Source organism: Orcinus orca, chromosome 17 (genome assembly GCF_937001465.1).
Source record: "Orcinus orca chromosome 17, mOrcOrc1.1, whole genome shotgun sequence".
NCBI lineage: Eukaryota > Metazoa > Chordata > Mammalia > Artiodactyla > Delphinidae > Orcinus > Orcinus orca.
The window spans coordinates 75693631-75837809 of record NC_064575.1 but is presented as its reverse complement, the minus strand read 5'-3'; the positions used below and the strand labels follow the sequence as shown (position 1 = coordinate 75837809).

Below are 144179 nucleotides of genomic sequence, written 5' to 3'. Positions count from 1 at the left end.
AAGTGACCTACTGTGTAGCACAGGGAACTCTACTCAATATTCTGTGATTATTTATATGAGAAAAGAATCTAAAAAAGAATGAATATATGTATATGTATAACTGAATCACTATGATGTACACCTGAAACTAACACAACATTGTAAATCAACTATACTCCAATTTAAAAAAGTAAAATTAAACTTAAGGAAAAGAAATTTGACCTGCTTTATGGTTATATACTTTTGAATATATTTCTTGCGTCTCTAGGAAGACTCAACTTCCTGGTAGGTCAGGCCTGACCAAGACCTTCCATAAGTACCAGCGTGGCTGACTTGGTTTGTCCCAACTGCACTTTGTTTTATCAGGTGGCTTCCACAGTCAGACTATTTGAGTTCAAGATCCCAACTCAACTACTTGCAGCTGAAATTAGACAAGTAATTTAATTTATAGAGGTGACCTCTATAGAAAAAAGAATGTTCTTCCTAAAATTAACCTTGTCTCTCCCCTTCAGATGTCCTCAAGAGTTTCCCACTGTTTTAGGGGATGGGAGAATAAAAAATCTTAACTTGACACAATCTAGGCCTTCCTGGCCCCTCTAGCCTGATTTCTGCTTTGCTCTGTTCTCCTGCCCAACAAGCCACCTCTCGGTATCTTAAATACTCCTTTGCATATACATGTCACCTCTATGCAGAATGCTCCTTTTCCTTCCTTCTTTCCTTATTAACTCCAATTCATTTTCAGATATTAGGATTAGAGTTCTCCTAGGAAGCTTTCCTGGTACCCCTCAGTTTAGACTATGCTTTTATATGTTTTCTTTTGCTTTTACTTTCAATGTCTGTTGTATCACTGAAAAACATAATAGACATTATACTATACTTCTGTTGCACAAGAAGTCGTCAAGGGAAAATGTGGCTTCTGATGTATCATTAACATAATTTTCCCCAAGAATAGGACAAAATTTAAAGATAAAAAGTCAATGAGAAAAAAAGTCAATGAGTTAGCGTGGATTTTCCTTTTAAATATCATCTCTTTACATTTCCTGATTTATCAAAGGAAAAAAGGTCTAGAGAAACTACCTGAAGACCTGATTGTAAAGTCTAGTACTTTTTCACTCTTTTGGTTGTCTGAAGTATTTACAGTCTATATGAGTCATTTGGCATTGGTAAATTGGTCAGGTATTTTTTCCCGTATATATTCCTTTTTTTTTTTTTTTGCGGTACGCGGGCCTCTCACTGTTGCAGCCTCTCCCGTTGCGGAGTACTGGCTCCAGACGCCCAGGCTCAGTGAGCATGGCTCACGGGCCCAGCCACTCTGCGGCATGTGGGATCCTCCTGGACTGGGGCACGAACCCGTGTCCCCTACATCGGCAGGCGGACTCCCAACTACTGCGCCACCAGGGAAGCCCTATATTTCTTTTTTTGACAACTTTACTGAGATGTAATTTACATACTATAAGATTCACTCATTTAAAGTGTACAATTTAATGGTTTTTAGCATATTTACGAGTTGTGTAACCATCACCATAATCTAATATGTAATGTTTTCACCACTCCAAAAAGAATCCTTGTGGGCTATATATTTTTTAAGTATATTTTCTTGCATAATCATGTATGTTTCTTACAGAGCACTGATCTCATTTGTAAATACTTATTTATTAATGTTATTGTTCAGTTAGCATCTGTACATTAGAGCATAAGCAGCAGAACAGAGATTGTTTCTGGGTCAGCTTTGTGTCACTAACACCTAGCAGAGTATTTAGCACATAGTAGAAATTTGATAACAAATTTCAAAAAACTAGATTCATGAACTTCAGCATTATCATCTGTAAGGAGGGATTAAAGAAAAGCATATCGTGCAAGGAGGCTTTGAGGATAAAATAATATAATGCATGTGAGAGCCCCTAGTAAACTGAAATTTCATGTAAATCTTAGCTGTTACTTAGTATCTATTTTGAATTCAGAGAAAAATCTAGGTTAAAGATACATAGATTTGGGAGCGTGAAGGAAAGCAATAAGATGTTACCTGATCTCTCTTCCTTTTCCCAAGAATAGAGGATAATTACATTTACTAGAAATCTTTTTGGTCCTGTGACTACTTCCGGCCAAAGGGATATGACAGAAGTAATAGGCACAGCTTCCAAACCTAGTTCTTAAAATGTTCTCAAGGTATTCAACTCATGCATTCTTCCTGTCCACATGGCAAAAGCCAAAGGACCCAGAGGTGGCAGTCACATGGAAGAATCTTGGATCCTTCTCTTTGAGGAAAAGCTAGGAAAGCCATCCAATCTGTAATAAGCCCTGGCATGAGCAAGAATTCAACGCTTTTGTGAGCAAAATCACTGAGATTTCAGGATCGTTCGTTATGTGACTTCATACAGAACTCAGTAGTTTCAAGCAGGGTGCTGCCTCAATAAAAAGTTGAAAAATAATTGGCATTGGTTAAGCACTAAGACATGGGCATCAAGGAAGCTAACACAGAAGGCTGGAGGAATAGCACTCCAGATTATGCAGTTGCAAAGAATTTGGTTTAATTCTTGCCTGTAGTTATTTGAGGGACAGATCATATGCCTAGTCAACCAGCAGCTCTAAGAGAGAAGCTTGGAAAGCGGAACATTAGTAGTGTATATGGGCTACCTTCGGCTGCCTTTGGCAAGATAGTACAAGCTAGGAGCTCAGAGGAGAATTAAATACTTTGCAGGCAGAAATGAGAGAGAATAGAGAAAGTCCAGACACTTGAAGTCTTTTCAGAGTTGAAAAATTTACAGATTCTAGATGCCCAAAAATTAATATAGGAAATTTTTAAATGCTTTGAAATGCAAAGTCTCAGAAAAACTCTTCAGTGGGATGAAATGACTCGGGGCAATGATCAATCCTGATTCAATCAACCCAATTCAAACCTGATAGTTTTAAGTTACCTCTTAAGAGAAAGAAGTGAGAAGGTTAAAAAACAAAGCAGTAAAACAGACCTGAGAACTATGTCTAGGAAAAGATTTAGGTTGTAGTTACAGGACATGGAAATGACTGGGAAGCATAGAAATTAGAAGCTATGAAACTGTTGAAAGAATCGTGTTGCCAAAGAAATCACAAACTCATTCAAAAAGTCTTCTGACTTTAAGACTTGAAGCAACCTTTGGGACCCTAACCAGTCACAGGCAGGAGACAAGTCTCAAAGCCCCTAGGAATGGTCTGTTCTCCAACACCCACTTCAGAGGTCCCCGGAGAGACTGCTGCACAAACATCCAACGTAATACCTCCAAGGGTGAAGCCACAAACAATGGACTACAAAGGACAAAGGAGTTCCTTCACCAAAGAGTAAAATCAGAGCCTAAAATGGAACTTTCTTCACCTACGTAGGCTAAGAAGGCTTCACAATATCTGTCCTGAAAATCTCCCATAATCTATAATGTTGGAAGTGAAGGAGCCTCACGTTGGTGCAGCCACATGATAGAAGGAGCTTGAATCCCTAAATTACTCTTTTGACGAGAGGAACCCAGCCCACACTGGATTGTGATGTGGTGAAGAAATAAACTTCTGTTGTGTTAAATCGCTGAGGTTGGGGATTGTGTGTTAGCTGTAAGTAGGAATAATTAACCTGAGTTATGCAGGAAACATGGCTTTATATGTGATCCTGAAGTTAGGAGAGTGATAAGAAGACCCAGAAGAGACACACAAAACAGACATTTTTCCATTTCAGTGGAAGTATTCAGTAGAAAATGAGGAAGGCAATATAGCATCTGAAAATGATTCTTGTATATAAGTGTGTGTTAAGGTAAGAAACATGAGTTTTAGCATCTTCATAGGCATTAAATGCCAGGATAAGAGTTCAGGTTTTTAACCTATAAGTCACTTTCCCAAACAGGATTTCTTGGACGACCAGTGAAACATAGTTCCATGTGAATGCAGCTGAGTGTAGGCTTCTCAGGGTCTTTAATACACTAATGTACGTCATTAACCCCCAGCCCATCACCAACACCCAACTACCCGCCACTACCCTACACCCTCACAGGCTTCTAGGTTCACAGAAAGTCGTATAAGGCTTTTTTTTTTTTTTTTTTTTTTGCGGTACGCGGGCCTCTCACTGCTGTGGCCTCTCCCGTTGCGGAGCACAGGCTCCGGACGCGTAGGCCCAGCAGCCATGGCTCACGGGCCCAGCCGCTCCGCGGCATGTGGGTTCTTCCCGGACCGGGGCACGAGCCCGCGTTCCCTGCATCGGCAGGCGGACTCTCAACCACTGCGCCACCAGGGAAGCCCCATATAAGGCTTTTTTTCTTTTGTTTTAATCGAAGTCTAGTTGATTTACCATGTTGTGCCCATCTCTGCTGTACAACAGAGTGACTCAGTTATACATATGTAGACGTTCTTTTCTTTGTACTCTTTTCCATTATGGTTTATCACAGGATATTGAGTATAGTTCCCTGTGCTCTTCAGTAGGACCTTGTTGTTTACCCATTCTAAATGTAATAGTTTGCATCTACCAACCCCAAACTCCCAGTCCATCCCTCTCCCTCCCCCCTCCCCCTTGGCAACCACAAGTCAGTTCTCTATGTCTGTGAGTCTGTTTTGTAGATAGGTTCATTTTTGCCGTATTTTAGATTCCACACATAAGTGATATCATATGGTATTTGTCTTTCTCTTTCAGACTTACTTCACTTAGTATGATGGAATACTACTCAGCCATAAAAAAGGAATGAAATAATGCCATTTGCAGCGACATGGATGCAACTAGAGATTATCATACTAAGTGAAGTTAGACTTTTGTTTTGGACAAGGAAAATATCCTTTTCCAAGTATATATACATTTCCAAAATCTCATATATACCAGCATTCCTTGGAAAACAGTATGGAAAGCATCCTTATAGGCCATAAAGTTGTGTTGATTGCCACCATTACCAGAGAAGGAAGATAAAGCTGAATAGGTATGAGGAGTGTTATGAAGATAAAAAGCCTGACATTCATTCTTCCTCTTCTTCTCTCAGTACCGCACCTTATTATCAGTGGGGGCTTTGAGGCATGCTCTAAGGGGAAAACACTGCCTCTTCCCTGAACTGCAGCAATTACAGTTAGGGATGATGATCCAAAACAATAAATAAAAGCTTCCCAGCCTCCATCTAAGTGGCGATACCCCCAAGACACAAGTGGAGTAAGAACGGCACAGCTAGGTGTCATGCGTCACCATACATATTCTCAAATGTTACAGCCTTTAAAACCAACACAGGTGCTCGAAACGATCACTTTTGCTCAAAGTCCTGGAAACAGGAGACTGGCTTTCAAGAATCAATTGCTCAGAGGGGGAAAAATAGCAGATTAAAATTTTATGCTATAATTTTACAATTGATTGTTAGTGTCGCCGAGGGTATAGCACAAAGCTATTTTCCAACCACTGGATAAAAGATGTGTCTTGAAAGAGGGTATTGTTAGCATAATAAGTGATCGTACAGTTATACATAGATTTTGTTTCGTTCTCTTCCAGCTGTGAATATGATTGTGTTCATGTGCTTGGGAAATTTGCATATAATGTGTGCTATTTGTATCTTAGCCAAATTCAAGTTCAAACTGCTCACTGAAATGGGACTGAAGCCCGCTAAGATAAATGTACTCATCTTCCATTTCTTTTTTTTTTTCTTTTTTTTGCGGTACGCGGGCCTCTCACTGCTGTGGCCTCTCCCGTTGCGGAGCACAGGCTCCGGACGCGCAGGCTCAGCGGCCATGGCTCACGGGCCCAGCCGCTCCGCGGCATGCGGGATCTTCCCGGACCGGTGCACGAACCCGTGTCCCCTGCATCGGCAGGCGGACTCTCAACCACTGCGCCACCAGGGAAGCCCCATCTTCCATTTCTTAAGGCCCCAATCCAGGTGAACGTCCTCCCTTCTTCCTGAACTTGCCCAACTGGCAAATTTGCCAAGAATTATCAAATTCTCACTGCTAGGAAAGCCAGCAATTGGATGAAGCATCCAAAATTGGGGTCTGAGGTCCAGAAGCAAAGAGAAGACAGTGCCATCAACTTTTTTCTACTTTCTAATATATTCCAGGTTGAATCAGTTTAAAAAAAAAAAAGAAACCTCAGTTGTGAAAATTTGTAAAATGTCAGCACTAGAGTCTTATCTCCTTTTTTAATATAAATATAATTCACATACTGTAACATTCACACTTTTAATGTATGCAATCCAGTTCTTTTTAGTATATTCAGAACATTTTTATCTCCCTAAAAAGCAAGTCCGTACTCATCATAGTCACTTCTCATTCTCTCCTCCCTCCAGACCGTTGCAAGAATCTATTTTCTGTCTATATGAATTGGCCTTTCTGGATATTTCATAGAAATGGTGTCACATTATGTGTCTTTTTGTGCCTGGCTTCCTTCAGTAGCCTCACTTTTTGGAGGAGGTAGCTGGGCCTGTGCTGGGGAAACAAATTGCCCAAATCACATGGATTTTCTGGCTATATCCAGAACTAGAATGTTATGAGGCCTCTGTTTAGCAGAATAACAGTTAAGCACTTGCTGGGAGCCCCAGTATCAAGGGGGCTTTCAACCTCATTGGAAATGTCACCAAATATAATTGTATTTATTATAACTTTTTTATAGTTTTTTATAGCTTTTTTATAGTATTTATTATAACTTTTTTATAGTATTTTCTGAGAATACTACACAAGGTTGGGGAAACAAAACAAACAAACAAAAACTTTGGTAAGCTTCATGGGGTATAAGAGGAGTTGTGAACTCACTTTATAAGATGTTCAAATCACAAAAGTTGGTGTCTAAACCTCCCTGTACGTATGGATTTGGTGAAACACAAGACATCTGTGTTGTTGAGTGGCTATATGAGGTTGAGGTTGAGTCCCTCAAATTCAACTTTGAACAAATATGTAACAAATGTATTTTTGAAGGAGTGCCAGAGTATTAGCCTGCCCATGTTCTCTGAATTTCCACCCACCCCTCAAAGTCACCACCTGGCTCCTACACCCAGGCCTCCTCAGCTGATATTTGTACAACATTGATGTGTCCTTTGGTGGAAACGCACTTCTCCTGGAATATTCGCCCGTGACCTCAGAGCATGTAGTGATCTCACCCTCTTGTCCCTTATCATTCTACCTCCTTTACAGACTGACAAGCTTTCTTACTTCCCTCAGTTCTTTCTCCATCACAGTGAACCCACAATACCCATTCTATTGTAGCTCGCATTGGGTTTCAAGTCTACCCACTCAAACAGCCTATCTTCCTAAAGTCACAGAGCACCAACCTCATCCTCTGTCCCCCAGTTCAGTATCCACCCAGGGCCCAGTTTATACCTTTAGAACTTTGCAGGGATACTCTGGAATGGATTCCACTTTCTAACTATGATGACCTTCCATCTATATAATCCCTTCAGGAACTTCAGGACTCCAATCTGCCTCTTGCATCCAAATTCTAGAGACCTTGAGATCTCAGCACCTTTAATAAGCCAAGGTGCTTCCTTAGAGCACATCACTAGTCAGGGATTATTTCCTGAATTTGAAAGTTCTGTGCTCAGTAGCCACAAGAACATGAAAATGACAGTGTAGTGCAGTGCTCTGGAGGTGAATGTCCAGGATTTGTAGCCCAGGCCAGACTGTTTAGGAACTGTATGACCTTAGCTAAAAGTCTTAACTTCTCTGGGCTTCAGTTTGTTCATCTTTAAAACAGGCATAGGGGCTTCCCAGGTGGTGCAGCGGTTGAGAATCTGCCTGCCGATGCAGGGGACACGGGTTCGTGCCCTGGTCCGGGAGGATCCCACATGCCACGGAGCAGCTGGGCCCGTGAGCCATGGCCGCTGAGCCTGCGCGTCCGGAGCCTGTGCTCCGCAACGGGAGAGACCACAACAGTGAGAGGCCCGCGTACCGCCAAAAAAAAAACAGGCATAATAGTAGTTCATATCTTATAAAGACGTTCAGAAGATTAAATGACTTTATGTATATTAAGTACTTAAGTACTTGTAACATAGACATTGTATAAAAATAATAACCACTGTTTTATTTCCTCTGTATACAAGTAGCCCACATGCAACATTTATACCAGAAATGCAGGAGTTTTTTTATTTGTTTGTTTTCTAGAACATCTTAAATTATCAACTAGGAGAAAAAATACTAGATTGGGAAATAGGAGGTCTAGAATCTAGTTCTTACTCTGCCACTAAATTCTTATTGAATACAGTGAATTTTCTTACGGAGGTTAAACATTTTCTTAGATCCATGGCTACTATATATTTTTGAACGCCATCTTTACAGAGAGTGACGATATAAAAGTCTAAGTGATCACAGAAGCCAAATCAGTGGTTTTCTAATGAATGAGATGCCCATGAATGATTCTGATCCTTAAAGTTGATTAATTCTTTAGCTCAGCTGCACGCATTCATTTTTCTGAGTTGTTTTTACTCTTAAAAAATCCATACAGCATGTCACTAAATGGTGACAATGATCAGGATATTAGAAAAGCTGACTAGAGGAGGACTGTGTTAACCCACCCTCTGATTTTGCTACTTAAGCCTTTCTTAGTGTCTCTGACTAGACTCTTCTCCATTAAGCTCCCTCTAAAGAGGTTATTTCACTCCAACCTGCCTTCCAAGTAATATGACCTGGTGGTATAGGAAAGGCATGAACAGTCTTGCAGTCTATCTAGAAAATGCAATGCATTCTCCAACTTCGCTTCCTTTATTTTCCCATAGACCCTGTGGCTATCCTAATTTTAATTATTAACTTAATCTGTCCCCACTCTTCTGACAGAAAGGACCGGGTTTGGAGATCTTTAAATTGTCAGTACTGAGTATTTAACCAGTGCATTAAAAAATGTTTGCCTTTTTTCAGTACATATGGTGAGTCAAGTCACATGCCTCTTCACTCAAGCTATGATTTGGTCCTTTTTTACATATTGCTGCCTCTGCCTGGAATGACTCCCCCTTCCTGTGCACTTAAGGAGTCATGCTTTACAATGCAGCTCAGACATGGCTTCCTCTGAAGTGCTGTCCTTGAGCCCCTCATACTTTCCTTTCTCTGCACCACAAAAGTATACTTTCTTACAGAAGTCAAAGGTTTCTTCTAGGGCCTTGTCTATATTCTTTGAAAGGATCATACTGAATTTTTTACCTTTAAATAATGTATTTACAACTCTTGCTTGCTCATAAGACGAGAGCTGCTCGAAAAAATGAAAGTGTCTGTTTAATCAGCCTTCTCACAACCTAGCACAGAGCCTGGCACATAACAGGCAATATTTGTTGATTGCAGCTGCACTGAACTGATTTGAATTGAATTGACTTCAGATGCATAAAGGAAATTCATCTCACTTTGAAAGGTTTATAGTATAATTGATATAGCCAATTGAAATGGGTGAATTACTAAAGGTATATAGTTAACTTTTACTTTAGGGAGTTTTAAAGATGATTTTTACCATTTTAAGAGAATTTTTTATTATTGGAAGTTTTCTCTTCCTGGTGTTTCCTTCCTCTCGGCACAAGAGAGGAAGGAAACAATCTTTCATTGTCCCCAGAAAGACGAGGGGAGAAAGAAAAGTAGTCAATAGTCAACTTTAAAGCCCAAAGGACTACAAAAGTCTTGCAAACAGTTTTTCTCGTATGAGAAAAAGATTTCCAAATTCAAGTATCTCCCTTTATACAGCAAAATAAATCTAGGAGGTTTGTCCATGAAGTATTACCATAAACTATGGGTAGAAAGAACTCAGCATATGGCCAAGAAGAGACCTCTTGAGAGAAAAATAATCTTAATAGCAGAGTTGAGCTTTGAATCTACAGAGTATTTGTACAAATAAGAGTAAAGCAACAGAACAGGAAAGACTGTTTTAAATGAGAAGGGAATGGTAGGTTTCCTTCTGTCATCCACAGAAATGGGGACCCAGAATAAGACAGAACGTGTTTTAGAGAATAAAGTGGATTTTTAATTTATTTTTACATTTTGTGTAAGGTTGAATGTTGGCTGCACTGTACACAACAGTTTTTGAGAAGGAAGGATTGCCCAGACCAGATGGGAGCTCTCTACAGCCCTGCTCTCTAACCTTTGTGTGAAAACCACAGTTGAACAGTCAAAAAAGCTTCATGAAGGACCCAGGAATACATTGGCAGCACAGGCAATAAAAAGTCTAGAGTATGGACTGTTGAGATACCAATGAAATCTGACAAAACCCTACTGTAATACAATAAGACCTATAGGGAACTGACATTAAAATTTGGGTGAGGAATTGATTACCCAAGATGCTATATAAACAATTAAGACCACCTTGGCAATCAGCTGCTGTTGGAAATCAGTCCTCCCCAACAGAGGTATTCAATAAATGTTAGGGTCCTGACTATTTATGGCCTCTCTTTTTACCTTTGCTTCCCAAATAGCTTGAGGAAGTCAAGGCAAGTAAACAAGGATTTTCTCAAGAATCTGCAAAATAGGAATGTTTCGGTTAATTGAGTGTTCCAGTGAACATATATCACCTGTAAGGCTTATTGGTTATCCAGGAATTAAAGATGCTCTGTATTAGTCAGGGTTCTCCAGAGAAACAGAACCAATAAAGAGATTTACTATAAGGAATTGGCTCACACAGTGATGGAGTCTCAGAAGTCCCACAATCTGCCATCCGCAAACTGGAGACCCAGGAAAGCCTGTGGGGTAGCTCCAGTCCACGTCTGAAGGCCTGAGAATTAGGAGAACTGATGCCGTAAGTTGCAGTCTGAATCCAAAAGCCTGAGAACCGGTAGAATCTATAGCATAAATTCCAGCTGAAGGGAAAGAGAAGACCCGTGTTTCAGCTCAGCAGTCAGAGAGAGAATTCTCCCTTACTCGTATTCCTTTTTGCTCTATTTAGGCTCTCAGCAGATTGAATGACGTCCAACCACATTGGGGAGGGCCGTCTGATTTATCCAGTCTACCAATTCAAATGCTAATCTCTTCTGGGAACACCATCACAGACACACCTAGAAATAATGTTTAGCCATATATAGGCACCCTTTGGCCCAGTTATGTTGACACATAAAATTAACCATCACATACTATATGCTAATTCTTTGAAAATGATTAACCCTATGGACCTAAGTATGGGAAAGGATGGCAGGTGGCTGTCTCCATGTCTCTCTAGGTCTAATTCTTTATGGTCGCTGCAAGTAGACCAGCCTCCAGAAGGGAGTGTTTTTCTCCAGCATCACCTGATAGATTAATTCAGGGACAGCTCTCAGTTCCTTCTTGCCAGTGAGAGTCTCAGAGTATGCAGGATTTCCTTGCTGTCAGATTGGCATATGCCTTGAGTCTTCTGTAGACGAAACATCAGCTCTCTATGCCAGCTCAGCACTCATTTCCAAATCATTTGTTTGCTGCCTTTTGCCATGTGAGAGCAAAGGTTTCATCAGCCCAGCACGATTCCCAAGAATGGTGCTTTTTCTCTCCGATAAATGTGTGACTTTGAACCAGAAAAGCGGTCAAGCCTCAGAGTCATGGACCCAAATCACAGTTTTGTCTCTGCCATTTACTTTGGAACGTAATCCGCCCCATCATTTTTCTCATCTGAAATAGTCGAAGGTAGCCAACATCATCTCTAAAGTTTCCTATATGCTCTGAAAACCAGTTCAATAGGTGCCTTAATGGTGGTGGTTGCTGTTTTAGGGGAAAAAAATTAGCGCACCTATGGTGGTGCTAGATGAAGAGTAGGAAAAATAAACAAGATGCAAGGGCTTTGCCACTGAGTGTCTTGGAACCTGGTAAGGAAGGTGGATATTTAAACCGTTCACCACAGAATCTGTGGTGAGTGCTAATTAAGGGATATATTTGATCTAACCCATTCACACCACCTTATTATCAAACCCAGATGATGGCAAAATAAGCCCTCAAAGTTAGGGATGCTTTTAAGGACACTGATAACTGGTTCCCTTCCAGATGAGATCCATGACCTCTGCTCTAGGGCATTATTACAAGGTTCTAACTCACGGCACTAAACAAATATTCTCTCCAAAAGGCATAAGAACAGGAAAAAGAAAGAAAAGCTCGACTTACAAAGAAGGAAAGAGGGCATCCGTGCCCAAGTTGATGAACTTTTTTGTATTCCTGTTGTCTAACACAGAGCCTGGCACATTACCAATGCTCATTCATTTATTCACTTGTTAAAGCTGTACATGTGCCACATATGCTGGGTTCCGGGACACAATTGTGAATAAAACATGCAAGGTCAATGAGCTTATATTAAAATGAGAACGGGTAGATGATAAACTAGTAAATAAGCAGAGAATCAAATATTTTGATACGTCTTATGAAAGAAAGAAATGGTGATGTGATAAAGAGTATGGGAAAGTATGTGCGTGAGATAGGGTGGTCTAGGACAGTCTCTGTGTGAGATCCGAAGCGGGAACAATGTAAAGGCCCTGGTGAAAAATTTCCTGTTGCACAAGAGGGAGCCGGGAGAGCAGACTGCCAGGGTCATCTCTGTTGAAGGGGGAGGATGGTACAAGGTGTGCTAGTAGAGGTGGATAGATGATGCATGTGTTGTCAGGCCGAGTCAGTGTGATTTTCTAATAACATGGCTGTAAAGGAAGAGGAAAAGGGAGGTATCAAGGCTTATGCTTAAATTTAGTTAAAATGAACTGAAAGGAAGGAAGGAAGAAAGGAGAAAGAAGGAAGAGAAATGATTGATTCATCTGAGTGCTCACCTACGTTTCTGCACTAGACATGGGAAAGGTGCATGTTTTTCTGGAGTCTGCAACCTAAAATGTTATGCTGAATTTGATGACGGGTCAAAGTAGAGCAGAAGAGAGAAATACTCCATTAGAATACAGGCTCTGAAAGAAGTGACAGAGCATTTTGATATTGATAGAGGTCTGGATAATTCAGGCCGTTAGTCATTCCTTCTCTTTGATTCCACAGGGAAGGAAGGGAAGATTTATCTTGGAAGATGAGTAAGATCCTCCAGATGACAAAGTAGAGAAGCACATTTCAGGCAGGGAGAACAGCAGGTACTGGTAAGTGGAGACGTGAACAGCCTGGTACATGAGTGCCAAAGTCTCCAAGCAGTCCAGCAAAACCAGAGAACAGAGTAGAAGAGCAACGTTGAAAGGGGGGATTGGAAAGTCAGGTAGCATCAGATCAAGTAGTGTTTTAGATCAAGTGGTGTTTACCAGTAGCTAATGCTTCTGAACCCCCAATGCTGCTGATCTTCTGTCTGTTCCTCAAACGTGACAAAATTCTCCATGCTCCGAGTCTTTTGCAATAATATATGTCTCTAGTACCCTCTTTCCTGGGCATTCACACAGCTGACTCCTTCTCACTAACCATCGATTAAATCTCAGCTCAAATATCACCTTCTCGGGGCTTCCCTGGTGGCGCAGCGGTTGAGAGTCCACCTGCCGATGCAGTGGACACGGGTTCGTGCCCCGGTCCGGGAGGATGCCACATGCCGCGGAGCGGCTGGGCCCGTGAGCCATGGCCGCTGAGCCTGCGCGTCCGGAGCCTGTGCTCCGCCACGGGAGATGCCAAAACAGTGAGAGGCCCGCGTACCGCAAAAAAAAAAAAAAAAAATCACCTTCTCAGAACCAACACCTCTCCGGGCTCCATCAGAAATTGATTCGCCTCTACGTTCTGATCACTCTGTTTTATGATTTTCCTTGGTGATTTCTACTACATGGAATCGTCTTGGCTACGTACATGTTTATTTATCTTCTGCCTTCCTCCACTGAGATGAAAGCTCAACAAGAGATTGAATTTCTTTTCTTTTATTTACTGCTGTATTTCCAACACCTATACCAGAATAGTAGGTGCCCATATAATATTTGTGAAATGAATAGGTGAGGAATCATTGATTAGGGAGAGGTATGGTCCAACTTGCCCTTTAGGATATCATGTTGTGTGCAGTATGGTAGGACTGCATCTTTCTGAAAGATAAAGTTCTAACGTGAGTACGTGAGATTTAAAAAAACGTACAATCAAAATTACCTTGACAATGGATTAGAAAGGTTCAAGGCCTTTTTGAAGACTGATATGCATCATTCAAGGATAATGGATCCAGTATCTCTAGGGTTTTTTTTTTTTCTTTCCAGAAAGGACATGTCCCTCTTTCTGTCCTTGGCACCCTATTCAGCCATCTAGAGGATTATTCCAGTACATTGCTACGTTTAGAGGAGTGGTAGGAGAAATAACCTGAACTCCTTATTTATTTTTTCTCTTGTGAAAAATGAATATTGCTGAATTTATATGAGCTTAATGCTCATATAAAACACCACTTCATGGAAGGTGGACGTGCAAGGTCTCAGTTTGGAGGCTGAGAGCCCATTTTAAAATGGAATTTTGTTCTCCCTTGAAATGAAAAAAAACCTCTCTGTCTCTTTCAATCCTATGATACCTAACTTTAGGCACTGGAGATCCTTCTGCAGCAAACTGAACCCTATTTTCATTGGGTTTGAACCCACTTTCTTTATCCCAGGCACAGCTTAAATATCGTTGTAGAAGGTGCCTTGAAATTAAAAGACCAACATGATCTCCAGCGGACTTACTACTTATACTGATCTGGGTGTTTAGAGCTTTCACTTCATAACTCCTCTTGTCTTGTCCCTTCCAACCCCAATAAAGAAGACAGTTTTTAGAGGCAACATGAACAAGGGTTAGTGAGGATTCAACAATTTGTCTTATTAAAGTTGAGAAAAAATTAAGTAATCCATTGAAATACTAGTGTCAAATACCGGTCTCTTCATCTCTCTCATAAACACATAGTCAACTTTGGTCTTTCCTTTTTAAGCAACTATGAAAGGGACCATTTTAGATCTCCATTCCAACGAATTTTCCAAACATTGTTGAATAGCCTGGGGTGTGAGATACATTTCTATGCTAAATGAGGGTTAATGTCTAAAATATTTTTTTTAAACATCTTTATTGGAGTATAATTGCTTTACAATTGTGTGTTAGTTTCTGCTTTATAACAAAGTGAATCAGGTATACATATATCCCCATATCTCCTCCCTCTTGAGTCTCCCTCCCACCCTCCCTATCCCACCCCTCCAGGTGGTCACAAAGCACCAAGCTGGTCTCCCTGTGCTATGTGGCTGCTTCCCACTAGCTATCTATTTTACATTTGGTAGTGTATATATGTCCATGCCACTCTCTCACTTTGTCCCAGCTTACCCTTCCCCCTCCCCGTGTCCTCAAGTCCATTCTCTACATCTGTGTTTTTATTCCCGTCCTGCCCCTAGGTCATCAGAACCATTTTTTTCTTTTTAGATTCCATATATATGTGTTAGCATATGGTATTTGTTTTCCTCTTTCTGACTTACTTCACTCCATATGACAGACTCTAGGTCTATCCACCTCACTACAAATAACTCAATTTCGTTACTTTTTATGGCCGAGTAATATTCCATTGTATATATGTGCCACATCTTCTTTATCCATGCATCTGTCGATGGACACTCTGGTTGCTTCCGTGTCCTGGCTGTTGTAAATAGTAAAAGACTTTTGAAAACTTCTGTAAATGGCCTCTAGGGAGTGAAGTGTTTTCTGCTTTCACTGGCTTTTTACTGCTACTTCCCTTCTCACTGTGCAACACCCACCCCTCTATTGATTATTCGTGTGCAGTTATACTGGGGATAAATTAAAGATTATGAGAGCTGTAATTTGGTTTAACACCATAGGCTAATAGGTTAAAAAGAGCCTGAATAAACCTTTGGAAGATCCAAGCACTGGCTCGTCTTAGCTTAGAAAGGATTTATTATTACAAATTCCCAGTGATTAATAGGCAGACGTGTCAGATGTCTCAGTTTGCTGTCTTGCACAAAGGGCTGATGGACATATTTGGTCTGTGAAAATGTGAGTATTGATCCAAATACGATCATTTGAATAATGCTTTGAAAATTGCAAAGCATTTCTACTTTTCAGGTGCATAACACTGGGGAGCGTCAACCTACGCTGTGCCAGGTTGAGTGAATACAAAGATGAAAAGAATATAGTAAGCGAAGGTTCAACTTTCCAGCCTGAAATCAGGTAGATCTGCAGCGAATTCTAACCTTCCTGCCTTTGAGCTTTGTAACTATAGGTAAGTTAGCCTTTCACAGCCTCATTTATTTAATATGAAGATCACGGATAATAATAGACAATACTTCACAGAGTTTTGGGGAGGATTTAGGGAGATAGTTTTAACAGAGTGCTTAACATAGTAAGAGGTAACAGTCTAATGTATCAGCTATTTAATTATTTTGAAGAGACATCATAACCAAGAAGGGATGATGATGGTGGTTCTCATTTTGCGTGTCCAGAAACAGTGTCAGGAATGCTAAGCAAGTTGGCTAAAGTCACATAAGTCTTGAAACCTTGGGTTCAGGTTCCAAGCTCCAATATCTTGTTTCCTGGCTCCTAGGGCTAAATGAAGGAATTGGGGCAGGGTGATCTTATGCAAAGGAACATTTCTGTGCCCATAAGAATTTCTACTGCAAAACCTTTTAAAAATGAATCCAACGAGAAAGAGTATCCAACTCTTTTGTTTCCATTTTTGTCCTGGAGTAAAAACAAGTGTGTATTACAAGCTTGACTTACAAGGATCTCACAGGAGGAGCCCCTTGTACTATTTGAGTTACTAATGGGATAGCAAACAGTGCCTGTAATTTACTTTGTACTTTGATAATGTCTTGGCTCACAGGGTCACACAGCCCTTTCCAAACATTAACTTATTTCTCCCTCCTAATGCTTCTAAGGGATCAGAGAAGGTTAGCACTCCCTTTGTTTCATAGGTGAAAAAACTGAGATCTAAGAAGGTTATGCATCCTACCAAGGTCACCCGGCAAGCCAATAAGCTATCTAATCCCCTGCTCCCTGCTGAAGATACTCCCGGAACCCACACAGGGAAATGTGTGCAGGATGTTTTTCCTCCTCCCCTGGAACTGCCACCAAATGCCATTTGTGTTACTTTTCTATACCTCTCAAGCTGTGCCTCGAACAAACAAAACAAGAATGTATTGCATCCTGGCTTCTTCAGGACCATGGAGCTAAGAGGCGAACCAAAAGGAGTAAGCCTAAGTGTAAAATATATTTGTTGCAAGCAAATAATACTTATCGCATTAAAAGTGGGTGGGAGAGGCTGACCTATTTGTTTTAAAAGTTAGGTGGAGTAGTGTAGGAAAAATGTACACACATGTGAACAAGATTTCAGAACCTCATCTGAATACAGGGAACAGTTAGGTTCATCCACTTAGGAACTGACATTTACTGAGCTCTAGGCACGAGTTTAGGAATTCCCTGGCGGTCCAGTGGTTAGGATTCTGCGATCTCCCTGTAGGGGGCACAGGTTTGATCCCTAATTAGGGAACTAAGATCCTGCAATTTGTGCGGTGCGGCCAAAAAAACCAAAAAAGAAAAAAAAAAACCATTAAGCTTATTTTTGAGATGGAGAAGTCAGAAAAGCAGAATAGAACACACTTCTTTTACGTCCTTATTTATTTATTTACTTATTTTATTTATTTATTTCTTTTGCGATACGCGGGCCTCTCACTGTTGTGGCCTCTCCTGTTGCGGAGCACAGGCTCCGGACGCGCAGGCTCAGCAGCCATGGCTCACGGGCCCAGCCGCTCCGCAGCATGTGGGATCTTCCCGGACCGGGGCACGAACCCATGTCCCTTGCATCGGCAGGCGGACTCTCAACCACTGCGCCACCAGGGAAGCCCTTTTACGTCCTTATTTAAAAGTCCTCTTCCCGCTGAGTCCTTCTCTTCCAGGCCATCTTATCCAAAACCATGGCCTCCTTTCCACTCTTGTCCCTTTCCCTGCTTACCAATTAATTAGTTACCAGTTAATTATCTTGCTTATTATTTCTCTCCTTCCTTTAGAATGTCATCTCCATGATGGCAGGAAGCTTTGCCTAATTTGCTCACTGCTGCATCCCTAGTGCCTAGAAGAGAGCCAGTACATAATAGGAGTCAACCAAAAATTATTTAATGAATGTATTCATGTTCCCCTGACAGCTCAGAGTTCTCTTAGTAGCAGGCAATTACAGTTGCAATGTTATATTTACTTTTAATCCCAACTCTTCCTCTCCTTCTCAACTTTCACTCACTGAGTTTAGACATTATGGGTTGCAACTTGGGTTACTTCCTCTTCACAGATCTTTCTGGCTCCACATTTATTTTCCTTAACACAGGACTGAAAATAGGACTCAACCAATAATTGTTAAATGAATGAATGAATGCATTCACATTCTCATGACAGCTCAGAGCTCTCTTAGTAACATGCGATGACAGCTGCAATTTTACATTTATTTATGTGGTGATCTGATTAAGCTCTATATCACTTTCTAGATCTATGAAAAAAGAACATTTCAGTGTGATCATGAAGTATATCCCAGTGCTTAGAATGATGCCTGGCAGAAAGTAGTTCTCAACAAGTATTTTCTTAAGGAATAAAGAGATACAGCTGTGTGATAGAATTCAAAGAGTGGAAATGTGACATAGCAAAGACTTGGAACCCTTTTTTGTGTATTCAATAACTACTTACTAAGCAATAGACATTATTTCTGCCTTCAGTGGGGCTTACTACCAAGTGGGCTCTTCTCATACCAAATCTCAAACTAGGTCTTTGCTGCAAATCCAACATTTAAATAAAAAGCAATTTCATTTATGTTTTAATATTTAACTCATAAGTAAGAAACTTAAATATCTGGCAACTTCACCTGTCTGGAATGCAGGTAAAAGGCAGAAAGTACGCCAGGAAAGCCTCTTTCCAGTTAAAAGAGGTTACAGAGTTTGACAACATAAAAGTTTCTTAAATCATGCTGCACATTCCATCTACTTTTAAATATCACAGAACCACCTGTCATCTCAGGAGTGTCCCTCTTTAAAGTACTTGTCTCAGTTTATCTATCACTAATCTCTATAGATTCTATAGTCAAATATCTTTTAATTCCAACTGTTCCTCTCCATCCCCGATTCCACTGACCTAGTTTAGACATTATGGCTTCCACTTCGGTTACTCATTCTTAACTGGTCTCACTATCTCCACTTTCCTTTTCTCTAACACAGGACTGGAAATCAAAATAAATAGAAGAGACAAAGTAGATGCCCAAAGCAAGGCTTAGTGTAAGAGAAAGATATTAAACCCAGCCTGGTGGTGGAGCCTTCTATGACCATCTGTGGCCAAACAGAATGGATAAGTCCATCACCATGTGGTTCGCTTCCTATAGAGCCTACCTCTTGCAAATTTAACTACTAACTCAATTATGACATCATTCTAGGAGCACTCATACTAAAGCCATCTATTGATTCCAAAACTTTGTTCTTTTAAAGAATGACAAACTCATTTAGTGGCCCTAGCTAGGTCTGTCACTCATCCCTTGACACACATATTGTACTTGCTTGTTAGTATGACTGTCTTCTTACTGGATATGTATTTCTTTAAATATGGGGTGTGCATTATTAGAGGATAACAGTTGCTTTTACACTGTAGTTTACAATACACTATATAACAGTGAAGGATAAGTGGAGACAGGTCTTCTTTTCTTTCTCTTCAGTCCTCCTAATGGCTTTAAGAAGAAACTAAGTTTTGTGCTAGCATGCTCTTAACAACTTTTATACTTGATAATCTCCTTTATTTATCAAAGAGGCAAGCAAACCCAGGCTTGGAGACCTCAGCACACAAAGTTTCTGGTTTGAAAATTCAAGCATAGGACTGTTTTCATTGCATTTGGTTTAACAATTACCTTCTATTTAGGACAAATGAAACGGATTTTCCATTAAGCTGAGACACAAACTTTTTTTTTCAAATAAAATCTTTTAAGGTCTAGAAGTATATGTAATTAAAGAAAACATTAAGTAATGTGGGGAGCACAAAGATATGACAAAAACACAATGGGCCATTTGAATGACTGAACTTTGGGAAATTTCACTACACTATAAGTTCCTTCTCTTAGAGCAAAGGCCACGTCTTTTCATCTCCCCATTCCCCCAAATTCAGCACAAAGCATCACCTGTGTAAGAAAAGAGGAAAGCTTGGATTCCAAGGTATATCATCGAGATCATACTCTCATGTACATCTCAAGTCCTTTACACCTCTCTTCTTGTACTCACCTGGCAAAACCCCAAAGTTTCATTAAATCAGACTGTCAATTCTATATCTGTACTCTGGGCTGCTGAAATGGCTTGTGAAAAATACACACTATATTAGTGCATCTCACTTCAAAAGTGATTCTATGGGGCCAAATCTAGCTAATAACTTTGTATTTAGCTTTTCAAGTGCTAAAGATATGTTTTATTATCAGACATACTTAGAAATACATATGCCCTTCATATTGCGGATCCTCACTGAGACTCTCCCTGACCTCACATCGTTAAGAATAGTGTCTTCCATATGATATCGCTTATATGTGGAATCTAAAAATATGGTACAAATGAACTTATTTACAAAACAGAAATAGAGTCACAGATGTAGAAAACAAATTTATGGTTACCAAGGGGGAAGCGGGGGAGGGATGGATAAAATGGAAGATTGGGATTGACGTATACACACTACTATATATAAAATAGGTAACTAATAAGGACCTACTGTATAGCACAGGGAACTCTACTCAATACTCTGTAATGACCTATATGGGAAAAGAATCTAAAAACGAGTGGATATATGTATATATATAACAGATTCACTTTGCTGTACAGCAGAAACTAACACAACATTGTAAATCAACTATATTCCATTAATTAAGAAAAACAAAAAATGATTAAAAAAAGAATAATATCTCCCACAGCTGTCCTAGCACAATCTATCCTTTCTCTACTTTTAGCCATAGCAATTATTATATATCTATGTATATATATTTAAATATAATAATAAAGGGTAATGTGTATACTCTTACAAAGCATATGTATATGAATATACATCTGTATATGTAAGCATCTGTATATGTATACATATATACATATATATATATGTAAACACAGTTACATATGTATAGAATGCTTACATTCTAGTTGGGATGATGCAGACAATAAAGTATATACATAAGTATATATTGAACAATTATATACTCATTGTATAAGTATATACTCATAATAAATATACTTTTTTGTTTATTGTCCACATCTTCCCAACTACATTGTAAGTGTCATGAGAACAGGGATTTTGCCTACTTGCTTCGCTGCTGTATTCCCTGCACCTAGATCAGTGTCTGGCACAAAATAGACTCCCAATACTTATTTCAATAAGTATTGAAATAAGTGTTCAAATAATACTTTGAATAAGTATTCAAATTATTCTCAATACCTAGAGAAAAGGGAGGAAGGAAGCAAGGTCAAACATATGATACATTTTTACATCTGTATTACATATGAAATGCTATTATCTTTCTCTGAGATTTTTCAAATGTAGTCAATACTTACGTAGTGAGTGTCTCAAGTCCTCACCCTGGAGGAAGGAGAAAAGAAACAGACAAATGAATGAAGAAGATATATTGTACATCAGATCGCGCTAAGTCTATAGAATACGATTCCCCCTTTCTCCACCTCTTGCTCCCCATTTGGTGTGACAAAAATGGATTAGAAATAAGTACCAGCTTAAATGGCCATAGACTCTCCCATTGGACTGTTCCCTCTAGTTTTTCAGCAGCCAATGTGCCTAATTCATCTTATCTAGTCAGTTTCTGTTAGCAGTTTAGGGTCCCTGTCAGAGTACTTCACTTTTCTTGCCATATGGATAATTTTACAAATGCCTGTCCTCTTCACTAACCTATGAGCTATTTGGGTTTAGCATGTCTGTAGCCCCAACTCTTAGCACATACTTGGCCTGGAGTAGATATTTACTTCTTTTTTTGAAAGAAAATCAATTAAGATTTGATGATCTTATTGTTGCTGTTTGTTTTTTTGTTGTTTTTGTTTGTTTGTTTTTTGCTATTGCAGATGGGATTCAGTAGAATGTTCTTTTCCAGGCAGATGCATTGTCCAAAACAATGTGTAACTGCAAACACAAATGGGACAGTAATCCATAAAAAACAAGCATAAGAATTCCTAACATACAGCAGTCTGAGGCCAGTCAGTGTAGGGCAAATTAACTACCTATGTTGACCCTGAAGTCAGTCTATGGTGTAATTGATGGTGTTAACAAGCATGTTCATATGTGAAGACAAGAATCAGTTTACTTGATGGAGTTGTACATCATGGCTTCATAAGGCCAGGAACTATGCAAGATATGTTAGGGGGGAAAGTACATCTAATAATAAAATATAACTTTAGCACTTGAAAAAAATTTTCGCCCCATAGAATCACTTATTTCTAGAAAACTGGGGGTTTTACTGTAAATTTGGATATTTGAAAACTTGCCAACTATTCAGATTTCTAACTGCCTACTATAATTCTTTAAAAACTAAGAATCTTTGTTTCTCAACTTTAATACTTATGAGAATTCATTGAGTGTTTGGAATTAAAAAAAAAATCCTTTGCTGAAAGGGTATAGTGGATATCAGGGGAAAATGCAAGTTCTTAGCAGATAGCAAATACTTAGGAAATAGTCTTGCAATACCAGGTATTTACATGACAACGATCCACCTCAGTCTGTTTCTCCTCCCTCACTTCCTCCTTATTTCCCTTTTATCCTCCATTACTTGGTCTTTTGCCCCCTAACTGTGTTTACATTTGCATGTCAAGATTTAAGCAGGTTTACACTCCACTAAATCTTGTCTTGCAAGTTGAAACATTAGTAGAATTCTACACTGTGAGTCTGTTGTCATCCTGTTACACTGGAACACTGAGACAGGAACCACTCTGGTATCACTGATTAGCTCTGAGACAGGAAATGATAGAGTCATATGCAGAGCACTGTCCCATCCAACCCATGATTGGATGATTCTGAACGTTTGATACAGCTCACTGATATTGTCTACCCTGAAGTCCAGTTAATTATGAGAACTAGCTTTTAAGATAGCTCAGTGACTATGTTCTAGTTTTCATTGTGGCTATTGCCAGGAGAATTGTCAGACAAGGCTCAGGCCTTTGAGATGCGGATCTGTTTGAAATGCAAAGATGGAGGTTGGAGTGAATTCCAGAGGTAATTTGCATAAGCCTGTACTTTCACTCACTTGTTCCACTTCATGATAGTACCTGCAAGAATATTTGAAAATCTGAGGTGAGCTTGAGGTTGGAAGAGAGTGTGCATGTGTGACAAGAGATGAAATTGCAAGGAGACAGAGGAAGAGCAGTAGCAGTAGTACTACTACTACTACTACTACTACCGTTTATTTATTGGATTCTGAGAATCTGACAGACATAATGCCAAGGGCTCTATGTGCATTATCTTGTTTAATCCTTTCAACAGCCCTATGAGGCAAGTGCTATTGTCATTCCCATTTTATAGATGCTAAAACTGAGGCTTAGATAAGTTATGTAGCTTGCTTATATTTACACAACTATTAACTCACAGAGCCTGAAAATAAACTCATACTTTTCTAGCTCCTGATTCTATGTTCTTAACTGCAATAAACCAGCTCAATGTCTTTTACCAAACCACCAGTGGGACATCAGAAAATCAGCTGCCCAAAGTAGCATCAACGACCTCCTCTAAGTACCACCCCCACCAAAATCTATGGTCCTCTGAGCTGTTACTTCGAGAATAAGACAAATATGAGGAACTGAGTATCTATGCAGTCTTCTTCAGTCAACTTAGAGACCTACCAAATATTAGCGTTGTTTCCACTTGCTCCTTGATAGAATGGGTAGAGAGTTCATGACAGTCAGAGTGCCATTAGGCGTAAGAAAACTGGGAGGCTGGATGAGTCACCTGCTCTGGAGGTCTTTGAAAACAAACAAAAAGGCAAACATTTTTTAAAACTTACAGAGTACCTATTTTGTTGGTCACAACTTGACATAGATGGATGATAGGTGATAGATACAGATAGATAGATAGAGGATGGATAGATGCAGATATACAAACACAGCTGTGTGTATGCATGTTTTATGGCAAATTACATACAGACCAGTAATGAAGGCATTGATTCCTGTTCAGATGAGAATGCTGGATCTCAGAGGTTAGGGAACTTGCTTAAGGTTATGGATTTAGTGAATGACAAATCTCATGGCTTTGGGCATGGCATAGAACCTTTCTGAGCTTTAGCTAACCCCTCGGGAAAAATGAGAATAATAACATTTGACACCAGGAGTTGGTGAAATATTGTACATCACACTACCTTTGGGCCTGGCACAAAGCTTCAGCTCATTACACGGATGCTGGAATAAACTGATCCCACTGACGATCCAGTGCCATCTTCCTGTGCAAGGGCCCTGGAGGAGTGAGAGAGCAATGCTCTGCCATCCCTTGTGTAACGCTGGAGCCTCCATGAAAGTGGCGGTGTGCACTATTGGAATGGATTCTCTTTGACACGAGCAGAAGTCAGAATATAGCATGCCACCTTAATTATGCTTTAATTGAAGTACCATATACATCACCCCTTGACATAGGCCTTTTGAAGTCCAGGCATCACCACCCTGCCTCATGGGAACGTGTGCCATTACCACCAGCATAATTGTTGGAGCAACTGACGCATTCCCAGCAGCAGATATTTCAGCAGGTAGTGAAGATAATTAGAAGATTTTGATCTTGCTGACTTACAGTAAAAAGCAGGATATCAAGGGATATGAATACAGAGACAATCAAGTCATATTAAAGTCTATGATGAAAGCTCCCTTTAATATAAGGGACGAAAAGGCAGTAAAAACAAAGCTATTTTCAATTTGAAGAGGAAAAAATGCTATCCTTTGATCCCTGACATAATATGACAAGGAAACAAAGCACTCAGACAAATCATCTTGTATGGTAATTTTCTTTCTCATTTGAAATTTTGGATGTGACGACCAAATTGCCGCTGCTTTAAAAAGTTCGTTCACTTTGTTCATTTTACAAATGTTTACCAAATGCCTAACACATGCCAAGCACTATGTTAGATTCATGGACCTTTGCACTCAACTGGTCACCGTGTACTGGGGGCGATGGAAACATTTTTTTCAGATAATTACAGTGGGTTAGTCATCAAGAAAAGTAAGCAAGAGTACCTTTGAAGCAAGAAAGGGAAGCACTATAATAGACTTGTTGGGGGAAGGGTAGATTCACGATGAGGTCAGAGGTGGCTTCCTGGAGGAGGAGGCATTTGATCAGAGGATTAAATAGGATTCAGATGTGTTAATAGGGAAAAGCTGTTTTCTCCAGGGCAAAGATGTATGGAAAGGGCACAGAAGCATAAGAAAGCTCAGGGAACAGTATGAAGATCAATTCACCACCATCTTGGGGTAGGTGGTATAGGGTTGTGAGAAATGAGGATAAGTGGGGCCAGAACAGTGATGTGTGTTCTGCAGAGGGGTTTGCTCTTGAGCCTAAGAGAAATGCAAAATAGTTGAGTGGATGTTTAGAATCAACTTTATATCTTTAAAGATCGCCAGATTGGCTGATGAATTGAATTGGAAAAGGATGACTCTGAAAGCAGGGAGATCAGCTAGGAAGCTGTTGTAACCACCAGGAGAGAATTCCTAAGGGTTCGGACTAAGGTAATGGCAGGAACAGTGGAAATGGAAGAGGGAGCTGGAGAAAAATCTTTCGTAGAGGCTGAATTCAGAGTAGGATTAACTAAGACCTAAGACTAAAGTTTAAAACCAAATAGAGGCTCATATGTAGTGGAAATGGTAAAAAAAAAAAAAAAAAAAAAAAGACCACCTTGACTTAATACATGGGATGTATGTGTTCTTGAAAACAATACTCTATGTAAATTAGATTCTCATAAAGTAAATCCCATTTGAATATGTCAGAAGAGCTTGTTATTTAAAATACTCCTGTTCTGACTGATTATAGATAATAACCCTCTAACATATGTGCTTACTTAACTTGAATTTCCCTATTTGGGGTTAGCTCAAAGCATGTTTTGTACCCTTTTGCCACCCACCAATTCAATTTTATTTGGTCAAATGATATACTTTAGTATATAATAATGTATAGATATTTCTCACCCACAATAATATTATTTATCCTCATTGCATCAGTTTCAGCAATGTTTTGGTTAATTTTAGTTGTTTACCTATAACTGCAAGTTAATATGAAGATTCATGTACTATAAAAATGTCATTTTGTGAATGGCATGAAAAATGGTTTGTTTAATTTTATTGAACTATAGTTGATTTACAATGTGTTAATTTCTGCTGTACAGCAAAGTGACTCAGTTATACAAATATATACTTTTTCATATTCTTTCATGAAAAGTGTTTTTGATGGACTTATGGATGGATGCACACATAAATAAGAAAATAGTGATGAGTAGATAGATAGGGAGACGAAGAATTTATACAGAGGCTCAGAAAGGCTAAATAACTGAGCCACAGAAAATTTTCACAAATGCATCAGAATTCCAATCACCTAATAGACAAGTTAATGGTACTTACCCATGTAATACTGATAATAGATTTTAGATAGATAAATGCTAAAATAATTTTATACTTCTATAGCAAAGCAAGATAAAGGCAAAAGAAAAGTTAAATGAAAAGAATGACAGTTCCATCAATATTCCACAAAAAAAGCTACTTGCAAAATATAAAGAGAAAAGGGCTTTGCATCAAAAACAGAAGAAGCGATCACCAGGTACTGAGCATACCTTGTCCCATTTAATCTTCACAATTAACCTACCTGTAGGTATTATGATGTCCCCTTTGCAAATGAGAAAATTGAAACTCAGAGAAGTTAAATGACATCCTCAGCATCACGCATTTCTGAAAGTTGAAGGAGGAGGGCAAACCTAAGTCCTCATTAGCTCCTGTGGCCATTTCTAAACACCTCCCAGTGAAGCTGAGCTTCTGAAAACGGGCTGTTGGATCTCTGATGTTGAAGACTCTCCATGAATGCTTTCTGTTTGCCTTGATGGAATTGTTTTTGAACTGCTCTCCAGGAGGTAATCAAGTGTGTTACTGGACTAGTTCTTGTTTAATACTTTGTAGATAATAAATAATTTTCTCCTAATAATTCCAAAGGCAATGTTTTGAAGAACTCAGGGCTATGTGTGGACGTTTGCTGAAATCTCTCAGTTACTTAATCATGTTCTCATGAATGAATACAAAGCATAGTAGGTCAAATCAGTGGTCCATTCCACCCAGTATATGGCACTAATGCTGACAGGAGAGAATCATTTGTCGTTTGTGTTCCATAATGTCAACTTCAAAGGACTCAGCAAGTACTCAAGCAGGTCAAGTTTGTCCCAATTACAGATTGTAACTCAACCATTCGTCATTTTAGCACAATCCTTTTAGAATGAATTGGTATAGATTTATGCAGATTTTATTCACTTATGCATCTGTTAGCTCAAAAACACTTATTGAGTGCCTTTTGTGTGCCAGTTTCCAAGATCTAGAAATGACTAAGACCTATTGCCCCTCAAAAGCTCAGGTAAATAGGCAACTGTTATATAATTATAGATTATGATGGAGAATAGCAGATAACAATACACAATAACAGTACGGGGGTTGTATTTCACTCTTGGGGGTGGGTTTCTTCAGGAAGCATGACCCCTTTATCCCAGGCTCCAGAACAAATACACAGGAAGCAGATATGAACTGAATTCACCTCTTGGAGCCAAGCCCAGTAGATCCATTAGACTAAAGCAGACCCACTCTACCAAGCCCAGCCTCCATCAGCCAAATGGTAGTAGCCAAATCCCATGACTGACTGTGAAAACAAATGCTTGTTGTTCAGAAGCCTTTTGTTTGTGTTGGTTTTCTTTTGCGTAACATCATTGCAACAATAGTCAACAAATATGTGGTCCCAGCACATGAAAGATGCTCAATAAATGTAGATAGAACTGTTCTTACTTGTCTCCTAACATCAAGAATCCATTAAGGGGCTTCCCTGGTGGCGCAGTGGTTGAGAGTCCACCTGCCGGTGCAGGGGACACGGGTTCGTGCCCCGGTCCGGGAAGATCCCCACATGCCGTGGAGCGGCTGGGCCCGTGAGCCATGACCCCTGAGCCTGCGCGTCCGGAGCCTGTGCTCTGCAACGGGAGAGGCCACAACAGTGAGAGGCCCGCGTACTGCAAAAAAAAAAAACAAAAAAAAATGTACCATTAAAAATGGAATGTACATTTAAGTGAGTCTGTGTCTACACCATACTAAACAAAATATTCCATTACCAGAGGGTGTCTTCCTCCACATTACAGGAGAGGAAACCTAGGCAAACAGATTCACCATGGGGCCTAAAATCCACTTAAATATATAAGACATACAGGGTCAAATGCCATCTGTCAAAACCTGCCTAACATGCAATGGTAGCTCAATAAACATTGCAGTTTTACCTCAAAGGAGAATCAGAAGTGAGAAGATGGAAAGGGATGGCTGGGCTCCTGCTTAGACCCAAGTGATCTTTCCTTTGAGGCAGGTCTAAATGCCAGGCTTGAGAATGTAGGTAAAAAGAGAACCAAATAATTCTTAGGAGAACCTTCATAACTACTTCTGAGGCAGGTAACTAACTTAGTTTCTTTGTTAATGGAAGCTGTTCTGTGCCCAGAAAAGGGAGGAAAACAATTCTCTCTAAGAGATAAAAATAGCCTAGTGTAAATCGTTGGGCTTTTCTTTACTTTTAATAAAGGGAGGAACTCAAAGTTATTAGAAGCAAACTTTACCAAAGTTGAACTTTGAAATTTCATTTATAGAGTCCACATGAGATGGGCTGGTATTTCAGCATCTTGGCCTTTACCTGTGTTATCACTCTACAGACTAAAAAAGGGACATGTGGGGACATTTGCACTTTTCATTCATGCTACAGGTATGTGCCTATCACTAATTTTGTGGCAGCAAAACACTTAATACATGGCCCAGGTTGTAAGGAAAAGAGGAAAAGAAATTAACATTCACTGACAGCCAACTATAACATTTCTTTTCTATTCCTTAGGTTAGGATTTTAGGTTGGCTTTCCTGGAGACAGACTCAGCAGCAGAGATTTGCAAGCAAGAGGTTTATTGGGAAGTACATATGGGAACCACGCATATAAGGAAGAGATTGAATGGAGTGGGACTCGACAGAAGAAATTGATGCAGTCACAATAGAGGCCTCAATTGATTCTACAAGGAGCTCTGAAATTGTCCCAGATTGAGGCAAGAGGCTGGGATATATCCAGATAACTACACGAATAGAATTCTTTTGTTTATTCCTCATTATACATAATCAGGTAGGAAGAATGAATTCACTGATCTACTTTATTTGCTCATTCATGCATTGATTGATTCATTCATTCATTCACAAACTCTATTATGTACCTGAAATGACTCTGGGTTGTGTGTGTATAAACTCTGAATATTGATTAAATGTACTTTGTGCCCTTTGAGAACTTTACAGTCCAACCTTGTGAATGGCTAAGTAAATTATATATATAGACTTAAATTAAAACAAGGAAATACCTAATCTGTAAAGAACTTTTCCCTCAAGCCTACAGGAAGTCCCTCAGAGACAAGAAGACACTAGTATGAGGACCCAAGTATTCCCTTCCCTGTTGAAAACCACTTTGTGGGTAAGAGCTAATTAAAGGCTGTACTAGTCTGTCTCATCTCTTCTGTTTGATGGATTTGGCTCTGCACAGAGGCCAAAGTCTGACTTGGATTGCTTCTGAATTTGCCCTTGCATCAACTGTAATCTCTACACTCTTTTCTCTGCCACAGGAAAAAAAAAATGTTCTTACTATCAATAATAACCCCTTAAATGAAGTGATTCTAAAACAAGTAGATTGGAAAATAAAGACTGAGCTAAATAAAAATGTCATAATAGGTAAGAAGTACTGCCAGTATTTTAACACTGGGACCCTTAGCCCACAATCCATCATTATTTTGGGCTTAAAGTAGACAATGTAATTAGCATGTGACACCATTTGCTGAGACCTCTATGCACATGAAAAAGCACAGTTCTGGCTTCAGAGTATCCTGGTCAGGAGAGCAATATGAAACAAGTGTCAACAACTAGTATCTTAATAAAGACAAGGTGTGAGGTTTCTCTGAGGTTCCTTTTTAAAGTCAATCAATTTGAAGCAGATATAAAGCACAAACAGCATGTTGACCTCTGAATCCATCGTGTTTCAAGAGGAAAACTGTGGGAGTCTACTGCTACTTACACTGTACTTCTCTGTAGGATGAGAGAAAAAAGAGTAAGAATGACTCAGTGATAGAAAACATGGAGATGACATTTAAAGAGTATCAAACTGAGGTTGAATTATACTAATCTAATTTCTTAGAAGCACCCAAATCAACAAGCTTCATTACTAAAAGAGAATAAAAAGACAAAACACTCTGTAAACTAAGAAGAATAGTTCACTCATAAGCTCAATCATTCATTCGTCCATTCAACGATTTGCATTGAGCACCTACTAGGTGCCGGACAGAGGATAAGGTGGTACATACAAGAAAAAAGTTTTCTTTTTAACTCATATTCAAGTGGAGACAAAAGATAATTATCAAGTATAAGAATAAATAAATGATACAAATGTAATACTGAAGACTGATAAGGGTTATGAAAAATATTAAAGCACAGTCATGGTACAGAGAATAATGACAAGGTCAAGGATTTCAGATAGAGTAGGAGATAGTGCTTCTCTTAAGAGGTATCATTTGAGGAACAATTTGAAGGAAAAGAGGGAGCCTTCTAGGGGAACCTACAGGGAGAAGCATCGTCCAAGAAGGGGAAACAGCCAGTCAAAAGGCCCTGAGGTGGAAACCAATCTGGTCTAAATGAGGAAATTCTGGCAAACCAGCTCATGGTCTCGTCACAAAGCTATGTGCCCTGGTACATGGTCTCCCAGAGGAAGGGTTACCTGTTCCCAGGCTACCCAAAGGCACCAGATGCAGCCGTGGGAGGGCCTTGAGTTTAATGAGCAAGTGGGAGAATGACAGGAGATGTAGCTGGCATAGCCAAACCATGATGTCATCAGAAAAGTAATGCACCTAAAGTCAGACGTCCTGGTTTCTGAGTCAGGTGTGCCACTCATGATGGCGTGATTCGGGGCCAGTGCCTGCTCTACACAGAGCCTCAACATCTCTACAAAACAAGGAAGCTGAACTTGATGCTCCATAAGGTCCTTTCCCCCACACTCTTCATGACTCTGTGACCCTCCTGTTTAAACTGGGTGCCTTAGAACTTAAGGCCTTGGAGATGCCAGTGGCAAGTCCCATCATGCGATGTTTGGACTTGTTTGTTTAAGCTAAAGTAATTAAATCAATTATCTTTTACATAATAGCCACCAAGCGATTTTTGAGTGAGATGAGTAAGGGAATTTGGAGACCAGACATGATGGAGAAAGGAGATAGAGAGAGGGTGTTGGTCTTTAGCCATGGGTGAAGAACATCGGGCCTCATTTGCACCAGGCGGTGGCTGACGATGTGAGTTTTCTACATTTTAAATATGGAGCTTATTGTTCTTAGGAACCAATTAATAGATTGTCAGGAATTTTTAAATAAGGCAGATAATTGGATAAGATGCGGTCAGTCCACTGAATGAGGAACGTATCTACATTTTCAGAGTACTACTTTCAGAAATACACTTGCATTGACTGTAACCAAGATTAGATGGAAGATATAACCACTTTACAAGTGAGCAATGAGAAACCCCAGGTAGCTATAGGGAAATTGTTTAAAGTTGCTGATTTCCAGCAAAGCCAGGGCTAGAATCTAGGTTTCCTAATTGTAAATCCCTTCTTTTGAGATGTACATAATTGAATGATACTATAAATATATTTAATTTAATATTCAAGACTGATTCCAGAGTCCTGATTTCTCTTGTACTATTCAGGCTTCTGTTAACACAAATAGTCTTTTTGTGCTAATTGGCAAAAATAAATAATAAAGCAGACCTATGCCAGGGTACATGGCTCTGTCAGTAGACCTCAAGTTATACTGCAAGCCCTCTCCACCAGATCCTGACAGCCCTAGTTTTGCAGTGTACAGACTGCACAACTGTATGTGGCAGCCCTTATACCAACCCACCAACTACTTTTTGGCTATTTGAGGACATGGTTGAGTTTATCTTTTCTGACAAAGTAGCAAGAGGAGAAAATACAATAAGCATTACTTATATTTTCTTTATGCTTTCCAATGTACTGAGCTATTTTATAATATTTTAGTTGATCTAAGGGGTAATATTGTGAGACAGTGAAGACAAAGAAAGGATTTGATTAGTTAGGAAGTGAAGATTCAGAGAGATAATCTGACCTCTCCATGTTTACGCAGTCAGTAACTAGGAAAAATGAATTCTGAGCCTAGAATTTCTGATGCCAGTTACAACTATTTCCCCATATTATTTCAGTAGAGAAACTTAAGGCTGATCTTTTTTTTTTTTTTTTTTTTTTCTGAATCCCTAAAGCCCCTGGACAAGAGTTAAAAATATGAGGTCTTGGAAAAGGAGCTAAAATGTGAGCTGCAAAAGAGTTCTGCTCTAATCTATGGCTTTCATTTTTCTGAGAATCTTTGTGTTCTATTAGGTTGAGCCACTGAGTTGTTCTCACACAGTGACTAATGCTACATGCAGGGGAAGTGGATTAGAATTAGCTGCACACTCATTCATGTCTACTTGGGGCTTGGATCTATGCAGAGAAAATGGCCATGTTACTTATGAAACACATACATGTAACTGAAAAACAAAAATAATTATGTTAATTAAAAGAATTGCTCAGATTTTGGATTGCAATAAAAGAGATTTAAAATTATAATAATTTCACCAAAATAAACTGTTATATTTAAGAAAAAAAACTCCCTCACAATCTCTAGGACGTTTATAATGCCGCATAGTGATTGACTGAGTCACCCTGTTCACTATTGAGCCCTTTGTGTTGGTGTTCTGCGGAGGACCAGAAACATGAAGTTGAGCTTCTGAAGGAAGGACTGTGCATCTTAACACTGAAAATGTGGAGAGGGCACTGGTTAAATGGAGAATCGCTGAGTGAAGATTCAACTTGTGACAGAGGTTGCTTACGTCAGCAAAAAATCTTGTCTAATTTCTGTTCAGTTATGTTTGGAAGGGTTCACGTTCGGGTACGTCTAAACAAGTTGTAGCCAAACTGCAAGTCTTAGTAAATATGTTGGCCCAATTGGAACAGCCTTAATTTTGCCACTTACCATTGCTCAGGGCATCTGATCAGGCTCTGAGACCCAAGTCTTAACTAGTCCTTGCCGTAGATCCCTCGATGTGCATTTACTTCTTTCTTCAAGATTGTCCCTATGGAAGAGATATTTAGAACCGCCCCCCACAACCCCAAGCTTCCTGGGCCTACCTTCCCTCCAAACCCAGATATCATGTTCTCCTTAGCTCTGCACCTCATAAACAGAGGCCAGCCCTGCCCTGGCATGCTTAGCCCTGCCTTCTGAGTGCCCGACCCAGGCCATGACTGTGGGATCTTCGCTGGCCACGAAGGGAAATTTGGATGAAAACACTGTGGTCATTTGGAGAAAGTCTGAGAATCTTTGAAAAAAGAAAATGAGTTAGAAGAGCTACAGGCTTCTTCTGGAGGCAAACCCAGATATTAAAAGATGAAACACTTTAAATTAAACTGTAAGAAACATCTAACAGAACTTCTATTAACTAGAGTCATTTTGGAAAGAATATTTCCTCTCTGTTCAACTAAAGCATTGAAAAATCACTCCACATATGACTAAGACATAGGTTTTACTATCAGTGTGAGGACACAAATCAGTGTGACTTGAGCAACTGTATGTTCTCTTTGTCCCTTGGTGGAGGTTAGTGGTAACATCTCTTGAAGAAAGAGTAGGCCTCCCTTGATCTTAGACAAGCTCTAGGGACAAAGTCTACATGATGTCTCCAAATGAATTGAGTTGACATATTTTAGTAAGATAATAGTAACACTTTAACTGTTTTTGACAATATTTAAGAGAGATGATAAATCCAAATGTATAATGAGAGATTGTTTTCTTTTAAATTGAATTTGAAGCTTATATACTTCATGTTATGTTGATAAAGTTTTTTGTTGTAAAGAAAGTCCTAAAAAAGGCACCCTTACTATAGGTAATCATACCTGTGGTTAGGGTCTAGTATATCAGAATGTGCGTCCAAGCCACCAATTGCAGTCCACTGGCTTCTTACTTTTATGGCAAGCAATTCTCAAAAATTTTTGATAATTGATCTGCCAATATAAATACACCAATTGCAGGCCACTAGCTTTGACTGGTAGGTTTATCATCTTAATGACAGTCCATCAACTGAAATGAGATACTCAGCTGCAAAGCCACAACATTCCCAGGATCAAACCTCATCATTTGGGAAGTAGATAGCCATAGCATGTGTGTGGACACAGAATGGGTTTCCGTATTCGTTCCATTGATGGTACGATTGTATTTCTGAAGGAATAAACCAGGTCGTCACAGTTTTGTAAAGCAAATGCACGGTGTACGCATGTATATTTAACCTAGTGTAGTATCTGAAGGAACAAGTCTAGAATCAGACTACCTGGGCGGAAAACTGGTCTTGCCACTTCTGAACTGAGTGATACTGGGCAAAGTGTGCTGAAGGATTTTGTTTTCCCATCTGTAAAATGAGAGCCAGAACTTGTCATAGGCTTTTTACAGTGATTAAAGAAGATTCTACATGTAAAGTTCCTGGCTCGGTTTCTGTCATTCAAGAATATTAGCTAGTTTAACTTAGAGGAATGAAGATCTACATGTTAAAGTGACTCGAGAAAATTGGCAAGAATGCTATCCTACTGAATAACACCCAAAGTGCTGATGTATAAGACACATGCTGGAGAGAATTGAGAGGAGAAGGAAAAAGCCCTCGTTTTATAATCAGAAGACCTGAATTGGAATTTTTCCCTGTGCGATCTTGAGCAGGTTGTCTATTCTCTCTCTGCCTCTCTAAAACGGCGAGGATGCCCACCTCAGACTGTTGTAATAGAGACTAATGAAAACACGTATGCACATTAACTCACACGGTGCCTCTAAGGAAAAAAGAAGGTGCTAAATAAATATCAACGTTCTCCCCACCTTCTTTTCTCTTCCTCAGACTTTGATGTCATACTTCATAATTTGTCTAAATTGGAGACTTGAGCAATGACATTTCTCAGTTATGTTTTAGGTGAAGACCATTTGTCCCTAAAATCAATTCATGAGCCCCTATTTTACATGCTTAGACTTTTGCATAGATTGGACAGATTTTCATCACAAAGTAGCTTCACCCTGCATCAGTGGAGGAGACTGTCTTTCAAACTTGGTTCAGCTTCATGGTCAGGTGCATTTCATATATCTAACGTGGCTCTTTGTTGATTGGAATGACACCGAATCTCACATTTCACCTTCATGGCCTGAAAATCAAGAGTCTGAGATAGTTTGTGAATCTGAGTCATCTCCTCCGGACTCCAGACCTGTCTGGAAAAATATCGCCCCCTTTTTATTGGAAATACCTGAAGGTGTAAGTTGTTATTAAGTTTCTCACCCATTGGATCCAGCTTCTCCTCCTGATTCAGACTGTTCTCAGGAAGCTAACTGACAATTTCTAGTCAAATTCAGCATACCAATCAGAGATTTTATTTTACCCACTGTTTTGCTAGATTTTAATAAGTTATGGTGGTGACTAATGTGTTCCAGTTTCAGGCTAGGACAAGATAAACCTTCCCAGAAAGCTGGTTCACTTTTTTGCAAAGACAGAATTGTACTGTGCAGTTGAAAGATCAGTTAGGGATTTCCATTCTGGTCGGAAGTCTGGTAAACGTATGCTAATTTTCAAATACAGAGTTGACTTGGACTTCCCTAGTATAAGGAGATTCTGTATAGAAAGAAGTCAATGGATGCAACCAATTCCTTGCTGGCTGAAAAAATAGCGCATTCACTTATTTTAAAAAGTGAAAGAGAGCCGGAAGTCAAACTTCCTTTTAAACTTGAACCTGTGAGGCCACAAGAGCTTCCTTAACAAAATGTTTTTTTTTTTTCAATTGCACAGCGTAAAATAAATGCTCGGCATCCTGACCAGACCCAACATTAATGTTGTAATGGAGTGTCATAATGTTTCTATTCAGTATTCAGAAAGTAATTTGCATCTCCCAGGAAAGTATTTGAATAGCTTTTCTAGCACTCCAGTTCCGGGATGATTTTCCTCAAGGAAGTTCAATGCAAAAGTCTGGCTTTCAGTCTACCTTACTAATCTAGCTTTACAATAAGGCTGAAAGCATCCAAGGACATGTACTGAGTTACTTAAGCATTTCTCCTGCATAAGCCTGCTGCAAAGAATTAGACGGTAAAGAGAGGTCTGCGATCTCAGTGTGTGTGCTATTGCATGCATTGCAAAGCCTGCCACAGGAGTCTTCACTGTGATGGGAAGTGCCTTTTGTTTGTTCCTTTTTTATTTTGATTCCCTCTGTGCAGTGATTCAGATTCAGATTTAGCTAATGTTTGTAGGCTTTTACTGCGTGCAAAACACTGTGATTGGTACTTTACCTGTTAACCTCATTTAATCCTTGCAATGATTGTTGGGGCAAGTGTTACTATTCCCATGAGTTTCAGAAGTTAAAAGGACTTGTCCAAGCTCACTCCACTCTAAGTGGTTAGAGAAGTAACCTACAAAATGACAGAGCCAGAATTTGAACCCAAGTCTTCCCAAGCTTGGCATTAGTTATACTTTGCCAAATCTCTGTTCAATAAAACACACTCCTATTGTAGAAAGAAACCAAAAACAACCCAAAAGTTCTATAATTAAGGAAATTTGAAGAGCATAGGATAAAGCAAAGTTAACTGGTTTCTTAGATATAAAATTTTCTTAGTACCAAGAACGAGATTTTTGTATTACCCAAGAAGAGCCTATGGTTGAATTATGACCTGAACATTTTACCAGTCTAACCCTTTCTAGAAAGAGCCACTCATAGGACTCAACACTTGCTGGAAAATGTTGTATGACAGCTTTATGAGCCTAGCATTGTGTGCTAATTTCTGAGCTTTTAATAATACCTGCAAGAACGGCAGACTCCTTTTGGTTCATCACCTGACCTGCTGTTCAAGTCATTAAAGATATAGCTGGGAAAAACATGACCCATAACGTGAAGCCATTAAGAGCCCCCAGAGTATAGATCCTGCTGAGTTTACTTCAAGCACTGCTGCTTATCCAAAAGCATTATTAGAATCCTTTACCTAAAATCATGAATTTGGAAATACCTAATGTAGTGAGCTACAGATTATATCTTCTAAGACCATTGGTTCCAAGGGCCACAAAGGGACTTTTTATGTTCCATTTTGTGATTCTCTGCTAGAACTTTATAGGAATCAAAATTCTGGGAAATAATAAGCTCCTGTCCTCATGAGGACAAAAGATCACAAGGATCTTCTCTTTTAAAATGTGTGTCTGAAGAAGGAATTCTTTATGAGCTCATTTGCTCCCAAATCAGCTAAGAAGGAATCAAAAGAAGGGAGATTGCAGAAGATGCAGTTTCCAAAGTTGAAATCAGGATAAAATCCATTGAACTCCCTGAATCCTAGATGTCCTGCACATACTACATCCCACATCCCACATTTTGGGCTGGTTAATGTGTATTTGCAGGGATGATGGGAACTGGAAGTGATGGGGGAGGGGTAATCCTTTCATCCGTTAACCGTTGTTAACAGCAAATGACAATGTGAGACAAAGCAGGGGAAGAATGACTAATTCCCTCCCTCTAGGTTATTGTACTCTCTGAAGATGTCACTGCAGCTGCACTTGTTTGCTGTGTGTGAATGTGGCTAGAATTCTTGGTATCTCACACTCTCAGCCTCTTTCCTTCTGTCAATCCCCTCAACACCCAGCGTGCTCTATTTAGGATCACATCCCCCCTTTACACTAGGGAATGTGGCCACCACTGCTATGAGCTGACTGCCAAACCCAAGGTTTTTGTCTTTGATCGTATTTCAAGTTTTGGGAAATATAGATACACATACACACACAGAGAGCCATATGCAAATACATTCCAAGATGTATGTCTTAACATGTGTTAACATGACACATGTTCATCTGTGTTGATACCTAGTTTTATGATGCCATTTATCCATCATCCTGAGTGAACTGGGATGTTGGTATAGAACAATAGAATTGTCCTGGCCCTATTTTACAGCTAGACATTTGAGCTTTGGCAAGACACTTAAACTTCTCCAGGAGGCCAATTCTTCATTTGGACAGTGGGGCTGATAAAAACTACCTTACTATGTGATTGTAATAGTTTTAATTATGCATTAAAAATATTATGCAAATAGTGGCAAACAATAAAATTTTACTATCTTATTCATTCACTGATTTTACAAAAATATATTATGACTCTACTATGAGAGAACACTAGGCAAGGTCTAGGGGCCCAAAAGTAAATAAAGTCATGTCTATCCACAAGGATTTCCTATCTATGATAGAAGTGCTTAATGCAACAATATTTACTTGACCTTTTAGTAACATTTAATCACGCCCTCCTTATTGAAACTCATTTCTCTTATGTTCCAAGAAACTACAGTATAGGAATTCCTTCTCTTTTTCACCTCTTCCTTTTCAATTGCTTTGGCCAACTAAGTCCTTTTACACAATTTCTAAATGTTAGAGTTTTTAAGGAATTGATCTCAAGCCAGTGCTTGATCTATAATCTCTCCTACACAACTTTATCGCTTGGCTTTAAATTTCATCTCTACGTCAAGGCCTCTAAGATTTATATCTCTAGACTGAAGTGTGATTTCTTATATTCACAATTGTTATAACAACCAACAGGCTTTCAGACGAAACATGTCCATGTTGGAAATCTCGACCTGCCCTTGTAAATCTGTTACTACCCTTGTTCTTCTTATGTTGGTAAATGTTAGCCTCCATTCATCCAGCTGAACTGGCCAAAGACCTGGCCATCATTAGTTATACTTCCCTCCACACATCGTTCCAAAGCCTATCCTGAATCTCCCCATCCTGACTGCCCCCATCCTAGCGCAAGCCGCCAACATCACTTGCCTGGACTTTAGCACTGACCTTCTAACTAACTTCCCAGAATCATCTTTCTCAAACAAAAATGTGCTATCTTGCTGAAAATCTTTCAATAGCTTCCCGTTGTATTTGGCAAACACACACACGCAGGCATACACACACGCGCACACGCACGCGCGCACACACACACACACACACACATACACACTCAAATCTTTAACATAGTGCACCAGGCTCAGATGACTTGGCTTCTTCCTTGCTTACTAGTCCCATCAGAGGTCACCTCTGTGCTGCCATCCAATCACGTCAACCTCCTTTTGGATCCTCAGGATCTTTTATTTGCCCCGATCTGTCTTGAAGCGTCGCCCCATCCACTTCATCTTCACTTAGCTGGGGCTCACGCTTCCAAATTTAGCTTGAGGCCACTTCAGAAGAGACTGCTCTAACTCAACATTTAACATAGATCCCTCTGTTATCCTTTCTCATGGGAACCTGTATTTTACCTTCATGGTATATAAATGATTTTCTATTTCTATTTATTTGCTTAATGTTTCTTTCCCTCACTTGAGAATCAAACCCATGAGGGAAGAAACTGGACTGTTTACATTCCTGAACACCCAGCCCCTAGTTCAGTGCCTGGTAAATAGCAGACTTTTAGAATGTATTTATAGAATTAATTTAAAAAAGAATGATAAATATTTTATGACCACCCAGGGTATTGAAGCCTGACCCAGTCAACCACAGTTTTTAATTGAAATATTTTTGATAATAATTTTTATTAATCATTTACCTGGCTTCTTTCATTGAAGTAATGAAACATAATCTCATTGCTCTCTTGATTACTTAGGTAACCAACAAACAAAGGATTAAAAAAATTAATGTAGACGAGACATATTTAAGGTCAAAAATCAACTGCCCAAGTTATAGAAACTTGGCTCTGTAACTGTTAATGAGAACATAACACAGAGGCTTTAGTTTGACTAAAAATTCAAAAACAGCCAACAGTGGAATATGGCTGACAAAATGTTAATACAGACACTATATTTGTAGAACTACAGATGTTAAATAAGAGCAGTGAAAGTTCAACTCTGTCCTAGACCTAAAATTTCTATCTATTTCAGGACACCAGCATTGAAGAGGCACCTACAAAAGCTGCAGGGTATCAGAGGAAAGGGCTAACCGCTGAGAGGCCATTTTATTGTCCTGGTGAGTTTTCTCAACCTTCTGATGTTGGCATTCTTTGGGAATCTTGCCCCTTGTCATTGGATAATCATAGCCTCATATGCAAAATTCTCCACTCTCATTGTCCCAGTGACTTACACTCAACCACTGATTTCCCAAGCCTAAATTGCTCTCCCAGACCTCTCCCTGAGCTTCAGGTGTTCCAACGTTCTGCTGGATATCTCACTCTGGTTATATTGTAGGTATCCAAACTTAAACCAGAAGCTCTCCCTAATCTGATACAATGTTCCATTTATAGCAGCGCCCTCCAGCCACCCCCAAATCAGAAACCTAAGAGGTATCTTAGCCTCTTCTTCCTCAGTTTCCGAACATGCTGAAGTGATGTTACCCATCACGGACACACATCAAGATGTGAATGTTCCACTGTTCTCCAGGAACAGTCCAGAAACCATTCATGCACTGGATGGGGGATTAAGTGTCTCAGTCAGCTGTGGCTGCTATAACAAAATATCGCTACATGAGTTGCTCAAACAACAGACACCAATTTCTCATGGTTCCGGCAGCCGGGAAGTCCAAGGTCAGGGTTGGGGAGAGCCCTCTTCCTGGTTTGCAGATGGCTGCTTTCCTGCTGAATCTTCACAGGGCGAGTCATCTCTCTTTCTCTTCCTGAAGGACATTCATCCCTTAATGGGGGGCCTTACCTTCTGATCTAATCTCTGCCTAAACATTCAGTCCCTAACCCTGGGCTAGAGCATACTATGATGATATAGTTAGCTGAAACTGTGGTTCTGTCAAACTTTGTGAGTCTGTCCATGTAGTATCAATACATGGTTACAGTGAGCTCTTATTTAAAATGTTTATGTCTGACTTAATAATTGTTGCCTTCTTCCCACTGCTTTTGAGAGTACGTGTCTCTAACATCAATTTCTCTTCCTCACCTACCATTTGCTGAGACACAGGAAAGCAGATAATTCAGTTGCCTGAATTTTCTAGAAAAGAACAAGTAATTAGAATGTAAATGAGGCTTTCTGGGTTCTCCCATGGATGTATAGTACAGCTTTAAAAAATTAATTTAATAGTATTCATTTTAACCTGCCTAATTATGGTTTCTAGCACACCAAGCTACTTCTCATCATGCCTTTGCTTATGCTGTTTGCTCCACCTGTAATCTCCTCACTGCCATCACTAGTTCTCTTTCCCACACATCCTTTAAATCTCATCCAAGGCCATTTTCTCCAAGGATGTCTTCTCGAACTGTCCAGGCTGGGCTGAGCCCCCCTCATTTGTGTCTGTCCAGGTCCCTGGGCCTGCCACCGTCATTACATATGTTGCTCTGTGTTATAATGGTTTGCACAACCTGAATGACTCCATTAACATAGAACTAAAATGCCATGAATAACTGTTCCAATTTCTAGAGAAATTCCAGGCCTTCCCAATGTTTTCAACGATACTGAGAAGGTCGGGGGAGGGTATTACATCTACTTGTCTCAGCTCACCCTGAACATCTTTTCCTTGGATTCTGAATTCCCAAACATCATACAACCTTACATATTTGCTGTCCTCACCAAACTGCTTTCCTTCACAGAGATGCTTAATATATTAAAGTCTCAGTATTCTCATCTGTAAAAGGAACAAAATGGGACCTTTCTCTTGGTGTCATGAAATCTAAATGAGTTACTACATATAAAGATCTCAGCACAGTGCCTGGAACTTAGCAAAACTCAATAAATGTAGGTTGTCGTTTGTGTTTTTGTTATTATTGACATAATGAGCAGGCAGAAGTTTTAAAATCATAGTTTATTCAGTTCAACTCAGGTCAAAATTTTAGTCTAGAATCACGACTTTTCATATAAGCAGAAAATGTGTTTTCTCCTAATGCAAAGCAAACTCCAGAGGCTGATTCTTTCCCTTCTCCTTCCTTTCCTCAACCACCCTCCCCATCTTTTTTATCCCTTTTCTCCCTCCCCCTTATTTTTTCCCATCCGCCTGCTCTTCTTTTTTTTGGGGGGGGTACGCGGGCCTCTCATTGTTGGGGCCCCTCCCGCTGCAGAGCACAGGCTCTGGACGTGCACGCTCAGCAGCCACGGCTCACGGGCCCAGCCGCTCCGCGGCATGTGGGATCCTCCCGGACCGGGGCACGAACCCGCATCCCCTGCATCGGCAGGTGGACCCCCAACCACTGCGCCACCAGGGAAGCCCCCCCTCCCACCCCGCTCTTCTTTTATTTCTCCTCCGCCTACTTCTTATTGCAGAGTGTCGTGGCTTGTCTTTTCTGCTAGAATTTAAACTCCTTGAGGGTACCAGTTATGATTTATTCAATAGTAAGATCATAGACTGTCACACAGTAGGTCTTCATTAAATCATCAATTACTGAAACAAGAAGCTTTTTCTAGGCTGACTTTCATTTTCCTATGTATGTCCTGGATAGTACAATGACTTGGAAAGTAGTCTCCAGATACATATTCCTTTGTCCTTACCTATCTGTGTGTGTGTGTGTGTGTGCGTGCATGTGTGTGTTCATATGATATAAGTAGCAACAATAGCTAGCATTATTAGGGAAACTTTATGTACTTATTTCATTTAAATATTACAGAACTCAATAAGATACGAATTATCATAATCTGCATTTTACAGATGAGAAAACTGAGGCTCAGAAGGCTTAAGTAATTTGCTTAATTTTAAAATAATCATTAAGTACTGCAGTGAGGAATTAAACCAAGGCAGTGCAACTCTGAAGCCTGTGATTTAACTATTACACTGTACAAACAAGTATATATACTAGTTTTATCACAGGGAATGGCTACTAAAGAAAGCTGCAAATGTCTATTAATGTTACTAAGAAAACTACTGGAAAGATCTTTTAGCCCATATCTCTTACAGAACAAGTTATTTTAAAAGCTATAATTAAAATTTAACATCTTCTCTAGGAAATTAATCATTGCTCTTAATCATTCTCTAAAAAATAACCAGTGAATTAAACTCCATTAGCAAGCTCCAAGAAAAGAAGAAAATTTCTCCAAAATATCATTCTGTCATCTTTTTGCTTAGACACGTGAAACTGCTCTGACATTGATTAGCAAAGGAGACAGACAAAGCTAACTGCAAATCTTCCTACACCCGTTCATTTACTGGAGCAGCAGCTGTATTCTAGCCTTTTGCTGATTGGGTGGGACCAGCTAATGAATCAGCTTCTAACATCTGAATGGTAGTAAGCAAATGATACAGTGGGTAGGCAATTTCTGGTAATGCACTTTGGAAATTAATTAAAGTAAGAGGTCAAAGACAAGAGAAGATGAATAGAAGCATAAAAACGCAAAAAGTAGGTCAGGTTCTTGACTTTGATAACGCACACACCCTGTGGACTTTAATAGGTCCATTGAGGAAAAAAAAAGTCTTGAAATTTCCTTGGTAAAAAGTCAGCATAATGAAAGAAGCTTGACAGAGATTTAGTGACTTACAGAAATAAAGAAAAGAACTGATGCAATTTTTGCCGCCAGACCTATCTCTGGGGAGCATGTATCTTTTAAAAAGACTGAAATGCACCTTAAAGACCATCTACTCCAACAACCCCACATCCTTTATTTATCCAAGATTCAAGATGCACTAAAGGGTCTCACACTGGAATCTCAGCTCTACCATGGGCTGCCGTGGAGCTTGTATAAATAATTTCCCTGAGCCTCCTGGTCATGTAAGGATTATGTGGGATATAAAAGATATACCTAAACATCTTGGTTGTGTTAATTCCTTGATCACAATGGGTGAATAAACTAAGACCCCTATAGAAACACCCTCTCGTCTCTTTGCCTTCTAAAATTTACATTTTCTTCTAGTCACAGATCACATCTAAAGAAAGTCTTTCCACAAAAGGCCACTGTTATTCTCTTCCTAGCCTTACCTTTTCTCTCCAACTAACAACTATCCCCTTGATTAAGTGCTCAACCAATATCTTCCAGCCCCTCCACTCTACTGAAATAACTCTCTTCAACTTCGAAAAACAAGGCTGCCATTTCAAGCCTAAAACACTTTAAGGGTTTCCCACTGAATTTATAAGAAAGTCATAGCTTACACTTCCAGCATTATCTGTCTCTTCTTTTAGCCCTTCGGTCACAGTGGGCTTTCCCATACTGAAATATACCAGATTCCCTCCAACCTCAGGGCCTTTGCACATGCTGTTTCTGTTGCTTGTTCTGTTGCACATGCTGTTCTGTTGCCTACACTCTTTCCATCCTCACCTAGTCAATTCCTATAATCTCTCAGTTCCCAAATCTGTTTCTTCTATGTTCTCACAGGCAACACATACCTCTGCTTTGCAATACTTCTCATGATCATCACTCAATACTTAAGCACAGTGCTTTGATTAATGGCTCCCCCGTTAGACAATGTAATCTATGAAGGTGGGAATTCTGTGTCTGCTCATCATGGTAGGTATTAAAGCTACTCACTGATATTAGGACTCTCCACCTTCCAGGCACAAGATAGGGTTGCACTTCCTGCCCTCTATGAGTTAGACGAGGCTATGTGACTTGCTTTAGTTAATGACAGGAAAATGGAACTGACAGGCACCATTTCATGTCACACGGACAATGCACATCTTACTGTTTCCTTTCCTTTTGCCAGTGATTGGCCATGCTCCCAATGGCGGCTTCATTAGCCTGGGTCCAGGTGGGCACATAACATAGATCCGGGTCCCAGCTAAGCCCCAGTGGATCTATACAGTATGCAATAAATAAGTCCCATCATTTTAATCCACTTTGTTTTTAGGTTACATGTGTTATAACCTAGCCTGCCCTTACTGCCATGGCATGTGAGCTTAGCGCTTGACACACACCCAGCATATAATTTTTGGATAAAAGAAATGAATGAATGAAATCTCTAATGGGGTCAGGATACAAGTGTGAAGGCAACACAAGGCCATTCTATCTAAAACCATTATTCGAAGATATCTTTCAGAACACTGAAAAATGACTGATTTCGTTCAATTTGATACAAAATTATTGAGCACTAAGGTGCAAAGACAAATGAGGTTCAGCCCTGGCAGCTTCAAAGGGGCTCATAACTAGTTGACATATATTAGCATCTGTTATAATCGTGTCAGTGTAAATCAGGTGGAAAGGTAGCCCCAAGCAAAGTATTCATACCTATTACGGAGAGGAGGGCGCAGATCCTGGGATGGTGGTCAAGGAAATAAAACATCACTGATCTGGGTTGTGCAGAATTATGACAGTTTGCCAGGTAAATGCCTGGGGTTGAAAGGGCAGCCCCTTATGATAATTTCCGACTTAGTTGCCTGAGAAACAATCAAAAGTAAAAAACTAATGAGTTTGTTTTGTTTTGGGCCACACCTTGAGACTTGCGGGATCTTAGTTCCCCCACCAGGGGTGGAACCCAGGCCCACAGCAGTGAAAAGGCCGAGTCCTAACCATTGGACTGCCAGGGAATTCCCGAAAACTAATGAGTTTGGAACCTGTGGGCAACGAGTGTCTGCACCTGCCGTGCAGTATGGTCGCCACGTGCCACCTGTGACCATTGAGCACTTGCAATGCAGTTAGTGTAAGTGATAAACTAAAATGTGTTTATTTTTAACTCATTTAAATTTAAAAACTAAGGCAGTGTAAAATATTTTTGCCACTATACAGAACTTTATTGTTTTGGTAGGACTGTATTTCACTTTAGCTGTGCTGTAAGCATTAAATGCATGCCAGATTTCAAAGATTGAGTACAAAATGTAAAATATTCATTAGTAATTGTTTGTATTAATTCTATGTTGAAATGATAACATTTTGGATATATGGGTTAAAGTAGACTATTAAAATTAATTTCACCTGTTTTTATTTTTTAAAATATAGCTATTAAAAATTTACATCTCACATATTTCTATTGACGATGCTAGTCTGAACCATCAGAATCACCTTGAAGGTTTATTAAAGAAACAAAAATAGGATCGCACAGAGATATCTGCATTCCCAAGCTCGTTGAAGCATTATTCACAATAGCCAAGATATGGAAACAACCTAAGTGCCAATGGATGAATGGATAAAATAAATGGATTTTATATATATATATATATATATATATATATATATATATATATATATATATATATATATATATATATATATAAACACTCTATTATAGGGCGATAGGGAGAGGTTGGCAACATGGTACAAGCTTTCAGCTGTAAAATGATTAAGGTTTTCTAACTTCCTTCTAACACTCCCTCTTTTTTCTTTCATTTTTTTCCCTTCACCCTCCTATAGAAGGCATATATTTCTCCTTAATATGTCTCATTAGATGAAATGTACCATATAAGTGTTTTTGGTCTAAAAGAGAGGTAACACATTTGCAACACTGCATTTTATGGGTTGTCAAAAGCCTGCCAGGGGAATCTTTGAAATGGAATTTAAAATCGTAAGCTATGTGTTTGCCTATATTCAACAAACATGGTGAGATCCAGAAATGTTTAATCCAAAGAATTCAGAACCAAGCAACAGTCATGAAATGTCCTTCGGAGAAAGGGAAAATACCGTAACGCGGTGGGTTTCTTGTTCAGCTACTTAAAATTCTAGGTTTTGGGAAAAGTCAGACTCCCAGTAGTGCTTGATTCCACCCATTCGGCTGTTAAACTTCATCCTGGAATTTTTGTTTTTCTTTGCTAAAAATCAGAGCAAGGGGGCAGATTTACAAAGAAAGAAATCCGAGGAACTTCACCATACCTTAATCCATCCCAATGAATCAGCCAGAAATTTTCATTGTTCACTACCCCCCTCTTTTGTTTCTTTTGTTGTTTTTACCAAATATCTGACTTCATTGAATATCCAAATGTACCTACTTGTCTTTTGGTGGGGGGAGGGGCAGAATTAATGGACTTTTTTGGAATTGAGTATTGCTGAACTTGTCTATATCCTTTCACTTCTGAGCAAATTATAAACTCACCGAGGTCAGGAACAACATCTATATTCTACATTTTGATAGCTACAGCACATGGCTTCATTGATGGCTTGTAATGGGCTCCCAATCAATACTAATTGAATGGGTAGATGTAAGGAAGGATGAGTGGAATGGATGGATGATGAGATATATACGCTTTGGGGCCACTTGTGAAATTGTCTCAGTTATTATGGAATAAGGAGATTTCTGTCTGTTTTTCCTCCTGTCCCACTTTTCTTATGCTTGTACTCACCTTAGATCTGATCCTGCCGGATTCTGGGGTCTCATGCCTACCTGATCACATTTACCATACTTGTCTACACCTAATTGTATATAATTTTATATCAATAGATCTTGGATAAAAGCATCTCTACGTATCCTTCAAGCACTGATTTTTCTGACTTCACTATGTACAAATAACTTGCCTCGGAAGGAGGAACCTATTGTTTATGCCCTAATCTGATTCCAAAACCTGATCCCTGGCAGCCCAACTGTGGCACATTTATGGTCCAGGTGACAAAGGAGAAGATAGACTAAACCAAAGCAAATTCAGTTAATGGGAAGCAATCTCTGATCTGTAGGTTCAGAGATGAATAAGAGGGGACCCTTCCCTTAATGAGGCTCAGAGTTGATTTTTAGAAGATTGTTTTGAAATGACCAAGAAGAGGCCAGAGGTGGAGTGAGCAGGGACATGGAAAGAGAATGGCATGAAATTTTAAAAAAAAAGACTGCAAAAGGATTAGTCTGATTAGCACCATCTCTCAGGGTAGATTCCATTCAATCATGAAGTGTCACCCTTTCTACAGAGGACCACTTTTCCAAGATGCCATGTTGGCCATGATAAGCTCGTGATAAGATGCAAGAAGAAAAATGACAGCAAAGTGTAGAAAATGTCCCTCTGTTTCTTTGGAGATACGAACAGCAAACCTATGAGAAAAGGAAGGCAGTTGAGGAGATAAGACATCAGGCTGAAGAGTCTTCGTGATCATACATCAGCTCCCAGAAGGAGTAATGGTCAGGTCATCATATCAGACTTAATATGTATGTGGGGAGTGCAGGAGGAAAAGCAAAACAGGAAAAATGATTTCAGATGAAAAGTTTAATAGATTGCTAATGAAGATTTTTTTAAGCTCTTGAGTAAAGCTTGAAAATGAAAAAAATTTTTTAAACTCTTTATTTTATATTGGAGTATAGCCAATTCACAATGTTGTGATAGTTTCAGGTGCACAGCAAAGCGACTCAGCCATACATATACATGTATCCATTCTCCCCCAGACTCCCCTCCCATCCAGGCTGCCACATAACATTGGGCAGAGTTCCCTGTGCTGTACAGTAGGTCCTTGTTGGTTATCCTTTTTAAATATAGCAGTGTGTACATGTCGGTCCCAAACTCCCTAACTATCCCTTCCCCCCACCCGTCCCCCCGGTAACCATAAGTTCGTTCTCTAAGTCTGTGAGTCTGCAGGGAATAATATAAAAGAGCCAATAAAACCTAAAAATTCTATAGGGGCTGTGTGGCCCAAGATGGAAATTATGCTCCAAGTTTGCCAACAGTGTAGGTCCATTACCATAACCAGGTAAATGGACCTTAGAGGGAAAAAATGGGTGCGTTCTTAAGTATGGTTCTTTCATAACCAAAGGATGTTTCATACATTATTCATCTCATCCCTCCAAAATCTCCACATGCATGAAGGTTTGCATGACCTAGGTACCCCTACCTCATTTATGTCACCTAGTGCTAGGTCAAGCAAGCAACTGATATCGACAATAAAAAACAGGCTGTTGTGAATTGTAAAGGTGATTCAGAAGTATCACAACCCTTCTTCCTTCTCTTTTTTCTTCTTTTCCACTACCTCTTCCCTTTCCTTTCCTTATCTTTTTGGTGGTGTGACAAGGAGCCAAGAAGGTGGCTGGACCTGGAAGCAGAGGAACTGAGGAGGTGATGGCAGGAAACCTAATGAAGAAATACAACCTGAATGGTAAACCTGGAGAACTGGGAAATCAATCTAACTAAGCCAACATCAGTCACAGTTTCAGGACTATTCACTGTTATAAACTCTTCAAACAGAAAGTCATCATAAGAAACCACTGGGGACAGAGGTTAATTAAATACATAAATAGAACCTGACTTCTCGGAAAGTCCTAGAGGGAGCCTAAAAATAAAAATTTTCATGTGCATTTTTTTGGTTGTTTGTTTTGTTTTGAGTATTTCAGTACCCCAAACTTTATCTTTTAAAAGCCAACATGAAGACTATAATTTTTTAAAATATTATTCTTTACTCTTTAATAAGCACTGGAGACTATTCAAATTCTTTCCCAAGTTTTATACAATTTTTGTCAGTTACTCTTCATGCCTGAGGCTCTCCATTCAATTAAACTTGGTAGGTGTGTGTTGAGCAACTGCTATGTACCAAGCTATGTGCTAGGTAACAAGTATATAAAAATGAATGTGACATCATCCCTGTCCTTACAGAGTTCATGGCCCAGCAGGAAGAACAGGGACATACAGAAATAGCAATAGCAAAATGGGAGACGTGTCAGAATTGACTTAGGTACCTTGTACCACAGGAGCACAGAAGAGGAAGCAAGGTAATACCACTTAGAATGCCCTACACAAAAGCCTGTTGCCTGAGCTTGACCCTGAAGACATAGCAGATCACCAAGAAAAATAGGGGAAAAAAGTGGAGTCCAGACCCGGATAACAGGATGCACAGAGGGACCTGCAAACGGCGGTGGAAATTTCAAGGACCATCATGAGGCTTCGGCATGCAGGAATGAGCTGGGGTGAGGGTGAGTTTAAGAGCATGAGATGAAATCTGGGAGCTCTGAGACTCTCCCTTGTATTATAAAGGCCACATTATAAAGGAAGGTAAAGAGGCTCAACTGGTCCAACAAAGGCCACTCGAGCAGCGATGTGAAGTGTGAGCCAAAGCAGAGAGACACAGGAGCAGAGACACAAGAGGGAACTGCAAAGGTTTAAGAAGAAAGGACGGGCGCCTGAAAAGAGCTGAGGCAGGAAGTCGCTTCTATACAAAAACCTCAGGATTCCACCACTCTCCCCAAATGCCCTGGGCACCTCAGTTGAATTTCATACACATTATGCATAAATCCTTCCCTCCTCGCCTACTCCCCAGCAAATATGAAGAGGCATAGACAGAGCAGACAGAGCTGAAGCAAGATGGCTTTGGATTCTGAACTGAGAGGATTTGGAAGATGAAGATCTGAGGGTAACAAAGACTCCTGGGTTTGCAAAGCTCTGCATTCTGGGGTTGACTTCTGGTGAGTGAATTGACTTCCTGTGGCTGATTCTAACTCAGTGGGTAGTTGTCAGAACCAGTGCTTATTTTCTCTTCTTAGAGGAATGTTTCTGGTGGGACGACTTTCTCGTGAAGCCACTGTGACCAATGACTGAGCAGGCGTGAGAGCCAGGACATTAGCATTGGGCAGCTGGGGGTCTGACCCTACTTCTGCCATGGCTCGCTGTACCGTCTCAGGCATACCACCTGAACTGTTTACATCAATCCAGTGTTGTTATTGAAAGGACACATGTACAGCGATTGTAAAGCCCTTAGTCCAACACCTGGCATATGGCACACAATAAATGTTGGTAGGTTAATTGACCAACAATTATTATAGTTCCTGATACTTTGTTGTTTATTTAAATTTATTTTTATTGAAGTACAGTTGATTTACTGTGCTGTGCTAGTTTCAGGTGTACAGCAAAGTGATTCAGTTATACATACATATATATCTATTTTTTTCAGATTCTTTTCCCTTATAGGGTATTACAAAATATTGAGTAGAGTTCCTTGTACTATACAGCAGATTCTTGTTGGTTATCCTTTTTTTTTTTTTTTTTTTTTGCGGTACACAGGCCTCTCACTGTTGTGGCCTCTCCCATTGCGGAGCACAGGCTCCGGACGCGCAGGCTCAGCAGCCATGGCTCACGGGCCCAGCCGCTCTGTGGCATGTGGGATCTTCCCGGTCCGGGGCACGAACCCGTGTCCCCTGCATCGGCAGGTGGACTCTCAACCACTGCACCACCAGGGAAGCCCTGGTTATCCATATTATATATAATAGTGTGTATATGTTAATCTCAAGCTCCTAATTTTCTCTTCCCCCCTTTCCCCTTTGGTAACCATAAGTTTGTTTTCCATGGCTGTGGGTCTATTTCTGTTTTGTCTATAAGTTCAGTTGTATCATTTTTTTGATTCCACATATAAGTGATATCATATGGTATTTGTCTTTCTCTGTCTGACTTACTTCACTTAGTATGATAATCTCTAGGTCCATCCATGTTGCTGCAAATAGCATTATTTCATTCTTTTTTATGGCTGAGTAATATTCCATTGTATATATGTACCACATCTGTAACCATTCATCTGTTGATGGACATGTAGGTTGCTCCCATGTCTTGGCTATTGTAAATAAGGCTGCAGTGAACATTGCGGTGCATGTATCCTTTCAAATTATGGTTTTCTCTGGATATATACCCAGGAGTGGGATTGCAGGATCATAGTTCCTGATACTTTTGAAGATGATGAGATACATTTTTTAGTGTCTCCAGCACCCATAGCTGAGCCTCTGATCCCTTGGATCCACAGTAATACTGAGTGGAATCAGGCAAGGATAATTATCCCCACTTTTACAAATAAGGAGGCAGGCTTGTAGCTCCTGAAGGTTGCACAACAAATACAAAGTAAATTCTTCGGACCAGGTGTTAAGTGCTTTATGATGTATCACCCATCCTTCATTCCTTCTTTACTTCCACAAATATTTATTGAGTTTCCATGATGAGCTAGTTCCTGTGGTGAATATAGTATTCTAGGTCCTAAGGATGGAGGCTTAAATAGCCCAAAATCTTGTCCTTTGTGTTTACCTTCCTCCATTTTAGGACACAGAAAGTCTTTTATTCAACTCTCTCAGTGGAAACTAGCAGAGATCCTGGTACAAAGTAAATGCACACTAAGTGGCCATTAAATGGGATTATTGTTGAATGGATACATCTAATGCAGTGTATCTCATGACACCTGTCCTAAGAGTCATGGGAACTGAGTATAAAGAACGATTTCTACTCTGCAGAACCAGAGGTGTGCATAGTGCAAGAGCCTTCAGGTCCAACAGTCCAGCTGTAAATCCCAGCTCTGTGTGACTCTGGGCAGCTCCCTTCACCTCTCTGAACTTGTGTCTTTATCTGGAAAGCGCAGTCAGGACTTCTTTGAGGATGAAAAAAGACGGAGTATTGAAAGCACCTGGCATAACACGCTGGCAAAGAGGAGATGCTCAGTCAATGGTGGCAGTTACTACTGAGGCAAGGCTACAGGGAGAGGTGGCATTGACTGGAGCTTTCCAAGCATGGGGGGTACGCAGCTAGGCCATCATCAACCAGAACTACGGCTGAAATAACCCACCAGGTTTGGCCACACTCTGTTTGAGCACAGGGTGCTTTCTCAGATAGACAGACCCTTAGGGGCCCTTCCCTTCCCCACTGTCACGGGAGGTAGGACAAAGCCAAGACTCTGCAGAACTACTGAGTCTCACTCTGGGCTGAGTCATGCTGACTCGGACCCAGTACAACTTGTTCCAGGTCATCAAGGTGCAGAGTCTGGCTTTTTGTCTCCTTTGCTACAAAGGCCAGAGTTGCACACATAGGGCGGAAACATAAATACACTCCCTAAGCCTCTATTTGCTCTCAGACTGGCCAGTGTGTCCAGCCCCACTGCCCCCATGCTCCCACGGTCCACATCAAGCCTCAGAGCCCGGAAGCGCATGTGAGTGAAATCTTCCGTGTTTATTGATTCGAAGAGGAGTTTTGAGCTTTCAACCCAGGATTTTTTAGATCATTTGTGGCATTTTTAGTAAGAACTTGGGCAGCTTATTCTCTGCATAGTTTTGACAAGTATGGAAATGTTAATACAATAGCTAAAAAAAAGGACTAAAACCTACAAATCCAATACATAAAAAATGGAAGTAACTTTAATGATACATAATAGGAAAAAGGTTAAGTAAAATGATGGCACACCCAGATATCAGAATATATGCAGTCCCTCAGCCAATGTTAGATTTTGTGACATCAGAACATGTCTGAGGTATAACATGTCAAAACACAGGTTAGAAAACTGCATACAGCATGATTTTGGGTATTAAATACACATGATACCTAAAAGATGACTTCCATGTGGGATCACAATACTTATTTTACTTATGTGTATCCACATTTACATGATAAATGCTCATAATCATTTATATTAAAAAATGTTTTTAAAATTTAGCAGGTAGCTTAAGCAACTTTCACTCAACTTTGCCTTTGAAAAGTTATAAGACAGATAAATTCAGTAAGAACCGAGTTAATAAGCACTTATCCCTCATAAAGTTCTAGTTATCTCCATAGACATAAAATGGTTCAAGGCTGGTAAACAAATGGTGACTCAAGGATGTCTTAGTTGCCAAATATTTGGAGAACAGTGTTAAATGGAAGAGAAAAAACAGGATTGTGTGTTAGGCTATCAAAGTGTTAATACTAACTCTGCCGCTAAGTGGCTGTCGAACTCGACTCGTTTATTCCCTCTCTATTTTTCAGTTTTTCTACTTGCAAAATGAGGGAAAATAGTTCCTTCACTCATTCATTTATTCAAGAAATATTTCTTGAGGGTCTACTCTGGATCAGGTATACTACAGACACTGGGGACAGAGCAGTGGACAAAAACGTGGCTTCTGCAGCGAAACAAACCACACCACAGACGACTAATCAAATCAATATGTAAAATAGAATCAGGTGTTATGAGGAAGTACAAAGCAGGGTAAGGAGAAAGAGAGCAATTGGAAAGTCGCTGTGGAGGTGATCTGTAAGGAGATAACTAAGTGAAACACAGGAGCAAGTCATGCTGGCACCCAGGAGGGAAGCCTGCCCAGGCAGAGAGAACAGCACATGCAAAAGCCCTCAGGCAGGAGTGTGGCTGGATCCAGGTAATGGGTGGTGGCAATGAAGTCAGTTCTTTTCCACTGCAGTTTAACCAAATAGAGTGCGCCAGAGAGCCTGTCGGCAAGCTCAAAATGCTCCCAGTGTACTTGAGATTCAAAGTCCAAGGCCTTCACACAGGGAGTGCATTTATAGAAACTTCATCAGCCCCACCATAGGGCTTTGAAGGCCCGCTGTGCAACTATTAGCTGATCCCACTCAACAAACAGTGACGCAGTCACCAGGCATGTTTGTGCCCAAGCAGGTGATGATTTTCTCTCCGCTGACTCCAGTCAAGGACTTTCCGCTTCCAGATTTCAGGCTCCAGGTGACGTCGGGCACAGGGGGTCAGGTGGCGAGTGGAACAGGTCACGCGCCAGGCAGGTGACATGATCTCTACTCAGCTCGCATTTCAAAGAGCCCACTTTTCCGCCCATGTGTCAAACACACAGCTTGAATGCTGCAAGCAGAGTAAGATGATTCATCAATTTCCAAACCCTTGGGAAAGGAGCCTATTGTTTAGATTTTTAAAATATGTTTTGCTAACCCCTACAGAGGCAGCTATAACTCAGGAAGGTAAACTGGGATGAAGGTGGTAAGGGCAAAACAAAACAAAACAAAAGCAATTTCTGTCATCCATAATTATAAGCCTTATCGTGTATTGTGTACTAATAGTTGCATTTCCAAGCAGATACCATTAAACAGTGAAATAACAAGGCAATTTGCATTCATGCTGATTCAGAAGAATTCAAAGTACTTCAACAGACCAAACAAAGGTAACTCAACCTTATTACTTTTTGTCTTTTTAATAGATGGGAAAACTGAGGCAGAGAACATTAATGGATCATGAAAAGAAGTGAATTTATCCAAACCTTCATAGAAATCACGTTGCCATCAAAGGTAAGAGTGCATTGAGACAATTTGTAGAGATGGGTTAGAGCAGAGACGTGTAGGCTGGGACATTAGGTTAACCTCCCAGGAGTACCATCAGCTTTGACAAGCGATCAAATCACTCGATTTCCCTTTCTATGAAATGGGACTATCCTTCCTTGCATGACCTGATTGTTCTGAAGAGTAAATGAGAAACCCATGTGCCTACAAAGCAGTAGGTGTGGTTTGTAACATGAATGGATGCTGTCCAGATTCAAAAAAAAAAAAAAGGGCCATTTAAGGAGGAGGAAGAAGTTCTACATTGATCTTGAGTGTCTGGGGTTAAAGGTGTTTGGAAGAAGGGACTCTGGGGCCACAAAGCCAGGAGGAAATCCAGTTCGTCTTAAGGAATGATGTCAGAAGCCTAGTTGGATTTCTAGTCTGAGGCAAGAGGAATGATCCTCACGCTTTCATTGTCCAGAAGAGCAGTACAGCCAGGAGAGTCTGGAACAGAGTGAGTGGGATAGCATCCAATCAGCCAACAACTTGGTTCTGGAATGAGTTTGATTTGTGTGAGCGTTTGTTGGCCAGCTTTTATGTGATGCTCACTTTGTGACTCAGAGAAGTCCTTATGACTAAAATGTTCAATTCTGTACTATTAGAACTCGCAATATATGTACCAAAAGTGACATTCACAAGTACCTTTGTTTATTTATGCACATTAAGAAAACACCTATGTAGGGTGAGTATAAATAGCAGAGGTGAGCAGGAGTGTTTTTCCATGTTAGTTTCTTTCTTTTTTTTTTTTTAAATAGAGGTCAATTATAAAACAAAACAGAAGAGAAGAAAATCATTACACTATAATATAAATCTGAGACAATCTAGTAAGGGCTCTTTGCTTTTAAAACTAAAGAAAGAGAAGCTAAGAGAGAGATGCTTTCCCTAGATCACAAAGCATTTACAGTATTTAGTCAGAACTCTGAGCCAGGTCTTCTGGGATCCTACACAACATAGCTCTTCACGGAGGCACCTGCTTACATGTCCAAGGGTAGGACGAAGGTCATTTGCGAGTCTTAAGTTCTGACCACCCAAGAGTCTCATCCCTGAGAGAAAGAAATGAAAGGCAATGTGGTTAAGCAAAAGCAACATGGTGTTTGGACTCAGGGACCTGATTTTAAGTCCTTCATCTGTACTTTTTGGTTGTGATCCCAGATACATAAGTCAACTTCTCTGAGCAGCAGTTTCCTCATCTGTTAAATGTGGATAATGAGGCTACTTCACTGGCTTGTTGGAACATCAAACTTAAAGAGAGATTATAGGGAATTCCCTGGTGGTCCAGTAGTTAGGGCTCCACACTTCCACTGCAGGGGGCACAGGTTCGATCCCTGGTCGGGGAACGAAGATCCCACAAGCTGTGCAGCACAGCCAAAATAAATAAATAAATAAAGTATATATTTAAAAAAGAAAGATTACATATGAAACGTACAGATAAAGAGGAAACCAGAGGAATAAAAGTTCCTGTTCTTTTACTCCGTCTTCTTCATGATGCTATTATTATTATCATTCTAGTTGTCATTCAACGGCAAGTAAATAGCCTCTCATTTCATCTAGGTCTTCATCATACGTACCTGATTTGATTCTCTTTATTGGGTTCTAGGAGGATGAAGACAGTCTTTACATTGGCATTATCTTTCTTAAAGCAACATTCATCTTTCTGAACAACCTGAATGAAAGCAGGAAGCAGGATGGTGAGAGGCTCTGCACCTCTCCCTATTCATCGATTACTAGAAATAATGTAAGGATTCCACACTCTCCCCACCTGCTGCTTGCCAGGGACTGTAATATCCTATGCTATTGCTTTGAATTACTTGTGATAAGGAGGGAGTGTTTGTTAAATATTATCCACTTAGTAACACCCGTATTTGTATAGGGCACCTGTTATCCAAAGGTTTCACTTTACCCTGCAAATATCTCATTATCTAAAAGACACAACCCAGTGCCATCAATAATCAAATCTCTGTCACAGCCTCAATTTCTAAAAGAGACAAGACTCTTGTTGTCCTTCTTAGGCTATCATCCCACTCCTCGGAACACATCGTGTCATAGTCTGAAAGGAGATTTTAATTTTCTGTTGAGATCAGGGAGGCAATGAAGTAGAAAGTACTGGTCTGGGGTCAGTAGATCCATGATTCCACGATGATGATGATAGTGGTTATGACGATGATAACATTCTTGATCACCTACTACGTGGCCTGCAATCCTTACGTCTTCACTGATTTAGTCCTAACCAAAATACTGGTTAGTATATGTTTGACATAGGCAGCCCAAGAACCAATCAACAATGAAATAAATAAAAGAAAATGTCATTGTCTTACCTAAAGCACTTCTGGCAGTAGGATGCTTCCAGGATTGACCACCCCCCCAGCCTTGAGATCCTGCCATCTCCAGCGTCTCAGTTTTTGCTTTTGTATTTTTCTCTTAATGAGCACAGGTGATTATTGTAATTCCAGACATCACATCCTCATGGAACAATGTGCAAAATTAGAAAAGGGGAATAAATGTCGCTTTTTGAGTTCTTATTTAAGAATGAGAAAAATTTCCCAGAAGGCTTTTCTCTGTGTCTCACTGATCTATGACCATTATTGGGTCATTCACAGGCAAAGGGGAAAATACCACACCTGGCTTAAATTGGCCAGCTCTAACCATCTATAGTTGGATCTCTGCCCCCATCACGGTACCTGAACCGCCTCTGTGTTACCCCAGATCCTGCCTCAAGCCTCAATTCCTTGGACCTCGCAGTAACGCTAGATTCTGTTGGCTCCCTGTTGTAGAAACGCCGTCTTCCCTCTGTTCTCAGACATTGTCCTTTCCTTTGTTCTTCTCCATTGTTCTATCCCTTGGCCTATTTGCTCTCAATACTGGCCCCTTTCTCTCTTCCTCCCAAATTCCAGTCCACATGCCTGTGCTTCTCTTGTCGTAGAAAAGACTGTTCACAGCAATGACTACGGTTCCGACCTCTGTGTTGGCTTCTGCAAAATTTACACTGCTGCTCTGAGTAGAGGAGATGGGATCATAACCTAGAAGTCTAACTCTACCATCCACGCACTTATCCATTAAGTTCTATTGCCTGTGGCAATGTCGCTAACTCTAGTACATTCCTTCCATAGTCTCCTAAGGCTGTATTGGTTCCTTGCTCATTCCTGCCACAGAACAGACTCTCAAGCAGCTGACTGTGGAACAGCCTCCTTCTTTGGGTATATCTAGTCCCCTTTTAAATTAAATTTATTAGCTCCTATTAGATAAATAGTTTATATTCTAATTGAGTCCATCATCTGTCCTGACCTTGTCTGTTATTACCATCTTGCAAAACTTTACTCTTTGTATTAATCAAGGCAGAAGTCTCCTTTTGTCCACATACGTTGGATTTACCATTCTCTCCCTAATTTAAACTTTGTTAGGAGTAAACTTTGTTCACTGGGACTTTTAAAGCATCCTGCACATCCAGGTTTGAAAAAAGGTGTTCCGAATCCATGGAGCACCATCTGCCAGGATTATTCTCGTTGCTTCGGCAATTGCTCTTGGCTTTGCTGTCTCATGGGAGGCATCCAATCAATCTTCATGGGAAGTAACTTGATGGGTAAAAAGAATACAGGATTTGGATTTACTAATGTATCCAGCTACTATTACTCAATAAATTAAGCACTTACTAGGTGATAGTTTCCATCACATCACATGTCATGAGGATGAAAAGAAGCAAAAAAGTCTTTAGGATAGATCCTGGCACCTAGTACGTGAGCCATCATACGTAAGTCCTGATCTCCATTTCTTTTGGAATAAATGAATGCGTGAATGAACTTGCAAGCTCTTTTCTCCTATGGCATTCTTAAGCTGTGGTTTTCCTCTTGGTACTTTGCACTTGGTACTTTCCTCACAACCTGCCTCTTGGCCTGTGAACTAAACATGATGCCCAGTAAATTCTGCTCTATGTGGATTATGCCAGCTATTGGTTTGGATCCTGCCTACCAGCTCTGCTTTGTGCTTTTCGTTCAACTTTGATTCAGCAAATTTTTATAAAGTCCCTACCATGTGCCTGGCACTGGACTGGGCTCTCTGTATACAATGGTGGCCAAGATAGACATGGCACCTACATTTTACGTAGGAAAGGAGCAGTAACAATTAAGTGTGAAAATGGATAAACTTGGAAAGTACAGGGTGGTATGGAAGAACACACTCAAAGCAGACCAAATACATGTATAACATAATATTCCTCTTATCCCACTGGTCTGGGTTAATGACCTTTTTTCCTTGTGTCTAGTTAAATCCTGCTTGTTTTAGGGTGCTGTTGGTTGTAGTTACAAGGACAAATAAAAACTCAAAATGACTTAAATAGCAAAGGACAGTTTTTTTGGTTCATATGATGGAAGTCTAGAGACAACTAATTTTGGGGGAAGCTACATATAGTGACAAGATAAGACCAAGAATCGCTTTTTCTCCATTTCTCAGCACCAGCTGCTCAGCATTGCCTCTCTCATTGGCAAGCTCTTCCCCTAGTGGTCCCAAAATGATTGCCATTGTCTGCCCAGGATTCATGCTTCCTAGTTTACAGAAAGCAAGGAGGAATACATTGAATAAAAGTGCTGACTTTGGTATAATGGGATCCCCTTAAGTCCTATAGCTGCTCTATGGGCAGATAGAAGAATTTCCACCTATGCATTTCTATACATAGAATTTAGTACTGAGCCACATGCCCTACCCCTAGACCCAGGGGTGGTTCTCCTAAAATATACAATCTGCCTAAGGGAGGAGAAACCTGATAAGCATTGCGTGCACTCTTCAGATCTATGGTTATTGCCAAACTGCTTTACAAATGGCTTCTGATCTAACTCCAACCAGCAGCAAACGACAGCTGCCATTTCTCCAATCCTCACAGACACTTGATATTTCCTAAAACTTATTTATATTAATGTTAAAAAAATGAAGAATGGAATATAATTGTTGATGGGCCATTCTTGTCCCCTTTTTCATAAGTTGCCAGTTTTAAAAAAATGCCTATTCTATAAATAGGTTGTTTTTCCTCTCTGTATTTGTTTTTTGTACCAACAACATGTTTTGCTAATAATTTTTACCTGTCTGTGTCATTCCATTTCAATGTTGGTCCATTTGTTATGCAGAGGCTTTGAATTTCAAGGTGTTCAAAGTTAATCAATCTTTTCCTTTGTGGTTTGGTCTTTTTGTGCCTTATTTTTAAAATAAAAAACTCCTTTTCTACCCAGTACAGTAAAAAGTAACCTCATATTTTCTTTTACAAGTTTTAAAGCGTTGTTGCTCACCTTTAGGCCTTTAGTTCACCTGGCATTTGTTTTTGTGGTTGGTGTGAGGTAAGAACCTAACTTACTTACGTACTTATTTATTGCAATTTGGAGGATCAATTTTTCTAGTACTATATATTGGCTGGTCCATTCGTTACTGCTGATTTTTCATGGACTAGTCTCCATTTATGAATGAGTCCAATCCTGGCCTCTGTATTCCATCCATTCATACTACTTTGTGCTTTCTAACTTCCCTTCTTTTTTCTTCTTTTTCCTTCTTCCCTGTCTTCTTTCAACTAGGCGGGATTGTCTTGACTCCTACTTCTATTCATGCTCCACCGACTTAAAAGTTCTCACATCTGTGCAGTTCTTTAGAGATTATCCTTAACATCGTCGCACTTAACTTTGATTTAGCAATGTCAGAGTTTACATTTGCCTATCCCTCCCAAACGACAAGCATTTCTTTAGCACCACTTTTTATCTTTCATGGTATTGATAACTAATATTTTAATTCTATCCTTTTTGCAACACCTCAATTAGTAATCATCTTTCTGTTTTCTACAGTCAAGCCTCATTTACATTCATCTACATAATTCTCAATTCATTTGCTCATTATTGCTCTTTGCATTCCTCTTATTCATCCTTGTAACACTTTGCAAATATGATTTCACTGGTTTCCAACATCCATTGCTAGTGCCAGTCTAATTGTTGGATATTCATAGGTAACTGTGTTTACTCCCTACTTGCTTTTAAAATCATTCCTCTATGTTTGGTATTTCTCCACTATGTGTCTAACTGAAGTTTGTGGTTTTTTAATATCCTCAAAATTTAATGTGTTTCTTTTTTCTGAAGATTCAAAGTTTTCTTTAGTTGGGATACTTCTATAAAATATTACTTTCCCCTCTCCTCTTTACTCTCTTTTTTTGGGATAACTTTCTAGATGAATGTTGGACAAACTTATTCTATACTCCATAGAATAGCTCTTGTTTTATATTTTCTATTTCTTTATTTTTGTGGAAGCTCATTTAATGTAATTTCTTCAGATCTATATTCACTAATTCTTTCATCTTTTGTATCTAATTTGCTGTTTAACCCTTCCACTGAATTTTTCCCTACAGCCATAATTGTTCATATTGAGAAGTTCTCTTTGTGTGTATATGCATGGTTGTGTGTGTGTGTTTTATAAAATGCACCTGCCCTTTTGTTCATAGTACACCTTTCTTTCACTTTTGTCATAATTCCTTTTTTACTTATCTTCATTATATTCAATTTTTAAAAATTTTATAGTCCTCAGGTTATTCTATTATATTGAATTCTTGGTATGCTGTCTCCCCAGTGGTTGTGTTTGCTGTCTTGCCCTTATGATATATCTTTTCTCAAATGGTTTATGATTGGTGTTTGTGAGTTCATCTTCAGTGGTGGTGGATTCTTTCTCAGTTGGAATCTCACAGGCCAAGTTGTGGATGCTTTATACTGTCTTCAAGAGTGACATCCAGTGTGTTTGTGGATCTAGAACTAATTTTTATATCGGTAACTCTGAGATTACTATGCCACATGGGAACTGTAAACTCAGATCCTATAACCTCAAGTGGTATAGCCTTAAGTTTTGATTTCTTACGAGAGACATTTGTTGTACACTCAGGGCCCTGTTAATACAAGTGAAAACCCTTATAGGATCCTATATCTGCAAGATATAAGTTTCACCTCTGTACTGGACTCAGGCTCAAGCTTTGATCTTCCTAATCACATAGGGGACATTCAAACCTTAACCATCAACCATACAAGTCTATTCTGTATCCATTATCCATTCTCAAGTTGCCATAATGTCAGCTCAGATATTTCCCACTGTGATAATCTGAGTTTCTTCTTAATTTATAGTATTAAAAATTTATCTTTCTTTTGAGCTTTTGCCTATGTACCTTTTAAAAAGCTTATTTATATATACTTGGTGTGAGGTTATACTGTTTTACTTTGATTTTCATGTTATTAAAAGTTAAGTCTCAAAGTACATCTCTCTTATTTTAATTTAGCTAGCTAGCTATGTCATCCAGGAGACTGTGAGTTCCTTATGGGCTTGGATTTTAGCTCTTTTATTAATTTGGTAATGAACACGAATATTGGTAAGTTCCAACAATCCCACAATTAAGAGTACTAGTGAGCAATAAATATTCCGTGCTCCAGTTTCCTCATCTAAAAATGATGATACGAATCTCACCTCTTAGAAGGGTCATGCAGATGAATTAAAATAATTCATTAAAAAATAAAATACACCAGCACAACGTTGGATGTGTAACAAAAACAAACAGTAAACAAAAGCAGAGGGAAGATATCCTCCATAAATGCTAATTGGTATCACCAGGAAATTTGCTAAATGAGTATGTGAATAAATGAAAAGACCTTAGCAATTTACTCACTGAGGGCTGTGCATCCCAGATTCCAGAAAGTAGAGTTTTCTCGATATGGAAACCACGAATTTTAGTCTATAATCAAGGGCATGTTGGATTCCTCTGGGATCCAGGCCCTAGAGAACATCCAAGTCAAATTGTCTGTCCTAGGGAATCAGGTAACATTTCCGGGCTTCCCTCCACACCTTTGTAGAGTACCAGCTCTCTGCCACCCCACCACTTGTCAGGTGAGCTAAAATTGTGTGGGTAAAAGTGCCCCACCTCCTTTGGGAAATTTGTTACCCTCATGTGATTTGCCACTTGCACGTATTCACAATGTCATATTTTCTAATATTAGAAGAGAAAGAACACTGTGGGTTAACAGGTAGAGAAGAGAACTAGAGGTGAAGAGTAAAAGCAGGTTAATACCATTTTAAGAACAAAGATTTCAATGAGGCAGCTCTTCTGGGGAGATCTAAAAAACCACTTCCCATTGCAAATGCATGGTGCTCAGGTTCTAATCTAAGTGTTACAAGCTCATCAAATATTTCCACCCAGTGGGCTTCAATTCACCCAGGTTAAATTCCCTCAACCGTGCTTTAAAGTTTTCTCTTCTTAAGAGTAGAAGGGAAAATCAGAGTAGTGTCTCATAAAGTGTGTCTTGTTTGGGAAACGGAAATGAGGCTAGGTGACCCGGGCCGGGGGCGGAGGAGGGAGTCAAACCTGTGACTTTCTCCTTTGGGCTTTCCCACAGTGACCCAGGCAGCCATTCTATGGGGCCTACATTCAAAGACGTGAGAAATGGCCAGAAGGAAGGTGAGGGAACTGGCAATAGGTAGCCTTGAGAAGAGACTGGAAAAAGATGTTATAAATACCCTTTTCTATCTGTACAGTGCTTGAGTAGAGGTAGAGTTTACCTGTGTTGCTTCCAAAACTCAAAGTGAATGCCATCAATTATTAAGCCATCACTTATTGAACACCTGCTCTGTACCAGGGTCTGTCCTGGTGATGGAAATACCAGTGGAAATTTAGTACAAGTGAATACTATATGCCAGTATGCAAGGTGTTTTATTTTTATTATCTCACCTAAGTTTTTCGGTACTGCAAGTAATTTTCGCAGCATTATGTCATGTCCTTGAAAACTATAGTATGTTGCTTCCCAGTTGCTGGAAAGCAGAATTTCACTCAACATAGAAGGCACTGTGATTTAATTGAAATAAACAGGTTTTGTAGCTAGGTAAGCCTGGGTTCATTTCCCAACTCTGCCACTTATTAGCTCTGTTACCATGATCAATTGATTTCAAATTCCCTTAGACTCAATCTGTTCACACATAAAATGGGCTAGTAATAACTACTTTATAGAAGCCTCACAGGATTAAAATGAGGTATATGTACTTAGAGACTATTAGAGGTTAACATTTATTGAACACTTTTCTTGTGCCAGGCATATGCTAAATAATTTATAAACATCTTATTTAGTCCTCACAACACCCCCTCTAAAGTACAAAGAATTTCAATTTCTTTGAAAGAAACTGAGACTTATCGAGATAGTTTTCTGCCCAAAGCCATACAACAAAGTGTCCTGGTTGGCACCCCAAACCCGTCTGTCTTAGTCTGCAACCCATGTTCTTAACCACTGTCCTTCAAAGGATTAGGAAAACCGCTGTCCTTCAAAGGATTAGGAAAACACCATCCTTAATTTCCCACATATTCTGTTTACCTTCTCTGCCACACACAGATACACATATACATATACACTGTCCCTGAAATTATTCCATCTAAAAATACATTTGGATAAGTAAACCTCAGGTCTTAAAAATGTGACTGTTTCATAGAGGATTAAACTGTACACCAGACTTTTTTTTTTTAATTAGATGGATTTTATCATTAGAGCACAGCACAGTGGAAAAAAGACCCTTTTGAGTCTGCCCGATTTGGGTTTGAAATGACTCTCTCTTATTCACTCACTCCCTGAACTCTCTTCTAAAGAGAGAGGATAAGTTCTTCCTCATAGGACTGTTGAGAGGATTAAACAAGTTTCTGAAGTTGGACATGCCTATCCTCTGGCTGCCACCTAGAAGGGTCTTCAACAAACAGGAGTCTCTTTCCTTGAAGAAAGTGAGGTTCAGGAACTGAAGAAAAGAGGGCTCGGTAAAGTGCTGCGGTGAAGTGAAGTGAACAGGCAAGAGACCAATAAACCCTCAACAACAGACCCATATTTGGGCTAACCACACCCAAATTCACAGCAGCATACAAGCAAGACACACGAAAGTGATAAAAACATAACTTGGCCTCCAGGTGATGGAGAGATTTCTAGAAATCTAAAGTAGCAGGCTCCACAACACAGAGTGGTCTCCCTCACGGGGCACTAGACGCACCTGCTGGGGCCCCTTCCAGCTCTTGGGGATGAGGACGCCACAGGGGCTGTCCCTTAGGCTGAAGGAGAAGCAGGAGGCCCATTTGCTCTCTTAGAGCCTGGGAATCCCAGCCATCCCCCCAGGGGAGGTCACTGGCAGCCTTAGCTGGAGTGATCTGAGTCGGGATGAACCATGATACCGAGTTCCGGTAACACCCACAGAATGTTCTACACTTGTGACTGAACCTGAGCTAAATAAACAACCCCAGAACCCTCCTCCAGGAGGATGGCTATGTGTGGTATGGCCTAGTAATCTCCTGACTCAGACAAGTCAAAGAGCCGAGAGGCTAGGCCTTGCAGTTTTCACCACTATTTTAACAATTACATGTTCAGCCCCTATTTCGTGCCAGTCATTGTGTTAGGAGCTATGTCAAATGGGAATGTTATTAACTGTGTTCTCTGAAGCTCAGGGCCTTCTCGGGACCACGTGGGGTGGGTTATGTAAGGGTGGAGCTGAGTAGGTTTTGCCCGCCTTCTGCTCCCCCGGGTCAACCAGAACAGCTTCCCTCTTATCTATTTTATTTTATTGGCCTTCCCCATAATATTTTATTGAAGTGATAAAAGGTTAAAAAAAGTCTGCTTTTTTTTAAAAGCGTGGAAACAGCATCTAGGGCAATGATATGAAGTTATGATGGGCATATCATTTACAGCCAGAGAGAGAGAGAGCGAGAGCGAGAGAGAGAGAGAGAGAGAGAGAGAGAGAGAGACTCGAGAGAGAGAAAGAAAGCCGATATTTATTGTGTATCAGACATTGTTTTCAATTAATTTTCACATGGCCCTAGAAGTGAGTACTATTATTAGTACTATTTTAGAGGATGTTCAGAGAATTTGAGTGAACTTACTTGAGTCATGTAGCCAATAAACAGTTCAGTAGATCGTCAGTGTAAGAGTGTGTGCCCTTAACTGACACACTATGTTGTCTCCTCAAAATCTCCCTGTGTGACCATATCCACCCCTGCACCTTGCCGTTTTCAGCTACTGCTCAGAAGCTCCCTCCTCAGAGGGGCCTTCCCTGACTACCATATCTCAAATAGCACCCCTCTTGTCAATCTGATTCTTCTTTTCACTCCTTCATTTTCTTTCGTAGCCCTTATCCCAAATTGATAAATATTGCACATGTATTTATTTATGGTCTTTGGTCTGTGGCCCCCAAGAATGTCAGCTTCTTGAGGTCAGGAGTTTTGTAAGCTCCCAGATCATGGTTCATCCCTGACAACTGGATTAGAAAAAGGCCCTGTGGAAATAAGTCAGGGGGTACACGAGTTGAAGAGGAAAACATCTGGAATGTGAAAGGCAAAACGATAGAGGGTCATAAGCCTAGAATATACGGTCAAACAGCTTCAGTTTGAATCACATCTTTGCTCTTAGCTGTGTGAATGTAAACAAGTTTTGGTTTCCTCACTGATAGTAGGGTCTCAGTGCCATTGTGAGGATTAAATGCGACAGTATACACTAATAATGCTCTTTATCATTTACTTAATTCAGTTTTTTTCCTAGAGTCCTGGAAACATAGATAAGCACATAGTAAGTGCTCAATACACACATGATGGATGATGGACTGCCAGACCACAGTTCATGATTAGAGAGGCCATGTTATATTATGGAAAAAGGAATGAAAAAGAACAAGGAGACCAGCCACTAGACCCAATTCTGCAATATAACTAGCTGTGTGCCCTTGAACAAGTTGTCTTGCCTCTTGGGTCCATGTTTTCTCCTGGGTAAAACAAGGTAGTTGGACAGGCTGATGTATAAGTTGCCTTTCATCTCTGAAGTCTATGAAATCGAAAACATCCCACCGTTGATCTGGTTTCCCTTGGATTTCTGGTAGCAAATCCTCCTACCCTGATTGTTGTCAGGAAGCTAAAATGAACTATTACATTTTTTTAATTTGCTTCCTGGGTTCCAGTCCAAGTAAAAATTTTTCATGTTACATCAGAGAATAACGGTTGGTGGCTTGGCCAAAGGATACTGATATTTACAATGGGCAATTAATTCACTCTCTTATCTGGGTCCTCTAGGGTCGTTCTGGATTAGTGAGCCTCTTGATTAGGTTGAAGGAATTCCATCACCCCTTGTACTTGCCCTCAATGAGTGAGAAAGGAATGAGAGGTATCAAGGTTGTCTTGGAGACTTCTGTTCCAAGTCCACCTTGGAGAGTTCAGTGGTTTTATTCCTGTTCCGTGGGAAGGGTTACTGTTGCTTTTGACACGCTGATTTACTAGACAAGGCTACTGCCAAGGATCTTGCAGGCTTAGAAAGTCATGCTGGCGTCCTGATGTGAAAGTTCTGTGTTCTCAACCATCATTTCCTTAGTTGTCATTTCAAAGTAACTGATATTTGAAAAACAAGGATGTCGTATATAGCACAAGGAACTAGATTCAATATCTTGTAATAACCCAGAGTGGAAAAGAATCAAAAAAAAGATTATATATATAGATATATATATATATATAAAAAACCAAATCACTTTGTAGTACAATTGAAATTAATACAATATTGTAAATCAACTCTACTTCAATAAGATGAATAAAAACAAAGTAGCTGATAGTTTACCTTTGTCCTGTATTCAAAAAACTGCATAGCCAAACAAAACAAAACCAAACCAAAAACTATGCAGCCACAGTGACTTATAAAAATTCAACAGAGTAATCTTTTTTTGTATGAATTTGTGTCCTATGGCCAGTGGACCAGCAAACACTTCTCATAAAATATGGATTATCTGAAAATGCATTTTAAGTCTCACCTTCTGTTTGATGTTAAAAACAAAATCAACAATATATAGTAGTTTTTTTGTTTTCCCACAGGGACACAGAAAATCTCTAGCAAAGGAGAAATGACAGTAGTTAGTGGCAACCTGTTTGCATAACTACCAGTAAAGTAAGGCCTGAGCTGCTTCCTGGCTCCATGCAAGCTCAGTAGGAATACGCAGGTGGGGAGGTGGAAGGAAAGTAGGGACTCAGAAAACACCTGCTGAGGAGTCAGCTGGACCTAGGTTGAAAACCAGCTATGCCATCTGGACAGCTGTGTAATTTTAGGCAAATGACTTCCTCTTTCTGTGCCTCACTTTCTTCAGGGATAAATAAGAACACCTCCTTCATAAACTTGTCATAAGAATCTGATATAGTAATGCATATAAAGTGCAGGGCAGAGTCCCTGGAACAAAATAGTAGCTACAATTAGGTATGATTACAAACAAATCATTTCACCTCATTGAGCCTCAATTCCTTTACGTATTAAATAAAATGGTTAAACTAGATGAATTTCAATTTTTTTCTTCAAGTGCTATATATGATTTATGACTATATTCCATGAAATAGAGAGCGATGGGATAGTTAAGGAATTACCACTGGGTATAGGGATGGAGATTCTAAACTCCCACAGTCTGCAGGTGAGGGCAAAGCTGCTCCTGTAGCCTGAGGGCTATCCTCCAGAAGGAAGACAAAGCCCAATAAAGTGGGGAGGAAGTGGGGCAGAGCTTGATGAAACAGTAGAAGGCATCTAAGGGAATAAGAGTGAAGTACCAGTAATATCCACTAGAGGCAGTCTCGTGGATCAACCATTCAAAACCTAACATATAGTGGCATGTCACTGATATATGTTAAAGTGTGTAGCAGGACCTTATGAATAAGTAAAAGGTGGCTAAAGTTATTACATCTCATTGATAGTAAGGATAATATGTTAAAAAGCTATCTTTTATTGAGCACCTGCTAAAATATGTATTATCTCATTAATTCCCCATTAAAAACCCTAAAAAGCAGGTAATATTAGTTCATTTTACATATGTAGGGAGATTAAATCTCAAATAGGTTAACTGACTGTTTAAAGCCACCAAGATCACCCATGGTAGATCAAATTATGTTCCATCTGAGTCTAGATTTCATGCCCTTTGCAGTATGTAGTGCTGGCTCTATTCATTAAAATTGCTGTTTAATCTCTATATGACATTTTTTTTCCTTATTCCATATCGACTTCTCTTTCTATGCTCATTCTTCTACCTAATAACAATATAATGCATATTTAAATAAATGTACCCTCTGCTACATTGTGTGCTTTTGTAACTAGGTGATCTATTATTATCTGCTTAAATCTATGTCTTTATTGCATAATTCAGCATTTTAATATTCTCTTTGAAAAGTGTTTTGAGTCACTTCCCTACAAAGGTGCTGTATTAAATTACATTCATTATTCTTGCTAAATGCAGAAGTCATGGTTCAGGTGAACGAGAAAGTAACTCCCATTATCCTCAGCACATTCCAGCACATTCGTTATTGTCTGTGACATTTATCAACACAGCATTTAGACATTTTAAAGAAAGGGAAAATTTCACTTTAAATTCCAAAACATTTCACTAACACAGAGCCAAATTCTGCAGGTGAAAAAGTCACTTCCTTGATACAAGTTACACATGTTGCCTTAACTCTTGGAGCACAACGAGAAGATGTAAAACAACATGCTAAGAATCAAGGTGTGTGAACTATTCAATCTATCTGCTGTGACTTATGTTGCATCATAATTATAAGTATGCTCATGTTATTCTTAATAACATGTGACTCCCTGTGTGCCAAGGATATAGATGTTGTGTTGACATTTTCCTAGGTCCCTTTTGTGACCTCCTCATGTTATTTATTTCATCCCTGTGCCAATACTGTCTTCTAAGGAACATGCTATCTGTCCATACTGCCTTTCAACTGTCACCCTAGCTGGCATTTACTAATCTCATTTCCTGTATTCGTGGAGAAATCACAGCCTTACTACCTACTCCAACTTTAGTCATTTTAGGTGCTGGGTGAAGAGTCAACATTATCCTAGGCTGGGGTCCTCTGAAGCGGATCCTGAGATGAGGATTCAGATGCAAGTGATTTATGAAAGAAGTACTTCCAGGAGAATCTGGTGGAAAAAAAAAATGGGGAAGCAGTCTAAGAGGGAGATGTCAGATGAAGTCCTGTGGAAGGGAGTTTCATCCTTATCCTGCTGGAGACCTCTGTAGTGGAGATTCCACCTCAGAGCCCAGAAAGCTGGCTGTTCCTCCACCCTCACCCTTCAGCCATTGGTCTAGGACCACTGGGTATAGGGATGGAGATTCTAAACTCCCACAGTCTGCAGGTGAGGGCAAAGCTGCTCCTGTAGCCTGAGGGCTATCCTCCAGAAGGAAGATAAAGCCCAATAAAGTGGGGAGGAAGTGGGGCAGAGCTTGGTGAAACAGTAGAAGGCATCCAAGGGAATAAGGGTGAAGTACCAATGGTATCCACTAGAGGCAGTCTCATGGATCAACCATCCAAAACCTAACCTCATAATTCCTTGACATCGTATTGGTTTTCTAGGGCTGCCATAACAAAGTACCACAAACTGAGCAGCTTAAACAAGAGAAATGTATTGCCTCACAATTCTGGAGGCCGGAAGTTCAAAATCCAAGAGTTGGCAGGATTGGTTTCTTCTGAGGGCTGTGAAGGAAGGATCTGTTCCAGGGTTCTCTCCTTGGCTTGTAGATGGCTGGCTTCTCCCTGTGTCTCCTCTGTCTCTCCTCTATGCATGTCTCTTTGTCCAAATTTCCCCTTTTTATACGGACACCAGTCATATTGTATTAGAGGCCCACCCTATTGCAATATGACCTTCTCTTAACTAATTATATCTAATATGTACCATGACCCTAGTTTCAAACAAGACCACATTCTGAGGTACTAGGGAATAGGACTTCAATGTATGAATTTTAACAAGATACCATTCAACCTATAACAGTATTCTTCCATTTCAAAAACTTTATTAAGAAACCCACTTCCATACCCACATTCAACTTCTTACCTCCTGGTACTGTTGTCTGGGACCTTTAACTCTTTACTTTGTTAAAGCTTAAACTTTGGAGATTAAACCTTTGTCAGTTGCTTTGTTTGCAAATATTTTCTCACATTCTGAAGGTTATCTTTTCATCTTGTTTATGGTTTCCTGTGCTGTGCAAAAGCTTTTAAGTTTCATTAAGTCCCATTTGTTTATTTTTGTTTTTATTTCCATTTCTCTAGGAGGTGGGTCAAAATGGATCTTGATGTGATTTATGTCATAGAGTGCTCTGCCTATGTTTTCCTCTAAGAGTTTTACAGTGTCTGGCCTTACATTTAGGTCTTTAATCCATTTTGAGTTTATTTTTGTATATGGTATTAGGGGAGTGTTCTAATTTCATTCTTTTACATGTAGCTGTCCAGTTTTCCAAGCACCACTTATTGAAGAGGCTGTCTTTTTTCCATTGTATATTCTTGCCTCCTTTATCAAAGATAAGGTGACCATATGTGCGTGGGTTTATCTCTGTTCCATTGATGGATATTTCTCTTTTTGTGTCAGTACCATACTGTCTTGATTACTGCAGCTTTGTAGTATAATCTGAAGTCAGGGAGCCTGATTCCTCCAGCTCCATTTTTCGTTCTCAAGATTGCTTTTGCTATTTGGGGTCCTTTGTGTTTCCATACAAATTGTGAAATTTTTTGTTCTAGTTCTGTGAAAAATGCCAGTGGTAGTTTGATAGCAATTACATTGAATCTGTAGATTGCTTTGGGTAGTATAGTCATTTTCACAATATTGATTCTTCCAATCCAAGAAAATGGTATATCTCTCCATTTGTTTGTATCATCTATAATTTCTTTCATCAGTGTCTTATAATTTTCTGTATACAGGTCTTTTGTCTCCTTAGGTAGGTTTATTCCTAGGTATTTTATTGTTTTAGTTGCAATGGTAAATGGGAGTGTTTTCTTGATTTCACTTTCAGATTTTGGATCACTAGTGTATAGGAATGCCAGAGATTTCTGTGCATTAATTTTGTATCCTGCTACTTTACCAAATTCATTGATTAGCTCTAGTAGTTTTCTTGTAGTATCTTTAGGATTCTCTGTGTATAATGTCATGTCATCTGCAAACAGTGACAGCTTTACTTCTTCTTTTCCAATTTGGATTCCTTTTATTTCTTTTTTGTCTCTGATTGCTGTGGCTAAAAGTTCCAAAACTATGTTGAATAATAGTGGTGAGAGTGGAAAACCTTGTCTTGTTCCTGATCTTAGAGGAAAAGGTTTCAGTTTTTCACCATTGAGAACAATGTTGGCTGTGGGTTTGTCATATATGGCCTTTATTAGTTGAGGTAAGTTTCCTCTATGCCTACTTTCTGGAGGGTTTTTAACATAAATGGGTGTTGAATTTTGTCAAAAGCTTTTTCTGCATCTATTGAGATGAGCATATGATTTTTATCCTCAATTTGTTAATATAGTGTATCACATTGATTTGCATACATTGAAGAATCCTTGCATTCCTGGGATTAACCCCACTTGATCGTGGTGTATGGTCCTCTTAATGTGGTGTCAGATTCTGTTTGCTAGTATTGTGTTGAGGATTTTTGCATCTATATTCATCAGTGATATTGTCCTGTAGTTTTCTTTTTTTGTGACATCTTTTTCTGATTTTGGTTTCAGGGTGATGGTGGCCTCATAGAATGAGTTTGGGAGTGTTCCTCCCTCCGCTATATATTGGAAGAGTTTGAGAAGGATAGGTGTTAGCCCTTTTCTAAACGTTTGACAGAATTTGCCTGTGAAGCCATCTGGTCCTGGGCTTTTGTTTGTTGGAAGATTTTTAATCACAGTTTCAATTTCAGTGCCTGTGATTGGTCTGTTTATATTTTCTATTTTCTATTTTTTCCTGGTTCAGTCTCAGAAGGTATGGTTTTCTAAGAATTTGTCCATTTCCTCCAGGTTGTCCATTTTTTTGGTGTATAGTTGTTTGTAGTAATCTCTCATGATCCTTCGTATTTCTGTAGAGTCAGTTGTTACTTCTCGTTTTTCATTTCTAATTCCACTGATTTGAGTCTTTTCTGTTTTTTTCTTGATGAGTCTGGCTAATGGTTTATCAATTTTGTTTATCTTCTCAAAGAACGATCTTTTAGTTTTATTGATCTTTGCTATCATTTCCTTCATTTCTTTTTCATTTATGTCTGATCTGATGTTTATGATTTCTTTCCTTCTGCTAACTTTGGATTATTTTGTTATTCTTTCTCTAATTGCTTTAGGTGTAAGGTTAGATTGTTTATTTGAGATTTTTCTTGTTTCTTGAGGTAGGATTGTATTGCTATAAACTTCCCTCTTAGAACTGCTTTTGCTGCATCCCACAGGTTTTGGGTCGTGTTTCATTGTCATATGTTTCTAGGTATTTTTTGATTTCCTCTTTGATTTCTTCAGTGTTCTCTTGGTTATTTAGTAGTGTATTGTTTAGCCTCCATGTGTTTGTATTTTTTTCCCCTGTAATTGATATCTAGTCTTATAGCTTTGTGGTCAGAAAAGATACTTGATAGGATTTCAATTTTCTTAAATTTACCAAGGCTTGATTTGTAACCCAAGGTATGATCTATACTGGAGAATATTCCATGAGCACTTGAGAAGAAAATGTATTCTATTGTGTTTGGGTGGAATGTCCTATAAATATCAATTAAGTCCATCTTGTTTAATGCATCATTTAAAACTTGTGTTTCCTTATTTATTTTCATTTTGGACGATCTGTCCATTGGTGAAAGTGGGGTGTTAAAGTCCCCTACTTTGATTGTGTTACTGTTAATTTCCCCTTTTATGGCTGTTAGCATTTGCCTTATGTATTGAGGTGCTCCTATGTTGGGTGCATAAATATTTACAATTGTTATATCTTATTCTTGGATCGATCCCTTGATCATTATGTAGTATCCTTCTTTGTCTCTTTTAATAGTCTTTATTTTAAAGTCTATTTTGTCTGATATGAGAATTGCTACTCCAGCTTTCTTTTGATTTCCATTTGCATGGAATATCTTTTTCCATCCCCTCACTTTCAGTCTGTATGTGTCCCTAGGTCTGAGGTGGGTCTCTTGTAGACAGCATATATACAGGTCTTGTTTTTATATCCACTCAGTCAGTCTATGTCTTTTGGTTGGAGCATTTAATCCATTTACATTTAAGGTAATTATTGATAGGTATGTTCATTTTCTTGGGTTTGTTATTGTAGGTCTTTTCCCTCTCTTGTGTTTCCTGCCTAGAGAAGCTCCTTTAGCATTTGTTGTAAAGCTGGTTTTGTGGTGCTGAATTCTCTTAGCTTTTGCTTGTCTGTAAAGTTTTTAATTTCTCCATCAAATCTGACTGAGATCCTTGCTGGGTAGAATAATCTTGGTTGTAGGCTTTTCCCTTTCATCACTTTAAATGTCCAGCCGCACCCTTCTAGCTTGCACAGTTTCTGCTGAAAGATCAGCTGTTAATATTATGGGGATTCCCTTGTGTGTTAATTGTTGCTTTTCCCTTGCTGCGTTTAATATTTTTCTTTGTATTTAATTTTTGTTAGTTCGATTAATATGTGTCTTGGTGTGTTTCTCCTTGGATTTATCCTGTATGGGACTCTCTGTGCTTCCTGGACTTGAATGACTATTTCCTTTCCCATATTAAGGAAGTTTTCAACTATAATCTCTTCAACTATTTCCTCAGTCCCTTTCTTTTACTCTTCTTCTGGGACCTCTATAAGTCGAATGTTGGTGTGTTTAATGTTGTCCCAGAGGTCTCTGAGACTGTCCTCAATTCTTTTCATTCTTTTTTATTTATTCTGCTCTGCAGTATTTATTTCCACTATTTTATCTTCCAGGTCACTTATCCGTTCTTCTGCCTCAGTTATTCTGCTATTGATCCCTTCTAGAGAATTTTTAATTTCATTTATTGCATTGTTCGTCATTGTTTGTTTGCTCTTTAGTTCTTCTAGTTCCTTGCTAAACATTTCTTGTATTTTCTCCATTCTATTTCCAAGATTTTGGATCATCTTTACTATCATTACTCTGAATTCTTTTTCAGGTAGACTGCCTATTTCCTCTTCATTTGTTTGATCTGTTGGGTTTTTACCTTGCTCCTTCACCTGCTGTGTGTTTCTCTGTCTTCTCATTTTGCTTAACTTACTGTGTTTGGGGTTTCCTTTTCACAGGCTGCAAGTTTGTCGGTCCCTTTGTTGTTGGTGTCTGCCACCAGTGGGTAAGGTTGGTTCAGTGGGTTGTAGGCTTCCTGGTGGAGAGGACTGGTACCTGTGTTCTGGTGGATGAGGTTGGATCTTGTCTTTCTGGTGGGCAGGACCACACCTGGTGGTGTGTTTTGGTGTGTCTGTGAACTTATTGTGATTTTAGGCAGCCTGTCTGCTAATGGGTGGGGTTGCATTCCTGTCTTGCTAGTTGTTTGGTATGAGGTATCCAGCACTGGAGCTTGCTAGTCACTGAGTGGAGTTGGGTCTTAGCATTGAGATGGAGATCTCAGGGAGAGCTCTCGTCAATTGATATTACGAGGGGCAAGGAGGTCTCTGGTGGACCAATGTCCTGAACTTGGCTCTCCCAACTCAGAGGCTCAGGCCTGACACCTGGCTGAAGCACCAAGACCCTGTCAGCCACACAGCCCAGAGGAAAAGGGAGAAAAGAAAAAAGAAATAAGGAAAAAATAAATAAAGTTATTAAAATAAAAAATAGGGCTTCTCTGGTGGTGCAGTGGTTGAGAGCCCACCTGCCAGTGCAGGGGACACGGGTTCGAGCCCTGGTCCAGGAAGTTGCTGTGGAGCAGCTGGGCCCATACGCCACAGCTGCTGAGCCTGTGCTCTGGATCCTGTGAGCTGCAACTACTGAGCCAGTGTGCTACAACTACTGAAGCCCACACTCCTAGAGCTCATGTTCTGCAACAAGGGAAGCCACCACAATGAGAAGCCCACGCACCACAATGAAGAGTGGCCTCCTCTTGCTGCAACTAGAATAAGCCTGCGAGCAGCAATGAAGACCCAGTGTAGCCAAAAATAAATAAATAAATTTATAGAAAAATAAACAAATAAATAATAAAAATAAATTATTAAAATAAAAAAATTAAAAAGTAATTTAAAAGAAAAAGAAGAGAGCAACCAAACCAATAAACAAATCCACCAATGACAACAAGCACTAGGAACTATAGTAAAAGAAAAACGGACACACAGAAACCTTAGGACAAATGGCAAAAGCAAAGCTATACAGACAAAATCACACACAGAAGCATACACATACACAACCAGAAAAAGAAAAAGAATAAATATATATATATTTAAAAAAAGGAAGAGAGCAACCAAATCAATAAACAAATCTACCAATGATAATAAGCTTTAAATACTAAACTAAGATAAACATAAAAGTAGATACAAATTAGACACAGAAAGCAAACCCTAAGTCTACAGTTGCTCGCAAAGTCCACCTCCTCAATTTGGGATGATTCATTGTCTATTCGGGTATTGCACAGATGCCGGATACCTCACATTGACTGTGGGGATTTAATCCACCACTCCTGAGGCTGCTGGGAGATTTCCCTTTCTCGTCTTTGTTTGCACAGCTCCTGGGGTTCAGCTTTGGATTTGGCCCCGCCTCTGCGTGTAGGTTGCCCTCTGGCATCTCTTCTTCACCCAGACAGGATAGGGTTAAAGGAGCGGCTGATTAGGGGGCTCTGGGTCACTCAGGCCATGGGGAGGGAGAGGTACAGAGTGTGGGGCGAGGCTGCGGTGGCTGAGGCCAACGTGACGTTGCACCAGCCTGAGGCATGCCGTGCGTTCTCCCTGGGAAGTTGTCCCTGGATCCCGGGACCCTGGCAGTGGCGGGCTGCACAGGCTCCCTGGAAGGGAGGTGTGGAGAGCGACCTGTGCTCGCACACAGGCTTTTTGGTGGCTGCAGCAGCAGCCTTAGTGTCTCATGCCCGTTTCTGGTGTCCACGCTGATAGACGCAGCTTGCGCCCGTCTCTGGAGCTCATTTAGGCGGAGCTCTGAATCCCCTCTCCTGGCACACCCCGAAACAATTGTCTCTTGCCTCTTCGGCAGCTGCAGACTTTTCCCCGGACTCCCTCCCGGCCAGCCGTGGTGCGCTAGCCCCTTCAGGCTGTGTTCATGCCGCCAAACCCAGTCTTCTCCCTGCGCTCCGACCGAAGCCCGAGCCTCAGCTCCCAGCCCCGCCCGCCCCGGCGGTGAGCAGACAAGCCCCTCGGGCTGGTGATTGCCGGTCGGCACCGATCCTCTCTGTGCGGGAATCTCTCCGCTTTGCCCTCCGCAGCCCTGTTGCTGTGCTCTCCTCCGTGCCTCCGAAGCTCCCCGCCTCTGCCACCCGCAGTCTCCGCCCGCGAAGGGGCTTCCTAGTGTGTGGAAACCTTTCCTCCTTCACGGCTCCCTCCCACTGGTGCAGGTCCCATCCCTATTCTTTTGTCTCTGTTTATTCTTTTTTCTTTTGCCCTACCCAGATACGTAGGGAGTTTCTTGCTTTTTGGGAAGTCAGAGGTCTTCTGCCAGCGTTCAGTAGGTGTTCTGTAGGAGCTGTTCCACATGTAGATGTTTTTTTGATGTATTTGTCGGGAGGAAGGTGATCTCCACGTCTTATTCCTCCGCCATCTTGAAGGTCCTCTTACATTCATCTCTGTATCCACAATTTTCTTAGCACAATGGCTTGTCCTCGAAAGGAGTCAAGAAATAGTTGTTAAATGAATAAGTGAATGTAGACACAGACTAAATCAGATGCTGAGTAACGGTGCATTCCACCCCATCCAAGGGATTTTATGGACACTGGGAAGTAGATGTAGGAATCCTTTGGAGGCTGCTTTCCTGATTCATTTTTTAAATCGGAGAAAAATATATATTTCGCAGAGGTGCTTTCCTCTAGTGCCCTCAACTGTATAATGTTGATGTGTTTGACCCTTCCTTTAATTACCAGATACCTCCACACATTAGCTCAGAACACCTCTGTGGGAAGCTTATGGGGTGTTCTGGCAGCCACTGTGGATGCCCAGGGCATCTCCGTGGTGTGATCACACCATCTGTGATAGTAGAGGCTCCTGATGGAGGAGAGATCGGTTATTAGTAAGACAAGCTCCCTCCTGGCTAATGAGCAGCTTCTCACACAGCTGAAGCTGCTGAACTTCAACAGTCGCCCTGTAAATTAGCTATTTTTTTCCACCCAATTAGGATATTCCTATTCAAATTACGATAGGAATACATGGATTCACCCCCCAATTTTCCATTTTTCTGAAGGACTCAGACACCAATATCTGGATCCCTGTAATCAAGAAAGCAGAGTGTAGCAAAAAGCACATTCATTTTAGAGAGAGAAGTGTGTGAATTCAAAACCAAGCAATGCTAATTAATAGCTTTTAGACCTTGAGCAAGTTCCTGAAAATCTTAGTTACCTCATCTGTGAATTAGGGGTAATAATAACTGACCTTATAGTATTTGGTAATGATTAAAAATTATGCAACCCACATTATAGGTCCTAGCTCTGTGTTTCCCAACAAAAGGACTATTGACATTTGGGGTGGGGAAAACCCCCTTTTGTGCAAGTCTGTTGCATACATTGTAAGACAGTAAACATTTCTGGAAGCTGAGCTCTAAATATTAGTAATACCCCTGGTCACTGAGGCAACTGAAAGCACCCCCTGCTCCCTGCCCCTTCTCCCACCCCAACACACACTGCAAAAACTCCATCATAATAAGAGATGAAACTTATCAAGTGCTACCACAAGCTAGGGAGTGTTCTAAGAACTTTATTTGACTGATCTAATTTATTGCTCATAAAAACTTTATAATGTACTGGAAGATTAAATAAATTGCTAGGTTATATAACTGGAGAGTTGGGAATCTGGGTTTGTAGGTTTGTGAGTTAAAGCCTCTGCACTGTCTTGACTGGGAGCATGGTAGGTAATCAATAAACATTCTCTTCCTTTCTTCCTCCCAATCTGGTTTCATTTCTAGTGTCTTTGACTAACTCCTCAGTAAGCTACAATTAGATTTTGTCCGCACATCCCTCTCAGAGACCCCAGATGCACAGACTTCATTGGCCCAAGCCCAATTTTGACAAGACTGAAGACACCTTTTTTTTTTTTTTCTAGTGACAGATATCTCAGGGACAAATCTGTCTTGCTGTAAAATGGCATAGCCCACTGAGGGTTTTCACAGGGGATAAATGAATAAAATATTAGCCCACACATTTTTCCTCCTGCTGATTCTTCTTCTTCCTTTCCCCCAAGGCCCTCCTATTCTTTGGGTAGCATCTCGATTGATTTTTGTTATTGCTGCATTTAGCTGGGAGGTAAGAGTTCTGCACCCAGTTTCAGTGGGGAGGGTTCCCCAAACATCTAAGCAATACTCCAATACTAAATGGGTGTCTTACAATTCAACTCAATTCTGACACTATGTACCTAGGGTTAGAGGCAAATTCCATAGGCTAAGGGTTCAGTTCTACAAGGCTGCCCCCAACCCAACTACAGATTCTAATCCCAAGCCCAGGTTGTCAACTGTGCTTCTGACCAACAGGCTATAAATCAGAGGTTTCTACAACTCCCTCCCTGAGTTCCACTAAGTTGCTAGAGCAGCTCACAGAACTCAGAGAAACATTTTACTTACTATTTCACCAGTTTACTATCAAGGGATATAACTGGGAAACAGCCAGATAGAAGAGATGAATAGCGCGAGGTACAGGAAAGGGCAAAGCTTCCATGCCCTCTCTAGGTGTCCCATTCTCCCCAAATCCCCAGCTGTTCAACAACCCAGAAGCTCTCTGAACCGCATCCTTTTGTGTTTCTATGGAGGTTTCATTACACAGGCATGATTGATTAAATCATAGGCCATTGGCGATTGACTCAACCCCCAGCCCCTCTCCCCTCCCTGGAGGTGGGTGGGTAGGGGAGACTGACTGGAGATTTCCACCAGGACTGAAGGTTCCAACCCTCTAATTTTATGGTTGGTTCTCCTGGCAACCAGCCCCCATCCTTAGGTTACCTAGGGGCTTCCAAAAGTCACCTCATTAACCTAAATAAAACACCTTGATTTCGCTCATGACTTAGGAAATTCCGAGAGTTTTAGGAGCTCTGGGCCAGGAAGGAGGTCCAAGACCAAATATTTATTTCTTACTATAAATCACAACGTCACAGTAAGCTTTCAAAATAAAGTCAGTCATGTATACTTGTAAACAGCAGTCCGGAGTCCCTGGCCCAGAATCTTCCTAGCCCACCTGATACAATGCAGAAATACCACAATCCATTCTAACATTGTAGGGCCAAGATGCTTTTTGCCACTTAGCGCAGCTGTAGGAATAGGAGCTGCAGTGGGGTTTGATTGAGGCAGTGGGAGTGGGGTGAGAAGAATCCTGCACTGAAGAAAGAACTTCCTCTACCATCAGCTCGCTTTGTGAATTCAGTCTCCTTCCTAAAACAAGAAAGCATTAAAATAAATGCTCCTTTATCTATTCTACTTTAAGATTCTGATAATTGTTGTAAAAACAGGCTTTAATTCAATAAAAGTGCTGCAAAGACAAGAGCAGGAAACAGAGATGGACAAAGTACATGGTAAGCTCAATTCAAGGAAGCAGGCATTGAGCCCCTGCCATGTGTCCAGAGGGTACAGGGAATTCGAAGGGGAGTGACATCATCCACCCTAGATGGGGGCTCATAGCCAGTTTGCTGGTTATTGGTCTAAATAAGAAGGAAAAGATTGTAGATTATTTAACTTTTGTCTAATTTTGTCTAAGTTCAAGGAGACTTGACCTAAGAAGACAGTGTTGGAATCATTGAGGGGCTGGCATGGGAATCAAGGTGTCTTAGGATTGCCCCCAACATTCCTGTATATTCCAACGTGGCACCATCTCTGAGATGACAGTATCACATGGCAGAGCCGTGTGGGGTCTTGACTGTCTTCAGGATCTGGTTTACATCCCAGTATTTCCACTTTTTGGTGTTGTGACCTTGGATATTTACTTGCTCTCTCCCAACCTTCCCTCCTTCTTCTTTCAAGTGATGATATTATTTAACTCCAGGGTGTTTGTGTGTGTGTGTGTTTGTGTGTGTGTATGTATATATACACACACACACGGACATATATCACATGTATATATATACGCATACATATATAAAGTACTTTTCATATAATATAATTTGCATATAATTACTACTGCTTGAAAAACTCTCAGAAATCATCCCATCTACACTCAGAAAACAGGTGTGGGAACTGAGGTCCAGTGGAGTGGTCACTTGCCCAATGTCATACTTGCCCAGGGTTCATTCCATTGAAACCTAGTTTCCAAAATTTCACACCCAAGTTGAAATCAAACCATGGACCAACTAGATGTCTCAGACTGTGCTAGTTCTTTTCACAGTTAACCTCTTAGGATAAGTATGATTATCTCCATTTTACAAATAAGGAAACTGAGTCTTAGGGAGGCTGTAAGGGACCTGACTTCCTGAGGTCACACAAATCGCAAATGATGGTGATAGAGCAGAACCCGCACTGCCAAACTCTGAGTTGATGTCCTCCTTGTTTAGCTATACTTTTGGACACAAATTACCCATTATTTATAAAAATTCAATGTTTGATTTCCAGAGCAGGTGCATCCTCAATTAAAAGGACATACAAATTAATTTCACTTGTTCAGGTAGGTTCTTCGAAAGCCTTCAGAGAAGGGAGTCTTTGGCTTGACCTGGACCATATTTCTGTTAATTGCTCTTGTTGCAGTTTCAGCATTGTAGAAACTCAATTCTACCCCAGTAGCATTAAAAGGTCCAGGAAAAAAATAAGAAAAAAGGAGGTTTTCCTTATTTCCTTAGCCTTACACAGAGATACCTTTGTTCCAGATAAGTTCCTCAGAAACGTGAATGGCCATTGTGATTGCATTTATCTATGAGATAGCAGATAATTTCTTGAAAGGGGAAGCTGGATCCTCAAGAATTCTGCAGAGACCAAAAAGCAGAAGAGGACAGTAGAATCAACTTCGATTTCTCTGAATAAAGAGACAAGAGATTTTTAACATCTTGCTAAATAAGGTGCCTCTGGAAAGGTAGAGGAGACTTGTACCTGTCAGTCAGGGTTTTCTGGACCCAGAAGTAAATGAGTCCTTAAAAGTTAGAAATGAATGGGCTCTAAGACTATCTCTTTTTGGAGTGAACACCCAGACACATCTTGCCTTTCCTGGCAATAAGGACAGAATGACTCACTCTCAGTAAGGCCTGCATTTAGCATTTTCCAGGAATGAAAATGGATTTATTCATTTGTTCCATCTTTCCATGCATTATTAGGCCTAATGCATGTTTCAGCACCATGCGTAGTTTTCCCTGCTGAACTGGCCAACCTCATGACCATTTGTACCTTTGTGCATAGCTACAAAGTGGTGATCCATGGCTACAGAGCTGAGCAAAGTTGTGTAGCCTTAGGCAAGATAGTTCTCCAGTGTGACTTCATTTTCCTTGTCTGCAATATCAGGAGATTGGACTAGATGACCTCAGACCTCTTCCAGCTCTGACATTTAAGGATTTGAAAGATGGTCCCTGGGAGTATAAAAGCCATGTCCATAGTCCATGAGGTACTGTGATCTTGGTCAATGACACATCCATGGTGGCCTCTACCCATTAATCCATGAATCAGTTCCTCACTCTCCCATGGCAAACATGTCCTGAACATCTCTGTGTATGTGTCAGCATCTCCTCTGTGTATGTGTCAGATTGTGTGTGACATTGATGAACTAGTGTGCTGCCCTATCCTCTAGCAGTGAAAATGGCAAGGGGCCAAAAAGGATAGAGATCTCCTTGCATCTGGATAAAATACAGATAAGATTTTCAGTAGAGAAAAAAATAAGCCAAGAAGAGCCTGGACCTCACATAGAACTAGGAATGAGGCAGCTCTCAGCTCTGTCACATACTGAGTGAATATGAACATGTTTTTCATCTCACTAAGTCTGTTTTCCCCTCTACTCTATGAGGGTGGTGATAACACTACTTAAAAATAATAATGATACTTCCAAAATGTTTGGGAGGATTCAATGAGATAACCAATGAGAAAATACTTGTTAGACTGTAAGAAAGATTGAAAATCCTATTTTTTATACCCACTCCCTTTTTTTTCTGATCCTTACACAGAATGCAAGACTAAGTATACTTAGAAATCCTTACTTGACATTCCTTCTTCATAATGCTCATGCTTATCTCCAGCCCAAAACAGTGAAATCACTGGATTCATTCTCTCTCCTTAGAGATTTCAAAATCTCCCTACCACGTTAAGCCTTCCTTTTATGACCTCCCAGAGTCTAAGAGAGGATTAGCTTACATTTATGACCATGAATACACCCTGCCCATTTGGAGGGCAGAAGCTGATAGAACAAATCCCCAGCAATTGATTTCCCTCCCAACTTTAAGCTCACAGTACTCTATCTTCCCTGCCCTTCTGTGTTATCTTAAAAAATACTATTTCATGATGCTCATTGAATATTTGCAGCAGAGGGAGACAATAGAGGTGAAATTGACATGGTGGATTTTAAAGAATTCTGAGCCAGAAGTTAGAATTAGGGAACCAGGCTTAAGATTCAGCCCCAGCCACTAATCAACTGTGAGAACTTGGCTAAGCCATTTCATGTCTCTGAACCTCCATTTCTTCATCCAGTCTTATAAGATTGCTGTAGGGTCAGAAAAAAAGAGAAGATAAGTATGAACATTTTCTTCAAATGCTAAAGCCCTGTATAAACACTAGCTGTCTGGATAATTAATGTTAACACTGATAACAAAATGGGCTGATGCTTACTGAGCTGTATCTAGCAAAAGCATCAGAATGAATTTTCCATATTCATTCCTCATGACAAATTATGGAATAATATGGGAGAGTGTGACCATGTGTGATGATAGCCCTAGGATGCCATAGGAACAAGAATCCATGAAAACCTGAATGGCGTGGCCATCTCCCCAAGTCTGGTGAGACAAAAGGCAGCAAGACCTCAGTTTCTTTGCTTTTCCAACCTGGTGGGGCACTTATTCTTTGCAGGTGTTGATCCCCAAGCGTTTCCACACCTCCATGGGAGCTCAGGAGGCATTTACCTTGTTTATTAAATGGTTTAAGCATCAACTTCAACAGCAAACAACTTAAGCTAAGTTTGAGTCATCATCCTTCTGCGCACTTTTTGAGTGTGGGTCAGCCCTGTATCAGCACAATTCAGAGATACTGTGGGTTCAGTTCCAGACACCAGAATAAAGCGAATATTGCAATACAGTCACACAATTTCTTTGGTTTCCCTGTGCATATAAAAGTTATGTTCACACTATACTGTAGTCTATTGAGTGCGCAATAGCATTATGTCTAAAAGAACAATGTACATACCTTAAATAAAAAATCATTTATTGCTAAAATTGGCTAACCATCGTTTGAAACTTCAGGAGGTCATAATCTTTTTGCAATAATAACATCAAAGATCAGTAATCACAGATCACGATAACAAATATAACGATAAGGAAAAATTTGAAATGTGATAAATACCAAAATGCGGTACAGAGACACAGAGTGAGCAAATGCTGTTGGGAAAATGGCACCAATAGATGTGCTGGACGCAGGGTTGCCACAAACCTTCCAGGTGTAAAAAATGTAATATCTGCGAAGCTCAATAAAGTGAGGTATGCCTGTATTCTGACCTGAGACCGATCCTCACTCACGAATCTGTGCCTCTTTTGTGTACCTTATATAAACTCCTATCATGGCACCCACAAGATGTCACTGCATTTGTTAGTCACTTGCCAGGCCCAGGCCGTTAGATTCTAAGCTTCTCAAGGGCAGAGACCTGCAATGCAGGTCTTTGACACATAGTAAATAGTTAACATGATTAGTGTGAATGCGTAAATGAATGAGTCAGTGAGGGAGCAGATGACTGGAGAGATGAACGAAAGTGTTCCGGCTGCTTAGAACACAGGGCAAAAGAAATGCATGCCATTTAGGTTGCTTCCTTGTCCTGGCTGTTGTAAATAGTGCTGCAATGGACGTTGGGGTGCACGTGTCTTTTTGAATTATGGTTTTCTCAGGATATATGCCCAGTAGTGGGATTGCTGGCTCATATGGTAGTTCTATTTTTAGTTTTCTAAGGAACCTCCATACTGTTCTCCATCTTTCAAAGTAAGTTTGACTTTGATGTCAGAGCAGATGGTTGAAATGGCATGACTTCTGTCCCTACACTGGTCCCTAAATCCCTCTACCACCACCAGCACCACCACGGACAGCCTCTTAATTTATCTTCTCTTCAGTGTCTCTAGAAGTATTCAAGTTCAACCCCAGTTCTGTCCCTGAGTACTGAGGTCCACCAGTTGACCTCTCCATATTTAGCCTCACAGGGGCAGTTGCTCTTGGGTCTGTCTGTTATGGTCACCAGTGATCGCTCCTTTCACCTCATCACACAAAAACCAGGGAAGCTGGAACTCTTGGGAGGCACTAAAGCCAATCAGATGTTTCCCCAGGCAGTGTCTTTGTTTTTATCTTGTCTATCTGCCATAGACTGCAGAGAAATCCCAGCTCAGCCACTTAAAGCTAAAGGCAGTCGAGGACACAGGTCAGCAAGTCATGGCCCACAGACAAAATCTGGCCTGCTGCTTATATTTGTAAATAAGATTTATTGGAACATAGCCCTGCTCATTTGTTTACAGGTTGTCTGTGGCTGCTTTTACGCTAGAACTGCAGAGCTGTGACAGAGACCAAATGACCACTAAGTCTAATATGTTTACCATCTGGCCCTTACAGAAAAAGTTAACCACTCTCTTTTAAAAATTAACTAATATGTATAAATTAGTTGAACAACTCTGATGGAGTTGGCTTGGCACTGGATTTGGTGGTGAGTGGGCCACCGTGCTTTTATTCACAAACACTCCAAATTCTGACACCACCAAATTAAAATTACTTTGTTGGCATGGGCTGATTGTCTGATGGAACTCCAACAATTCTAAGTTCTAAAATGGAAGGAAGGAAGGAAGGAAATAGGAAGAGAATGTCACAAAAGACACTCCTGATACTAAAAGATCCAGCCAGGGCTTATAAGAACAGCCCTTTAGAATGAAAAGAATGTGGACAAACTAACCTGTGTTCTCTATTTAGTTAATACTTGCTACCTGAATGACTGTGCACAAGTCCCTTATCTCAGTCTTGGTTCCTTCATCTGTAAAATGGTTAGAATATTTACTTATACACAGTATTTGAGATAAATGTAGGTGAAGCAAAGAGGAGAGAATGAGCTTGCCTTGGAATCTGGGCACAGGTCTTCTGAAGGCTCTTTCTCTGGGCACCCTAACTCCTCCATGCCCCACAATCACAAGAAATTTTCCCTATAGGTACTTTCTATTTTATGACATTCTGATGTCAGAATGACACCAGTCACTGCAAATTAGGTGCCAGTATGTGTTGTCACCAGCCCTGAAAATGTGTGGATTAAAAGTGGCAGAGAGTAAATCACTGACATGGCAGGCACAAATCACAGCTGGAGCACATCACAGGCTGGAAACCTAATTGAACCAAATGCCATTCACACAAACGGAAATCTGGGAATCCTGCCAGCATCTTCCCAGAATAAGAAGTTTTCATTTAAATTCACCCCATTTTTCCCCCCTCAAGGCAGACCTCCTTCTCTATCATCGTCTTAACTGCCTAACTCTTCCTCCCCTCTCTTCCCTGTTGTAGGAGCAACTAGATCCTTCCTGCACCTTCCCAAAGATATTATTTGTACATGCCTACAAATCAATGAGCATTGTGTATCTGCTTCAAGGCCGGAAGACTCAGGGGGTAGGAACATGAGTTTTACCTAAGCTGCCAGCATATTATCATGCCCCTAGGCCGAAGGAAGAATAGAGAAGGTTTTTTATCCCATATGGCTCTAATGGTTCTGAGACAGACTGGTCGTTCCAGGCCCAGTGATGGAATAATCCCTGCACGAGAGTCAAGGATGCTTAAACCTCCTGCCATTGATCAGTATGGAGTGAGTCCAATAGCATTTCATGACTTTTATCAATTTACACATGGCACGTCATCTACGGGGATCTGAAAGTGGCTAGATTGGAAGTTCATCTTAAATTTAAAAGCCTAAAATATCATTTGAGTTCAAAAGAAAATATAATTGGAACTTTGGGCAAGGATGAATTTAACCCATACTTGACTGTTAAAATAACATATACTGTGATGTACAATCCTAGAAATTTGCCAACAACCTTAGAGATGTACTTCAATTCAATTAATGAATTAATTTCATTCACTCAGCAAACATATTTCCAATGCCTATTATGAGTCATAACTATATAAAAATAACATTGGTATAAAGCAGAGTACTCTATCTCATTGGCTCTTAAAAAAATTCTCTGATGAAGGTGATACTGCCATCCTTATTTTACAGGTTAAGGAACCAATTCTTCAAGACCAAGGCCATTTGTTCAAGGTCACAGGCTTGAAAGTGATGGAGCTGTGAAAGGAATTTATGTCTTTTGACCCCAAATGTCTGAATTCATGCCTATCTGCTCCCCACCACCTTAGCTAATTTCACTGAAATGCATCTTAGTTCTAGATCTTCCAGGCTATTTTTTCCCTTGTTCTGATGTTTATTGTTTTCTCAAGTCTAATTTACTTCCACAATAATATTTATCAGTTCAGACCTTCAGGAGTCTAACCCCTAAATTTGTCTCCAGAGATCAGCTCTTTAGATTAGAGGTCATCAAATTTTTCTGTAAAAAGCCAGGTAGTAAATACTTTAGGCTTTGTGGGCCCTATGGTCTCTGTCACAAGTACTCAACTCTACCATTGTATTGGGAAAGCAGCAGTAGACAATATGTAAGCAAATGAATGGCTGGGTTCCAATAAAGCTTTACTTCTAGAAACTGGCAATGGACCAGATTTGGTCCAAGGGCGGTAGTTTACTGACCCCTGCTTTAGATCTATATTGCTTCCAGTAATCTCTTAACTAGTTAAAATTCTCAAAGTTAGGATGTTTATTAACTGCTGAGCATCGTAGTCATTTATGGAAAATGCTGAAGTTTCCTAACCTTCATGTCAAAGAAAGCACGTGTCAATTAGAGGCAAAAAGAAGCTACACATAAGGATCCAAAAGATGACAAGATAAGTGGCTACCAACACACAAGCAGAGCAGTAGCTCAGCTCATCCAGGGTGCAGTGTAGAAAAGGACCTCATAGTGCTTTGCTATGAAAAGTAAGTCTAGAAAAGGAGTAAAGCAAGGAAAAAAATAATCATTTTTAAGTGTTTATCATGATCCAGCCACTGGGCCATTGTCCATGCTGCTTTCATGCTACAATTGCCAATTTAAGTAGTTGTGACAGAGAGCAAATGACCACAAAGTTTAATATATTTACTATATGGTCTTTTAAAGAAAAGTTAACTGAATTTTTATATTTGGTTATGTTTCATATATATTTTATATATTTCATAATTCTCAACACCATGATTTTACACCTTTTTAGATCGAGAAACAGAGCCTTGAGTTACTGAGCCTCTTGCCCAAGATCAAACAACTAGCAAACGGTGAAATTAGAATTCAAACTCCCTCTTGTCTAATTCCAAAGTGTACCTTCTTTTGAGTTGCCTTGGGGCCCACTTAGGAAGGAGCTAACATCCTTCACTGATAGAAATGCAAGTTCTCGTTCATCCCCAGCCCTGAACACAAAATAGATACTAAAAGCAAGTTTATTATAAAGATATCATTAAATTGATGAGCATTCTGTTCAACTTCTACTGTCAATGAAAGATCGATTGAATATTTAAGCTCTCCCGTATCATGTATTCTGAGCCCTTGTCTCTTCTGTTGCTGATCCAGCTCAGTTGAAAAGGCTTTATGGTCATTTATGAGGGAAAAATACTTCACTAACCCATGTGATTAACAAGTCAGCAAAACAGACGTCATGAAACAGTGAGTCAGCTGTGGGCTAAATCAGAAAGCAAAGCAGGTTCCAGGACAACCAAGACATTTCCCAGAGCTCATAAACAATAATGATGCATGGTTCTGTGTCTTCCGGTGAGTATGCAGGGAAGATATTAGTGCTTAGCAAAATATGTCTCTATAGCACAGCATCTCTATTTTTTCATGTAACGTGGAAAACACAGAGTTCAGAGGGCAGCAGATGATAGACTATTTTCTGAAGCAGTTGTTATTTCTGTTGATTTTCCATAATTGTATTTCTTTTTTACAGTGGTGTGGGAACACTGATCTGAATAATAACCTTTTGTGTAAAGAATACATGTTAGTACTATATCAAATAAAAGACAGTAAAACCAAACTCTTTGGGGTTTTAATCCAAGTCTAGGATGGAAACAAAATTTATCTTTATTCTTCTTTAGTTTAGAATATTTGTAAGATTCCATTATTTAGTATCTTATACTATCATTTCCCAAACTGGATTCTCTGGACGGCTGGCATCCTGATAGGAGGCAATGAATGATCTATGGGAAAGAGTTGGAAAGGGAGAAAATAGAATGTTTTCAATGGCCAAATACTTTAGGAAGTTGTAGCAATTATCTTTTATTGTATAACAAACTACTCCAATGCTTATCAACTTAAGACCACAAACACTTATTGCCTCATCATTTCGGGGGGTCAGGAATCTGGTCTCAGCTTAGCAGGATGCCTCTGGCTCAGAGTCTCCCCCCGCACATGAGGTGGCCACGGGACTATCAGTTGTGCCTACAATGATCTCAAGGCTCAAATGAAGATGGAAAACAAATTTATTTCCAAGCTCACTCGCATGGCTGTTGGCAGCCTCAGAAGGTGTATTCTCAAGTGTTCTCGCGTGGTTTTTTGTAGGTCTTGGATTCTCACCACCTGGGTTTCACCAGAGCCTTCCCAAGTGTATTCATGACATGGCAACCCGTGATCCTAAAGCAAGAGAGAACCAGAGAGTGTCCGAGACAAAAAACATGGGCTTTTTATGACCTAATCTCAGAAATGACATCTCGTCAGTAAAAGCACATCATCATTAAAAGCAAATCAAAGTCTAGTTTATAGTCAAAGGGAGGAGATTTTACAAGGGTGGGAATACCAGGGAGTAGGAATCATTGAAGACCATTTTAGGAACTGTTGAGCCCAGAAATTCTGGGTTAAACAACATTAAAATATTTCTTGAGTACAATACTTCTCAGAGCTTTTAGTATACAAAGGTGTTTGTGGACTTTTCCCAAAGGTCATTTGAGTAGGGGTCAGGAAACTTTCTCTTAGACAGCCAGAGAGTGAATATTTTAGGCTTATGGGTCTGAGGATCTCTGTCCCAATTCAATTCTGCTGCACAAAAGCAGCCACAGACCATACATACACAAACTGTTGTGGCTGTGTTCCAATAAAACTTTATTTACAAAAACACTGTATTTGCCAACTCCTGGATTAGAGATTGTGACTTTAGCTGATGATATTTAACAATAACAAGTTTTTGTCTTGGAATCTCTATTCCAGAGAACAGAGTGAGATGCTGATATACATGCATCTGTGATTTTTTTATTAAAGTACAATTGACTTACAATATGATATTAGTTTCAGGTGTACATATGCATCTATAATTTTGTCAGTAAGTGTAAAGATTCAGCAATAAGAAAATACTTCAAGAACACTTATTAAAGTATCACTGTTTTCTCCCTTGTTGAGATTCATAGAACACTTTAGGGTTTCTCAAGATTCTTGAATGTCTAGATTACTAATTTCATGAACGAAGAATCTCTGTCTTATGTTCCCACCACCATGTTTGCCATGCGTAACACAGGGTCAAAGACTCAGTAGGCACTCAATATTTTTGAATGAATGGGTGGATGACTGAATAAATTCCAACATTCTATGTTTATATATTCCTTCTCCTTTTTCATTATCTATGTTATACAAATGTCCACATGCCAATGAGTAAAGTGTCCTGACCTATAGCTGACTTTCTTCCTACAAAATCTTCCTTCCTTCCTGCCCTCAGTCTACACCTGAGCCTGTAGGTCATAATCATCATAATGATGGCTCTGATGGATTCAGAATGGGTGGGTCTACCCACTCTTGTCCTTAGCTTTGCTACCTCAAGACTTGAGAAGGGCAGGCTGGCAGGAAGGAAGGAAGAGAAGGGAGAGACTTGAGAAAGGAAGAACACCAACATATTTCACAAGCTTTCAAGGTGTCATGACTGAGCAGGGCACTTCTATACACAGCATGTTATTCAGTTCTTTTTATACTACTTTGAAATGGATATTACTGACACTGTTTTGCAAATAGAGAAAGAGTCTTAGAGAAGTTCTGTGATTTGCCCAAAGTGACATAGCTTATTGGGTTTAGAGATGAAAGAGAAACCTGGTCTATACTGACCCTAAACCTCATTCTTTAAACCACATATCCCAGTTTGTCTGGGACAGTCTTAGTGTCCATCTATTGTCCTGGAACAATTATTAAAATCATTTTTTGTACTCTCAAAAGTGTCCCATTTTAAAAAGAATAGATACATGCCTATGTATAACTGAATCACTTTGCTGTATACCTAGAACTAACACAACATTGTTAATCAACTCTACTGCAATATAAAATAAAAAGTTTTAAAAAAAAGTGTCCCATTTTAGAAAACATATGATCTAATCATCTGCCCATAACCTTCTGTCTCCCTGGAGAAAGCTCTGGCTCCTGCCATGGATACAAATTCAATCAGAGACCCCCTGGCTAGGATTTTACCTCAGAGCCAGGGGCATTCCAATGAGGAGACCACCAATTGCCCAAAATAGTCTATGGAGCTCTTGCCATGCCACTGGCTGTTATATTGTACATGTTGTGGGGAGGGGGGAGCATGTAGCATGAATGCCACCAAAAAGGCACATGTGCATGCAGGTGCATGTAGACAGATATACGCTCACACATGTGTTTTTAAGCCAACTTCCAAAGTATTTTTCTTTCATTTGCCTTATGGAGAGTATTTTGAACGTGGTCATTTCTCCACTTGGATTCTTGTACAGCAAAAATTTCTGTCTTTCTCCCTGAGAGTCATTGCTACTCCTATTGTGGGTTAATTCTGTCTGCTTGGAAGTTGACATAACAATTCTTAACTTGGATTTGGGCTTAGGAAGTCCTCCTTTTCTTGGTATTGAATGTGCACGTAACATTCAGTCTTTCAATCTTAGTGTATTGTTAATAAGTCTTTTGTGATGTGGATCCCTTTCTGTGTACCATAGACAGTTAGTTTGTGATCTTTCTCCTCTGACCAGGACGCCCTATGTTCTTACGGTGCATCACAGTTTGCTCACAGTGTTGCATACATTTTTGTATTTGATTCTTACACCAGTCATGTGAGGTTGCTCAATTGATCCACATTAGAGAGGGGAAAGCTGAGATTCAGAAAGGTTAAACAGCTCACCCAAAGTCACACAGCGAGCAAAAGTTGACAAAGTTGAGACATCTTGCAGAAAGGGATAAGATATGATCTGTCTCTGTATCCTTCAGAATGCCTTGCTTTTAGCAGGCACATAAGATATTTATGTTTAATGACCGGCTGAATTAATGAACAAGTGTATAGGATTTAACCTTCCTAATCAATTATGGTCTCTTTCCTAACTAGGACAGAATTTGAAATCATGTCCTATGAGAAATGATAGAAGGATACGTTTAGATCAGGGGGAAAATGTCTTAGGGTAAAGAAGGCAGTTGGAAAGAATTGAGAGCTGCCATATGGAACAATGATTGAATTTGGGCTCTGTGTCAATGGAGATGCAACTGGCATTGTTGTATGAGGTCATCAAGACTTCAGTTTGGTATAAGAGCACATGTTCATAGAATTGTCTAGACTTTAGCAGAATCTCGTGGGGAAGTGAGGTTTCCATCCCAGGGGATGTTTCAATAGGAGCTTGACAAACCTGGGCTAGAATATGGTAAAGCGACTCATTGCATATGGCAGTTGAAGTGGCTGAACATTATTTCAGTCTCCTTTGACTGTAGGAGTCTAAGACTCTCTATTTAGATGCATTTTGATGTCTGTATTTCTTTCGACTGTCTCCTCAACGTGTCTATCGACTATTTGAATTGACATGCTGCTGAGCATTCTGCAGTACTGACACAAGTGTCCATGAATTCTACATCTTTGTTCTGTCTCCCAGCAACCATTCTTGTTTTGATGTCAAAGCATCCGAGCCTTAGCCACACATATGGTAACAACAGGTGTGAGCCATTTAAAGATGGCTGCATCATAGTATCAAAAAAAACGAGGTTGATGTCACTGGGACAGACTGCTCAGAGACAACTCATTACAAGAGGGCTTGGCCTCTTCCTCAGATCCTGAGTCAAGAAACTGGATACTCAAGAAACAATTCCAAGACACGTTTCAATCGCAGGCCCATGGGAGAAGGAATTCCAGCTAACCCCCAGTATACCTTTTTTCAGGTTAACCTGAACACACACATCATCTCATTGACCACTGAAGATCACTGGCAAGTGAGCAGTGGGAGATGTGTTTATAGGTTTTTAGCTCTCACTGCATAGGAGGTAAGAAACAGGTGACGCATGAAACAAAGCTGAGTAAACCTGGCAGGGAATTAAGAGATTACAAAAATGAATTCTAAATTTTCTAGATGAGGAAACTGAGGCAGAGATGGTAATTGACTGGTCCAAAGTAACACCAGGTGAACACTGGAACTTTAGCTCCTGATTCCTACACTCTCCGGCCTTCCAATCCTCTGAGGAAAAGTGGAAAGTACAAGTGTGCATGTAAGTCAGAATCCAAGAACTGCATTGCTTATTGTAGTGGAGAGCATTCCCATCGTAGAACTTGGGAGGATACTGAAATGTCCTGATGTCAGGTACAGTTGGGTCATTCTACTTTCCTAAACCTTATTTCCTTTCTCTATGAAGGCGGGGCTTGCCAGTGAGTCATTTAACTCACATTCATGACGAGCACAGAAAAGCAGTAAGGCTCAGTGGTGAAGAGTGGTGACTCTGAAATCCGATGGCTGCGTCTACACCACAGGTTCCCTTGCATGTGCCTCTCAACACTGCTAAGCCTCAGGTTGCTCTTTGGGTGCTCACCATGCACTGAGCCCTGCTCTAAACACTTTGCAGGTATGATCTCAATAAGACCTTACACCTAAGCTCTGAGATAGTACTGCAATGATCCCTATTTTACGCACGTGGAAACAGACACCCGAAAGTTGGGTAGTGTGCTGAAAATTATACTGTCTACCTCAAAGTGTAGATCTTAAATCAGATAATGCAGGTAAAACCCTAAACACAGAGTAAGTTTTCAGTAAATACTACCTTCTTCTACTAAGATTTCTTCTTCCTCTACCACCACCATAATCAAGCCCATATCTCTAATACAATATTTCACACTCCCTGTAAGGTGCAAGGTATATGAAAAGAAACACCTCTCTTTTTATCCTTAGGAGCTCACAGCTAGCAAGGGAGCAAGTTAGTTGCATGCAGTGAAAAATACAGTGTGAGATGTGGCCTCAAAATATTGTTGTCTGCAGGTTTCCTTGGAGTGGTCAAGACCTGTGGTTTATTTTCCCAGCCTCGTCCTACTGGTCACCAAAAAGCATCAACAGTGACAATCACAATGTCCTGTGACGTCCTGCTACCTGTTATTTTTCACAAAGTCATCAACTCACGAGGAATATGTGCCCTTCGATCAGAAGTTAGGAGGTTATCGTTATTACCGTTAACATATATGGGAAATCTGTATAAGTTGGTGATATGCTAGGTTCTCTTTGGCATTACCTAATGTAATTCTTATGATTCTTTGAGGCAGCTAGTCTTGTCCCGATGAGAACATAGAGGCTTAGAAAGTCCAAGTTTACTATGTTGGAGGCAGATGCAGAATTTGAACCCAAATTTATTTCCCAAACCAGCACACTTGCCTCAAAAATAAATATTAAACATTGTTGCTAATTTATGTTTAAAAATGTTATTCAGTAAAGAATTATATGATGGGATATTATGAGCCTATTAAAATTTATGCTAATATAGTAAATAACTCAGGTAAATTAAGTGAAAAAATGGAGAAATGCCATAGTAAATGATTTTAAAATAATATATCCATATTTATACACATATATACATTGCAATTTTCTTGAAAGTTCTATATGAAATCGTTACCTGTGGTTACTTTTAAGAAGTGGCACATAGGTATTCAGGGTAGATGAAGAAGGATTTACTTTTCACCATATGCACCCCTGTGCAGTCTGAATGTTCCTTTTTTTTTTTTTTTTTTTTTTTTGCGGTACGCGGGCCTCTCACTGCTGTGGCCTCTTCCATTGCGGAGCACAGGCTCTGGACGCGCAGGCTCAGCGGCCATGGCTCACAGGCCCAGCCGCTCCGCGGCACGTGGGATCTTCCCGGACCGGGGCAGGAACCCGTGTCCCCTGCATCGGCAGGCAGACTCTCAACCACTGCGCCACCAGGGAAGCCCTGAATATTCTTTAAAATGAAGATATATTATTGTACAATACAAATAAAATTGTATTTAAAAATTAATTTTAAATAAATTTCATTTAGCTAAATAAATATTTGACATAGTCACAATGAAGACTCCCAATATAGGAAAATGTGCCACATATCACTTAGAAGCCTGTGAAGGTATAAGGGAATGGAGGTAAGATTTACTGAGCCCTCACAAAAGACAGGCAGCATCATACTGCTTCCTTCACGCAGACAGGTGGGCATAAAGATATGTATTTTATAGATGAGGCCGCCAAAGTCCTGAAAGGTTAAGATATATGCCCAAGGACACACAGTTGGTTGGAACTTCAAGTGTGAGCTTTAACCCCAGGTCTGTTGCCTCCTCAAATGCATGCCCTTCCCACCACACCACCGTGATAATTCCAGAAGCACTTTGAAAACCATTTTTTTTTTTCACTCTCAGAGATGCCATGGGAAACTCTTTGTGAGGTTCTTCAGTGGCACAGAATAAATGAAACATAGATGTACATAAAAGGTATCTTTATTAATAACAATAAAAAGTTTAAATTGTTTCAGGGGGCAGTGAGGTGCTTGAAAGTCATCTGAATTATTCATTTTAGGGAAAGATTCATTCCCCTGTGTTTCTGGGCAGGGAGCCCAGATGAATAAGATCATAAATGCCGTGGCTACTCTGAGGTCATCATGAAAAAAATAATAGACCCCGATGATAAAAGAACTAGGTAGTCATCAATTCCATTCCCTTTGCCAACGAAGAAAGACAATATTTATAGAACAGTCATCATTTGTATTTAATTTAGACTCAATTCTTTGGAACCTGGTCTGAAAATACTCTATCTACTAATATGACCTGAATTTCTATAGCTTTCAATGAATTTTAATGAATTGGAATTCCCCATAACTACCCTTGTATGATCTAAATAAAGAATCTTCTACAAAGTAGAGCTTATCCTTTTGCACATAACCGAGGGAGCTGAACGGTGGAACATCTAGAGCATGAGTTAGAAAGAAATGACTTAGAATTCTGGTCTTGCCAGTTACAGCCTGTGTGCCCTTATGCCTAAGCAAAACCACAGAGGGCTGGATTGGGACCCAAGATTTCTGAGAATGTTGACTGGGACTAAGTTTAAGGTTACTTCCATCACTAAACCAGTAAACAAGCTTTGTAGATGGAACACAAGACAAGGATACTGATGAAAGGACACAATTCTTTGTGCTTCTCTTGTTGTCCGTGCAAGTGGGACTGAAGTGGTCCCATGCGAGGTGGGAATGGGAAAGTCATTATGTCAGAGGAGTAGGAAAAGGGAGGGCTTGCTGTTGTTTATATCACTAAGTTGGAGGAGGGACAGACCAACATTCAAGGCTTAGTCTTTGTGGTACCATAATTCACACACTTTCTATCTAATTCTCACTTTGCTGGGACTCCAGCAGGCTGCCTATGACCTACAATATCTAGGGCAAGTTATTCAAGCTCTCTGAGCCTTAGTTTCTCCACTTGTAGCATAAAAATAATAACATCTCCCTCGTTGGCTTTGTACGAAGCTTAAGATAAATGAGATCACCTAGGCAAGACAACGTGGAGCCGAGTAAGTGCTAAGATGATCACTTTTCTTTCCACTCTGCCTTTATTCCCATCAAGGATACCTATGCTCATTCTTACACTCTCACCTTTCAAGGCTCTTGTGTCTACAGGAACAACTGTGCTTTCAACTTTGTCACACTGAAGGAAGGGAAATTCATTCACCCCTGAATGTTTCTTGCAGGGCTCCCACCTGGACACGTAAAAGCCCCCACCTGGATTTTGTGCAACACCTCAAGACTTTCATATTTATATAGTGCTTCCTCACCCGCAAGCAGCAGTCTCAAATAGAATGCTCTTTTGATCTTGGAGTGGAAGCAAAACAACTCCCATCACACCCATTTTACAAAGTCCAAAGTTGAGACATACGAGGCAGGAACAGAATTGTCTCTGTCTAAGGGGTTCTTGAACCATTCATCTCAGCTCCCTCCCTTACCCAGCCCCTCAGTCCCGGCACTGGAAATCCAGGCAACCATCGGGGATGAATTGTATTACATTGGGCTGCCAACAAACAGTTTTGTCACCTACACTTTACAATAAAATAATGTATCAACTCTTTTAATTAACAGCAAACTTAACAGAGAAAATAAGGAGGATCTGATAGAAAGAATCAAAATCATATTCTACATTTTACACATGAGAAGTCTTGGTCTCAGGGAGATTGAGTGTCACAGCTATTAATTGACAGGCCAGGATTAGAATATGCAGCCCAGCATTCTTTCCACAGGAATACACTTCCCTGGGGAGTTCACTGAGCATTTCCAGCAGCGGGTTCTCACTGCCTCACGAGGTCTCCTTGGCTCTGATAATTCTTCCTTATTATAAGTTCAACTGCCCCTGGGTCAGTGTATGCTTTGGACCATGAATTAACTTGGAACTTCTATGTAAATCTCTAGAAATAGAACCACTTTGCCTGAAAGTACTCTGTTATCTTCCTGATAGGATAGAAAGCAAGATAATGGAAATTACTTGAGGATGTTGCCTGCTAAAACTTGTACCTGATTTACTAATCTTTTAGGGGTATTAGGCACACTACTTGATTGGACCTGGAACTGGAACCCAGGACTCACAATTTCCAATCCAGGACATGTGAATATCGACAAAAGCTCACTAAGCATTTATCCTGTACCTTGTACTATATTAGGATTAGAGGACTTTTTTTTTTTTTTTTTTTTTTTTTTTGCGGTACGCGGGCCTCTCACTGCTGTGGCCTCTCCCGTTGCGGAGCACAGGCTCCGGACGCGCAGGCTCAGCGGCCATGGCTCACGGGCGCAGCCGCTCCGCGGCACGTGGGATCTTCCCAGACCGGGGCACGAACCTGTGTCCCCTGCATCGGCAGACGGACTCTCAACCACTGCGCCACCAGGGAAGCCCAGGATTAGAGGACTTTAAATAAGACAGACCTGACTCAAGTGAATGTATAATTTATTGTCCAAAATGACATACTTTAGAGAATGGAAGGGGCAATTATAAGAGTCGGAACAACAGGCATACACCAGGATTATCCAAATAAATTAAGGTTATGTAGTCAACCAGGCAGAGCCTCTGTCCTTACAGTGTGTTCTTTCTAGTTGAGGAAGGCAGGGAATAAAAAAGTAAAAAGTAAAGGTATGTGATATGTCTTAGGCTATAACAGGGTGATGTGATGGGAAGTAGCTGAAGGAAGGAGAGCTACTTTGGAAGGGATAATCCCTTAGTGGAAGTCTTCTCCCACTGAAGAAGTGGTATTTGAGTGGAGCTCTTAAAGATTAAGATGGAAGTAGTCATAGATGTCAAGGAGTGTAGAGAAAACAATAGCTAATACAAAGAACTTCCAACGGGAAAGGATTGCTCTGCTGAAGATACAGAGAGGGGATGATTGTAGAAGGTGTAGGTGGGGTAGCAGACAAGAACCAGAACATGTAGAGAGGTGTAGACCATAGGAAAGAATTCTCTCTCTGGGGTGTTTTAGAAGTTTTACAATATTCAACTCAAATATCCATAACATATATACTATTTTAAAAAAACTATCACAGTAAGCACACTCAAACATGTTAAATTTTAAAATCTCAGAGACCCGCTAATATGATATCTTGGGCTAAGTTAACTAGGTTTTGTGCAGAACTTAGAGCTTCTTTTCCCATTTCTGCACATACGGCTAAACTTCATGGAATGATATCATTATTTAGAAAGCTTTTTACTCGGAATTTCTTCTTCTTGGAATTCAGCCCTGTACACATCTTCTTGCATAAAGAAGCACAAATGAGCACACATACACTGCACTCAGTTAAATGCTAGGCAGGACTCTAGGTGCTCAGAGCATACTTTCAACGCACAGTGTGGTGTAGGTGGTCCAATAAAAAGTTACATGAAACACCAGAGCATCGCCTTTTTGATTTTAGCACTTGTAGGTTTTGGATCCTCTAACACTTGTGTTTATAAGGAACATGGGCAGTAGTTAGATGTTGTTAGTGATTCAACTTAGAGTAGAAAAGACTCAATGCTCTTCGAAGCTCCTTAGTCAATTTAACAAGAGAATGTACAGCACTTTGCAAGACAAGTCCTTCTCTTACTATAACTTTTACATCTCTGTTCCCATGTGAGTGGAGGCTTACATAAGACTGCAAAACCCAAACAAGAAACAAAAAACTAAAGTCAATGGAGTGAAATAATTATCATCTCAGATCTGAAATCCACTTATTTATTTCGTCAAAACTGCCTGAAGATTTTTTCATTTATTGATAGTAAAATACACGTAAAAAAAATAGAACTTCTGGGGGCTTCCCTGGTGGCGCAGTGGTTGAGAGTCCGCCTGCCGATGCAGGGGACACGGGTTCGTGCCCCGGTCCGGGAAGCTCCCACATGCCGCGGAGCGGCTGGGCCCGTGAGCCATGGCCGCTGAGCCTGCGCGTCCGGAGCCTGTGCTCCACAACGGGAGAGGCCACAGTGGTGAGAGGCCCGCGCACCGCAGGAAAAAAAAAAAAAAAAGGAGAAAAGCTGAAGATTTAAGGACAAGGTAGGAGATCTACCCAGTAGACTTAGAGGTCCTGGCTTAGACCTAAGAGATAAAAGGTGATTTGGAGGTGAGGAAAAGAGAAGAGTCAGAAGTGGTGCTAAGATTCCCAGCTTGGATTAACCTACTAAGAAAAAAACAACAGATAAAGGATGGGGGAAAGGGAACAGGTTCAGTTTTAGGCCCCTCAAGCTTCAGGCACCAAAGGGATGATTCAGTAAGGACTCTTGTGAATATCTACAAACACGAGGTTGCGGTTCAGAAGACATTTGGGGTCTCGAGACACACATTGTTCAGCTGAGCTCCCAGGTGCGGAAGACACCACCCAAGAAGAATATAAAGAATAAAAACAGGGCTTCCCTGGTGGCGCAGCGGTTGAGAGTCCGCCTGCCGATGCAGGGGACACGGGTTCGTGCCCCGGTCCGGGAAGATCCCACATGCCGCGGAGCGGCTGGGCCCGTGAGCCATGGCCGCTGAGCCTGCACGTCCGGAACCTGTGCTCCGCAACGGGAGAGGCCACGACAGTGAGAGGCCCGCGTACCGCAAAAAAAAAAAAAAAAAAAAAAATAGAACTTCTGAAACAATGGCATGCCAATGGCTTTAATGGGTTTAAAAACTGGGTTTCTCCATAACACTTCCTTTGAGAAAAGGATTCATTGCTTAAAGAATTTAAAAACAAGGGAGCTTCACTTCCTTTTTCCCTCTCACCTATTTGAATCTTTTGGGGAAATTTTATCTTGGTTAACCTCAGTTGGCTCATCCACCAAACAGGGCTAATAATAGCTCAGTGACAAGGAATTGAACCAAGTGCATGTTGACACTCCTGTTAAAAAATTGACAGTTCTGCAGTGCTGAGAAGGGAGGCTTCTAGGACCTAGTATGTGGTAGTTGACTTGTCAATGATCAGAACTATGTCATGTGTGAGGCCCACATAACTACAACACGGGCAAGCCAGAGCCCTTTCAGAAAAATGCGACTGTCAACATTGAGAGACAAGTAGGGGCTGTGATTCTGAGCTTCATTGAAAGAGTCACATTCAATCCACCGCTTCCTTGAAAACTGACTTTCTTACCATGGCTCCAAGTTCTACAGGAGAAAAAAACCACAAAGTATGCACAAACCAGATGAACAGTCTGTGCTGATGACAGAAAAAAATAGAAGGGCATTGAGGTGCAGGGCAAGCCTGACAAAATGTCTTTTGTGTACCTCTTGGAAACATGGGTAAGAACCAGGTGCTAGAATCCACATCTTTGATTGGTGGCTCCAGAGAGGCAGAATAGTGGCCAGTCTCCTCCAGGCCGAGCAATGGAGCAGGAGGTGGTTTGGATTCAGGAGTCAGTAAGGAACAGGGCAATTTTGTGATACAGCTTCTGGGGCAAAAGGGAGAAATATGCAGGGAAGGGGAAGAGATTATTACCTGCTTTTACATTTCGCCTGACTGGAGACCAGAAAGGAAAGCAGACATGTTTTCCACTTGCCTGGAAAAGATTAAGAATTCATAGAATTGGGTGGATTTTTTTTTTCCAGATTCCAACATTGATCATGAGGTTTCAAGCACCTCATCCAAACTCTCTGTGACTCAGTTTTTTCCTTTTGCAACAAAGGGAATTAAAACGTCAACAATGTGATACCTGATATACATGTGTGAAAAAATCCTTGGAACTCAAGCTTAGTACTTCTATGATTTTTGAGAATTCCTGAAATTTTGAGTACCACTCATATAATTTCTTCCATAAAATGCAATGAAGTATAAATGAAAAATTGAAATCTACAACTTGTAGATACTTGGCAAGTGTTGCAATATATATGAAGTTGAGAAGAGAAAAACAAAGCTTGGGAGGAACCTGAATTATGATTCAGTGAGTGAATGGTTCCAAGTACCGTTGGTACCACGTGGTACCCAAGTGAGTTGTTCTCAGACTTTCAGCTTTCATGGATGAGCAGGAAGTTTTGTTTGCTTGTTTTTTTAAGTAGGAGACTAAGTTTTCCAGGATTTTATTTTAACAAAATAAAATCACTTAAAATAAAATACACCTACTCTACTATTTGGCATCATTTTTAAAACAAGAATCACTTTAATAAAAAAATTTGAAAGCCAGAATCTCAGAATAAAAGAAAGTCTTTCCCAAGGCAGTACAGTTGGTTAACCAACACAAATATATGAAAATACAGAAAAATCCCAATATACATTGATAGATGGTAGTATTAAAAAGAATATGCAATTTTTGATGCTTGTTTAAAATTTGGACATCTGTATTCAACATGCTCGCATAAAGTAGGACTAGAATATGCAACTTGATCTGGAACACCATTGTTAGAAGTCTATTTTCATGTCATGAGAATGAGAACAATGCCCTGAATGCTATTCCTTCAGTTAAGTTAGAATTTTATCTGAGACCTTAACTCAGCTTCAGACCCATGACATGGGTCTTGGTCATGTACAACTCTGATTTACAGACCATGATGTTCCCAGCTCAATAAAATTAGAAATTAAGCCCCTTATATATGGAATCTAAAAGAAAGTAAAAAATGGTTCTGAAGAAGCTAGGGGAAGGACAGGAATAAAGATGCAGATGTAGAGAATGGGCTTGAGGACACGGGGAGGGGGAAGGGTAAGCTGGGATGAAGTGAGAGAGTGGCATGGACATATATATACTACCAAATGTAAAACAGATAGCTAGTGAGAAGCAGCCGCATAGCACAGGGAGATAGGCTCAGTGCTTTGTGACCGCCTAGATGGGTGGGATAGGGAGGGTGGGAGGGAGGGAGACGCAAGAGGGAGGAGAGATGGGGATATATGTATATGTATAGCTGATTCACTTTGTTATAAAGCAGAAACTAACACACCATTGTAAAGCAATTATACTCCAATAAAGATGTTAAAAAAAAAGAAATTAAGCCTTTATGAGAAATTATTACTAATCCAATATTTCACAATGAGCCAATGAAGCCATAAAGAGATTAAGTCATTCAAAGTAGCACTGTTCCTAAGTGGTATCTGATTCAAAACCAGTGATTTCTGGGTTCCTAATTAATATAATCAATAATACCTAATAATAGCTAATGGTTTGATTATTTTGGACAAGTCATCATGTGAAATAGTTGACATTCATTATGTTATCAGACTGTCACAGTGATCCTGTGAGATGAGTTCCATCATTATTCTCAATTTACAAGAGAAGAAATAGAAGCCCTGTGGTGAAATCCCATGTCCAGGGCCCAACAAAGGCTGCATGGCAGAACAGGAATTCAAACTAAGCAATCTGACTCCAGCCTTGCCCACTTTACCTCTGATATGTACCTCTGCATCTCAGATGTGTAATTTCAGTGATGATGGTGACTTCCATTTCTAAGGAAGTAATCATAGGCCTTGCTTCTACTAAAAAGGCTAGAAAAATTAAAATGATAAGTCACTCCCCTCCCTCAAAATCATAATTTTAATGACATTGGCAAGCTGGGGGTGCAAAGAGGGTTGGATGAGCTAGCACTTAGAGAGGAGTCTTTCTCAGGTGAACTGAGATGGCCTAACATTTTCTCCCCTTGAGGGTGTTTGCCAATTCTGGACACAGGCAGGGGATTGGACTTGGCCTAACCCAACAGCCCTCAGCAGGGGAAAGAGAAACCTGTGGGGTTTGACAGCCGCAGGGGCAGGTAAAGCATACTGAAACCTAAGCTGAGTGCTGGGGAGGCATGGAGGCTGAGACTGGCCTGAAAAGGCAGAGTGAAATGTCCTTGTGGTTTCACAAGGAGATTGTCAGGCACAAAGTCCCGATTAAAAAAAAAAAAAAAAAAAAAGAAGTCTGCAACAAGCAAAAGAATCCTACAGGTTTTCCCCTCAAGACATTTGCCGTATTTTAATGCTGTCTCTGGAGCAAGAGGCTAAAGGGATAAACTTCTGGGGTACAGAGGTAACTTCCCCCGAAAAAGGGGAGATAAAATGGAATCACCGGGCTTCCTTGGTGGCGCAGTGGTTGGGAATCTGCCTGCCGATGCAGGGGACACGGGTTCGAGCCCTGGTCTGGGAAGATCCCACATGCCGCGGAGCAACTAGGCCCGTGAGCCACAACTGCTGAGCCTGAGCGTCTGGAGCCTGTGCTCCGCAACGGGAGAGGCCGCGATAGTGAGGGCCCCACGCACCGCGATGAAGAGTGGCCCCCGCTCGTCACAACTAGAGAAAGCCCTCGCACAGAAATGAGGACCCAACACAGCCAAAATAAATAAATTAATAAACTCCTACCCCCAACATCTTCTAAAAAAAAAAAAATGGAATCATTTTTTTTAAATGCTTGGTTAATCCAGAAGAAGGCAGGGGAAGAAGAGTAAAGGGCAAAGAAACAGGACAAGTAGGAAACAAATAGTAAGATGTAAAGGTAAAGCCCGATTTTATTAGTAACTAATATTCAGTGTAAATTGGTGCTTCCTTCCAATTCAAGGACAAAAACCGTCAGCCTAGACTTAAGGAAAAAAAATCCAGTGATACGTTGTTTATGAAACACAAAGTTAAAAGGAAGTTCGAAGTTGGAAGTAAAAAGACAGGAAAAGCTATACCACAAGAACACCGAAAGCAAGCTGATGGGGCCGCATTCATTTCAGTCAGAAACAAGCTGACTTTAAGGCAAGAAGTATCGTTAGAGATTTCTTTTTAAAAGAGAGATTTTATAATGATCAAAGGTTCAGTTCAACAAGAAGACATAACAATCCTAAATTTGTGTACACCTAACAGAAGAGCTGCAAAATATACAAAGATCATGGCAGTGGACAGGAACCAGAGTGGAAAAGAGGCAATAACACTGTAAGAATATTTGCAGAACTAGACCTGTCTGGCCCTACAGTACATGTTCCTCTTACAATGCCAATACTGTACCTACTTCTCACCCTCAGCCTCGCAGGAGCTGTTATTATTGGCAATGTCAGCGGCAGCTATGTTCACTTGGGCCATTGCACAGTCCTCCTTGCGATGCTGTGAAATGTGAAACTGGAGAGACCGAAGGAAGTTGCCCCAAGCAAAAGTACATGCGTGCTAAGTCCTTCAGGTTTTATCTGTTTTGCTTGGATCAATAGTACCCGGCTTAGAACTCTTTGCAGTTGAGATGATAACCAGTAACGGCCCCGTGTGTACTTTGTGGAAGGATAAGTCTCATGTGAGCCTAACGTTTGGCACAGTTCGATTAGCATGTGCACAAATATCACACCTTCCATCCTCGGGCAAGGAGCTGATTAACAATCATGAAGAAAAAGGCCGAAGGACCGTAACTGTTTATGGTTTTGTGCAGACCGTTTTTGTTCCCTCTGAACTTTGCCCCTTTAAAAGGTTCTTAAGCACGCCCAGAGATTTGCTATCTCCCCTCAATTTGAGGGTAATTTAAGACATAGGCGGTGTCAAGGCCAATCCTCGGCAAAATTATGAGGAAGGTGCTTTTGCACTGGCTCCGGAGTGGAAGGAAGCAGCTGACCCCCTTGGAGATATCCCCTCCAGCCACACCCCTTCCCAGATGACTACAGGTCTCATGGTATCTGCTCCTACCTCCATCAAAACCAGCCTTCAATTCCTTTCGTTCTATTTCTCAATAGAGAAATAGACTCAAGATAATTTAGAATGTATGCCCCTAGAGGTATTTGATTCCTACTAAATGGAAAACCCAAACTAAAAAATGAAGCTTGACTAAAGTAGGTTTCAATAAAGTATGTCCTTGAAGCGGACACCAAGGACACTAAACTGGAAGATAGTGCGATAGATTCAAATCAGAAAGCCAGGTCTTCGTACACCTGTAGGGGGTCCAAGGCAGATCTTGCCTCTTGTTTCCAGAGTCCTGTCACTTTTCCAGTCTCTACCCTCATCCCTGGATTTTATATCCTGCTGTTCATTCATTTGTTTAACTGGCACATGGGGCACCTACTCTGTGCCAGGCGCTATGCCAGAGCCTGGGGTCAATCACAGAACAAGAGCATCTCATCCTTCAAGCCCACCATCTAGTGGGCAGACCGACTTAACTAAGCAGCTCATCACAACATGCAGTATTCACAAGGGGCGAGGAAGGCATTGAGAAGGGTGCCTCTCCCATCCTGGAGTGTTTGGGAGAAGACTTCAAGGTAAAGTTTACACCTGCAAGAGAAATAAAAGAGCGTGATTTAGCCAGAGGAGAAGGAGTTCAGGGAGAAGGGCATATCAGGTACTAGAGATTATGTAGATAAAAAGAACAGAAACAAAATATTAGCGTATTGTTTTGAGAAAAGTATAAGCCATTTGGAGTTGCTTGAGAATGAATGGCAGAAATGAAGCTGAGGCAGTAGGTAGAAGTATTACACCATTGTTATCATCATCAACATCCTCATCCTCCCTGTCATCAACATTATCATCATCAAAGAAACCAACAAAATTGAAAGCTTACTATGTGCCACACACCGTTCTAAACACTTTCCAAGTTACTAACAAAATTGAAAGCTTACTCTGTGCCACACACCGTTCTAAACACTTTCCAAGTTACAAGTCATCTAGAACAGATTGTGTAGGGTGTTATACGCCCTACAGAACAGCTTAAAATTTGACTTGTAAGAAAGATGAGAAGCCACTGAAAAATTAAGTGGAAGGGCTGGCTTTTAATTTTACCTAAATCACAGTGTTATATATGGTAAGAATGAAAAGAGGGAGAAACTGAAAACTGAGACACCAATAGAGAGGCAGCTAGTATATTGAAGCCAAAGAGTAAGAAGTTCAGATTTGGGGCAAGAATAGTAGAGATACAGAGGAAGGGAGAGATTCAAGAAATACTTAGAAAGTAAAAATTTGATTTGATGATTGGATTTGGGCAGGTAATTGAGGGAAGAAGACAAGAACTACTTCATTGTCTATGAGGATAATAGCTTAGGATTCTAGGTCAATAGTGGATGCACTGTATTTGAACGACCAAAGAACATCCAGAGCATTGAAAGTTTTCATGTCTCATGGTCTCAGTAATAAGGTTATTTGCTGAGAAGAGGTTGATAAAGTGCTTGGAAAGGGTGTTAACATTTTGAAGGAGTCATTGAGGGAAATGGAAAAGAGCTGCCCAAAAGACTGATATAGAGCATGGAGGCTCAGCCGGATTTGGGTTGGTGGGACTCATTTCCCCAGGTTTAGTAGCTGAGAAGACAGATCGTAACTTGGTTCCAAGGCTGATACTTCGCTGGGTGGGAAGGCAGAAGAATGGAATATCTTCTGCTTCTCTTCTTTTCATCCCTACTCTCACAGAGTATCCAATGTCTTTATTTAGCTGAGCACATCTACAAGATAAAGAAACATACAGATTTGGTCACATGGAGGTACTGGGGATGCAGCGTGGTATTATGAAAAGGCCTAGGGTTCACATGCTAACTCCATCACATGTCGTTAGCTGCTTGACCCTGATTCAAAGTTACAGAATCACTTTGAACACCTGTTTCATCATTTACAAAAGAATTGTAAACGTTAAGTAAGCTTATATCCATACAACCCCTAGTTCATAGTAGGCATCAGAAAATGAATGTTCCTCTTTTCTTTATCAACACGTCATGAGGGGATATCCCTTGTAAAACTGGACCCCGAGCAACCCAAACCTAGGAGATGACTTGTTTGTAGTTGAATTTCATCACGGCAGGACAATCCACTTGGAGTAACGAAGACCTATCTTCCATCCACTTGATTAACCAGGCAGAACTGGGATGATCCTTTGAAAAAATAATTCCAACCCCGACCTTCCATCTTTTCAGGGTCTTGATTCAGTATGATGCACCGCTGAATAGCACTATATCCACTCTCCACTTCCCAAAAAGGCTCAGACTGAATTAAGCCTGTGGCTGTCTACTAAAATCTCCAATCCAAATCTCTGGTTTAAAAAGACGAGTTTATTTGTGACCGCCTGGAGGGGTGGGATAGGGAGGGTGGGAGGGAGGGAGATGCAAGAGGGAAGAGATATGGGAACATATGTATATGTATCACTGATTCACTTTGTTATAGAGCAGAAATTAACACACCATTGTAAAGCAATTATACTCCAATAAAGATGTAAAAACTAAAATTAAAAAAAATAAAACATAAATAAAAAGACGAGTTTACAATTCTTAGAGATTATTTAACTCGTATTTCTAATAAACCAGAGCTTCACATACTTCAGGGCAGGCAAGTCATTCCAAAGCAAAGCTTTTAATGAGTCAGTCCTCAAAACTAATTACAGAAAATGATTAAATAGAAGCCTCAAACCATCAGCATCCATCAGTGTCCACTGTCAGTCATTGTTAGTGGAAGGGAGGACATGGCTAGTATTTTCCTGAATAAATCAAATTATTTATTTCCAATTTGTGAAACAGGAATTATCCAAAGTTCCTTCTCCCCTACCGTCAATACCAAGGCAGACCATCTTGTGGATTCCATTCAACTGTGTGGTCAGTCCCCACGTGAGTCATGTCTATTTCTGCAAATCCTCTGAGTGCTTCACTGACTAAGAAAAAGAAGGACATTCTTGTGGGATCTTCTTTTCCGTGCCGTTCAAGTGGCCGTTACCTACTGTGGTTGTTGGCTGTTCTATTTTCCTTTGCGTTTTAGTGCCCAGGTTGAGTGCCTAATATCCACTAGGCTCTCAGAAGAGAGTTTCTTGAATTGAATCCTGACCTGCTTCAGGGGAAAAAGGTTTTCACTGTTGCAGGGGGAAGTCCTCTTAAAAAATAGGAAGTGAGCTGTTTATCTTGGTGCATTGGAGCCAAGGAAGAATTAAGTGAGATAATTGCAAATATATGAGATAATGGATATGCAGGGGGTTTTAAACTCTACATAGCTCTACAGATATTGACAGTTATTATAAAGGTGGAATTATGCATAGGACAAGAGTGAAGCTAGGTGACCTTTATGCTACAAATATGTATTGAGTGTTTAGGGTGTAGCTTGTACTATGCTGAGTATTGAGGATGTATCAGTGAATCAAATAAACAGAGTCTCAGCTTTTTGGAGGATCCTATAATTTAGGGGGTTTTTTAAAGGCATTTTTCCATTGTTCTCTGATCCTGGACTTTTCTATGACATCTGTACTGGGGATGGGGGAAGGGAGTGTTGACATAATGAAGAGGTAGGTGGCCCTTAATTTTGCACCATTTGTGAATCCTTACACTTTTTGATCTCACCCAAGATTGTGCCTGGTGGATTTATTGTCCTTTATGCAGAAACAGCGTGGAACATTCCTTCCAGCCTGTTGCAGCAGAAGTAGGGAAATAAATGAGGGTAATCAGGAAAGGTAGGAGATGCTAGGTAAAGGAGAAATGGGAAACAAAGCAGAGCCACTGAGAAGGAAACAGTAGTGGTGATTAGAGGCAGAAAAGCCTGGAGTGTGGTGACTAGAAGAGCCCCCAAGAAGTGCCTTATCAAATCATTCCATTTACAAGATTGGCAAACTAAGGTTCAAAGGCAGTAACTCATCCAGAGCCACGCATTGCACATACAAAATGGTCCACCTTTTTACCTGATGCTTAAATAGTTATATTTCTTTTTATGTACCTTGCCTTAAATGAAGCTCTAACCATCCTGTATGGCATGGTGGTTAAGAACCAGGGTGTTAGCTCCAGACTGTGAGTTCAATACCCAGCTTTGCCACTTACTACGCTTAACCTTAGGGAAATCACTTAAACTATTTGCGTCTCAGTTTCTTCATCTCTAAATAGAGATAATCTTGGTATCAGGGGATTAAATTACTTAAAATACAAAAACCTTAGAACAGTGCTTTAGAATATACTAAGTGCTATGCAAGAGTTTATAGTATAAATATGTATATGTGTATAATTTTAGTTGAGTCATCCCTGAAATATTGGTTAAATTAAGTGAACCATCTTAGTAAACAGAATTTATTTCTTCCTCATTTATTACTTGATTGTTCTGTTTTATCTGTTTTAAATGTTCAATATGTCATAGTGGTGTGTTTATTCAGTATTCTTTAGAAAATTGGCTAGGTTTATATATACAAATCTGTTCAGCAAATAGATGTTTATCTGGGATGGAGAAGCCATCCTCCAGGACATTTTCATCACTGTTCTCAGGACATTACTAATCACTCAAAAAAATGTCTCCCCAAAGAGGTGCTAACTCAAACCAGGCAATGCCCATGAAATTAGAATGAAAGCTGGGATTCTGAACTCTTTGGAAAGCAATACAAGTGCTCACCTTACTCACATTCTCACCTCTTCTGGGACAAGCTAATTTTACCCAGAAGTGAACACTTCATTGCAGAATGGAGAGGATCACCAGGAATCTCTATGCCAAGAAAAACACCTCTTTTTATATTTAGCCATTCAAATCTAGGACAATGAGTCCTCCTTCCTTCCCCTACTGGAGGCACAGAATGACCACCTCTGCTGTTTAGTGGGAAAGGGGAAGGAAAGGGAGATTATCTCAGTCTCTGGCTAGCTGTCCTGCTGCCATTCCCCAAAACCCCCATAGCCACCTTCTCTTGCACCCCCAGGACACTCTTGGCTGTGAAATTCAGTAACCACGAGACAAAGGGAGTGTTCCTGATTGAGAAAAAGTTAAGTGGTAACAAGAGCTGACATTTATTGAATACTGAGAACATGCCTGGCACTGTTCTCAGCCATTCACATGCATAAACTCATGTCACTTATACAACAGCCCTTTATGGGGGCCACTATAATTATCTACATTTTGCAGAGGAGGAAATTGAGACAAGGAAAGGCTCACTGAGAGAGAGTAGAGCTAGAATTCAACCCAGGTCAATGGACTCTGAAGCCAAAAAATGGTCTGGGGACTGGTCCCAGTCCCTGACATGTTTCCATCGTGTGATGAGATGAGTAGAAAAATTGAGAGTGAGCATTGGGAAATTTTATAGCCACCTGCCACTCACCAGACCTCCAAGGTGTGATCAGCAAATTCATATGAGTGAACAAGGTATCAAGCAGTTCTGGTGTTGTTGAATTCACATGGTAACGTAACTGTGGTGTAGGCTGCATGCTGGTTACGCACAGTAGAACCACACATAGATCCATGAGTGACTGGAAATTTAGAAACAAGTCCTTCACACCATCTCTGGTGTGGCATTACGTTCTATGGCCCCCAAAACCTCACTGCTTGCTGTGAAAGTAATAAACCTGTGAGGTATGAATGTATACAGTGAAAGGAGTGCCACATTAGGAACCAGTAGATATTAAACAATGGGTGTGATCAATAAATAAGTGATAATTGCATGTTAAAAGTTAGTCACAGGAAAACTTAAAGAGTAGAGCAGGGTAAGGGACTCAGGAGTTGGGGGAGGGGCCCACAGTATTAAACAGGGAGATCTTTAGGACAGTATGTGACCATTTTCCAGAGGCAGATAAGCCCCTTTGTAAATGTTTAACTCTGCGTTGGCTTCTCCCTGCCCCTCCCTCTCATATATCCTGGCTTTTCTATTTTCTTTCTGAATCTGTTAACACAGAATCATTGGAATAATCAAAGCATAACAAGGCAATTCATTCTGTGCCGACCAGGAAAGTCCAGTCCATCATCATATGTACTCGAAAGCTAAATTATGTGTTTGGAATAGATAATCTCTAAGATCTTTTCCAACTTTGAAATCCTATGACTTTGGCTGAAAGAACTGTTGTATACTGCTCTTAGGGAACTAAACCTTTATATTAAAAAGGCTCATTTATATGATTCATTAATTTATCCATTCATTTATTTAATATACACCTATTGATCATCTACTACGAATCAGGCATGGTCCTAGGCATTGATGTTACAGGGATGCTTGTATAGACTCTGCCTTGAGAGTTTCAGAGTTCAGCATGAAAGCTGGATGTATAAACAAACAAACAAAATGACAATATGGGTCTTAAGTGCTACAGCACATGTCTGAACAGAGTGCTATGAGAAAAGAGATGAGGGAGTATGTAATTCCTCTGGGGAGCAAGAAAGGGAGTATCACTGACAGGCTGAGAGGTGGTGATATGCGCTCTAGGTTTTGAAGAATGATCCTCTCGAGGATGGAGGAGGGAAACCAGATCAGGCAGGAAAATAGATGTGGAGACATTCAGTAAGGTGACAAGTTTAGGGAACAGAAAAATGGCTTGGTCTAGTTGTAAAGTAGGATGCAATATGTGGACCATGATTGGTGAGAGAGAGAACAGGGGAAGTCAGATATAAGAGATGAAGCTAAAAATACTTGTATCTTTACTGATGGTGTATGAATATCTGTTTTTCCTAGTGTGTGATTTCGTACACACGCACAGTCATGATTTACCTTCTTTGGTCTTCTATGCCTCGTTAATAACAAGATGTGGAATCCCTGGGTCATTAAACTGTAACCTCCATGAGCGATTCACCATTTGAGTCCCAGTGCCTAGCACAGTGCCTGGCACATATAAGCGCTCAAACTTGGTTAAATGGATGAATGACCCAATAAATGAAAGAGTCAATTATCATTAGTATCCTTTTCAGCTCTGTTTGCCATTTCTGGAAACCTTAGCTGTTTCCACAGCTTTGGATGAATGATTTGTCTGCATCCTCCGGACAAAGGAATTCAGCATGCATGTAAATATATCGATACTTACACATATTTAGATAAATAGATGTCAGAACATTCAAGAGTCATTGGTGGGGGCCCGTGTAACAGAGAAACAGGACAGACCAGAGAAAAGCTTGACTTTCAAATTATTTTTGGTGACTGAAGACCAGCTGTCTGTTTCTCGTCACTTTTCCCCACTCCCCCTTCTATGAAATAGAACTATGTTATTCTGCTGTGATCACACGTTTGGATTTTATCTCTCAGTCACACTTAGAAAAGGAATGGGTTCCAGAATGAAGCACAACAATCCTCTTCTTGGCATGAGGTGCTTGTGACGTTTCCAAAAGTACTCATTGTTCATAAAGGCTTTTCTAGAAGCTCCTCCACACCCCCAGGATGACTTCATTCTTTTACACGGAAATTTTTGAAGTTCTTTTATTATAGAAATTTTCTAACATTAAAAAAAAAAAAAACTTAAATGGACCCCTTCCTATCAAGGCACTCAGTTTCAACAATAATCATGATTTTGCCAGTGTCACATATCACCTATGAGTGCCTCCTCTAATTTTGTTTATTTCTTCCCTAGCTGGATTGGTTTAAAGCAAATCCCAGATGCCGTGTCATTTCATGTGTAAATGCTTCAGTATGAATTCCTGAATGATAAGGTCATGTTTTGTTTGTATGGTTTCCCTAACACCATGACAGTAATGCATCTAATAAAACTAACAACAGTCACTTAATTGCATCTTAATTTCATATTCAAATTAAATATGAAATCACTTAATTTCATATTCAGATTTCTCTAATTATGTAGAAGATGTCTTTTTACAATTGACTTAGGTGCATCAGGAATAAACAAGATCTATGCATTGCACTTTTTGTTGTTGTTTTAATATGGTAATCTTAAGCTATTTACTTGAACTATTTACTTTTCTTATCTCATGGCTAAAAGGCTGAAATCCTCAGAGAAGAATGACTAAAGCTGCCATAGTACAGCCTGCTGCAACAGCACCATTTTTTTCCTAAAGATTTTCACTCAATGCATGCTAATGGCAATCCATAACATGTAAATGTGAAATGGAGTCAACATGTATTAAACACATAGGTCTTCACATTCGTCCTTCTAGAAATACAAATCAAGGGAGATACACTCAGGTGAATACTCAGAAAGGAATCGCTATGATCCTCCTACTCTGGTTTCACTTTAATTTTCCCTGATAATTATTGCAATAATAATGCCATGATATATTTTATAGAGTGCTTTAGAGCTTCCATAGTGCTTTCACACCTAATTCAACTTAATACAACCAAGAGTCCACTCTTTACAAAAAATACTTCATCTCCTGCGATTCTCCAAATGAGCCGGTGAAGGAAGACAGGGCAGTTATAATTGTTTTTTGACAGATGTAGAAACAAATTCAGGAATATTAAACAACTGAAACCCCACAATCAGTCAGTGGACTTGAACTTTTGTTATAGTCCAAGCAATATCAAGTCCAGAGAACTTTTGACCAAGTATGCCACACCTTAACTTAACATAGAAGAGCCCTAGACCAGCCTCCTGCAAAACACCCTCTAGCCAACCACTGTCTGGTGAAATGTTATTTATTCCCTTTAGGGCTTTCTCCAACCTGGTATCACCCTGGGTACCCATTTTCTAGGAAGATACATCCCCACATGCCTGTTCTAGGTTTAAAGTACCAGGTGCCTTCCCCAAACCCAAGAAAATTATCACATAGACAAAGCAATGGCTTAAATATTCAGCAATCTATCCCACTAGCCCTAAGGGAAAATTTGTACACATCAGGTTAAAACATTCATGGTAGAAATATTTAATGCTCAGTCATACCCAGTTTTCCCCTCTTTCTATGAGCATGGAAAGATTACACTTTCCCACCAACCCCTTTTTATAGTCAGCAGGGCTATGTGATGACTCTGGTTCATGGTTCTGTAGAGAAGTGCTATGTGTGCCTTCCAGATCACCCTAGTTAAAGTTTAATACAAGACCCTCCAGCATATTATTCCTCTGACTCAGCAGTTGTGGAGGTAGGTTCATACTGAAATGGCAGCAGCAAAAATCAAAGCATCCTGGGATCACAAAGACTGAAGGACTGCTACTAAAGACAGTCACCCTGGACTTGCAGTATATTACATGTGAGCAGGAAATAAACTTTTGGTGAAGCCACTGAAATTTAGGTGTTGTTTGTTACTGCAGCCTATCCTAGCCTATCCTTACAGATAGAGGACTCCTTCCCCAAGGTAGTTTACTTCTTATCCACTGAAAGAATTGACATAAAAATCATACAATTCAACAATGGCTACAGGATGTAGGGTTGCTCCTGGGGTTGAATAATACACAACTGGCAAACCATAAGCAACAGCCCTGACCGCGAATTTATGAATTTACTCCAGAGTGTCTGGAGTCCAGTAGATAGGGTGAAGACAAGAAGACCTGATAACCATGAGGTATAAGTTTTGATGGGAAAACAGGAAACAAATCGTGCAGAGAAATACAGACCAGTTAAAGGCCTGGGGCTTTATCACAAGGGCAATAGGAAGCCACTGAAGCATTTTAAGTCAAGTGAATGGTATGGTCAGATTTTGGTCTTTTAAAGGATCAATCTGGCCATCGTAAAATGGGAAGTTTGGAGAACAGTTGGAAAACCAGTAAGGTAATCCAAGTGAGAACAAAATGACAGATTAGATTAGGAATAGGGAGAAGTAAAATTATTTGGGAAATGTTTAAGAAATAGACATAGAATGGTCAAACTTCCCAGTTTTCCTAGAACAGACTTTCAGTGTTGAAACTGGGACAATTCTGGGCAAATATAGATGCATTTGTCACCCTAGACAGACACATAAGAGCTTCATGACTGACTAGGTAGAGAAATTTAGGAAGAGGATTGGGTCACCTTGGATCATTGAATGGACGGTTGTGCCACTTATTGAGATAGAAAATAATGGATAAAAAACAGATACGAGAGGAGAGAGAAGATAGTAAGTTGAGTTTAAGATACAAGGCCAAATAAAGATGTCAAATAAGCAATTGAACAAGCAGGTAAACCTGGTATATTTTGATTAATTACAGCTAACAGTCGAGTACCATCGATGTGCAAAGAACTGTTACAGTTAGCATATGTTAACTCACTTACTCTTCTCAGTAGCCAATGATATATTTCTATTTCATACTAACAAAGGCAAAGAAGTTACTCTAGGCAACACTATTTGAAATGATGGAACTGGACTGAAACTCAAATTAACCTGGATTTGAAAGTGGCTTTTCCTGTTTCCTAGTTGTATAACCTTGAGTTTTATCAACTCAGCCTTTAAAAAATGGATGACATGCTGGGAACAGGTTATCAGGGTTGGGAGGAGGGAAGATATCCATTAGATGCCAGACACAGAAGAGGCTAATCTTATAATCAAAGTTACTGTTAGAAGCTAGAATAAAAGTAAGGGATGCAAGCTTCAGGAAAGCAAACTATAGGTCAAATGCATAGGAGAAATGCGGAATCCAGGTACTTGTTCAAAGGAGACAATACAGCATAAAAGTCAGGTGGTATGGTTTCTGGAGTTGAATTTCTGGGATTCAAACTTTGACTTCACCATTTACTAGTTGTTCGATGAGTAACACACATCCTTTCAATGGAATGTTCTCAGCTGAAAAATGGTAATAATTATGATAGTTCCTACCCACCCGATTCACCCACTGATCAGGTCAAGAATTGAACAAGATAATTTATGTAAAGAACGTAACCTATGAGTCTGGCAGTGCCTAGCCAGGACACAGGCATCACTTTAGATATTTCAATAAAGAGAATTTAACACTTGGTATTAGCTACATCAGTGATGAGAAGTCAGAGAAGTGAAATACGGGACAATGAGACACCTCAGAGATGCACAGCAGTAGGAAGCCAGTACCACTGCTAAGAGTGAAGGGACACTGTGAAACTTACCAAAACACAGAAGCCAGGGCTACAGATGGCAGCCAGAATGATGGGGATTGTACAGCGAGAAATGGGAACTTAAAGGAAGGGGCTGTCCGCTGTTGCCAATCCCTAAAGGGTGGTCAAAATACACTGACTTTTCCCACTAGCACCTACTATTAGCCAAACTTACTTCTCAGTAGTACAGAGAAGGATGGATCTGGGTGAAGAATAGATCTGGGAGCAGACAGCATGGTACCTGGCACATAGTGAAAGCTTTAAAAAATGTTAGCTCCTGGGAGTTCCTTGGTGTCTAGGGACCCTGCAGTTAGGACCCGGCGCTTTCACTACTGTGGCCTGGGTTCAATCCCTGGCCAGGGAATTAAGATCCCATGAGCCTCGCGGCGTGGCCAAAAAATAAGAAACCAATTTCATTTTTTAAAAAAAGTTAGCTCCTATTAAATACCTAGGTAACTATCATGTGGGTAAGACATATGAGGAAATATTGATTATTTCTAGGACATCTGGAGTCTCCAAGCTTACCACCTCTAATCATAAACAGTTTCTTCATTTACTTCAACATGAGCAAAATAATATTTAATTTTTAATGTGCCATGTTGTGAAAAAGATTAGGAAGTACTTTTCTATACATTGATGACTCTCAAATTTAAGTCTCTCCCCTGATATTTTCTCTGAGTTCCAGGTATATAGATCCAGATACCTACCTGACATCTCCACATGCACGCTAATGGGCAGCTCAAACTTAAACTGTCTAAACCAGAGCTCTTGACTTCTACCTCTTACTGAAATTTTCTTCTCTCCCAGTGTTTCCTCCCATCTCAGGAATAGCCCTAATCTCTATCCATTTGTTCAGGCCAAAATTCTTGGAATCATTCTTGATCTCTTTCTTCCTCTCGCATCCCACATCTATTTCATCAGGGAGTCCCGCTGGCTTTGCTAGAAAATGTATCCTTAATCCAACAATTTCTCACCAATTGCACTGCTGGGGACCCAGTCAAGTGACTGCCCTCCGTTTCCTAGATGGTAGCAAGAACTTTATAACTTGTCTTCCTGCTTCCACTTTCTGTCTCTCCACACCTCATTCTTCCTACCGCTGAGTGATCCATTTAACATGCAGTTCAGATCAGGCCATTCTTTTACTGCTCAAAATTCTCAAGAGGCTTCTATCACTGACGGAGTTAAGAAAACATCTGTACTGTGGCCTCCAGGGTTCTCCATCAGTTGTCCTCCAGCCTGTGTTTTAAAAAACGCAAAACCTGAAATCAACCCAAGACTTACTGAATCAGGTCAGAACCCTGGGCTACACCTCCAGCCTCATTCACGCCCACTCTGCCCCTTTTTATGTTCTGCTGGCCTTATAACTTTTCTCAAACACACCAAGCATAGGCTTCCCGATTCACTTTGTTTTCACTGCCTTCCACCTTGAATAGCTTCTCCCACGTGTTTGTACTCTTACTCCCTTAGCTCACTGAGTATCTGCTCAGCCGTGGCCTCCTCTTAGCTATCTTGTCTATCTTGTTTATTTAATTGATATGTTTATTGTCATCCCCTTCTCCTGGACTATAAGCTCCATGAGAGCAGAAAATGTCTCTGTCTTGTTCATCCCTGTGTTTTCCAGCACATAGTAGGTATTCAATACATTTTTGTTAAATGGAAGAAGTATCCACATGTAGTTAGAGCTGGGGCCCCAAGGATCTAGTCTTCAAAGGCACAGGGATGCAGACACAGGGGAAAAAAAAGAGAAGTAAATACCTAAAACCTATATATATATAAATTAGAACATTATCTCAGGCAAGGCAGAGGTCCAGTCACTGGAACTGAAGACCTTAGGTAGGACAGGACTAAGCAGAAGAAGAACTCAGGGCTATATCCTGAGAGGGACTCCTGTGAACCTATTTTAAGCCCCATGAATAAAGACAACTTTGGGGACTTCCCTGGTGGCACAGTGGTTATGAATCCGCCTGCCAATGCAGGGGACATGGGTTTGATCCCTGGTCTGGGAAGATCCCACATGCTGCGGAGCAACTAAGCCCGTGCACCACAACTACTGAGCCCGAATGCCACAACTACTGAAGCCCGCATACCTAAAACCCGGGCTCCGCAACAAGAAAAGCCACCGCAATGAGAAGCCCACGCACCACAACGAAGATTAGCCCCCGCTCGGCGCAACCAGAGAAAGCCCGCGCGCAGCAATGAAGACCCAAAGCAGCCATAAATAAAATAAATAACTTTATATATATATAAAAAAGATAACTTTGGTGCTTGAGCCTGAGACTGAGCAGAGCCTTCTGATGGACGACAAGAAGCTCCACCAGAGAGAAGAAGCCTGGTGGGAGGAGCACACCTTCAGACCATTGCTAGACAGAGTGTGAAATGCCATGTACATCTTTGACTTTTCTTCAGATGCAGGGCTCTGTGACTCAGTCTTGTAGTATTTTCTTTATTTCATACATAAACATTTTGCTGGAAGATCTCAGTAAGGTTGTGTATAAAGATGACAGGAAGCATCCAGCTCTGTTAATGGTGCATCTTAGTGTGGCATAAGGACATTTGTCACTCCGGTGCACTTCTGTGTGCTTCCCACCCCAGATATTTCAGGAAATCCAGTTAATCTTCTGGGAAATTAACCAGCAGTAAGATTCTGTAGTCGTCCTAGTCTAGACTCTGATATTGATCATGGAACAGACAAATTGGAGGAAGGAGGTAAAGTGGCCTTCTTATGTCTTAGACTTAAGTGCAAATACTCAGTGGAGAGTGACCTTTAACAAATGCAAATCTACTTTAAAAAGCATCACATCTGTGACTCTTCAAAGCGTGTGCTAATGGTCAGCTAGATGTTCCCCTCTCAGCTTCCTCTGATTCATTTAAGAAAACTCCTGAGAGCCCACTAAAGGGTTTTATGTGTTTCTCATTGATGTTTGCTTTTCAAATGTTTGTCAAGTTCAGACATTTGTATTGGTCCTATTAGTGTTTAAAGGATTCAAGCAGAGAAAATGACCCACAATAAATGGACCAAAATAGAGACTCCTAAAGACTACGTATGCTAAGCCCAATGTGTTATAGCCCCAGAAAATTTGAGTTCCCCCAAAACTGAGGTGTCAAAATGGCAGATGGGTTAAGCACCTGGACTTTGAATCTTAGCCCTGCCACGTACTCGTTGTACATCATTGACCCTTTTATTTAAATTCTATACATAGGAAATAATGCCACATCTACCTCATAGGTGTTATATACACATCTAGCATATAGGCATTCAACAAATAATAGTTAGTTAATTAGAAATACTTATCAAACACCTGGTTCTAAATAAATCTAATATGTTCTATATCGAGACCACAGAACAATAATTACTGAAATGTATGAATCCTTATTTCCTTATCATTTTATTGCCAATGCTCACCATTAAATTGCAGTCCTTCTCACTTGACTATGGTTTTAAGGCTTACAATAAATCGCAGATATAAAGTATTAGAGTTGTAAAGACCTAAGAATCTTAGGGATCCTCAATCTAACCACCCACAGAATGTTAGCACTATTTCTTTAGTAAACTTGGTCAATGATAATCCTGTAATTACATGCAAAACCATACTGAGAGCCCAACAGACACCCAGACAAATGATTACATGATAAGGAACTGAAGGTAGACTTTTATTCCCTCAGAACAGATGAAAAGCACCTCCTATGACTTCCATATACAAACTGGAGACTCACCACCAGAAGCCACTCAGAACACAGATTCTCTACAACATCTTACAGAAAGACCCGAATGAATTTTTTGGACAACCCAATACTTGAGAGCAGATTTCTCTTTCTCTGTGGTCTTCTTTACTCTTGAAAAAGGTCCCTCATTTCTTAAAGCCAATCTTTATGATTTCTAGACCAGTTCTACTCTTACCCCACACCGCCTACCATACTGGATGCTCACACTTGCGCTTGCTCAAATTCATTGATGTCTCTTAGGCAGAATTGCCAACAGTATCCTCAGTTGTGGTGGGAAGATGTGTAAGATGGCCATCTATTCAATATATTTCCATTAATGGAATTCATGGCATCATCCTAAATGTTGGACTTTAATTTTCTAATTCACCTCTTTGGTTTCTTCCAAAATTTTAATTTTTAAGGAAATTTTGAATTGTATAATCTTTTTTTTTTTTTTTTTTTTTTTTTGGCGGTACGTGGGCCTCTCACTGTTGTGGCCTCTCCCGTTGTGGAGCACAGGCTCCGGACGCACAGGCTCAGCGGCCATGGCTCACGGGCCCAGCCGCTCCGCGGCATGTGGGATCTTCCCGGACCGGGGCATGAACCCGTGTCCCCTGCATCGGCAGGTGGCCTCTCAACCACTGCGCCACCAGGGAAGCCCTGTATAATCTTTATATTTCATATTTCTCCCTTCTATGGCATCTCCTAAATAACAGACAAAACTATTAAATAGTTTTTAGTCCTCATTCTCTGCTTGAGACACTTCACCCCTGTGACACTGAGCCACTATTAATATTCTTCAAGTATAGCCACTCAAACTTATTCCACAAGTCATCTGCCAATAATGTCATCCTGGGCAAAACTTGTCAAAACGTCATCCATGGGGACATCAGAAGACACTTTACCAGAATTTTTTCCAAAGCATTATTCAAGTGAAAAGGTATTTGGATTGTATTTTTGGTTGAATTGTCATGTAACAGTCCTATATTCTTAGAATTTAATACTCATAAATCTTGGAGTCTTAGAAAAGTATTTTTATAGACTGCAACTTGGAATTCTCAAACAAATCCCATCCTAGGTGTTAAGGTAGATTAGATCAAAAGTTCTTAACGAATCCATGCATGGACCTCAAAAATTATAGCTCTCCTAGGATCATAGGCAACATATTAAATTATGTGCATATGCGTATTTTTCTTGGAATAACGTCTCCAGCTTAGAAGAGTCCCATACACAAAAATTACCATTGAACAAGATTAAGTCTAATTAAAAATGCCCCAAATTTAAACCTGTCTTATTCCCACTATATTTTCTATTTGTGCTCTGCAGCAAGACACTTGCTATCCCACTTTTATTCTCCATTCCTTCCCGATGGCCCAAGATAGCCAAATGCACTCTGCTTACGGCTACAAGGAGGACTGTGTTTTGAAACAATGGCACATTTAAACACGGACACCTTCAAAGATTGAGTTTAACATAAATAAAACTTTCTGGAGGCAATCACAACTTCTTCCTGTGAATTAGTCTTCTGATATCTAGTGTTTATGAGAAGAAGGCATTTTTTGTTGTTGTTGAACATGAATCACGAGGACAAGAATGAAGACCTGTGGAGGATTTTTTTAGAAAATAGGGAAAACTAAGTGAACTGATGCTGGCTAGGGTGTAATAAGCAAGACTAGCCCCTGACTTAGCCCCTGGGGCTATGACGCAAAGCATTTGGGTGCTCAGGGGGGAAATGTCATTTCCTGGGAGATGGGTAAAGTCTACGTGGATGGCTAACTATGAACAGAGTGAGCAACCTGAGTCAATATGAGGGATTGGAAGACAGACAGAATCTCTCTTGTTCCTGAAGCACTTCCCAGTGTAATTTTAATTATATACACAATCTCATTTTAAACACTGACTTTAGACTCTAACCTGTTGAAAGACATGAACTCACTGTTGCTATATGAAAAAAAAAGGCTCGACTTGGAAAGAGTGTAGGAAGGAGGAATACTGCTAGACAGGAAAGAATTTGTCTCAAGAATTAGAGACAAAGACAGAGACTCTACTCAGGGTTTCTGAGGTGAAAGAAGACCACTTTGTGGAAGGATTTCATATCCCTGACATTTTTTTCTTTCCATGTGCTAGTTTGTGTACTGAGATGCACAGGATGAAAATCACGTTTATCCAGTGGAGGTACATCAAATTTGTATTTTACTCAACTCTCTAGAAAGACTTTTCTGACTACTTAGATTTAAATGCCCCTTTTGGTACTCCTATGCCATTGCAATCCAAGGTAGCAATTGGTAAGAAATGGTTGAGATCATTTCTATATGTTCTGATATATTAGAGGGAAAATCCACATTAGCTATAAAATTTAAAGAAAGGATAAATAAACACTTAGTGGATTAGCACATAGCTTATTCCTTACTTACTGCATGGGCCTATGGAGATCTCTGGCTCTCCTGGGTAGCTCTCCTTTAAACAATGATTCAGTGATCCTAGCTCTTCATAACTTATGATGTCACTGTTTTCAGTATATGACTTCCACCGTTACCATAGAATGGGTGATTAGTCAGAAAGTTTTATGGTTCCTTTCCAAATGGTGTTCACCACTTCTGTTCACATGCCATCGTTCAAAAAGTAGTCACATAGATATATACCCATATGGTAGTTCTATTTTGAGTTTTTTGAGGAACATCCATACTGTTTTCCACTATGGCTACACTAGTACACATTTCCACCAACAGTGTACAAGGGTTCCTTTTTCTCCATATGCTTGTTAACATTTGTTATGTGTGGTCTTTTTGACTACAGCCATTCTGACAGGTGTAACCTTTACCAAGAAGGCAAAGGACCTCTAGCCCACCCTCTATAGACTTGTATTTAAGCTGGAAAAACAAAAACAAAAACAAATTGTAGTTGCAAACTACTAAGATTTCAGCAGTGTTTGTTACCACAGCAAACCTTAGCCCATCCTGACTGCACATCTACCCAAAAGAAAAGCAACTTTAGGCTAATTAGAAATCCATGACATGTATGGTTTAGTAAGCATCACATGCATAAGATCTCTTTGATTAGCAAATGCTCAAAGCCCATTCATTTTGGCTTGTATAAGAGGATAGGGTTCACACACAGCTGGACCCAGGAGCTAGAGTGGGGTCACTGAGAATCATATTCTTTCTTTTTCCCTTTGTAGCTCTTCTGCCTCCTATAGTGCTTTTATTCTCAGGAAGGCTCTTCTAATTTGGAGGGCAAGATGGCTTTAGGCTCATACTTTACCAGATTAGCAACTTCAGTGAAAAAGGAAAATCTCTTTCCTGATAGTTATAGGAAAAGTTGCAGGTATTTCTCTCACTGCCCTGTTGGGATCACATGTTTATCTCTAAAGCAGGGGTAGCCAGAAGGATACAGTCCTCTCATTAGCCAAGTTTGGATCAGGTCACTACTCCAAGACTCAGGATTAGTTTCATCCCCACCCAAACTGCATGGACAGAGTATGGGAAAACATGACTCCCAGAGGAAAATTAGAATGTCATAACCAAGAAGATGAATGGACGCTTGGGAGAAAATGCAAAAATGGTCACCAAAATGCATAATGCTTAAATAAGGGCACTGAACTTGGTTTTCTATAAGGTCTCTTCTAACTTTGTCTATGTCTCTGCTTTTCATTTCTTCAAAATTGTACATTAATTTTTACAAACATGATAATTAGTCACTCTTTGTGATTAACTGTACTTAATAATAGCTACAGTTTAATGTTTCAGTATAATAAAATGGAAAACCATTTCATTCTCTTTTTTCTGTTATTAGTCTCTTCTATATAGGCATTTTTCCACACCCAGTGGCATTATATCCTAACTGCAAGAAAAGTAGCTAGGGGTGATGTAAACCCTATTGTGAGCACTGGCTCCACAATCTCAAAGCTGTAAAGTGACCACAAACCACATAGGGGCAATAAAGTTGGCCCCTTCTTTCTATTCAGGGATACTGTGAGAATAAATGTTTGTAAACTCTTTAAACGCTTCAGAGAAAAGGTGCTATATAAATCCAAGTGATTATTCATACCATTATCCAACACAAATTGAACGTCCATCCCCTGGAGACTGTTTCATTGCTAATTTCGCTGACAGCAGTTGATAAAGTTGACGTTTGGTTTTAATGGCACTGGCTAATAAGCTGTCAGAAGGTTTCACAATCTTATCAAGTAATACATTACATTACAAATATTAAAAATTACTCTTGGAATTAACATAATCTACTTTGGACACTCCATTGAATTAATCTGATAGGTTATGCCAAGTTTTGTTCTTTCCTTGTTACCCTAGGGAGACTTACATAGTCATTGGATATGGGAATGAATGTTTATAGAGTTCTGTACATTTGTGTGTGTGTGTGTTTGCTGCATATGTACTTCTGATGATGAATACTCAGCCTGCATCAGAGTAACTGGTATTTTGGCTTGATGCTTTGAACTTTTGAAAATACACACAAACCTGCGTCACCTGGTTCTGCCCAGATCCCTGGATAGCTTTCGGGTTTTGAGACTACTCCAATCGTTATTATGGAAAGAGTGTAGCATTTAGAAAAAACCTGAAGATGAAACCACAATAATTGCTTCTATTTATTGAGAGTCTCCTCTGGATTAGTGCTTTTCATAATTATTCATTTTATCCTTGCAACAACCCTTTAGAGATAATTTTATCAATTTAAACTCATACTTTCAAGTGACAGAAAACCCAGCTCAGACTGGCTCAAACAAGAAAGAAAATGTATTAACTTGCCTGCAAATTCAGGGCAGAATCCAAGAGCCGTAGACATGGCTCAACCAAGTCTCAAATGATATCCCTGGGATCTTTTTCTCCATCTTCATCTTCTAGATAGACTCTGTTCTCAGAGTCCTTGTGGTGAATGATAGCACTTAGCTCAAACTCACAAATATAGCACTCAATCCAGCAGACAAGAGAATCTATTCGTTCCATCAGCTCAGAAAATATCTACCAGAATTCAATTTTCCTGGTTTCGATTGGCCAGACTTAGATCATGTGACCAGCTCTAAGCCAATCATCAAAGCCTGAGGGATGATGCTCTAGGTTGTACTGATTGGCTTAGCCTTAACCTAGGTCACCTGTTTGTACCCTGGAGGGGAAAGACAGAGACAAATTCATTCAAAGCCCAAGAACCAAGAGTGGGGTGGAATCGTACCATCAAAACAAAGTTGTGATATTGTTGCCATAACAGTGGAATGGAGGGAAAGAATGGATGCAAGGTAGGAATATCAATAAATATCCATTACAGATGGACACTGTCTTCGTTTTACCCAGGAGGAAACAGAGGCTCAGAGAAGCTAAGTGACTTACATGATATCATACATCTAATGAATGACAGGGCCAGAATTTGAAACAAAGCCCCTGTGTCTTAAAGTTAATGTTCGCTGTTGTCTTCTGAGACACAGTGAAGTGATAGCCTATATGGGAAGCAGCATGTCTTACTGAGCCTGAGAAAGTCAGGTCCCAGGTGTCCACTCTCTTTGGGACAGAGAGAGCTAGAAAGAAGTGCCATCTGTAGTGCTGTTCATCTACACCGTACGCCAACCATGAAGCTAGTTCAGAAGGAAAATCAAAGAATTTGCATTCAGTGGAGTGGGAGGAAATTGGCATCAAATGCTCTGTCCAAATTCCTGTAACCTCCACCTTCCAGGGATGACTGGGAAGGTGGTGTATACACTATACTGCTATAGAAAGAAGTTATTTTCAGGAATGTGTTTCATCAGGAATACATTTTTCACATCCTTTAGCATATTGAGAATGTTCAAAAAGGCCTCATAATCACTATCAAAGTATGTCGTAATTACCCATCCTTAAACAGACCAAGGGACCTTGGTAATGAACTCATGCAAATCTCTTAATGCACATGGATTTTTACTACAACTGTCCTTACACCCGGGAGCTGATATATGTGATAGTTCTTTGTAAAATATAGAGTCTTCTACACATGAATGTGATTAACATTCCTGTTTCTAAGATTACAACTTTAGACCCCCCAAAATGGTGCTATAAACACATATGTTTAAGATAAAGTAAGCAAAAACAAATTAAATGAAGTCAAGTCATTTAATAATACTAGTGTTGGGAATGGAATAATGCCCAATAATTATACCAATGCAAATAAGAACTTTACAGAACAGAATAGTATGAATTTAGGTAGATTTAGGACTGAACATTCAAAGGTATGCTATAACCAAATATCTGAAGCACATTTCTGATGAAAAGGTTAGATGAACAGAAAAAGTGGTCAGTGAGGTGTTTAGTGAAGAGAGGATGGTTATTGAAAGCAGTAGCTATATTGTTACTAATTTGACTAATACCAAGATGATATAGCTGTTGCTGACTCTCCCAGTGGCAAATCCATTCTGACTAACTTCCTGTCAGCCAAGCCGGCCGAGGTCTCTCTTCTATGGAGACTTACTTCACTGTGCCATAGCGGATTTGCAGGCAAACTCTGTCTCCAGCTAAAACAGAGAAGGTTGACTGTTCCCTCTTGTAGGGCCTTAATGTCAGTCCAGTGAAATCTAAAGAAATAATCTGGTGTGATTAGAACACATAATTAGAAACTGATATAGCAGGGACTTTTATATGTAATTATTCATACGTTTACTCAGTAAACATTGTTTGAGCAGCTAGGAAGCACTGACACCGTGCTGCGCTGTGGTGAGTTCTGGAAAGCCCTGAGGTGTGGACATGGCCGCTCTAGCATGCATGCGATTATGTTAAAGAAAGACGTGTTTTTTAAATCAATATCTGATAAGTGCGTTGACCGACATAGGAACAGAGAAAGATGGGAACATGGAGAAGGGAACAGTTTGGCTGCACAGGAAATAAACAGGCTTGGCCGGCCTTGACTTTCTTTCAGGATGAGTCATAGTTTGCCGCCTAAATAGACTACTTGGACTAAACCTCTCACTTATTCCAATTTTCAGTACACCCCACTGCTTCCAACCCAGTTTTGCTGAGCTCTCTAAATTCCTGACACACTACTATCTACTGACTCTTCTCACTTCCTCAGATACAATGAGGCGATGTGATGAATTGAGCCTGATAGCCTTGGGCTTGACTTTTGTTCATGTCACTACCGATAGACCCTTGAGCCAAAAGAGTAAACCTCTCTTTAGTAGTTCTCGGACTTCCCCGGTGGCACAGTGGTTAAGAATCCACTTGCCAGTGCAGGGCACACGGGTTCAAGCCCTGGTCCAGGATGAGAAAGTCCGTGCACAGAAACGAAGGCCCAAAGCAGCCATAAATAAATAAATAAATAAAAATCGCTTTAAAAAAAACCTCTCTTTAGTAGTTCTGCATCAAATGAGCCTTCCAGGAATGGATGTTGAGACAGAGTTACAAGTGCAAGAGGCTTATGGAGTGGGTGGTGGGAAGAAGCCTGTGAATGGTAACAAGGGGAGGAAGTAGGACAGGGCAGGGAGAGCCTCAGACTGCAATGCAGATCTGACAAAGTGTCAGCCAACCCCTCAGAGAGCACCAGAGCAAAGACTACCTGTTAGAGCACAGACATCCCTCCACAAGCCACCACTGGGCAAAAACGGTTAGGTCCTAATGCCCTGGCCAATTAGGTACAGCCTTGTACCTAAGGTACAGCCTTGCTCAAATGCCCTGGCCAATCCAAGGGTTCTATAGCTAGAGTATGTCATCTGACGTCACTCCCCACAAATAAACAGCAAGTTCTTGACTGAAGAGCTATCTCAGCCCTGCACCTCAGTGGTGGCCACCGATTCTCAAAGACTTGCTATAGCGCCACCTTCTCTCTAGTGATCACTGAGTTGGCATTTGGATGGTTATGCTTCACAGTGACTGGAAATTTGACTCTAAATCTATCAATAACCCATAAGACAGGTTAAGCAACCTCAACTACTCCACATTTTAAACAGCTGAAATTAGTTAAGGTGTCAAAAAAAAAAAAAAGAACTATGACCACCAAATGTCATTTGTTCGTATGCACAGACACAAAATGATCTTAGTTTTCACAACAAGCTGTTATTTTGAGACCTGCATAGGCAATCATGAGAATGTTTATTGTGTGAATAACTTACAGCTTATCATATCACATAATGGAGAGAGACAGGGCAACAACAGGCAATAGTGGAGAAGGAACGTATTTACAGTCAAAGCTAGGTTTGAATCCCAAACCTGCCATGAAAGGCTATATGTCTTCAGGAAAAATTACATAGTTTATTTGAACCCTAGTTTTCCTCACCTGTAAAATAGAGTTAATAATACACATCTCACGGCCTGTGCGTATAGTGGAAGAATCTCTATGATGTGTTGATTCCTAAGGACCCCTGGTTGTTCCTGACTGTTCTGCAGCCATTTTCTACCTAATGATGCTTGGAAGGAAGACATCACTGTCAAGCTCTGAGTTCCGAAATAAAGTGCTGTTTGCTTAAGTCTACAGGGAGATAATAACCTTGAAACCCAGACTGATTCAAGAAAAAGAAAACGGTGTCTCAGAACTCCCACAGTTTTTTTTTCCTTGCTTTTCTCTCTCTCTTATTTATGCCTTAATATGTAAGGACCTGGAACTTGGAGGAGTCACTGCATGGAAATCACAGAGAGGGGAGAATAAAGGACAAGACATGGGGGAAGCCACACTTTAAAAGGAGAAGAAATGTTCTCCTGATTACACAAAGTAACTTAGAAAAATTTAGAACGAATGAGACCAGATGCTCCCTGGCTCTCTAAGAAGGGAGCTAGGACAATCCACCCATGCCAGGACTGGGTGCAGTGACTGAACCTCAGGACTGTAAGTAGAGATCCAAAGACACAAGGCCCAGAGATGGTGTTGTCTCTCTATAGTTACTACCTCCAAGGTCCAGCATGATCCCTTGTGGATATTTAGCTTTACCCACAACTTTATAAGTAGTAACTTTACTAGACTCTACATACATTATCCTAATTTCCACATACCATCTGTTTTCTGCTGGGAATACTGCTTTTACAGATGTTAATATCATAATGTCAGAAGATCACACCTACCTAGGAAGATGATAGAAACCAAAGGCTTTTCTTAGACCACGAGATAGCAAAGAGGTTAGAATTGTTTTGGAAAATAGAAATGCATACTGAAATATCCTAGTTTCTTTGTCAGACCGAGTTCTGACAAATATGACAGAACTTTTTAACTAAAAAAAATAAAAGTCATTTTCAAATTCAAAGTTAAAAATAATAATAATTTCTTTTAAAATAGGTTTCTTTTCCTGTTTCCTTCCCAAATAATTTAATGCAAAATGATTCGGTGGGGCTGAGTAAGGCAGGTATCTGTGGGTGGAAGAGGCAGATTAAGGTAGCCCAGCACAGGAGTTAGAGTCTGAGCAGAGTAAGCAGAGTATCTGCCTGGCAGGGCTGCCCAGCACAGAGGATGGGAGCCCAATCAGGTGTTGGAGGGCACCCCAGGGGAGGGGCAGCCTGACAAGGATGTCAGAGTCTGACTGGCCTCTGGAAGGCATTTGTGTGGGAGTGTTACCCTGCGGGGTTACTGGAGCCTGAACAGGGTAAGAGGAACCTACACGTAGGGGGATGGTGGTATGGGCAATCAGGTACAGGATGTCAGAGCCCAGGAAGAGTGAGGAAACATTGATGTTGAGGGCATCCCAGCACAGTGTCAGAGCCTGAGAAGGCAAGGGAGGGTTTCTACTTGGGGGAAGAGGTTGGCCCAATGCAGGGCACCAGAGCCTGGGCAGGGGGAAGAAGGTATCCATACAGGGGAATGGCAGCAGCAGCCCAGCCTGGGAGATTTGAGCTCAAGCGAGGAGAGGAAGGCATCTATGCAGCAGAGAGAGGAATAGAAATGTAGGCAGAGAGGTGTGTCATAACCTGGGCAGGTGAGGAGGGTCCCCAGGAGGGATTGGGGCTTGGCTGTGACAGGGGTCCACTGGAGGGTATGAGAGCCCAAGCAGGGTGAACAGATGATCTTTGCAAAAGTGAAGGGCGGCCCTTGTGGCAAGGGATGGTTTACATGCAGAGAGAATGATCAAATAAGTAAATGCATTAAGGGTAATGGATTCGAGATTCTCACTATTAATAATAGAGAGTGCTAAATATAAAAAGAGAGGAAACCAGAATGAACCCTGGAGTGTCAAATTGGAATTGGAGGTGCTGATATAATCTCATGGTTTTTAATATATAAATAGATGAACACAGCAATGAGGATGATGTAAATGTGTATGTGTGTATATCTAGAGTATGTGCATATATTCCCTATCTCTGTCCACAGAAAGGACCTAAGAGCTGAGTCATCCCAATAGCAATGATCAAACATAGCAGTTGCATCTTGGTTTCTAAATAGTACTGTTTGCCAGTAAAAGGAGTCAGAGTTACTTGGAGAAATGGCTGAATCTAGGGCTGGGACAGGGACAATACAGAATGAGCGTGGAGCACCTTTTTTTGGCCAGTATAAAGAAGTATGCAAAGATGGCTGGGAACATATCAAGAGGACACATGTGCCAAGCTAGAAGGGCTCCCATTTGTCAAATCACAGATAATTAGAGCATCAAGAAATAATAAGAGTAATGGACTATGACCTATTGAATAAAAGAAGAATCCAAGTGTCTACACTGATGTAAGTATATCAATGAATAAATTGAAAGGTTGATGAATAATGGGATATTTACATAGTTTTATACATAATACCTCCCTTCAAAACACTCATTAACCACAAAGGAAAGAGGAATAATTTTACAATGGAGAAGACTGACAGAGTCCACTTAATCAAGTGGTCAATGTTAATATCCCTAGTAACAGGACAAGTGGAAATGATGTGTGACCTGACAGGAAGCAAGAAGAAGGACACAGCACCAGTTCAATGGTATTCCTACCAAAGGTGCATATCATGAATCTACTGACAAAGAAACGGCAGACCAACCCATATCAAGGGACGTACTACAAAATAACTGACTGGTAATATTTCAAAAATATCAAGGTCATTAAAGTGCAATGAAGACTGAGAAACTGTTCCAAGCTGAAATAAACTAGAGACATACTATCTAAAAACAACTATTGTAGAACACTTGGAGAAACTTAATTGGGGCTTGAGGATTAGATAGCAGTGATGTATCAATATTACCTTCTGATTTTGACAGCTATTTTGTGATCATAGAGAAGAATGTTCTTATGTACAGAAAATAAATATTGAATGATTTGAGGGTGATGGGACATCATGTTGGCAAATTACTCTCAAATGGTTTCGGGGGGGGGAAGGGAAATTCTTTATGCTGTACTTCCAAGTTTTATTTAAACTCGTTATTGTCTGGAAATCACTCTGAAAAAGTTATTGGAAGATTTCATCACAATCTAGCACTAAGTCTACTACCCCTCAGTCGTTTTGAATATGCAAACTTTGTCTTTAATGAGTATTTTTGCCTTGTTTAGCTCCTTCAGCAAAAAGAACTCAGATCCATTATTAGGAGGATAATCTGGGTCATATAATTTATAGGGTAACAGTTGGCAACATGACAACCCCAGTGAGATTTCTCCCTCTTTTTTTAGCTAACCACTTCTACTTAGAAATAAAACTTTAAATATTCTGCTCTGACCTTTTTGCCTCGGAGGAGAGTTTAATTACCTGCCCAGTTTACATAAATTATGTTGCCTGTTTGTCTAAAATTGAATCCTGGGCAGAGATCAATATGGCCTCAGAAAAGCCAGAGCAAATGACTTCTCTCAAATGCCATCAAAGGTCACCAGAACCTTTCCTGCTTGGATGGGGACACATTCTGTTCGACAACCTGGAGCGTGTCACAGGCCTGCTGCCTGCTGCCTTGGGTACCAACAACAAGAGCATGATTGATCATCAGTTAGAGGACACTGGGTACAAACTCCCTCAGGAGTCAGCTCTGTGGAATTAATTGAATACCATGATGAGTCTGATTCATCATCCTCCAAAAAGAAAGGGGAAAATGGCACAGAACACACCCAGAGCTTGATGCATGAGGTTTCGTGGAGGTTAACTGCAATTTAGATTCAAGATCCTGATGGTCACAGACAGTGCATGTGCTATTTGGTTGCAGATGCACAAAATAATCCAGGCAAAAAGTACCTTTCAATCTCTTCATTCTTCTTCCTCTTAGGAAGGAGTTACTGGTGACAGCCAACTATGTGTCTGGCTCTATTCAAATAATCACATTACAAAATATTTCATGGTAGAGGTATAAATAAAGTGTAAAATGATTTTAGACAGCAATAGAATTTTCATCTGGGAGATTCAGAGAAAGCTTCATAGAGGGTATAATGTTTGATTGGTAACTAGAAGAAGGGATATAACTGTAACGAATATTTGGAAAATGAATGCAAGGGGAAATAGCAAGAGCAATGTGACAGGAACTGTGTAAATTTGAAGCCCAGGAATTACTTCAATACAACCAGAGCCACAGGGAAATAGTATTGGAAAGAGAGAACAGCTCATGGATGCTGAAGTAAGAGCCTAAGAAAAAATATGCATGTGGTGTAAAGCCAGAGGGAGAAGAATCAACAAAGAAGAAACAAACATGTAGAAAAGTTGGAGATTTCCATTAGCTTAAAGACAAAAGGAGAGGAAAAAGTGCTGAACAAGGTCAAAATGTACACAGTGGTCAAGATAGTAGAACTGAGAAACCACCGATAATGTGATAGCAAGAGCAATTCCAGCCTCAAAAAACATGGAGAACATCAGATCTCAAGGGAAAGGAAGAAACTGTATTGAAAGTCAATGTAGTAGGTGTGAATTGACCTTTCTCATAGTTTGGTGGTGAATGGAGATAGGATGGAAGTAAAGATAGAAGTGCAAAGAGAAAGAAGAAAAAGAGAGGTAAGGGGATTGATCTGCTAATGAAAAGCAAACCATCGTGGTAGGCAGAAGGGTTGGCTGCAACATAGAGAGATTGGTGCTCTAAGGAAAATAGCTGATAACTGTTATATCAAGTTCTCAGGGGGGTGATGAGAGGAGATAGAATTGAAAGTATAGGAGTATCTCTTCCAGGAGAAGAAGGAAAGAAACGATAAGAAATTTTAAGATAGGTATGATGATGAGCGTTTGTGGAAAAGGGATGAAAAAATCCAAAATACGTGGCTTTACAATTTTATATACATTAACAGGTGAGATAAATGTGCCAGAAGAAAAGGAGGTGTAAGTAAGGAGAGGTGATTTGTGGGATACACAATCAATTGTGAATAGCAACTCTTGTGGGGGCACAGATTTCAATCAAATGCAGAAAGCTTTTGTGTTCATAGAAGAACGAACCATATTAGGGCAGGATAAGGTAATTATTGTAAATTACTGTAACAAAAAGAACCCAGAGAATTCATTGGCTTACAGAACAAGATGTCTATTTCTTTCTTATGCCCAGGGTGGGGTATCCAGGTTATTTGTGGCTCTTCCCTACTCAGCCACTTAAAAACCTAGGTTTGCAATGGCTTTGTCATGTTCAACATGTGACTTCCAAGTTTGCTCTGTGTCACCATCTCAGTAGAAAAGATCTTAGAAGAATTTGCATGGGAGGTTTTATGTCCAGACCTGGAGGTGGAACACATCATTTCTGCTCATATTCCATTAGCTAGAAGCCAGTTCCGTGGCCGACCTGATGTGGGTGAACAGCTAGTAGGCTCTGTGGAGAGATCTATGACTCTATGCTAAGAGATCAGGACCCATGTTAACATGCCAGATCTCCTAAAGCTTAGAAAGTTCTTCCCCAAAGACAGACAATACTAAATTATTCATGATATAAGCTTCAAAGTTTGTAGAACATCAAGGGCCACAGGCTTGCTGGAGCTCTCCTTGGTGCTGAACCCTGTATAGCTGCCTGGATCTCTCCAATATAAATAAGATTCCCACAGAAAAGGGTAAGGAGCAACATGGTACATAGACCTTGAGGTGATACATTAAAATTAATATTGTTGCTCATACAGAAATTTCCGTTGAACACTTTGTTTGTCCACTTGATGAGAATGATTGAATGAAGGAGTGAAAAGAACCTTGGACTGAGAATTAAATAATCTGGGATATAGTCCAGATGTTGTCACTAATTCTCCAATGATCTAGCCAAGTCACTTCTTTCTTCTGCTTCTCAATTTTCCCTCTTTTACATGCTGCTAACGGGCTCAGTGGATCTTTCCTAGTTCAAAAATAAATGTGTAGTAAGTCCTTTTAGAGTTGACAATGTTTTCTTGCCTCTATCTCATGAAGGAAGAGCCCCAAGTAAGTGTTCAGCTGTAAGGCATTCTCAAACACTGATGTCTGGAATAAAAATTATAACTCCTTTGTGGAAGGTAGTTTGGTACAGGTTTCGAGAGCCTTAAGTAAGCTCATGATGAAGGAAATACAAGAAACCTTGGTGTCTGCAGAGAATTATATATAATTACATATAATAGAGAAAATTAAAAGAAATCAAAATGTCCAAGTTCAATAGGAATATTAAATACAAGGAATATATGCTGTCATTAAAAATAGGGGTTTTAAGGTTTAGTTAACATAATGAATATTGAGGAGTCATTAAAATGTTTGGTTAATTATTTAAGATAATAGAAGTATGCCATAAGTTTCATCTCTAAAAATGTCAGCCCCTCCCAATACTCTCTTGCATTTCCCCTTAGCTCCTATTACCACCTGAAATCTATACATTCTGCTAATCGTGTTTATTTTTGTCTCTCCAAACTGGGATGTATGCTTCATGAGGGCCGTAATATTTTTGTCTCTTTCGCCCCTTGTTTTAACCCCCATTTCCTAGAAAATTACTTGGAAGAGAGTTCCTATTCAATAGCTATTTGCCGAATGAATAATTTAGTGTCAAGTGAAAATGCAGATAAACTTAGATACAGAGCATGATGACTCTAATTTTATAAAGTTAACATGTATGTATATGTGAGTCCGAATATGTCCTGGCTATTTACCATAAGTTTATTTTGTCTTGAAATGCAAAAGTAAAAAAGAGGTATAAAAGACACTCATTTTGGGGCTTCCCTGGTAGCTCAGTGGTTGAGGGTCCGCCTGCCGATGCAGGGGACACAGGTTCGTGCCCCGGACCGGGAGGATCCCACATGCCGCGGAGCGGCTGGGCCTGTGAGCCATGGCCGCTGAGCCTGCGCGTCCGGAGCCTGTGCTCCGCAACGGGAGAGGCCACAGCAGTGAGAGGCCCGAGTACCACAAAAAATAATAAAAACAAACAAAACAAACAAACAAAAAACCCTCAACAGCTTACCTTCACACTCAGGATAAAATCCAAACTCCTTATAAACTATCGCCTAAAGACTCTGGACAAATCCCCCAACTTCGTCTCTTGCCCTCCCACTTTCACCTCACTTTATTGTACTTTTTCCCTTGTCCTCAAAACACAAGATCTTAGGTTTCTCTCACACCTTTGTACTGATTTCCCCCTGCCTGAAGTGCTTTTCCTTCATATTATTTCAAGCTGGCTGCTTCTCATTCTCTAAGCCTCTAATCAATATCACTTCTCAGAGAGGTTTCCAGGACCACCCATCCATGCCAGTTCCATGTGAGTCACTGCCTTCCTACTGCCTCAGTCATTGAAGTTAAACATTTATCTTTGTCTGAAATTGTGCACTTATTGTGTGTATCTGTCTCTTCCTCTAAAAATTAAGTTTCCTGGGGGCAGGAAAATTATCTGCCTTCTCTATATTCCAAAACCTAGCATGGATATATAGACTTACTCAACAACTATTTGTTCAGTGAATGAATCAATGATTCTGACTTTTGCTCATAACTGCTCCAAGGTGTAGTATTTCTCCTACTCCATCCTTAGTATCTTCCATTCCCATTCCTGCTACTTAACCTCATTTTGGATCTTTGACCTTACTTTCATAAGAGTTTTTCAGTCTTATTGAGGTATAATTGACAAATAAAATTATAATATATTTAAAGTATACATCATGATGATTTAATATACATACACATGTGAAAGGATTTCTCCCATCTAGTTAATTATCATATCCATCACCTTACATATTTATCTTTTTACATTTTGGGTGAGAACGTTTAAGTTCTACTCTGTTAGCAATTTCAATCACACAGTACAGTATTATCAACAATAGTCACCATATTATATTCAATACATTGGATCCTCAGACCTTATTCATCTTGTAACTGAAAGTTTGTACCCTTTTACCAAACTCTCCCTATTTCTCTGATCCTCCAGCCCCTGGCAACCATTCTTCTATTCTCTGTCTCTTTGAGTTTCACTCTGTTTTTTTTAATTCCACATATAAGTGATACCATGCAGTATTTGTCTTTTCTCCGTCCCACTTATTTCACTTAAGCATAATGCCCTCAAGGTCCGTCCATGTTGTTGCAAATGGCAAGATCTCCTTCTTTCTCTGAAGGCTGAATAGTATTCATATATGTATATATAAAACATCTTTATTCGTTCACTCATTCATGGGTACTTAGGTTGTTTCCATATCTTGGCTACCATGAATAATGATGCAATGAACATGGTAGTGCAGATACCTCTTCAATATCTAGCTTTCAATACTTTTGTATATATACCCAGAAGTGGAATTGCTTGATCACATGGTGATTCTATTTTTAAGTTTTTGAGGAAGCTTCATACTGTTTTCCATCGTAGCTGCACCAATTTACATTCCCACCAAGAATGCACAAAGGTTCCTTGTTCTCTGAACCCTTGCCAACACTTGCTATCTTTTGTCTTTTTGATGACAGCCATTATAACACCTGTGAGGTGATAGCTCATTGCAGTTTTGACTTGCATTTCCATGATGATTAGTGGTAATGAGCACCTTTTTGTGTATCTATCGGCCATTTGTGTGTCTTCTTTGGAAAAATGTCTATTCAGTTCCTTTGCCCATTTTTAATCAGATGGATTGGTGGGGTGGGGGGTGCTACTGAGTTGTATGAATTCTTTGTGTATGTTGAATATTAATCCCTTATCAAATATATGATTTGCAAATAATTTCTCTGGTTTCTCTTCAAATCATATAAATCTTCCACCTTTTACTTTCATAAGATTTTGAAGCAAGGCTTGGACTTCAAATGATAACAGTATGGGTAAAGATATGAGAAGAGGACATTCCAGGATGAGGACATGTATGAGAAAAGGGGTGGAGAAAGGTAAGGAATTTGATGATGTTCATTAAAAGCTATTGTAAAGTCTATAGTCATCACATTAATCAGAACTCTTGTGTTAATAAGGGACAGTGTTTTAAGCCAAAAAGGAAATTTATTACCTCATCTTACAAGAAAATTCAAGCTTTGGCTTCAGGCATTGGTGCATCCAGGTGATCAAAGAATGTTATCAGAAATATTTTTCTTTAATCTTTCATACTGTTTCTTTTGTGTTGGCATTTTTTCAAGTAATCTTTTCTTCAGGCAAAAATGACCACCAATAATTTCATCTTAAATCCTAATAGCTTAACAATATAAATAAATTGATATCAATTCTTTCCTAATAGCTACAGAAAAATTTCAAAAGGTTTCTGCTAGTCAGATGTACTAGTTAACCTATTGCTTCCTAACCAATCACCCTAAAACTCATCATTTAGGACAATGATATTTCATTATTGCTCATGAGTCTGCAGGTGGGACTAGTGGTTCTGATAGTCTCAGTGGGGCTCATTGGTGCATCTGAAGTCAGCTGTGGGACAGCTGGCTGCTGATCTCGTCTGGGCTCTCAACTTGTTTGGGCAACGGCAGACTGGTTGTTCTAGAGTAACGTTAGCTAGAACAACCAGGCTCTCCTCCTGTGTCTCTCACCCTCCAAAAACTTAGCCCAGACTTTTCTCATGGCAGTTGCATGGTTCTAAGAGAGAGGGTGGAAATACACAAGTCAAATTGAAGTCAATACTTAGAATTAGTACATTACTTCTGCTGCAATGTATTTGTCCTGTTAAGTCACAAAGCCAGTCCATATTGAAAGGACTGGGAGGAACTGGGAAGAGGTTTAAAGTCACATTGCAAGGGCATGGATACAGGGAAGGTGAAAAATTGAGATCATTTTTACAATCAATCTCATACTGGACTTAGGTCAGAGTCCTATCATTAAATTAGTTACTATGAACCAGGTGTGAACAGAAAGCTTAGCAGTAATGGTTTCTAAGGGAAAAGTGAAGGGCTGTTCCCATAAGAAGTGATGATTAGAAAGCAAACTCAGCCGTTTTCCACTACATGGGATATACAAGCAGGAAGTCAGTTTGTCATAGTGTTTTAGAGCATAAGGTTTTGATTCAGACTGTTGATATTGGAATCATAACCCTGCCACTTCCTCTGTGTGTTTAAAACATTACCTAACCTCCCATAACCCAGTTTTCTCATCTGTAGGATAGAAATAATCACAGTTCTTCTCTCCTGGAGGTCTTTTAAGGATTAAATCAGACAATACAAGTTAAGTGCTTTCAAGGGAACCTGGTACTTAGTAAATGTTCACTAAATCTTAGCTGTTTTGTATTATTATTTGGCAAAAGTCAAGTTGTGAAATATTATGACAAAAAGAGCCACCTATCAGGAACATGATTTAAAGGAGAAAGCTTGACTTTCTTTACAATGATGGAGTGAGATTCCTCCCTTTCATTTCCACTATACTTGCCTTACTGAATTCAGTTTCTAGTATCGTATTAGAGCCCCAGGGGGAAAATACCCTTCCATAAAGAAATTTAGGTAAATTTCAGGCTTAAGAAAACAAAAGCTATAAATATGAGTTTGTAGCAAGGACACAAAACTGTGTCAGCATGGTTCCAGGGTAGTATGGAGTTCATCATCAATTATTAAACAAGGTCAATATTTGTGGCACAGAGAAGGCTTTTTTTTTTTTTTTTTTTTCAGAGAAGGCTTTTAGCATATATTATTTATGCAGATGGTTGTAATAGGTTCTCCATCCTTGAACAGGGAGATTTGAGAGTGGAATACTATTAACAAGAAAACTACTTGGCACAGGAAATAGGATATCTTCTTTTCCAGGAAATAGGTTCTCTCACTCTCTCTTCACTATCTTATTTCTACAAAAGGAAAGAATCTCTAATAAATCTGTAATTACTATGCTTCTCCATGCCTTATATTATGGAGAAGGTGTATAGGGAAGGAAGAAGAAGGTTCTAGGAAAAAAATAATATTGGTTCTGGCCCTCAGGAAGCCTACAATCTGGCTGGGTAAATATAGTTTCAAGTATGAAGCAGGACAATGGTCTATATTAACAAATGCTGTAACATGGAATAGAGACAGATATTTAGGGGTTCAGTTCAGACAAGAAGTGATCAGCATGAGCTAAAAAATCATGATGGGCATAACAGGGGATGGCATTTCCCCCAAAGTGTGATTGGGAGGCAATGAATCCCACCCATTCAATAAACAGATACTAGCACAGGACAATGTGAGATCATGTCCCTATGGTCCATGGGAAGAGCATGCATTGTGATAGTCCATTGACAACCAGAGAGGTTAGAAAACATACAGGGCTTTTAATGGTTACCTGTTAAATGACCTGATGGGGAATTAGTTCTGAATGTCAAAAGAGTAGTGTCCTTAAAAATGAGCAAAAAGAAGAGGCAAGGGGCAGAAATCAGAGCTCACAGAGATTGGAACCAGCTACATTGGACTCTTCCTCTCAATCCCAGCCCCTGACCCACTTTGTTTGACTTCATCGATCCTCAGTATCCCCATCTGTAAAATGGAAATTGCAATAGTAGCTACTGCATATGGTTACCATGAAATCTAAGTAAAGCGGTTAACACAGTGCCTGCCACAGAATGATGATTCAATAAATGTTAGCGCTATTAACTTCTCTTATTATAGGTATAATTTGGGAAGTCATAGAGTCAGAATGTTAGAGCTGGAAAAAATATGACATGCCATCAAACCTAGCTCAGTATAATCTAGAGGTATGACGTTCTCTTCTAACCATCTTGCTTCTGAAGACAAGGCGGAAACTCAACCAAGTTGACTGCGAGTTTTTTTATTTGCATTTATCTATTGATTTCCTCCATAGAGGGCTTTTATGAGACCAACTTAATACAGCATGTTTCCCCATTTTCATCAAGGATTATAAACAAGGTCAATCTATATAGAGATGGGCTTTCAGCAGAAACAGTGATGTCATCATGCTCAATGAGTTTCATCGAAAGACTCTTCCAGATAATGATGAGAGTAAAATACGCCCAGGTTCCCCTTTTGTTCCTTTATTAATGAATTTGAGTCCACAGAAACTCAATAAAGGTGACAGAGAAGGCTCATGAGCATCACTGAAATCATCCTTACCAGGGGCAACCTGCATATCACAAAGCCAATTTTCCATTAATAAAAGACCATACCCAGAGCAGGATACTACGCTCTACTGCATTTGGACTATGTGTAGTAGAAGTGGTTCATCTGAGTGGTGGCAGAGTCCCAAGCATGCAATTTGAGCTCAGTTGTTACAGGATTTCATTGGCTTCACTCTGGTCTTGGCTCGGTCCCTTCCTGGCCCCCACTTTTGACCAAATTCAAACCCTCTTGCCTAGACTATTGAGAGAGCCCCATAGCTGGTTCTCCTACCTGTTTTCTCTTCCTATCACCAATCCATTCTCCACAGGGCTGACCAAAATATCTTTCTCAAGCACAGACCTGCAAATTCCCTACTTTTTAAAAGATGCTCACTGGCTCCCCACTTCACCTCTTAGCTTTTATTGCCGCTGCTACTGTTGTTGCTATTATTGCCATTAGAATCACCATCATCATCATCATCATCATGATTATCATTTCTGGATAAAATCCAAACTCCTTTAAATACAATTCAAGATCTTCAAAATCAGCCACTGTTTCCAGCTTTATAATAATTAAGATAACTACCGTTTATTGAAAGTTAATACGTCACAGGTCCTCTGCTCAATGGTTTACTTTCATTATCTCATTTCATTCTTACAACAATCCTGAAAGGTAGTCTTATCATACCCATTTATCAGATGAGGACACTGAGGCTAGGAAAAGTAATGTATCTTGCTTAAGGTCGCACAGTAAATAAGCAACAGCCAGAATTCAAACCCTGATTTGTTTCGCTCCCAAACCCAGGCTGTTAACCATCATTCTCTCAGCCTCATCTCTGATCACCTCTCCCACACTCCCATCTCATGCACACCTGACTACTGGCCCCTCTAAGGAAAACTGATCCCGCAAATTTTTCAGGCCATTGCACATACTTTTGCTTCTCCATGGAATGCTGGAACATCCTCCAACCCATCACAGCAAGGTAGCCACCTCAAATGTCACTCTAGCAATGCTGTGAGCCTCTGGCCCAGTGTCCATGTACAGCACTGGGTACACTCATCTGTCAGGGGCTGCAGGCACTGGATGCTAAAGCTAACCACTCATAGCTCCCTTCCCCAGAAATATTGCCCTTGTCTTTCCTAGAGATGTCCAGGATGTGACCACACAGACACACACCCACTCAGGGCAAATGACTGACTGATGAAGAGAAATAAAAACTCAGGCCCCTTGCGTTAGATAGGACAACCTCTGTGGTGCAATTTGAAAGTGCATCTTTGCATAGGTCCTTGCCCTGTCCTATCCTACTTCCCTTACTACTTGGCTCCTCTAAGAGTACACCCTAAATTAATCCCCATCTCAGGCTGTGCTTCTAGTGAACGGACTTAAGCCAGGCTCTTCCTCTGCGATGCCATTCCTTACCTCCCCAGAAAGACTTTATATTTTCAGCATCAATGCTCATAGAACATATTTCCATTATGGCATTTAGCATAGCATTTAACAGTGTTCTGATAATATTGTACCGAAAGTCCTTCTCCTTCAATAGATCATTGGTTCTTCTAGGTGAAGGACTGTGCCTTTTGAAGCTCTGTACCCTCACACAATGACAAACATTCAGGAGGCAGGCACTCCATTTCCTCCAGCTCACAGGAAACTCTCCACCCTGCCTGTCAGACTGGAAGGGCCCTGATCCAGATACTTGGCTGTTACTCTGTCTGTCCCATCTTCCAGCCCTCCTTCCCCACGACCCAGGCTCACATTATCAAGTTATGTTTAATTAATCTATTTTAGGGTCAGCTTTGCTTCTGCTTTCTCATCCACAGACCCTCACCTGTCTGTCTCCTTGCCCCACCTCTGTTTAATCTTCCTCTCTCCTTTACTGCTCAGACTTCACAGAAGTCCAGAATTTAGGAGTACAAATCATCTTATCAGAGCCGGTCCCTTGGCTGGATGCAAATGTAAGACCTCTTTGATTTATGAATGTCATGCTCTTCAGAGGGAGGGAGAAATGTCCCATTAAATGATATCCATCTCCCCAATCCCATTAATAAGCTAATTAAAAAAGTTAAAGAGAGCTTCCCTGGTGGCACAGTGGTTGAGAGTCCGCCTGCCGATGCAGGGGACGCAGGTTCGTGCTCCGGTCCGGGTAGATCCCACATGCCGCGAAGCGGCTGGGCCCCCGTGAGCCATGGCCGCTAAGCCTGTGCGTCCGGAGCCTGTGCTCCACAACGGGAGAGGCCACAACAGTGAGAGGCCCGCGTACCGCAAAAAAAAAAAGTTAAAGAGAAGTTCATGGAGAATAGATTGGCTTCTGTAATAGTATGTTGGCTAAATAAAATATTAATAAAAACACAACATGTGTCTGTGTCAGATGCCTCAGTGAGGAGGACTGAGATCGTAATTGACAATGTGAGTTTCTACTCATTTGTCTGAGGTGAGGCTGCAGCGTCCTTTCTATCTGAGTTGTTTTTGTCATGATCAAATAGGCTTTAAAGCACTAGCTGGATAGCTAAAAAAGAATCATTCTGTGAGAATTAGATGTTTTAAACACAATGACTCAATTAACGGTCACAGCAACTCTCTGTGCTAGCCAAGACACTGAAGCTCAGAGAGGGTGATTTAATTTCCCAGAGTCACACAGGTGGCAATTATCAGAGTTGGATTTGAACCCCGGTTGGTTTGGCCCCAAAGTCTACTCTCTTTTCACTGCACCATATTTTATGAGGGCATGCCACAAATAGGGGCAAGATTTGAACAGAGAAGTTATGACTGAAAGGTGAAAGAGAAGGCCAGAAAAGGTCCTTTTGCTTTAAATAAACTTATGAGTTGAGGAAAAAGCTGAGGAGGTGGACTGCATTTCCAGCAATAAGAGGAAGTCTTCTTTCAGCAGTCCAGTGTTCTATTTATAGCATTTGGTAATCTAAGAGATGAGAGGCTAGGTGAGTAGTCAGCATTAGTTAGTATTTGAGACAACTGACCGAGAATGTTGTGTAGCCAAAGCAAAGGAAGGATAGAGCAGAGGATGTGGTGCCTTTCTGAATGGGTGAACTTAGTCCAATGATCAAGAATGAGGTAATAAAATTCATCACTATGATCATAACCATCAATTGGGAAAAGGAGAGTTCCCAGAAAAAGTAAGGGCCACCACTTGTGAAAGCAAGGGATTACAATACAGCGTCCTCCATATAAGGGAAAAGGCATGAATACGATTTTTTGTTCTTGGTTTATGGAGAAGGAAAAAAATTAAGTGATAGCCAGACTAACAGGTTTAAGTAGGATGTAGACAACAAAAGTCTTAGGTTTGCAAGACAACCACCTCTCCCATAGCCCCTTAGCCACATTGGCTTCCTTCCTGCCACAGGACCTTTATACATGCTGCTCTCTCTGCCTCAGACATTCTTTGTCCGCCTCTTCACTGGGATATCTCTCACTTATCTTTTAGAGCTCAGCTCAAATATTCCATCCTCAGGGACACCTTCCCCACTTGACTCACCCTCCTTCACCATATGTTGAATCAAGTTTAGGTCTCTCTAGGTTTTCACGGCTCTCTTTATTTTAATTTATAGTAATGGCTGCTCATTGGACTAATTAATCAATTAATTAAACTGTGGTTATCTAGCTTATGGCTGTCTTTTGGACAAAGCTGAAATCCTCATGTGAGAAAGAGAGCAGCATCCTTATTCAGCACCATATCGTCAAAGTAACGCATGGTGTTTAAAATAGGGAGCAATACAAATGAACTTATTTACAAAACAGAAAGAGACTCAGACATAGAAAACAAACTTATGGTTACCAAAAGGGAAAGGGGAGGAGGGATAAATTAGGAGTTTGGAATTAACAGATACACACTACTATATATAAAATAGATAAACAAGGACCTACAGTATAGCACAGAGAACTATATTCAGTATCTTGTAATAACGTATAATGGAAAATACTCTGAAAAAGAATATATATATATATATATGAAATACTTTGCTGTATATCTAAAACTAACACAGCATTGTAAATCAACTATACTTCAATAAAAAAATTTTTTAAATTACATTCAATCTTAAACAAACAAAAAAGTTAAAATAGAGTAAAATGGGGAGCAATAAGTATTTCTGGAAGACAGGAAAGGAGGGAAGGAAAGAGAGACAAAGGTTTATTGACTTAAATTATGTTATAATCATTTGTTTACGTCTT

The 144179-nt window shown here is 40.2% G+C and overlaps 1 long non-coding RNA gene across 1 annotated transcript; it reads left to right on the top strand.

Moving 5' to 3' along the window:
• The first annotated feature begins 31191 nt into the window (after positions 1 to 31191).
• On the top strand, positions 31192 to 138548 carry LOC117199655 (uncharacterized). Its single transcript, XR_004480938.2, has 4 exons — positions 31192 to 31300; positions 39956 to 40040; positions 54714 to 54801; positions 136771 to 138548. It is a non-coding gene; the product is annotated as an uncharacterized LOC117199655 (long non-coding RNA).
• Positions 138549 to 144179: the final 5631 nt, after the last annotated feature.